Here is a 132,193-nt window from a genome sequence, read left to right on the forward strand (position 1 = left end):
TACTTGGGTTACATTAAATTGGTCTGATGAAGCTGGAGGATTAAGAATGTGTGAGTCTGTTTCCTCGTCTCCTTTTTCGTTGCCTTGGCCATAACCATAGGTCTTTCCTGTCTATATTCTCTGTCTCCCCTGTCCCCCTACTTTCTGGGTTGAAAGTCACAGTTGCTGCTGATGTCCAGCTTGCTTCTGCTTTTTATTGACCCAGTTTAGTGTGTGGGGTTTATATGTTCTGTCTGTGAACTGGAGGTTCTTTTCCTTGACTAGGCGTACATCTTCACTGGTTGTTGTGGCTCCTGTTGAACCTACCTTAAAGGCACAACAGCAAAAGGACACCCTTGGAATATTTGTCTTTTCTGGCTTTCCCTTCTCTTTAGAGGGGTTAAGTTTAGGCAAGGCCAGGTATGAGAGGAAAGATACCCAAAGGAACACGACATCAATGATGACAACTTACATTTTCATCATTTATGGCTCAAGTAACTTTTGTCATGCACGGATGTCCATTAAAGGAGGGTAGCCATCTCTGTAGGCATGTTGTGGGTTTGATGTTTTTTTCTTATTAAGCCAATAATAAACTATAACTGTAGGTGGAGGGTGCGGTAATAGAAGAGTCACTTTCTATTGAGTGTCCAGGATTATGCATTTTGAGTAGTGAATATAAACTTGGAAAGCTCTCTCTACCCTGTGCATTAGGAAACTGTGAGAAGTAGTATAGGTAATTCACTTACTCATTTGCTCAAAAAATACTTATTTTGCACTATTGTGTGCTGACCATTTTTCTAGAGATTGGGAATAAAGCATTAAATCTGAAACTAAGTCTCTGCCTTCATGAAGTTTACAGTCTAGTCTTGGACACAAGATAGTGAGCAGACATCTATGAAACCGTGGAGATCTAAAGAATAACTGGTGACGAGGTAGAGAGCTGTTTTACGCATGCTGGTCATGGAAGCCTCAGAGAAGTGATGAAGCAAGCCAGGCAAAGATCTGAGAGAAGAGTGTCTTAGGTAGAAGGAACAGCAAGTGCAGAGGCCTGGAGGCAGAGGTTAATGTGAAGGGTGTGAGGAAAAGCAAGAAGACCAGTGTGACTAGAGCAGAGAGGAGAGGTAGAACCATAACCAGAGATCATATCACACAGTGCTTTCTTTATAAGCCATAATAAAAAGTTTAAATTGGATATTAGCAGCAGTAAAACTCTTGAGAAGCCATTGGAAAGTTTTAAGCTAGGGAGTTACATGGTTCCATTTGTTCATTCATTCTTTCATTTAATTGATTGATCAGTCTTTTCAATGTAATATAAAACACATACCAAAAAAACAAATGTTGATGTCAGGTGCTGTTGAGTTAGTTCTGACTCATAGCGACCCTATGCACAACAAAGCGAAACACTGCCTGGTCCTGTGCCATCCTCATGGGCTTCAGCCCATGGCTTAGTAAATTATAAAGTGAACTCCCTTTAACTACAACCTAGTCAAGAGTTAGAAAAAAGAAACTAGAACTAACACGTTCCCCTGTCATCTGTATTTTCTACAAACTGGCAACTGGATACAGAGAATGAATCAGACTTAGGTTCAATTTCTTTACAAGATTATGGATAGTGTGAGCCAAAACAGTAAGAGGCTCATAAATAACTTTATTGTCTGTGATATTAGCAATCAATGCTTTAATGACCACATAGGAGAGCTTACAAAGTGATTGTACTCTTAATTCTTTTGTGTCTTTTTCTTTAATTAGTTTGAATACCTTTGTAACAAAACAGGAGACAGTTTTCCTGTGTACCATTCAGATAGGAGATGTGGGGTAAATGCTTGATTCTTTACCAGTTTTTAAGGGAGTGCATTGGTCCTTTGTCACCTTCAGGTGACCAAGTCTTCTTTTCAATACTATGAATGTTTGGATTTAAATATTTGATGGGTTTCAATCCAGATTTCTAAGTGTCTTGTCTTTGACCAGTGGGAGCCTCTTCACATTGAGCCCTGATTCCTTTTGACATGAAGTAGTCTTTATGCATGATCATTTAAATTTGTACTTTCTGATTAGTTATGAGGTTGTGCAGCTTTGTAATATGATCCCTCACTATCTGTATCTCTACTTTTATTAATTGTGTATTCTAGTTTTTTGTTCACTATTTTTTCAACTGGCTTATCTTTTCTTATTAATCAGTAGGAGCTCTTCATATATTCTGGGTACTGCTTTATATGTTGTTGTTGTTGTTGTTATGTGCCATCGAGTCGGTTCCGACCCATAGCGACCCTGTATAGGGTTTCCGAGGGTGTAAATCTTTATATATTCATAACTATTTTATGTGTAAATTCCTTTTCCAGACTCATGCATTTTTTGCCATAGGCCTAAATAAAATTAGCCATTTCTCCAAGAAATCCGTAAATTTTTTAGTTTTTTATTTCAAGACTATAATTTGGGTGCTAGATATGCTCATTGCTACTATATGAGGGAGCTTCAAAAAGTTCCTGGAAAAATTCCTTTCTCATTTCATTCCTTTTTTCCATAAAGCCCCATAAATGTTAGTCTTGTTTTTTGTTTTTTTAATTGTGATTTTGATGAAAGTTTACAGAGCAAATCATTTTCCATTCAACAATTCCTATGCATATAGTTTTGTGATGTTGATTGCAATCTCACAGTGTTAACAGCACTCTTCCCACTTCCACCCTGTGTTTACCATTTCCCTTCCTCCTCCTTGCCCATCCCTTTCTACCTTCTGAGCTTGATCCCTGGGCAAATGCTGCCTTTTTGATCTCATATGGTGGATGATTCTGATGAGTACATGCCAGCCTGTTGTTGCTGCCCGTTTGGCCTGTCTGTCATTTGGTTGAAAGTTGAGTCATGGGGGTTAGTTCCTGGCTTGAACGGTGTCGAAGGGTCATAGTCTTGAGAGTTTTACTAGTGTCTGGCAGATCAATAAGCCTGACCTGTTGTATGATTATGAGTTTTGTTTAATGTTTTTCTCCCACTATGTCCAGGTCCTCCTCTTGTGATCTCTTTCAGAGTGGTAAGCATTGGCAGCTGGGCACCATCTAGTTCTTCTGGTCTCAGGATCATGGATGCTGGGATTCACATGGTCCCTTAGTCCATAGGACTGAGTGTTTCCTTGCTTTTTTTTTTTTTTTAATGTTTTATTGTGAATTGTATGATAGTTTACATGAGAGAACCTCAGTTCCATATTCATTCCATCGTATATCATTACATTGCCATGGTTCCAATCCCCTCCATGCATCCTCTTCCAACCAAAGGGCATATCCTAGAAGCCCGTGTTCTACCCTCCCCCTCCCCCCTCTTTCATCTGTATCTCTGCTTCCACACTGAGAACCATGGTTTTCTAGAATGATGAGTGGATAGGCCTCTAAAGTGAACACTAACACTAACACTAATAAAGAACATGCTCCTCAGAACAATCAACAGTATGAGACCCAAAATACATTTCAGAAAGCAGGAAAGATGAATGAACAGAAACAGGGACTCAAGGGAGGACGTGGGAAGAGTGCTGTTACATTGGAGGAATTGAACTGTTGAATGGGAAACAAATTTGCTCTTTAAACTTTTACCCAAGGACCCCCAATAAAATGTTCAAAGAGAGATAAAGAGGTTGATGAAATTAGAATATTGGAATACACCACAACATCCATTTTATTCCTTATATACGTATAGCAGTCTCAGTACAGTACTACCACTTTCCCAGTGTGATAACTGAAAACATTTAAAAAAGTTATTTGCATGTGTTTTCCTCATTCTCTCATAATTAAAGATACATATTTAATAAGAGAGATCACTTGGTTGATTGACGAGTAGAAGTAGGGAATCCTGTTAGGAGGCTGCTGAAGTAGTTCAGGTCAGAGATGATCTTGATTTGGTTTAGGATGGTAGTAGTAGAGATGAGAAGTAGTCCGATTCGGGATATATTTTTGAGCGTAGTGTTAATAGAATTAGGTGTGAGTGAAGAGAAAAAGTGGAATTAAGTATCTCTTGACACTGTAGGATAAGCAATAGACTGCTAACCACAGTGTTGGCAGTTGAAAACCACCAACTGCTTTTGGAATCCCTGTACAGAGTTGCTATGAGTCAGAGCTAACCTGACAGCATTAACAACAACAACTTTACCTCTTGGCTTAAGCAACTGGGTAAATGGTGGTGCTGTTTACTGAGTATGGAATACTTAAGATGGAGATTTTGGAGGTGAAATGAAGAGTTTGATTATAGGTATAAGAGCTCTAGTAGCTATCCAAGATGCTTAGTTGTTGTTGTTGTTGTTGTTAAGTGCCATGGAGTTGTTTTCGGCTCTTAGAGACCCTTTGTAGAATTAACGAGCAGCTGGTGGGTTTGAACTGTTGGTCTTGTGGTTTAAAGCGACTTCGCAGTCCAGTGCCAAACCAGGACTCCTTGAGATGTTGAGTAGGTAGTTGGATATACAGATTTGTAGCTCAGAGATGATTCTTTCAGAACTGGAGATGTACATTTAGGAGCATAGAGATCTTTACTGAAAGCCATGAGCTGGATGAAATCACCAGAAGAGTGAACGTTGATGGTAAAGAAGAGTTTGGTGCTCCGAAAGCAGAGTTGGCCATTGGATTTGGCAAGGTCGACATCACTAACAAATCCATAGTTTCAGTGTTTGGATGCTGTGGATGACAAAAAATGCAAAGCCCATCCAAGAGCTTGGAGAGATAAAGCTCATGATCTAATAGAGAATAATGCTAAGAGTGTCATGCCAAAAAAATACCAGTTGAAAGAAGGAATGAAAAATATTACAGTGTGTGGTTATTAGAGCTGAGACAAATGCAGTAAAGTACCATATATTTTGTTAAAGACAAAACCCAGCAGGAAGGACAAATCAGAAGTTTCAGCTTAATATCAACAACTGTTGTGAACAATTTGATTCACTTCTGAAATCCATCCCAGGAGCTTGTCATGTCCTAAGTTGTAGGTTGTTCAACAAGTTGTAGTAATACCACCATGGGACACCAATGTTGTTGTTGTTAAGTACAGTGGAGTCAGTTCTGACTCATAGTGAACCTGCACAGGATTTCCAAGGCTGTAAATCTTTACGAGAGCAGAAAGCCTTATCTTTCTCCCGCGAATGACTGGTAGTTTCAAACTGCCGACCTTGAGGTTCGCAGCCCGAGTCGTAACTACTATGCTACCAGAGATCCTTAGGACACCATTGTTGTTGTATGTAAATAGTATGCAATGATTTTGCATCATATTTGAGTGTATTTCTCATACTATAGACGGTCCACTGTAGCAATCCAGGAACAAAGCTTTGGTAGATAGCCCCAGCAGGAAGGTTACCAGGTTTGTCCTTATCTGGTAGAGTTAGATGGAATCCTGGTGTAGCACTGTGGGACAAAGATCAGGACTGCAAAGTTGGTTTGAATCACAAGGTCAGCTGTTCAAATTGACAGCTGTTCTTTGGAAACCCTATACTGGGTTGCTAAGGAGCTCTAGTAGCGTAGTGGTTACAAATTGGGTTGCAAACCTTAAGGTCAGCAGTTCAAAACTACCAGCCACTCCGCAGGAGAAAGATGAGGCTTTCTGCTCCAATAAAGATTTATAGCCTCGTAAACCCTATGCAGGGTCATTGTGGGTCGGAATCGACTCCACGGTACTTAACAACAACAACATAACGGGTTGCTGTGAGTTGGAACTGACTTGATGGCATTTAACAACACCAGTAGCGTTAGATACAGTAATTTCTCACATTGGTACAGAATACCACACTTAGCCGACCTGCTCCTCTGAGCTTGTAGATTTTTTCTGACACTTTTCCTAGGACAAATACTTTGGTTTAAAAGTGAAACAGTCAAACTGCATATGATTGCTTCACTTCTATTAAGTGCCTGTTCCATGTATGCTGTGTGCATTTTCCCTTCAACTCCTCTAGGATTTCAGCTTAAAAACTGAAGTAGTTTGTCAACAAACTACTTGAGGATCGAGGCCAAAAAAATCCCCACTGTTGCCATCAGGTGATTCTGGGTTATCGTGAACCTTGTAAGACAGAGTAGTACTGCTTCCTAGGGTTTCCAAGGCTGTAATCTTCATGGAAGGAGCTCCGGCAGCATAGTGGCTATACAAGTTGGGCTGCTAACCTCAAGGTCAGCAGTCCGAAATACCAGCTGGTCCATGGGAGAAAGATGAGCCTTTCTGCTCCCGTAAAGATTTGCAGCCTTGGAAACCCTGTGCAGGGTCGCTGAGTCAGAATCGACTCCCAAGGCACATAACCAACCAAGCTTTTTAGAAGCAGACCGTCACATCTCTTTCCCAGGAAGTGGCTGCTGGGTTCAGTCTGCCAACTTCTTGATTAGCAACTGAGCACCTAACCACTGCACCACCAAAATTGATCATTTATCTAGTAGAGTAAATACTGTTTGATTCAAGGGTGCTTGGCATGTTTTTAGAGTAAAAATAATATTTGCCTTGAATAATCAAAGTGTAGATAATCAAGAATTTTATTTACCCACAAATATACAAATGTATGAAGCCATAACAGAGTCTAGAATGGGAATTCAAGATAAAACATTAAGGCATCTTGAAGATATAGCACTCCTGCCAACTTTTCAGGTGCCCTGGCCCAGTAGTCACCTTTGCTTTCCTTCTCTTCACAGGCACCCTGGTCCTCAGCCATTTGGGCCAGCCCCGTTGGCCCCTGTGGTCAGCCAGCCAACTGTGCTTCAACCCTATGGTCCTCCCCCGACGAGTACACAGGTGACCACTCAGCTGGCAGGAATGCAGATCAGTGGTGCTGCGGCCCCAGCTCCTCCCCAGACAGGACTGGACTATGGTGAGTACTGACCACGGGAATGTTATGGTCCCCTTTTTTTTCAGAGGCATTAGGGTCTGGGGGATACACCTGAATCCCTTTTATTTCCTGTGCCTCAGAGCTCCGGAGAATGGGATAGTCAAGTGCCCCTCTGTATGGAAGGGGAAGTGATTTACAGAACCAAGAGGCAGAGTGACTGGGATTCTGTCTCTGTCTCTTCTACTTCTCAGGCCCACCAACATCAGGAAGTTTCCCTAACTCTGGTCTGTACGGCTCCTATCCTCAGGGCCAGGCTCCTCCCCTTAACCTGGCCCAGGGTCATCCTGGGACTCAGCCTTCCCAGCGGTCTGCCCCACCTCAGGCTTCCAGCTTCACATCTCCAGCTTCAGGAGGTCCTCGGATGCCTTCAATGACTGGTCCCCTCCTGCCTGGTCAAGGTTTTGGGGGGCCCCCTGTGAGCCAGCCCAACCATGTGTCTTCAACTCCTCCTCAAGCTCTGCCTCCTGGCACCCAGATGACTGGGCCCCCAGGACCACCACCATCAGTGCACCCCTCCCAGGCAGGCTATCAGCTGCAACAAAATGGTGAGTCTTTCCCAGGGTTTGTTCAGCTAGGAGCCAGAGGGTACAGTTACTCCTATGTTGTTTGTTTTTTAGAATTACTTGCTAAGTGGTAAACGAGACTGATAGCTTCAGGGTATTGTTACTCTTGGGATATGGATTTAATAAAGCTTCAGAGATTGTGGCCTTTCTCTGAACTGGCTTCACTGAGGTACAGGAGTTGAGTCATTTCCCTGAGGCCTTAAGAGGGGACAGGGAAAGGATTTTGAATTCATCAACCTGTGCCCTTGTCACTCAGGTTCCTTTGGACCAGTTCGAGGCCCTCAGCCCAACTATGGAAGTCCCTACCCTGGAGCACCCACCTTTGGCAGTCAGCCCGGGCCTCCCCAGTCCTTGCCTCCTAAGCGTCTGGATCCTGATGCCATCCCAAGCCCTGTAAGTAGATACTTCAGTGGTTCTGGGGAAGGGGTTTGTGTCTGTCAGATGAACAGTCCACCCACATGAGACGTTTGCTTAGCACTTGCTGATTATTTTCTCTTTTCATTCATCTTCTTATAGGCATAGAACCTAAATGTAATTGTTGACTCTTTGAACTGAAGTCTTTTGGAAACTGCTTTACTCCATAGCTGGGCAGGGAAGGAAGGGAAGCCAAGAGCGATCACCATTGTCAGGGCTCGGGGTTAAATGCTGTATTCTGTCACTATTGGACACATCATGGTAACCTCTGCCCTCCTAGGTAGTGGTGGATCCAGGTCTTGTCCCTCCTGGACCTAATAGGATAGCATTCTTCCTAATGAAGAAAGCAGGCAGAAATTCTCTTCTATAAGGAGTTAAGAAAAGGAACCTCACTAGTTTATCTCTGCCCCTCCTTGAGCTGTATTTCAGGAGGTAGTCCCCATAACTTTTGGTTGCTACCCTCCTGCTGTGTGGATGAGGAAGTGATTTACAGTTTGCGGGCAGTGTGTGTGTAAAAGCCCTGTGGGGAAGCTCCTTCTCCCAGAAAGAAGGTGAAGCTCACTCTTAAAACCATCAGAGTCCTTAGATACTCCTTATCCTACTCAGAGTAGAGGTGGGGCTATACTCCTAAGTGGTGGTGGTGGTGGTGGTAAGTGCCCTTGAGTCAGGTTCTGACTCATAGTGATCCTGTATAGGGTTTCCGAGGAGTGGCTGGTGGGTTTAAACCACCAGCCTTGCGGTTAGCTTATGGTTAGCAGTCCAGTGTTTATCCTGTAGCACTATACCAGGTACTCCTAAGTGGGGATTACTGTGTAGTTTTGTCTGCAACATTTGTTATGTCAGTTGCTTCACCATGCTTAGCCATTGTCATATTCCATTCTGTTCTCTTCCCTCTTCCTATGGGGATCTACCATGGGAAGGCAGCCTGCCTTCCTTTCCTTTTCCTTCAGTGAGGAGAATCTGGTTAGAAGTGAGAGGAGGCCTCTTTCAGCAGAGGGTGGGAAATTGGACCTTTTAAAGGGAACATCCTTTACTGTCTCTATAAGACTTTTCCATTTCAGCCACTTTCTATATAATCCCTGCTTGTTTCCTGTTTGCTCTCTTTCCTTATCTTTCTACATCCTCGTCTGAGCCATCAAAGCCTCTGTGCTGGGCCATAAAAACTTGGAGTTTCAGATGTAGAGGGGCCTGTCAGCAGTTTGAGCTGGGCTCTAGCTGTTCTTGTCTAATCCATCAGGGCCGAGAGAAGTAACATCTGCTTCTTGTTCTTTTGTCTCCCTCCCTGTATTCCCTGCTGCCTTTATATTAAAACACTAAAAGCAACTCAATGAGCTGCCTCCTCAGCAGAAAACCAGGCACAGAATAGATCCTGATGCCATTCCTAGTCCCGTAAGTGCAGGGGGTGGGTGTGTGTGTGTGCGTGCGTGCGTGCGTTGTGTCATCCCTGTGGTAGTGGTCATCCATGCATGCCTGTAACCTCATCTCTACCTCATCTGCCATGTCCATCCTTCTCCATCCTCTTTCCTTTGCCCTTCTGGACACATGCTTTTACAAGCTAGGAGGATGCGCATGTCTCAAGCCACCGTGTAATGAAGAGGTAGCATGCTGTCGGCAGTGGTTGAAGTATGGGGTGGTAGAACACCAAGTTCTAAAGGCAGGGGCAGCATGTCAAACTTTGGTTTTGGTGACTCTGGCTCTTCCAGAAGCCTGCAAGTGACTTGTGATGGAATAGGACAAAGTTGAACAATTATAGCCTTCCACTTTGGGTTTGATTTGCCCAGTTTGTTGTAAAAACATTTGGGTAAACAGCTACTAATGAACATGTTTCATGGTACCCCAGATGGGCATTTCCTACAGGAGAAGGGACGGCTAGTTTGGGAAAATGTGCGCCACTTTTTTGACTCTGTATTTCTAAGTTTCAACCCTTTCTGCTATGAGATATGGAGTATTCTCCCTTTACTTTCTCTGGTTTGACTAAACCCATCTAGAAGTAAGTAACTGACCCAAAGTCACCAGCCTGTACAAGGGTTTGCATACCATCTTTACAAATACTTTTTTCTTTCCTTCACTGGGTATGTCAAGATTTATCTTCACTGAGGATTTGAGCTATAAGGATTGGGTACTTACCCTTTCCTTACATGCACACACACAGATGCTTACCTGAAAGTAAGGCAGCATCTTCTTCACCTGATTTGTTCATTTCTGGCTTTTTTTAATCCTCTCCTCACCTTTTCTCCCTTATACTTCCATTGAGTGTAGAGTTGTTCCTGGTGAATTCATTTTTACATGGTTACTGTTGTCTGTTTTCTTGCACTGGCTCAGAATGTGTCTTTGGAAGAAGAGGGGGAGGAGAATGGAACATGCTCAGGTTTGAAAGTTTGTGATTAGAGCTGGAGCTGTCCTGGAGTGGGGGGCAATGAGAAGGTGATCCCACTGATGGGGAGGCTGTGGGGCAGTTCATAAAGCCGTCCATCCTGCCCAGCATTTGACCATTGGTTCTCAAGTGGAAGATTAGCCTGGTAGCATTTGATATGGTCTCCGAGAGGAAAATGGGCCTGGTGCATGAGGTGTCCCTTGGCAAATTATTAGTCTCTGTGCTGCAGCTCCAGTCTGTCTTTCTTCTGGGACCATGCACTTCCTTTTCTTCTGTCACCTCACTTACTTCACTTTTTTCCCTACAGATTCAGGTCATTGAGGATGACCGAAACAATCGGGGTTCAGAGCCATTTGTTACTGACGTACGGGGTCAGGTGCCACCTTTAGTCACCACCAACTTTCTGGTGAAAGACCAAGGTAAGAAGGGCACCTGCTTCTACTATGGAGACTTTTACAACAAGATTATCAGCTTGTCAATGATTTTAGTCAGTCTTCAACCAGAGACTAGTTCTCCATAGGTCTCCAGCATTTGTGCGAGTGATAGAGTGGGTCAGCAGTGGAGGGCTAGTGTCTATAGAGGATTCTGTCATCTGACTCAGGTCTTCTACCTTCTCCTTCAGGGAATGCAAGTCCCCGATATATCCGATGCACATCCTATAATATCCCTTGCACATCTGATGTAGCTAAGCAGGCTCAGGTGCCCCTGGCAGCTGTCATCAAGCCTCTGGCAAGGCTGCCCCCAGAAGAGGTAAGTCTGGGAAGGGCTAGAATATGCTAGAAGGGAAGGAAGGAGAGGGAATAAAGTAAGACTTCTTTCAGGATGTGATTCTGGCTGTCACAGTGGAAGACATCTTAGGTAGGCAGGAAGGGAGAGTATCTTCAGTAGTTTTATGTCCCAGGGCATTTCATCTCTAGAGGAAATAATCAAACGATATAAAACAGAGATGAACGCAAAAGCCAGAGGAATTGCTGGGTGGAAGGAAGCAGGGGCCAAACTAGGGGAGGAGGCAGTTAGTGTGTAGGAGCTTCTCATAGCATGATCATCAATCTCTGGATGATTAGAAATAAACTCTCTTTTTTTCTTATATGGTACCCCAGGCGGGTTATGGAGGTTAGAATACCATATAAGAAAAAAACAAAAACCCAAAGATGAGAATCTAGTAGTCCCCTTTTCATCTCACCCCAGTACCTAAAATCGGCATGAAAAGAGAACTAGGCTATAGGTCCTGTTCATACCTAGCTTGTCCAACTTCACATGGGCCTCTTTGTAATAGAAAGTTCAAGGTTCACATTGCATCCTGCTTTGTTCTCTTTCGCTTTGTATTTTCTCTCACTGGATCTCAGTGGGGACGGTTGGACACTTGGCTACTTATCTACCTGGGGCATCAGTAGGTACCACAGAAACCCATGGATGAGGGAAGACAATTGGTTAGCATAGGAAGCAGGAGGTCAAATCCCTAGGGCAAGAGTGCAGGGAAGGGAAAAACAGCAATGAAGCTGCAAGCTAAACCCTACAGCGTTCAATAGACTCCTGTGAACCTGGGTGGAGACCTGGTCGGCCAGCAGTGTGGCAAGACCTGGGGACTCCTGGGCCCAGAGTCATTGACATAGCCACAGAGGACTAGAGTGGAGAGTGAAGTATCCAGCTGAAAAGGAGAGAGGGCACATGCGTATGTACACCCACAGTTGCAGATAATACCCACTTGACCTGGCTTCAATGGTTGGATGAACAGAGCTCAACTAGAAGAAGAAAGAAGAGGAAAAAAATTGTAATCTGATACAATTTGATGAATTTGACCTACACCTGTGGATGCAGTAGCTCAAAGAGGGAACAAATTTTTACAGCAAGGATCATTCCCACCCCGTCCCTACACAGAGTAGACAGGGATGGGCAACTTGGACATTGGCTACCCAAAATGGGGGAGAGGGGCTACAAAGGCAAGAAGTGACTGGCTTACAAGCTTTCAAGAGGGAGCCTAGATCCAGAGGGCGCAGAGGAAGGTAGACTCTCCACTGAGTAGTATCCAATCTGAGCGAGCCTGATGACAGCAGATGAGGATAGGTCTCTTGTGACACAATAGTGAATAATTGTTAGCAGGACTGACTGTGAGGGTTGGAAATTAAAAAGGTAGACGCTTTGTAGCAAAATGAGAGGAATGATTGACTTTGCAGTCTAGTAGCGGAGGTCCCTGGGACCATCAAGGGAAAAGAGCAGAGTGCAGAACCCTACCTAGAGAAGCAGTGATGCCAGAATTGGAGGCAGAGAAGATGACGTGGAGAGATGGAGCGGCCGGGGACTCTAGACCCAGAGAGGGAGAGGGGCTGTGTGTGGACGACTAGGGGGCAGGCTTGCAGGGTTAGTTGGTTGATGATGCATGGAGGGAATTGTAACCATGGCAGTAAAACGATGTAAGATAGGATGAATGTAAAGCTAATGTTCTCCCTTGTAAACTAACACATAATTCACAATAAAACAACAACAACAACAAAAAGAGTACAGGGAATCAGAGATAGGGCCTGAAATAAGAATCTTAGTCATCTTTGGCTTTTACATCATATGTCCATGGCAGCCCCTGCAGTGGTATGGTCAGTTTCATAGTTCCTCCTTTAAGTAGAATTGCAGTTTGTGTAGGGGTTAGGAAGAGGGAGTTACAGAATTTGGACTCTTAGGGACATTTTCCTGGGACCAGTGCCCTCCTGTCCCCTCTGCCATGGCACTCTCTAAGGCAAAATATCTGAGCCCCTTTCTCTGCAGGCTGTTTGTCCTTATCTTTTGCCATGTGTTTGAGTCCACCATAGCTTTCTCTTCATGTTTGAGCCCCTCTCTTTGCTTCGTAGGCTTCACCATATGTTGTGGACCATGGCGAGTCAGGCCCTTTGCGCTGCAACCGCTGCAAAGCGTACATGTGCCCCTTTATGCAGTTCATCGAGGGAGGGAGACGTTTCCAGTGCTGCTTCTGCAGCTGTATCAATGATGGTATGTTCAAGGAGGCTGGGGTTCAATAGGTGAGGGGAGGCCTTTAATATAGCTGCACTGTTCTCTTTTGAGTTAGATAGGTAAGGGTCCATTTTTCAGGAGTTGGGGAAGTAGGACACATGTGGGAAGTGGAGGCAATAGAGTGAGCTCAGCCAGGGTCAGACTTAACTGAGATTGAGAGTGGACCTTTGAGTAACACACTGCTATACTCCCCACAGTACCCCCCCAGTATTTCCAACACCTGGATCATACCGGCAGACGTGTGGATGCTTATGACCGTCCCGAGCTGTCTCTGGGCTCTTATGAATTCCTGGCCACTGTAGATTACTGCAAGGTGAGGGAAGGCAGAGTGGGGAGGAGGAGTGGATGGAGGTGAATGAGACAGCTAAAAATTGCTGTTATCATTTCCCTCCCTTCACCCCTTTGGTGCTGATTTCTTTCCTGTCAGCTGATATCCTTGCCAATACCCCTCTCCCACCCAACATTTTTTTCTTGTGCAGAATAACAAGTTCCCCAGCCCACCCGCCTTCATTTTCATGATTGACGTCTCCTATAATGCCATCAGGAGCGGTCTTGTTAGGCTCCTCTGTGAGGAGCTCAAGTCACTGTTAGACTTTCTACCTAGGTGAGAATCCTGGAGCCTGAGATACTGCCTCGGAATCACGATGGGGTGTTTGGCTTTACTAAGAAGTTGGAACCTGACGTTATAACATTGGTTGGTTGGTTGGTTGGTTATGTATGTGCCATGGAGTCAGTTCCAACTCATAGCAACCTTGTATAGGGTTTCTGAGGTTGTAAATCTTTACGGGAACAGAAAATCTCATCTTTCTCCACCAGAACAGTTGGTAGTTATGAACTGCCGACCTTGAGGTTAGCAACCTGATTCATAACCAGTACGCTACCAGAGCTCTTTTATAACACTGGGGGTACTGGAAAAAGTGGCAAGACTGGGTAACTCTGTCACCTTTACAGGGAGGGCGGAGCAGAAGAATCTGCAATCCGTGTTGGGTTTGTCACCTATAATAAGGTGCTCCACTTCTACAATGTGAAGAGCTCACTGGCCCAGCCACAGATGATGGTTGTATCTGATGTGGCTGACATGTTTGTGCCACTGCTAGATGGCTTTCTGGTCAATGTCAGTGAGTCCCGGACAGTCATTACCAGGTAAGAGCTGGGGTAAAGAGGAGGTGGTGTGGGTACAACCATAGGAGGCTAAGGAGGTGAAGACAGGGTCGACAGGAGCTGAGGTGTGGGAGTTTTCAGTTAGGGTCAAGCAACTAACTCTTCAGGGAATTGAAAAGTGAGGGATCTGGACAGGAATTCTGATTGCCTCCCAATACGTATCTCTTCAGTTTATTGGATCAGATTCCAGAAATGTTTGCAGACACAAGGGAGACTGAGACAGTATTTGCTCCAGTTATCCAGGCTGGAATGGAGGCTCTGAAGGTAAGGCTGGAGTCGCCTGTGGTCTCGCTTCCCTCAGACCACCTTTCACACTGGGATACAGGCCCCATTTCTCCAGTGAGTCAGTCTTGTGACATAGTTGGCTCTGGATAAATTAAGAGGGAAAAGATGGATGAATAAGGGAATCAAGGAAAGCACAGGCTCCCTGCTGGCCTAGTCCTTGACTGTTAACTGAAAGGTTGGTGGTTTGAACCCACCCAGCACCTCCTCAAGAGAAAGATGTGGCAGTCTGCTTCCATAAAGATTACATTACATCCTTGGAAATTCTGTGGGGCAATGTGACTCTGTCTTGTAGGAATCAGTTCAACAGTAATGGGTTGGGTCAAAGGAAAGAATGACCAAGTAGTTGCCTATCATTTCTAGGCCGCAGAATGTGCAGGGAAGCTGTTTCTGTTCCACACGTCCCTGCCCATTGCAGAGGCACCAGGAAAACTGAAGAACAGGGACGACAGGAAGTTGATCAACACAGACAAAGAGAAGGTATGAGATTGGAAAAGGAGGACAGAGCCATTGGAGGAAGGTGATAGTTCTTCATAGACACCTTGTCATTTCACATGTCACATCTGTGACTCCCAACCTTCTTCACTGCTCCCACACCTCTCTAGCCTATCTTCTCCCCAAAGCCCTTGGTAAACCATTTGATCTTCAGGGCTGAATTCTTATAAGTGTTTGAATGTTCTGTATTATATTCTGTTGACCCTCCTCATGTCTGCTGGTTTCATATCCACAGATTTTGGGAAAAAGCACTTAAGTGTGTAAAGCAATCCCTCAAAGGTTTGGAGGGAACTTAAAATGCTGTTTACATAGCATTTGTATTAGGTATTATTAAAGTATGTTGTTAAGTACCGTGGAGTCAGTTCCGACTCATAATGACTCTGCACAGTGTTTCCGAGGCTGCAAATCTTTACAGGAGCAGAAAGCCTCATCTTTATCTCGCGGAACAACTGGTAGTTTTGAACTGCTGACCTTGAGGTTCACAGCCCGATTTGTAACTACTACGCTACCAGAGCTCCTTATTAAAGTATAGACGTCATTTAAAGTATATGGAAGGATATGCATAGGTTACATGCAAATACTATGTCATTTTATATAAGGGATTTGAACATCTGTGGATGTTGGTATGGGGGGGAGGGGGGGTGTCAGTAACCAGTACCCCTCAGGTCCTGAGGGACAATGGTATTTTCAGATAGAGTGAAGCTAAGATTTTTGAACATTTTCTCCTGTTTCTCTAAGACCCTGTTCCAGGCTCAGACTGGTGCCTATCAGACCTTAGCCAAAGAGTGTGTGGCCCAAGGCTGCTGTGTGGCCCTTTTCCTCTTCCCTAATCAGTATGTGGATGTGGCCACGCTCTCTGTGGTGCCCCAGCTCACTGGTGGTTCTGTCTACAAGTATGCTTGCTTTCAGGTATGGCATGGGACTCTGGGTGGCAGGTGGCAACAGAGCTGGCAATGCCTACATATGTGGAGTGGCCCCGAGGAATAGTCTCTGAGGAGAAGACTACATCATATGAATCAGAGAACCTTGAGAGTGTAGTGGTTAAGAGCATAGGACTTGGAATCCCTCCTGGTTGATATTCTAGCAGTATGGTGTTGTTTCTAATTTTCTAGTGATAAGACCTAGAAAAATTACTGCATTCTCTCTTTGATTTCTGTATCTGTAAAGTGAAGTGTGAATACCATTTAATAGGAGTAGCCATCAGAATTCAGTAAGATACTGTAAAGCACTCAGTGTGATACCTGCTCCTACTCAGAACGTGGAAGCTGTCGTCAACATTATCACCTTCAGTGTTTCTGTCATTACCACCGAGCAAGCTTGTAGAGGTGGTGGGGGTGCAGAGACACTGCGTCGTGATGTGACGTGACTTGACTTTGGGCCTGGGGGCCTGCAGGTGGAGAATGACCAGGAACGGTTCCTAAGTGATCTGTGTCGGGATGTGCAGAAGGTTGTTGGCTTTGATGCTGTGATGCGGGTCCGGACAAGCACTGGTCAGTCCTGCTTGGAGATGAGTAGTTGGGGGCTAAATCTGGGAGGGAGGCACAAGGTGCCTGTCATACCTTTAGCCTTGACCCTGTCTGTGTGGCCTCAGGTATCCGTGCTGTAGATTTCTTTGGGGCTTTCTACATGAGCAACACCACAGATGTGGAGCTGGCTGGGCTGGATGTGGACAAGACGGTGACTGTGGAGTTCAAGCATGATGACCGGCTTAATGAGGAGAGCGGAGCCCTCCTACAGGTGGCAGGCGTGCTGCAGGGCCAGGGCCAAAGTGCTGAGTGTCATTGCTGATTATAACTAGCTTCAGAGGGTGAGGGGTGGCTAGAGAGATCTGGAAGAAGAGGCTGGGGAAGGGTGGGCTCATGTGTAGATTACTCTGACAGTATAGTCGTTCAACAAAGAAGCAGTTTTTCGGAGTCTCCCCTATCTCCCTTCCCCTAGTGTGCCCTGCTCTACACCAGCTGTGCAGGGCAGCGTCGGCTCCGCATCCACAATCTGGCCCTGAACTGCTGCACCCAGCTGGCTGACCTGTATAGAAACTGTGAGACTGACACACTCATCAACTACATGGCCAAGTTTGGTGAGGGAGAGACAGACTGGGATTGGGTTGAGTCAACAATTCAGCATTCCTGAGTAGGTGTGGGAAGCTTACCAGTGCCATCTCCCCTTTCCATGCAGCATACCGGGGAGTGCTGAACAGCCCTGTGAAAACTGTTCGGGACACACTCATCACCCAGTGTGCCCAGATTCTGGCCTGTTACCGAAAGAACTGTGCCAGCCCATCCTCTGCAGGACAGGTGGGGCGAGCTTGCTGGAGGAAGGGCTGTTGGGGCAATTTTGCATATGGGAAGGATTTCTCATAGTCGACTGTTTTTATCCATTTCTCAGTTGATCCTTCCTGAGTGCATGAAGCTCTTGCCAGTTTACCTGAACTGTGTGTTGAAGAGCGATGTCCTGCAGCCTGGAGCCGAGGTCACCACTGATGACCGTGCCTATGTCCGACAGCTGGTTACCTCCATGGATGTGGCTGAGACCAATGTCTTCTTCTACCCTCGGCTTCTCCCGTTGGTGCGATTGACAGTTGTAGTGTGAGACACTGCATGAGAAAGGGGCACCGTAGGAGGAGGAAGAGGGGATGGACATACATTCTCATACCGAGACCCCAGAAGGAGGGGTCTCTAGGAACTTTTGTTCTCTGGAGAAACATTTTTTTTTTGCTCTGGGTGGACTTGTTTTATGGTCCTTAGTAACTCTTTGCCCCATTTCTTTTGTCTAGACAAAGTCTCCCATTGAGAATACCACTGAACCGCCAGCAGTTCGAGCGTCTGAAGAGCGTCTGAGCAATGGGGATATTTATTTGCTGGAGAATGGGCTCAACCTTTTCCTCTGGGTGGGAGCAAGTGTCCAGCAGGGTGTTGTCCAGAGCCTCTTCAATGTCTCCTCCTTCAGTCATATCACAAGTGGCTTGGTAAGTGCAAGGAGTCAAAAGAGAGTATGGGTCTGGAAGGGCATGTTTTGATGTGAATGGGAGCCACTAAAACCAGCCTGTTAGTCCATGTACATATCAGTGAATTAACCTAGAGAACACTTAGAGGCAAGGAGGGTGCTAAATTCCCATAGGTGACATAAATATCTGCTGCTTAAAATATCTGCTGCCTCATCTTAACCAGACTCTAGAGTACCTTACTCAAGGGTAAGTGACTTTTATATTCCAGAGTGTTCTGCCAGTTCTGGATAATCCACTGTCCAAGAAGGTGCGAGGCCTCATTGATAGCTTGCGGGCGCAGAGATCACGATACATGAAGGTAACACTGGTCCTCAACCCTGGCTTTCTTGTCAGATCCTCAGCTGGAAGGGGTTGGAGGAGTGAGTGACTGGGTAATGAATGGCCCTGCCTCTGACCCCACATTCTGGCCGTAGCTGATCGTGGTGAAACAGGAAGACAAGCTGGAGATGCTGTTCAAGCACTTCCTGGTGGAAGACAAGAGCCTGAGTGGGGGAGCATCCTATGTGGACTTTCTCTGTCACATGCACAAGGAGATTCGGCAGCTGCTGAGCTAGATCAAGTGGGTAAATGGCATAGAGTCCCAGGCCAGCTTCCAGAAAGTACTCCAGACGACAGTTCCATATCTTAAAAGTCATGTAAGCTGAAGCCACTTCAGTGGGGGAAGGGGGAGGTATAAGGAGACACCTTCTTTTTGGGCTCAAGTATCCTACCACTCTGTCATGTCCTGCTGCTAGGAGGTGCCTACACCCCCTCCCTCCACTCTCCTTTTCCTGCTAATCCTGTCGTAATGAATGTAGTTTCTCAGTTAACTATATGATTCGGTGTTGGGGGTTTGGAGGTTCCCAGACCTTGGCAATGTATATGTCCCTTTGGACCAGCCTACAAGAGGAAAGGGGCAGGTAGGAAATAGGGATCCCAGGGTTACTACAGGTGAAGCAAATTCAGCTCTGTGTCATCAGCATCTTCCTATATTAGGGATTAAAATATACAGGTGCACAAGAGCTAGGGTACAGACCATAGGTGGAGAGAGAAAAGTGACCATTTGTACTGGTCCTGGAGGTCAGCAGCCCAGTCAGAGGAACTGAGGGTTGATTAGCTTTCTCTCTGTGCTTCCACTGCGCTTTCTCTCTTCTGCAATGACTGGTGATCACTCCGTGGTACTGGCAGAGGTGAATGAGCCTGGGAACTCATCAGGAAAGTATGTAAGACCTTGGAGAGGTCCCAACACTGGATGGTTCTGTAAGGAGCCTGGTCATCAATTTGCAATACCTCACAGAGCCAGCCCACATTCCTCTGAGCACCCACTGGAAACATTCACTGCCTCTCCAAGCTGGGGGCTGCTGGGGAGAGAGGCAGAGGCTTCTGGAGCTCTGTTCTGTCCTGCTTGGACACCACCCGGATATGGTTTTGACAGAGTGGCTGACAGTTATCTTCCAATCCCAACTGGCTGGAGCAAGACAAAGGCTAGGCTGGAGGTGGCTGGACTTGTCTCCTCCCAGCCTGGGATGTCCCTGCTCTGGACCTCTCATTTCTCTTCATTGGTTTATTTTTCAATGCATCTTTAATTTGTAAAGAAATAAAATAAATTAAGATGTAACCAGTAGCTTTGTCTTTACTTCGGCGCGGGCTCGATTTCCCTCCAGTCCCTCTTGTCAGGCCTTGCTGCTCCTGGGAAGTGACCTGCTGAACAGAGTTGCGCATGCGTCATGGGCCTTGTGGCATAGGATCTCCTCCAGCAGTGGCTCTGGCGGGGCGGGGACTTATGCTAAGGTTCGCTGGCTACCGGAGTGGACATGGCTGCCGGCCACACGGGGGCTATGCTTGCCACCATCGGGGTGCTTAGTGTCCTTTCGGCTAGCGGCTCTGGACCCATGGCGGATGTGGAGGCTGGCGGGGAAGCGGAGTGGGTGGAGCCGTGGGACGAGCCATGGGACGGGGCTGTTTTCCGGTCACCCTCGGCCCTGGGCACGGTGGGGGTGGCGCAGAGTCGGGGGAGCCAGCGGCCAGGGAAGGACTTACCTGTGCTGCTGTGGTGGAGCCCCGGGCTGTTTCCCCACTTCCCGGGAGACTCGGAGCGCATCGAGTGTGCGCGCGGCGCGTGCGTAGCCTCCCGGGACCGACGGCTCCGAGGGGATCCTCGGACGCGCGCACTGCTCTTCTATGGTACCGACTTCCGCGCGTCTGATGCCCCGCTGCCACGCTTGGTGCACCAAAGCTGGGCGCTCCTGCACGAGGAATCGCCACTCAACAACTTCTTGCTGAGCCACACGCCTGGCATCCGCCTCTTCAATCTTACCGCTACCTTCAGCCGCCACTCGGACTACCCATTGCCGCTGCAGTGGCTGCCCGGTACCGCCTATCTGCGCCGCGCTGCCACCCCGCTCCAGGAGCGCGCTGAGTGGCGCCGCCGCGGTTACGCGCCGCTGCTCTACCTGCAGTCCCACTGCGACGTGCCCGCCGACCGGGACCGCTACGTGCGCGAGCTCATGCGCTACATCCCGGTGGGTGAGGGCCGAGGGGCTGAGAGGGATAGGGGCGCGGGGCTGACTTCTGGAGTGTGGTGTCCACTCTGACAGGCCGTACGTACCCTCTACCCCACCCAGGTGGACTCCTATGGGAAATGCCTGCAAAACCGGGAGCTGCCCACCCCAAGGCTACAAGACACAACCACAGCTACCACGGAGGATCCAGAGCTCTTGGCCTTCTTGTCCCGTTATAAGTTCCACTTGGCTCTCGAAAATGCCATATGTGACGACTACATGACAGAAAAGCTCTGGCGCCCCATGCATCTGGGGGCTGTGCCTGTGTACCGCGGTTCTCCCTCTGTGAGGGACTGGATGCCCAACAATCACTCCATCATCCTTATTGATGACTTTGAGTCACCTCACAAACTGGCAGAGTTTATTGACTTTCTGGACAAGAATGATGAAGAGTATATGAAATATCTGGCATACAAGCAGCCTGGGGGCATCACCAACCAATTCCTTCTGGAGAGTCTGAGGCGACGAGAGTGGGGAGTGAACGACCCTTTACTGCCCAACTACCTCAACGGCTTCGAGTGCTTCGTCTGTGACCATGAGCTGGCTCGGCTGGATGCTGAGAAAGCCCACGCAGCCTCGCCTGGGGACAGCCCTGCGCCGGAGCCTCACATTGCCCAGCCCTCACACATGGACTGTCCGGTGCCCACACCTGGTTTTGGCAACGTGGAAGACATTCCCGAGAATGACAGGTAAGGGCTGTCCGCGGCCCCTGCAGTCGTTAGCTCAGATTACCTAGGGGAGCTCTTACTGTGGGCATTGAGCTAGCTAGCATAGGCACCAAAGGGATAATGTGTAAGGAACTGATGACATGGCGTCACTGTCCCTAAGGGGTCAAGAGCCTAGCTAGGGAGAAAGGACCAACTGAAAAAGCTCAGCAAAGTATTAAAGTAGTACTAATTCAGAGCAACAACATATGAAAATCAGCTTATGCCAAGGTGGTGGTGATACTGTGCTGTTGAGTCAGTTCCAACTCATAGGGACCCTGTCTAGGGTTTCTGAGGCTATAAATCTTTATGGGAGCAGAAAGCCTCATCTTTCTCCTGTAAAGCGGCTGATAAAATCAAACTGCTGACCTTGTTTGTAACCCACTACACCCTACCAGGGTTCCTTAGCTTTTGCCATAGTAGTTCAAAAAAGGCTTATTTGTAGATCAGAGCAGAGGGTCTCCACATGGAAGTAATGTGAGAGGGACAAAGTTGGGCAGAAAAACTAGGCCCAAGCTAGTCCTGAAAGTCGGTGCATAGTGGGGTTGAGTGTGGGGACAAGGTAAAAAAACCAGTATTTCGAGGGATATTTATTTACCTGAGTTTACACATGTTCATCTGGCATTATTATTGATAGCATTTTCTTTCACTCTTAAAAGTGCCTGGTCTGTATCATAAAGTATATGTTCACTTTAGACAGAATCAAAGGAGGTTTTTTCAAAAGATTTATTCCACTATGGTGGGCAGTAAAGATTGGAAGAGAAGTGAGGAGGTGGTGACCTTAGAAAACAAAGCCAGCCTTGGAAGTGGGTTAGGGACTCGTTGAAGCACTTGCAGCAGACCATGCCTGTTGGAGGAGAGATTATACGTTTGAGAAAAAGAGACGCTAGAATAGCCTCGGCACTGTGGGTTAATGCGCTAGACTGCAAAGTTGGTTTGAACTGCAAGGTTGGTGGTTCAAGCTCACCAGGCGCTCTTGGAAACCCTCTATAGGGTCATTATGGATCAGAACCGACCAAATGGCACTTAACAACAACAGCAATAGCCCTTGAGAGTGAATTGGGCAGTCAGTGGCAGCAGAGGGTTGCTTATACGAGGGTAAGTCATAAAGTATAGCTACTTGGGTTCCAGTTCATACATGTGCAAATTTAATTTATTCTAAACAAAACTTGTTTAAACAGGTCTTTAGTGGATAGCTGCAAACAAGTTCTCATTAGGTGCCTTTAAAAAAAAAAAAAGGATTTTTTGTGCCATGGAAAAAACTCATTTTGAGGTCAGGGCTAATTTTAAATTTTTTACAAAGTTCCAGTGGACAGCTTCCTGGATCACTGAAATTTTGTAATAAATTTATAAGCAACCACCCCACTTTAAACAATTTTTAGATGGATCAAGCATTTTAAGAAAGGTTGGGAGAACCTCAAAGATAAGCCAAGACCATCAATCCTTGAAACAGGCTGGAGTCCAGAATCTAGTGAAGACTGTAGAATTGCCATTTGTGTCAGGATCTCATAGTTGAGCATTTTCAATTTTAAGTGAACATCTTGGCCTTAGCAAGCTTTCAGCTTGAAAGCTTGATGAGTGCCAAAGAAATGATCTTTCCATCAGTTTTAAAAGCTAGATTGAAGCAAATGAAGATGATTTTATAGAACGAATCATAAAGGGGAACATGTCTTGGATTTACCAATATGATTCAGAGAGCAAGATCTAATCAAAACAGTGACTTCCGAGGGGATCTGCTGGGCCAGTTAAATTCACCACACAAAGATCAGCTCCAGTTATTGTGACTGGTTTAGAGCATCCCAAAGGTGATCTTGGTAGATTTTCTCAAAAGCCACAGGATGACTCACAGGGGCTTTTATTAGGAAGAAGTTTTAAGAAAACGGATAACTACTTTGGTGAGAAAATGGCAAGAAAGTTGGCACCAAAGAGTTTGTTCCATCAGAATGCACTTGCTTATTCTTTGAGGGTAACAAGGGCTGCTGTCCTATGAGAATTTTGTTGGGAAACTACCTCGTTCACCCTACAGCCCTTTTCTTGCCTTTTAGACTTGTGTTCCAAAATTTAAACAACATTTCAAAGGAACATGATTTGAGTTCCTTGAGAATGTCCAAAATGCAGTTTTGGCATGGTATTAATTTAAAGTAGAATTCTTTGAGGAATGATTAGATTGCCTTCAGAAGTGTATAGACCTAGATGGAGACTATGTCAGCTTGCATTTTGGTGATTTTGTCGAATGGTTTCTGTGATTTTGTACCAATACTATTTGACTGATCCTCATATAAATGCTGTTGGCAGCATAGTTTGGTGCTGGTGGCAGAATGTTCCATCAAGTTTTTTCTGTCTAATTTATGCTGAGTATGTTATTATGATTTACTAGGAGAAAAGTGTGAAACAAGGGCCTTTAAAAAGTATTCAGGTATAGTCTTTTCAAGACACGTAAGTACCACTGCACCCTCATATTAATTATTGGAATAAAGGTGCAACTTAAAAGATACCATCTATCAAAAGCCCTGTTCCACGGCTCTCACAGGGCCACTACTGCTTTGATGATTTGGCCTCTGCCCCCACTACCTCAGAAGTCTCTCCACCACAGTTGAAAACTAGAAGGCAAGTCAGGAATATCGGGTCACTGGGTGGGCTGTATGATGTGTTTGTGTTGTGCCTACTTCCTGTCTTTCTGTGCTAGTACTAGATTTACTTCACAAACTTCCTTTCGCAGCCGAATCCAATTCTAGCCAGAGACCACTGTATCTGCATAAGATTGTTTGGCCAACTCAGAAAGGTAGGATTTATAAGCTGTGCTAAGGTTCTCTCATGTAACATAAGTTTGGTGTTTCAGCTGGAAGGAGATGTGGCTGCAGGATTATTGGCAAGGTCTGGACCAGGGAGAAGCCCTCACTGCTATGATCCACAACAATGAAACACAGCAGAAGAAATTTTGGGATTACCTACATGAGACCTTCATGAAAAGGAATCAGAACCTCTAATTCACCTTTAACGTCGTAAAGTTGAGGAGAGGAGACGTCCTTATTCTACCATGGGACATGAGACAGTCACTGCTCAAACCCTTAATGAACACTCTGTTATCATGGGTTCAAGAAATTCCATTCTATTCCCTGATATTTTATCCTAATGATGTGCGGCCAAAGCTTTAGCCTGTGGTAATGTGGCCTCTTCAAGGACAGGTAAAATTCTTGGTTCAATGGGAAACAGAAGTCTGAAGTACCTACTGACTCAAGGTGCTGCAGAATTCTCAGAGTACTCACTTCTGTAGCCATTTCACCTCTCAATTGTGACTGAAACATACCTTAGTACTTAACTACCAGTGAGGTCAAATGAGTCAAATGTAAGGTCTTAGAACTTTTCCTGTTCTATTACCCAGACAGTACTCCTTATGTTAGTGTCCTGCTATGTTAGTGGGGAAGCCAAAATTTCTGCTGGTTATATTCTGGTCCTCTAGGGTTCTATTTTTATGTAATTTACTTTGCCTTTCACTTCAAATTTTTATTTTAGGTGACTTTTTCCTTCCTGGTTTTAGGTCCTTTCCTACAATTTCTGATTTTCTGTAATCCTTCCGCATTCATTCTTCCCTTCATTAAATTGCCTACGGATTTGGCAGCTTTTCTTACTTCTACTTTCTCATCTGGGAATATCTGGAATTCCTTTCCATCTCCTGAAACAAAGATTCAGTGGCTAATTCTGTGCCCTGTTAATTTAATGACTAGCCCTGCTCTATTTTAGAATTTCAGGTAGTTGATGTTTGTTGTTATGTATGCTGTCGAGCAAGTTTAAATTCACCAGTGACCCTGATTAGTGTTTCCAAGAATGGGTGGTGGGTTTGAACTGCAAACCTTGCAGTTACCAGTCTGGTGCTTAACCTAGTTTCACATGAGAGTTCTTTGATATGTATCAGCCTATTTCAACACTTTTGTAAGATTTTTCCACTATAATTTCTAGCCTTCAGGCTTGTGAAAAAAGTCTTATGTATATGTTTTTAAAGTCTTATGTATAAAAAGTATTAAAACAGGCTGATAAGAGTCAAAGTACACATTTTTATAGGTCTTTGACCTTTTCTGTCTGCTGAATTAACTCTGTCTTCTATTTTACTATTTTTATTTGCTACAAAGACCTATTCCCTCCTTTGCACAATGAGAATCAAGGAAACTATAGTGGAAAAAAACTGGTCAGGCTTGCTGCATCAGAATTAGCAGCAGTGGGTTTTTTGTTTTGGGTTTAATCGTCTCGTAAGAGTTCTCGAGGTACACGGGTTAACTGCTTGGCTGCTAACTGGAAGGTTGGTGGGTCCACTGGAGAAACATGTGGCAGTTGGCTTACACCCTTGGAAACCCTGTGGGGCAGTTCTGAGTGCAATCAATTCATCGGCAATGGGTTTGGATTTTAGTTGCTTAATCATCTCATATTCTTTTCACTTTCAATGACTATTCCAGCTCCAATCATTGTATTACTGATACTCTCCTATATAACTTTATGGAAGCCACTGAGACTGATGTAGCCCACCCATGGCCCTAAGCTCAAGAGGTGAGGAGGCAAGGTAAGAGATTTAAGGCACAAGTGGCTGGTAACTTTTAGAGATGGTGGCCAATTCTACTCAACTGCTGTGGTTTGAACATATAGCCTAACTTCTGAGTAGAGAAACCATTGTTTTTTTCCTTGGAGGCAGTGGCACAAAAAGGAATACATTGGGCCTTGGAGCTACTCTGGTCTTAATGCTTTATTATTACTATAGAAGTTCCATAATGAAGCAATACATTTGGTTGTAAAATTACTCGTTGTGTATATGTGAATTAGAGGCCTCAACAGTTAGGGGCCACACTCAATGTTGTCTAAGGATTTGAGCACCAAGGAAAGCTGTAATTTGGGCTAGATTTCACTATCAAGGTTATTTTTTTCTCATTTTTCTTTCATAGTAAATGTCCATAACACCATGGAAAGCAGGACTCTGATTTCTAAGCTTACAGTATTATTTAAAAGCAGACTCTGATTTACAGTATAAAAAAATCGATTACACAAGTGCAAACCTAAGATAGGACTCAGATTTCCTTATATGCAATTAAAAGCACAGTGAGAGTTCTGCAAGGTAAAGAGTCTTCCTTATGTCTTAATGACACTAACTCACATCGGCATTTGTTTAGCACTTTAAATGTACCCAGAGAGTTGGCAGTTTATGAATGATGTGGGTATAGACTCAGGCCTGCTTTATGGCCAGTATTTCCCAGACTTTCTCTTTTATACAGAACACCAAATGAGTGTTCACAAAAGAACAGGGTAAACCAGGTGCTTCCCTTCCCCCAATGAAAAGTAGAACCAAGAATAGTCACATGGTATTTATTAACTAAAGGTTTCACTTTCCCTATGGAGAAGGTTGGTTGGTTATATGCTGTGAAGTCGGTTTCGACTCATAGTGACCCTGTATAGGATTTCCTAGGTTAGAGATCTTTACGGGAGCAGAAAGCCTCATCTTTCTCTTGTGGAACTGCTGATGGTTTTGAATTGTGTCCTTGAGGTTAGCAGCCCGACTCATAACCATTATGTTATCAGAAAAAGTAGGCATTGTGAATTTTCTATGGGCCCTAGCCTATAGTTACACAGTAGCAGCGTATTGTAAGATTGGGGTTATTGGTATTAGAAATGATCTGATCGGAGTTTTATTTACCCTGCTAGAGGCAGGACTGATGCCTTTAATACAATAAATGTTGCTCTTTTCTATTATATTATCTCAGGTTTCATCTTGCATAATAAATTACTTCTTTTTCAACAGTGTCCTGTTTTGTGATTTTTCTGAGGTAGCATGATAAAGAACTGAGTACTTGTTGGGAGTATTTCAAACACTTGTTCATTCAACAAGTTGATTCTCACTTCACCAAAGACTTTCAGACGGTCAACAAACATGAAGAAATGCTCACAATCATTAGCTATTGCTGTTGTGTGCTGTAAAGTTGCTTCCAACTCATCGCAACCCTGTACAGGGTCTCCAAGAGCAGCTAGTGTGTTTGAACTGTCGACCTTATGGTTACTAGTCCAGTGCTTAACCTACAGAGCCACACCAGGGCCCATTAGAGACATGCAGATGAAAACAACAATGAGATAGCATCTTACCCCAGCACTAATCGCAAAGTTCAGAAAACAATAAATGCTGTCAAGAATATGGAGAGTCTGGGATCCTTCCTTCTACACTGCTGGTGGGACTGTATCAAGAATAAGAGCACTGACACCAATAGACACTTGCACACCTATGTTCATTGAAGCACTATTCACAATAGCAAAAAATGGAGAAAGCCTAAATGCCCGTCAACAGAAGAATGGTTACACAAACTTGCTACATACATACAATGGAATACTAGGCAATGCTGAAGGATAATGATGAGCCTGTGAAACACTTCCTAACATGGATGAACCTAGAAGACATTATACTGAGTGTTGTTACGTGCTGTCGAGTCGGTTCCAACACAGCGACCCTGTATAGGGTTTCTGAGGAGCAGCTAATGGGTTTGAACTGCCAACCTTGTGGTTCAAGGACCTACGATGATCCTACACGACAGTTTCTGAGTGAAGTTAAGTCAATCACAAAAGCACAACTATTGGTATGAGACCACTTTTGTAAAAAGTCAAGAGGTTTTCATACTAAAAATAACATTCTATGATAGTGACCAGGAATGGGAGGGAAGGGAGAATTATTCAGTGGCTATAGGATAGAAACACGTTAACTTAGGTGATGGGGAAGACAGTTAAAAACCAAACAAACTAGAAAAGATCTACAATAGGCAAATGTATGGAGACTGAAGTCTATTAATGGTTACCAAGAGTCATGTTTGGTTGTGCAACTAAGCTTATGTTAAGAATGGTGGGGGAAAAACGTGGGGGAAAAATGTATAGTTGATTCTCATTACTCATGGTAGTTATGTAAAGTTGCCATGAACAGTGAATTAGCAAGTGCTAAACCATTGCTCCAAGGAGCTCTGGTTACGAATCGGGCTGCTAATCTCATGGTCAGCAGTTTGAAACTACCAGCTGTTCTGCGGGAGAAAGATGAGGCTTTCTGCTCCTATAAAGATTTACAGCCTCGGAAACCCTGTACAGGGTCGCTATGAGTTGGAGCCTACTCCACAGCACATAACAACAACAAAACCATTGCTTCAGCAGAAATACAGGATTAGGTTCCCGCAAGCCAGTGGTCACATTTTTTTCAACTGATCAATACATGTGTAACCTTATTTTGTGTGTTTCTGTTTAAAGACATTTTGTTTAAGACATATGTCTTCTAATAATTATATATAGCATTGATTTATGATAAAACAGTATTGAATTATAGAATTATGTGTAGTACTCTATTGTGATTGTGTTTTACATCTTCCACGCAGTCATATACATAATACACATAATGCAGTACTCACAGTAAACAGTACTGTGAACATACATATACTGTACAGTTGTTAGGTGCTGTCGAGTCAGTTCCGACTCAGCGACCCTGTAAAGGGTTTCAGAGGAGCAGTTGGTGAGTGCAAATAAAATCCTGTTTTTTTAAAAAAAACAAACTGTTAAAGAGTAAGCATTTAAAGTTTTATAAAGCATTAACTAAAATCTTACAGGATTGTTGTTAAACCTCTGACCTTGGCTTGTCCCCACAAAAACCAAGAAAGCAGGTTGGTGGAACTTATTCTGCAGAAGATAAAGACATCAACAAGGAAGGCTACCAGTTATTTAGAAAGAGTGTGGCTCTTGCGACTTGTTGATGGTACTGGCAATGTTCCCTGCTCAGCTGGCTTGAAAAACTGCATTAGCCGTGTCTTCTTGGCTTTTTTCCTTTCAAATCTTTAGGCAACTCAGTACAAGGTGCGAATGCAGTGGAGGTTAGGTGCTTAAATTTGAGGCTGTGTGAAATTGTTTTTAAAGCCAGAATTCTAGTCTATTTTAGCAGCTGTGAGAAGGACAATTCTTGGAGTCAGATTGATTTTCATTGCTATCATAAGTATTGTTGACTCTGATGCCTTGTTTTGCCACCTCGGCAAGGCCTTCATTTGTAGGTTCTACTGCTTTCTCAGTCAAAATGTCCTTCATGCTGTTGAAGGCTTTTACCTTAAATTCTGTAACCTCCTGATGTGCAAAACCTATCTTGCTTGCATGTTTAACATTTTTCATGCTGTACTGCATATTGAAACATGTGAGCCAGCGTGTGCTAGCCAAGAAAGGTTTAACATGTTCCTGATCATGGGTCATGTGACAAAACTTTTTTGGCATTCAGCCTCACAATGCTGGCCACTATGCCTTTTTTGTTGTTTTTAAACTGGCTGCCATCTCCCAAATCCACAACTTAACCACTCACTACAGATGTTACTTTAGTACTTTCTGGAGCCATCTCACGTACAGATGGGTAAATTTCCTCTTGCTTTTTGATACCCAATATTGCTAATTCAAGGAGCTCTGGTAGTGCTGTGGTTACGAATCAGGCTGCTAATCTCAAGGTCAGCAGTCCAAAAATATCAGTGGTTCCCTGGAAGAAAGATGAGGCTTTCAGCTCCAATAAAGATTTACAGCCCCAAAAACCTTATGCAGGGTCGCTGAGTCGGAACCAACTCCACGGCACATCATCACCACCACATTGCTGATTCATGAACACAGAACTCATGACCAGCATCATTTAACTGAATACAATACATCTAACACATGTATTCCTACCCTAGCAGCCAATCACAGCTTCAATGTGCTTATGAACACTAGACAGCACTTCAGTACTACTACTGGGGGCCATTTTAAACAGCGAAATCACCAACAAAAATGCAAAAACAACTGCTGCTAAATAGACCATGAAAAGGACATTTGTTTATAGCATGAGTGCTTAAGTAAGAAGGCAAAGAGGTGGCCAACTCCAATTTTTCTACAATGTGCCTGAGAATGACCATTAGAGTGCCATTTGATTTTAGAGTTATGCAAAAACCATTAGGAAAGGTTTGTGACAGGGTTGTATTCTTTCACCATACTTATTCAACCTATATGCTGAGTAAATAATCCGAGAAGCTGGGTTCTATAAAGAAAAACGTGGCATCAGGATTGGAGGAAGACTCATTAACTATCCTGCGATATGCAGATGATACAACTTTGCTTGCTGAAAGTGAAGTGGACTTAAAATACTTATTGATGAAGATCAAAGACTATAGCCTCAGTATGGCTTGCATCTCAATGTAAAGAAAAATTCCCACCATTGGACTTGTCAAAAACGTCATTTTTCTTGGATCAACCATCAACACTCATGGAAGCAGCAGTCAAGAAATGACACACTAGGCAAGTCTGCTACAGAAGACCTTTTTAAAGTGTTGAAGAGCAAAGATGTCAGCTTGAGGACTAAGGTACGCCTGACCCAAGCCATTATTTTCAATAACCTCATGTGCATGTGAAAGTTGGACAGTGAATAAGGAAGATCGTAGAAGAACTGATGCTTTGGAGTTATGGTGTTGGAGGAGAATATTGAAAGTGCTATGGGCTGCCAAAAGAACAAACCGATCTGTGTTGGAAGAAGTGCAGCCAGAGTGCTCCTTGGAGACCAGAATGGCCAGACTTCGTCTCTCATATTTCACACATATTGTCAGGAGGGACCAGTCACTGGAGAGGGATATCATGTTTGGTAAGGTGGAGGGTCAGAGAAAAAGGGGAAGATCCCCAGCAAGATGGATTGACAAAGTGGCAGCATCAATGAGCTCAAGTGTATCAACAATTGTGAAGTTAGCCTAGGACCTGGCAGTATTTCATTCTGTTGTGCATAAGGTCACTATGGGTCGGTACCGCTCGATGGCACCTAACAACAACAAAAACCATGTGGAAACCATGTCTGACTTTCCTTGACTTCACAAGGAGGAAAGAGAATCAAACTCAAAATCAGCCCAAGGCCAATTCCTATGAAGTGGAGGTCAGACGTGCTTCCAGTCTACAACCTTCTTTACCCTATTCTGACACCAACCACCCCACCCACAGCACTCTCTGCTCCACATCTGGGTATGACAATCCATTGTAATGGCCACACAGAACGAATAACAATACTCACAATTACGGGGTTTATTAGCGAAGTGAACAGGGTATATGATCCAGGATTAAAACCAACTCAGATGAAGCAGTTTTCCAGTCAGGAACGCTTCTTGTCTGCCATACTGCAGACACACACCTCAGTCTTGTCTTTGGTTTCTCAGTGAGGTGGCTCTTTGGCCTCTGCCTCAGTACAAGGGCCTAGATACTGCAGCTGCTTTGCTCTCCATGCCGTCGCCTAGCTCCACTCAGGCTCTTCTTTCTTAGTAGTCCTGTGATCTTCTGTTCCTGCTTAAGATGGCTCCTAGCAAGATGGAAAAGCCAACCAATGCCAGTCTTAAGAGTCCTGTATGCCTTATTTGCATGAACTCCTAAGATAGAACTGGCAGCTATTAACTGTGCCTTCCTTGTTGATTTCTTTTTCTGCCTTTTGTGATTTCTTTTGTGGGAATTAAGACATTGGGTAGAAAAGCCGTATCAAGTAAACCGCAGGTTACTAATACATCTTAGAGAGCAGATTCGCAAATACAGAATCTGCAAACAATGAGGAATGCTGTATTTATTGCCATTATTCTAGGCACTGAGGATTCATTAATGAACAAGACAGACAAGGTCCCGTCTCTCATGGGGCTTACATTTTAAATGGATGTTTGGGTTGGTAAGGTCATAACCAAACAATAAAAAAGATACGTCAGACTGTGATAGGTGCTGTGAAGAATAAAAAGGGTTGATGGTATAACTGATGATGATGCGGTGTACCAACTCAGGGAAGGCCTCTCTGACGTGAATGGAGTCTTAAAGGAAGAAAAAGAGCCATGGAAATATGAAACATGTAGATTTTAACACACAAAACTTACACATTCACATAACACTCGGAAGCAGTTATCTTTTGAGCTACAAGCTTATTCAAGTTACAGACTGAGTCTTGTAAATAATCAAAATCACTGAGTCAAGTTTGATGTGAAGACACGCATCACAACAGAAGGTCTAAGTCTAACCAATGGAATAATACCACCAAGTATCTCATCCATTGGTGAGAGGATTAGATAATGAATGCTTAAGTACGTTAACCTCACTCTACCCAATGAGACCATTACAAATGGACATTGCCAAGAAAGATACAGGGAAGTCCCATGTGCTCTTCATCCAGCCTCCCCTAATATTACCATCTTGCACTAAAGGCACTTAACAATAACATAATATATATCTGTGCTATGCAACCATGTTGTTGTTAAGTGCTATCGTGTTAATTCCCACTCATAGTGACCCTGTATAGATAGGGTTTTAGAGGAGCGACTGGTGAGCTTGAAGTGCTGACCTTGCAGTTCAAAGTGACTTTGCAGCCCAGCACAGTAACCCACAGCACCACACCAGGACTCTAGCAGAACCTAAACCTACTGTGATTTCAACTCACAGTGACCCTGTGAGGACAGAGAATTGCTCCATAGGGTTTCCAATCTTTACAAAAATGGAGTGCCCCATCTTTCTTCCATGGAGTAGATGGTGAGTTGGAATCACCAACCTTGGGGTTAGCAGCCGAGTATGAACCATGGCATTACCAGGGGTCTTTAGTAGTAGTTGTTGTTATGAAATCAATAAACCTGGTGTTTCTTTGAAAGTTGGGTGATCAATGAGGGAGAATGGGGAAGAACTGATGTATTAGAATCAAGGTGTTGGTAAAGAATATTGCATATAGCATGGACAGCCAGAAGAAAAAAAACATTATCTTGGAAGAGAAACAGGCAGAATGCTCCTTAGAAAAGAGTATGGCGAGACTTCATCTCACATACTTTTGGCCAAGTGGTCAGGAGGGTACATCATCATCATACCTGGTAAAGTGGAGGTCAGGGGAAAAAAGGAAGACCCTCAAGGGGATGGACTGATACAGTAGCTGTAACAATGCACTCAAACACAACAATTGTGAGGATGACACAGGCCTGAGCTGTGTACAGGGTTAGCTATGAGTTAGAACTGACTCCACAGCATCTAACAACACTGTTTCTTTTGTGGCTGTGGTTCTAAGGGTAGTCAAAGGTAGGTTTATTAAACAAAACAAAAAGCTTCCTCCAACCTAATATCTTAAAGTCTCATATTTTGATTCTCTCCATCTTCCTTCCCCTACGTCAAGGAAGCCAGTTACCACCAACTCATACTGAGGGGACTTCAAAAGTTCATGAGAAAATGGAATTAAAAGATCATGAAAATTTTCCATGAACTTTTTGAAGCCCCCTTCGAAGTGATCCGATAGGATGGAGTAGAACTGTCCCATAGGGTTGTAAATCTTTACGGAAGCACACTGTTACGTTTCTCTCCCCCCAGGAAGCCGCCAACCTTTACCTTAGAGACCTAGCGCTTTGACCACTGCGCTACCAAGACTCCCGTCACCCAAACCCTGAGTTCTTGAACCAATACCGCTCCCAGGCTTCACGTCCCGAGCGCACAATGGAGTGGCCTCGGCTGGCGTAGGAGCCTCAAGGAATCTCAACCTAACCTGGTGACCGATCTGGACCAGCCCGAGTTCCGACCCATCTTTGCTGACACCGCGGCCTAGAGATGCAAAAGATGCTGCAGCCTACAACCGAGCTACCAGAGCTCCGCGCGGGGTCTTCCTAAAGCCGTAGGGGTCACGCGGGGTCACGCACGGAGCCGCAGAGGCTGCCGGGAGCTCGGTGTGCAATGGCGGCGCCCAGCCTCCGGGGTCGCCTGGCGAGGCTTGGAAACCCACGGAAACCTGTACTGAAGCCTAACAAGCCCCTCGTCCTCGCTAACCGCCTCGGGGATGGGCGCCGGGAGAAAGGCGGTGAGCTTTCGGAGTTGTGGAGGCCCCGGAGCGGACGCCGATGGGGGAAAGGGTGCCGTAGCGTGGGAGGGCGAGAATGTAAGGGCATCCTTGGGGCTGAGGGTCCGCCTTTCTGCCCCTCCAGAGGCGACCTGTATCACGGAGATGTCGGTGATGATGGCTTGCTGGAAGCAGAATGAATTCCGCGACGAAGCGTGCGGAAAAGAAATCAAGGACTTTTTCGACTGTGCTTCGAGGGCTGAGGTGACACAAGCTTTTGGGGGTTGTCCTCGCGGGAGAAGAATGGGGAGATACAAGTAATGGTTTTCCATGCCCCTTGCTAGGTGATTGGAAAGGCCCTCTCATCCTCATTCTTCACCCACGGTTTTGAAGGCTGTGTGATCTAGAGCAATTTATTTCACTGGTGTGAGCTTTAATTTGACCACATGTAAAATGAGGTTAATAATACTCACCTTACAGAGTTTTGTGAGTTTCAGGTAAGATAATGAATGGGAAAACATCGTGTAAAATTTAAATTAATGCTCAAATAAAATATTGTCTGAAATAGAACTAAAGGGTAGTGAACCTATCTGATTGTTCGGTTTCCAGCGTAAACTTAATTGCTGCCTGGCACAGTACCTTCAGAACGTAAGAGTATTTAATTGTTCCAAAGTACCTTGTTTTGAAAGGGTACTGGGGAGACGATACAGATCTCTTCAGGTTGGTTAATAACTTTGTGTGCTTTGGGGCATTGTGAGAACCAGGGCTAACTTGCATTTGTTCTGTGTTTTCAGGCAGCCCGCAAGATGAGATCTATCCAGGATTCTCTGGGAGAGTCTGGGAGATTACCAACCAAGAAACTGAACAAACTGTTACAGAGGTTTCCTAACAAACCTTATGTCAGCTGAAAGTGGAGTCATTTTCAGTGACTGGACAATAGTTTCCGAGAACTATGTGCCGGGTATTAATAGGCAAAACACTTTTTCACTCTTTGGAATCATGGTCTGGTGGTAGTTATGATTTAACTTGAAATAAAATCCACTGAAGAGGACTTGGTCTTTAGTTGTAGTTTGGATACCCTCTCCAAACTCGAACCCAGCATCTTCCCCTAGACACTGCAAGCCCTTCACTCCTTTTTATTCTGCTCCTTCATTTGGCGCAGGAGCAGAATAAAAACTTTTGCCTTTTCCTGTATTTGAAGTTCCTTTAAACCTATTAGTGCCCTTGTCTTTGGATACACTAGGGATGTTGAAGTTCGCCTGTTTCAGTGCTTTTTACCATCACATCTTAAGTATTTAGTGACTGCATATTTTTTGTAAAACCCATGCACCATTCTCCCTGAATCATCAGAAGTTCACACTGGTGACCTGAAGTTTCTACAAATGTGTTTCATTTTGCCACCACTGTGTAAAAATTACATTTTAAAATGTTACACATTCATAAATGTGAAAATTGTATTAAAAAATAATCTTTTAACTTTTCTTAAAAAAATCAAAACATCTGAAAATACTGACTGGTCCCTTATTCCTGTCTGACATCAATCAGGTAGAGTCTGTTATGTTTTGTCCCCACTCTCCAGTCACCTTGTCATTCCCTGTACTCTTCCAAATGATGAAATGAGAATTAGTTGGTGGTTTTCTTCTGCATCATTTAGTCCACTTCTCACTGACGTTATCCTTCTGGTCACTGACCACTGACGGCATTTACTTTTGTGAGCACCCTCATTCCTCTACCAAGTCATTCCTTTCTCCCTCCCACAGGGTCACTATGAGCCCAAACAAAAGCTACAGTGATGCATTTTTTGGTTTTCATACTCTAAATCCTCTGTCATCAAGTTGGTTCCAACTCACAGCAAACCTATAGGACAGGGTAGAACTGTCTCATAGGGTTTCCAACTGCCTCAGAGTTCCATAAATTCTTTATTGAAGCAGATTGCGACAGCTTTCAATCGTCAAGTTCGAACTGCCAACCTTTGGATAGCAGCTGAGTGCTTTAGCCTGTGTACCACCAGGACTCATCTTTCACAGTAGGAACTATTCTGTAGCATTTTAGGTATACTCTGCGCTTTCAGGCATATTTGAGTTAACTTTACAGCATAAAACACAGGACAAAGGGACAGACGTTAACACTCCAGCAAGATAGATTAAGATAAAGGAGGCTCCTTGCCTTGCCTCCCTGGCTCCCCTCTATGCTCCTCATATCCCATGAGTAGAGAGCACTGGGTGGTACCTAGTTCTGTAAGCAGAACCTTTTAGTTACCAGAAGAGCACAGTGCTCAAGTAGTTTATACTAGGAGTGGTTTTTTTTAATCTTTAAAAACTTTTTCTTTCTTTCTTTTTTTTTTTGTTGAGCATATATACAGCAAAACACCAACTCAACAATATCTACATATACAATTCAGTGATAATGATTACATTCTTGGGCAACCAACCATTTTTGCCCTCCTTTTCTGAGTTCCACCTCCATAACTATTGACCTCTTAAGCAGAGGTCAATAGACTCACCATAAGAGGTCTTTCAACTTGCATACAACTCAATCATTAGCAATGTTGTTAAGTGCCTTCCAGTTGGTTCCAACTCAGGGACACAATAGGGTTTCTGAGGCTTTTAAAATCTTTTGGGGAGTGAAAGCTTCATCTTTCTCCGGTGGAGCGACTGGTGGGCTTGAACCACAGACCTTGTGGTTTTCAGTCCAGTGCTTATCGTATGGAGCCATCACACTCTATATTAGCAATGTTGTTGTTGTTGTTAAGTGCCGTCGAGTCGGTTCCGACCCATAGCGACCCTGTACAGGGTTTCCAAGGGTGTAAATCCTTACGGGAGTAGAAAGCCTCATCTTTCTCCCGCGGAGCAGCTGGTAGTTTCGAACCACTGACCTTAAGATTCGCAGCCCGATTCGTAACCACTACGCTACCAGAGCTCCTTATCTATCTGATAAAGTGGTTGCGAGTTGGGCTAACCTTAAGGTCAGCAATTCAAAACTACCAGCTGTTCCATGGGAGAAAGATGAGGCTTTCTGCTCCCGTAAAGATTTACAGCCTTGGAAATCTTATGCAGGATCGCTATGAGTCAGAACCAACTCCATGGCACATCATCTGAAATCACAGTATTTTCATATATTACAGTTGGTTTCAAATAAAATGTATTTTTATCACTAGCTTCAAAATTATTATTATAATTTCACTTGCTAGTTACTGTTGTTTTTGGATGCCATAAAGTCAGTTCCGATTTATAGTGCCCCTATGTACAACAGAATGAAACTGCCCAATTCTGCGCCATCTTCATAGTTGGCCATTATTGCAGCCACTATGTCCACCTATGTTATATCCTTGAGGGTCTTCCTCTTTTTCATTTACACTCTACAAGTATGCTGTCTACCTCCAAGAACTTCCTAGTAACATGTTCAAAGATGATAAGACTGTCTCACCATCCTTGTTTCTAAAGAACACTCTGGTTGTACTCCTCCCAACTTTTTGCTAACTTTCAACATAATTATTTCCTTTGTAAGTCTTTTATTTTGTGTACTTACAATATTACAAGCGTGGGGGATCTGTAAGATAAGCAATGGACTACAAACTACAAGGTCAGTAATTTGAGTTCATCAGCTGCTCCACTGGAGAAAGATGAGACTTTCTGCTTTGCAAAAATGCAGCCTCAGAACCGATTTTGTTGTTAAGTGTCCACTCGATGACATCGAACTACAACATTTATAATATTAATCTTAGAAAGGGAGTCTATGGGCTTCATCAGACTGCCAGAAGACAAAAGGCCTCGCTGACAACCATCTTCAGAAACCAAAAGCTGCCTTTTCCTATTGCTTCGCCAATTATTTGGTGCTTTCGAGTTGATTCACAGTGACCTTATACACAACAAATCAAAACACTACCTGGTCTTGTGCCATCCTCACAATTGTTACACTTGAGTCTACTGCTGATGCCACCTGTGGCAATTCAGCTCGTTGGGGGTTGTCCTCTTTTTCTCTTTTGTTGTTGTAGCGACCCCTGTATATATAAGATTTCCGACCCTGTATATATAAAATTTCCGAGGAATGGCTGGTGGATTTGAATTGCTGATCTTGTGGTTAATTGTCATCCTACTTAACCTACAATGCCACACCAGGACTTTGCCAATTGTTATTAAGTGCCAAGGAGTTGGTTCTGACTCAGTGACACAGGATTTCTGAGACTTTAAAACTTTGCTGGAGCAGAAAGCCTCATCTATTTCCAGTGGAGCGACTGGTGAATTTGAACTTCTGACCTTGTGGTTCTCAGTGCAGTGTGTAGCGTAGTGGTTACGACTTGGGCTGCTAACCTCAAGTAACAGTTCGAAACTACCGGCCTTTTCGCTGGAGAAAGAAGGCTTTCTGCTCCCGTAAAGATTTACAGCCTCGGAAACGTTGTGCCGGTCTCTATGAGTCGGATCAACTCCACAGCACCCTACCAAAGGTCTTCTGGAATGTAGGCTTTCTGGACTACAACGCCCAGAAGGTGATGCGGCACAGGGCCTATCGGGAGTTAGGACAATAACAGCATCCAATGGTTCCGGTGCTGTCTCTTGACAGCCTACCATTCCCGGCATGCATGGCGGCTGTTTATCTCTTGAGGCTATTTTGGACGCCGAGTTACTGCTGGGATCTGTAGTAGTTTCGTATACCTTTGGGAGGGTGGCTTCCTCTCATGGAGTCCCAGGGTGGATTCGAAGAAGAAAAAAAACCCAGGAAATGCTACAACTAAACAAACATGTCCACTACATCCGCCCGTACCGAGTCTGAATCCCAAGCGCGCGAGGGCGGAAGTGGTAGCGGCTGGCGCGGCCGGAAGTTCAGATCAGCTGATGGGGGAGGCGGTGCCGCTGCGGCTGAGAGGCCCCGGCCGCTGAGCGCCTCGTCCGGGCCCAGAGTCTCGGAGACTGGCCACAATCTCTGTTCGTACCTCACTGTTGGGCGAGGCCCAGTCTCGTGTATTTCCTCGGCCTGATCTCCTTGCCCGGGACGGCCGCCCTGAGTGCCCCGGCCACCCCCAGCCCCGGCTCGCCCCTCAGGCTCCGGGCCTCCCCTCAGTCCCCGGCCGGCGGCCCAGGCCCCGGCTCCGTGGGGGGGGACCCGGCTCCGGGGGGTGCGGGCCCCATGGAGCTGATGTTTGCGGAATGGGAAGACGGAGAGCGCTTCTCATTCGAGGATTCGGACCGCTTTGAGGAGGATTCTCTCTGTTCTTTCATCTCGGAGGCCGAGAGCCTCTGCCAGAACTGGCGGGGATGGCGCAAACAGTCCGCGGGGCCGAATTCTCCCACTGGCGGCGGTGCTGGAGGTGGCAGTGGCGGTACCAGAATGCGAGGTGAGGGTGGTGGTTGGAGGGGCTGTCTCAGACCAGGAGCTGTCCCAGGCATAGAACGCACTTCTGGCCTCGCGTTTCCGGCCTTCCTGGGTGGGCTGGCGTCAGACCAGGCATTCTGGGGGCCTGGGCCGACTCGTTCGCTTGTCTTCTCCACTGCAGCGCGCGCGGCGCGTGTCTGTGTGTCTGTGTGTGCGCTAGGAGGAGGGCAGGGAAAGGCTGTGGTGGACAGGATTAGCGATGGAAAGTCGATCTTTTGTTGTGCCTTTGCATAAGAACTGGGCTAAGAGCGAAAACGCCTGTCTCGTAGTTTGGCATGCATAACGGAGTTCAGCCCCGAGACAAGCCAGAAAGTAGAACAGAGAATGTGGGGAAGGGGCCAGATTGTCGCCGGAAGTGCTGAAGAAGTGACCATATTTAGGTGTCACCCATTGCAAAGTGCAATGGGAGGTTCTTGCTTCGGAGCTCTAGTCTGATCCCAGCTGCACCCAGGATGGCTCTCTCCCGGCGCCAGGTGGTGGGGACTGGCCCGGGAGAGGACGCGCTGTGCTGGAGTTTCGACCCGAGCCTTGTCTCCTGGTCAGTTGAGCATTTGTCCGAAGCCACGACTCGGGGAACTGGAGGGAGCCTTAGACTGCGCTCCTGTGGGACCTGGGGACGAGTGGAGGTAATCGATTCAGGAATTTGCGTCTGAAGAACTTTCCCTGATTTTCTCTGGGAGTTTCTGTCCTCCTTGGGCCAGTCAGCGAAGAAACTGCCTAGTGCTGTGAGGAAGTTGGCTCTTTAGTAACTAGAGAGGATGAAGGGGGGGAGAGTGTTGAGGAGGAGAAGCTTCCCAAGCTCAGGGCTCGCCCCCCTTGGCCTGCCTTCCTCCTGGCTTGGGCCCCAGTGCAGGTTGGGCTTCTTCAGCTTCCTGCGTTCAGCACTTGCGGAGTGGGATTTGTGCGATTTTACTTGGTCCATTTCCAGACTGCCCAGTTGAGGTTTCTGGAGCCCCTTTAGGACAGAGAGAAACTTCCACGTGTCACTCTAGGAATGATGGGATTCAGCTTTATGGGAACTATAGCACATGCCCTGTGTGCGCACACACACACACACTCAGATTGTGACCCACTTCACTATGGCTCATCCTGTGGCCTCCCTGCATTTTTTATATTTGCGTGTGTGGGTTGCCTTGATAAGATTCTCAATGAATTGGTATCTGCCTGAACAAATGAAAATCTGAAAAAGCATGTCATGTTTTCTTTCCCCTGGACCCCCCTCAGTTCCTTATTAAGGTCTATTTGCTTGTTTGAAGGTTCCTTTCATTTCCATGATTTTCTAATCTGCCCGGGAATTGGGTGAGATGTGCAGTCTGTATTCTGTCATTATTGTTTTTCTATTAAAACAGCGTGGAGAATTTTCTTGAGTGGTAACGCCATCGTACTCAGGGGATTCCCCAGCAGCAGCTAGGTTCCCTTGGGATAAGAAGTCAGCTCCCCACTAGGGCTTCCACTGTGGGAAGTCTGGGTTCAGGTGTGCCAAACGCAGGGCAAATTTCTTGCTTTCTTTTGGAGATCCTTAACTCCTCTGGACCCTGTCCATCTCCCCTTCTTGGGGACTTGGAGTTAGTTAGAGAAAAAGGGTAGTAAAAAAGGCAATCAGAGAACAGCATGCTAGAAGGGACATTGACAGTGTAATAATAATCTAAAATGTTTAAACATGTGAGCAATTAGAGGCAAAGCTTTGTGGGAGTGGTCACTTGTTCTGGTCCTGGAACACATCTGTCTGGCTAGGAATTTCCTGGGATATGCCTGGTGTCTTCTTTTCTAGCCTTTAGGCAGAAGGTCCAGATCCCCTGCTTTCCCCAGAAGGAGTCTTTAGGGTTAACATATACTTGCAGGAGGTTCCTTGGATTTTCATCAAGTTTTATGCTTTTTTTTTTTTCCACAGTGAAGGTAAGGCTCAGGATGTGGTACTGGCATTGGTGCCAAGTAATCATGCCCCCTGTTCATTTTCTCTCCTCCCCTCACTACCCCAACTTTTGTTTCTCAAGATGGACTGGTGATCCCACTGGTGGAGTTATCAGCAAAACAGGTGGCATTTCATATCCCGTTTGAAGTGGTAGAGAAAGTTTACCCTCCTGTGCCCGAGCAGCTACAACTCCGAATTGCGTTTTGGAGCTTCCCTGAGAATGAAGAGGACATTCGGTGAGATGGATAGGGTGGGGAATGGGGTCTTGATATGTCACACTGCTGGGGTACCCCCCAGAACAAAGCAGATGTTGTATTTGGGACTGTGGTGAGAGGAAGACAGGGAGAGGAGGAGGAAGTACTTGGGATTTTCCCAAAGTGGGAGTTCCCTTGAGGAGACTGCTCAGGACCTTGTGGTCTCTGACAGGATCTGTGCAATCTGTGTATCCTCTTCTTTACTCCCAGGCTGTATTCCTGCTTGGCCAACGGCAGTGCAGATGAGTTCCAGAGAGGGGATCAGCTCTTCCGCATGAGGGCTGTAAAGGACCCCCTGCAGATAGGTGAGGGTTTCATCATGCTCTGACGCATACTGTGCGCCTCTCACTCCCTGTGTTATGAGTTCAGGACCTCCTGCAGAAGCTGGAGCAGGTTGTTTGTGTCTCTTTCCAGCCATGTGTTAAACCTGCAGGGCCAGGGTCAAGGGCAAAGTCTTCTCCCTGACCAAGCCCATGTCTCCCCAGGCTTCCACCTGAGTGCTACAGTGGTCCCTCCTCAGATGGTCCCCCCCAAGGGGGCCTACAACGTGGCTGTGATGTTCGACCGCTGCCGGGTCACTTCCTGCAGCTGCACCTGTGGCGCTGGGGCCAAATGGTGTACCCATGTCGTGGCACTCTGTCTCTTCCGCATTCACAATGTGAGCATCTCCCAAATTTTCCTCAGCCCTCTCCCATACTCATCCTTCCTTTCTGTGTGGCCTGCCTGGTTAACAGTGTAAGCCCTGTCGCCTCTCCTACACTGCCTCTTTGTTTCCAGCTCTCAGTCACCTTTATTCAGACTGCTTCCTTTCTCTCCATGTCCCCCTTCAGGCATCTGCAGTCTGTCTGCGTGCCCCTGTCTCAGAGTCCTTGTCTCGACTACAGAGGGACCAGTTGCAGAAGTTTGCTCAGTACCTCATTAGTGAGCTCCCTCAGCAGGTGAGTGAAGTTGGCAAACCCTTTCACCCAAAAGCTCCAGCAGGTCTTCGGATAAGCCTTCCTGTTAGGCTCAGGTCCCTTGGGTTCACCTATGTTTTGTTCTCTTGGCCATTGTTCCTTTCTTCTTTCAGATCCTTCCCACAGCCCAGCGTCTCCTGGATGAACTCCTTTCCTCCCAGTCAACAGCCATCAATACAGTGTGTGGAGCCCCAGGTGAGCATGGTGGGGAAGAAAGAAAGCCAGTAGTACAGAGCTTTCTAAAGGCTTGCTGTTGTCAGGCAAATCTGGGTCTCTATCTCTCAAGTGACTGACTGTCTGCCTGTCACCCCCAGACCCTACAGCTGGACCCTCGGCTTCAGACCAGAGTACTTGGTACTTAGATGAGTCGACACTCACTGACAACATCAAGAAGACCCTGCACAAGTTCTGTGGCCCCTCCCCTGTGGTCTTCAGGTAACTGGGACCTCTTCATCCCTGTCTGTGGTGGAAGGGAGCATCCCTCGGGTTGTAGAACCTTGTTAAGTTCATGTCTGTTTCTTTGATTTTTTATTCCCTGCACTGGCACAGTGCATGCCACACAGAAGATATTTGATAGTCAGTGGATGAAGATAATCTTATATAGTCACCGACCCTTTGAGAGGTGCAGAGAGAGAGTCATAGTTTTTGTCATGGTCATCCTTTTTTCCCATACTGTGATGAAAGCCCTGTTGCACTTTCATCAGCTTTATCAAGGCATCTTGTTGTTAAGTACTGTTGAGTTGATTCCAGTTCTTAGTGATGGGTTTGAACAGCTGACTTTGTGGTTCTCAGTCCAGTGTTGATCCTACAGTGCCACACCAGGAGTCCAAAGGGCATCTTAGGGACATCCTTCTATACTCTGCTCTTTTTGCAGTGATGTGAACTCCATGTATCTGTCTTCCACGGAACCTCCAGCTGCTGCTGAATGGGCATGTCTGCTACGCCCTCTGAGGGGCCGGGAGCCAGAGGGCGTCTGGAACCTGCTTAGCATCGTGCGGGAGATGTTCAAGCGGAGGGACAGCAATGCTGCTCCTTTGTTAGAAATCCTTACTGACCAATGCCTCACTTATGAACAGGTAGATTTAATCTCCCCAGAGTCAGGGGGCCCTGTGGTGGCTCATTGCCTTCCTCTCTTCACCTGCCTCCCCTCTTTCTGGTGAGGGCTGCTTCTGTTTTCCCAGGGCTACTTGGTACATCTCATAGCCTTTTCTGTTTCTAGATAACAGGTTGGTGGTACAGTGTGCGCACCTCAGCCTCACACAGCAGCGCCAGTGGGCACACAGGCCGTAGCAATGGGCAGTCAGAGGTGGCAGCCCATGCATGTGCCAGCATGTGTGATGAGATGGTCACACTGTGGAGGCTGGCTGTGTTGGATCCTGCACTCAGCCCTCAGCGGTGAGTCTCCTCACTTACCACAGCACTGAGACTAGGACAGACCAGGACTTCATTTCTTGGTGCATGTCCAAGGGGGGAATGGGAGGTGCTGAGCACTAGGGTAGTCAGTGGTTTGTGAGGCCTTTTCCTGAGAGACATTCTTCCTTTCCTTCCTAAAACAGCACCCACTTTCCAAAAACCATGAGCTTTGGAGGGATGTCTAAGGGGATGGCCCAATAAGTGCTTTCCTGCATTCTTTCCCTGCATCCTTCTCCTGGGCATATACCTACTCCATTCCCGGCTTTCCCTTCTCCGTACAGAATCTTGCCCCCAGCAGCTTCCTGCCCCTTGTTCCCACAGCCGCCGGGAATTGTGTGCGCAGCTGCGCCAGTGGCAATTCAAGGTGATTGAGAACGTGAAGCGGGGGCAGCACAAGAAGACACTGGAGCGGCTCTTCCCTGGCTTCCGGCCAGCAGTGGAGGCCTGCTACTTTAACTGGGAAGAGGCCTACCCACTTCCTGGTGTCACCTACAGTGGTACTGACCGGAAGCTTGCACTGTGCTGGGCCAGGGCCCTCCCCCCACGTCCAGGTGTCTCTCGATCTGGGGGCCTGGAGGAAGCCCGGGACCGGTCTCGACCTCTTCCTGCTGAGGCAACTGTGCGGCCCAAAGATCCTGGGGCCAAGCGGAAGGGATTGGGTGAGGGGGTCGCCTCAGCACAGCGGGGTCCTCGCCGCCTCTCAACTGAGGGGGGAGACAAGGCCCTCCATAAGATGGGTACTGGTGGGGGCAAAGCCAAGTCGTTGGGTGGGGCTGGCAGTGGGGGCAAGGGCTCAGCAGGCGGCAGTGGGAGCAAGCAACGGCTGAGCAGTGAAGACAGCTCCCTGGAACCTGACCTGGCGGAGATGAACCTGGACGACAGCAGCCTGGCTCTGGGTGCCGAGGCTAGCACTTTTGGAGGATTCCCAGAGAGCCCTCCACCTTGCCCTCCTCCTGCTGGCACCCGAGGCCCTTCCACCTTCCTTCCTGATCCTCCAGATACGTATGAAGAAGATGGTGGCGTATACTTCTCAGAAGGGCCTGAGCCTCCCATAGCCTCTGCCGGCCCCCCAAGCCTACTGCCTGGGAAAGTCTGTACACAGGACGACCTCCCTTCCACAGATGAGAGTGGCAACGGTCTCCCAAAAACCAAAGAGGCAGTCCCTGCAGTTGGAGAGGAGGATGATGACTACCAAGCTTATTATCTGAATGCCCAGGATGGGGCTGGGGGCGAGGAAGAGAAGACAGAGGGTGGGGCTGGGGAGGAACATGACCTGTTTGCTGGGCTGAAGCCGCTGGAACAGGAGAGCCGTATGGAGGTGAGGAAACTGAGGAAGCTGAGAAAGAAAGGGCTGGTGCTTCTTAGCCACAGCTGGGAGGGTCTATCTGGCTCTAGCTGGAAGTGCCAGAATTCACCTGAGAACCCTGTAGTAGGCTAACTGGCCTCTACTTGCAGGCCATTCTCATTCCTGCTGCTTCCATATTGATTGTTCTCAAATTACTGATTGTATCACTCTCCTGCTTAAAACTCTTCAGTGGTTTCCCATTGCTCCCCTAGAATCAAAGTGAAGGTCCTTGGCATGACCTGCAAGGCTCTGCTTGATGTGGACTTTGCTAGCTTCTCCAGTCTCATGTAGCTACTCGATCCCATATACTCCATTCAGCTGAACCACTCCTAAAGCTTGCCATGGTGTCTCTGGATCCATACTTTTGCAAAGATTGGCATTTCTGCCTTGTATAGCCCTCTCCACCCCTTGCCTGGTTAGCTCTTTAACTCCTTTTTTAGGTCTAGAAACCCTAGCAGTTTCTTCTCTAGGAAGCCTTAACCTGATACGGCTCCTCTGTACCAAGTCCCAGTGAGTAGTCTACCTACCTGCTCTGCTGAATTTCCCCAGCAGTAATTGGCATCACACTGTCTCTGTCTCTCTAACCAAACCCATTCTGTGGTACACTCAGGATCAGGTATAATAGGGCCCAGCATATACAAGTCATAAACAAGGGATATTTGTGAGTGAGCCTGTTGTCCTGCCCCTGGCAGTAGGCCTTCAATTTTTTGTCTGGTGCCTGTGCCCTCTCCAGGTATTATTTGCCTGTGCTGAGGCCCTGCATGCGCATGGCTACAGCAATGAGGCCTCCCGCCTCACTGTGGAGCTTGCCCAGGACCTGCTAGCCAACCCACCCGACCTCAAGGTAGAGCCGCCCCCTGCTAAGGTAAGAGAGAAGCTATCCCCTTCCCTCTCCATTCCCACTTAACCCTGACCGTCTCCTATGCCCCACCCCATGAGAGAACCTCCTCCTTCCTGTCTCATGGTGAGTCTAGCTCATCTGCCTGCCTTCCTGTGCTTCCCTTTCTAGGGCAAGAAGAACAAGGTATCAACGAGCCGTCAGACCTGGGTGGCCACCAACACCCTAACTAAGGCAGCCTTCCTGTTGACAGTGCTGAGTGAGCGCCCAGAGCATCACAACCTGGCCTTCCGAGTTGGCATGTTTGCCTTGGAGCTACAGCGGCCGCCAGCTTCTACCAAGGCCTTGGAGGTCAGAAGTTTTCTCTGAGCCCTGTACCTCATTTCCCTCTGAGTTTTGTACTTCGATCTTCACTGAGGTACTGAAGGTCTGAGCACCTTCCTGTGCCCTAGGTGAAACTGGCATACCAAGAGTCTGAGGTGGCTGCCCTGCTCAAGAAGATCCCTCTGGGGCCGGGGGAGATGAGTACCATGAGAGGCCGGGCAGAAGAGCTCCGGGAGGGGACACTTTGTGACTATCGGCCTGTGTTGCCTCTTATGTTGGCCAGTTTCATTTTTGATGTCCTCTGTGCTCCAGGTATGGTGCTGGGCTCTTCAGCAAGTGGGGAACTGGGTAAGGGTAGCTTTCATTAAAAACCAAGAGCCCCAAGGCTGTGAATCACTTTTAAGACCCATTAGGTAGCTTCCTGGGCATGTCAGTGATGATACAGATCTTGGTTTCCTTTTCATTCTTTTCCATGACACTTCTCATTCCATCTTTCATTCAGTGGTTTCTCCCACGGGTTCCCGACCCCCAAGTCGCAACTGGAATAATGAGATGCCTGGTGATGAGGAGCTGGGATTTGAAGCAGCAGTTGCTGCCTTGGGTGAGTGTGTTAGTATCTTGAAAACACCCAGAGCCTTGAAGAGATGAGACCTGGGCTCTGGTTCTGAAGGGCTCATGTGGTAATGAAGAGCCAGGATAATGTGTCTGAGCCAACTAGTGCCTATGAGAGAGTCAAGGATTCAGGGCAAACTTGTATGTTGTGGTTCGTGGGTATTCTAAAGGCAGCAGAACACAAATCTAGAGAAAGTCCTCAGGGAGGTGATAAAATCTGGAACGTGAGTTAAATGGCCAGTAAGTTCTAGATAGAGGGAACACAGCAGCAATCAAGTCTTCGTGACAGTGAGGCACCCAACCTTCCTAAAACTGATGGGTGCATGTTGGCGAGGTAGCATGAGCCATAGCAGGCTTTTAAAAGCACAGTAGGATGTAATAGGTAACGGGACCTTCCATAAGTGATGTGGACTGCACCAAGATGAACCTTTACTGTCCTGGCCATTACGGTGATTGTCAATCCCCAGGAGGCTCCCTTCTTCTCACAGGCATGAAAACAACAGTGAGTGAGGCAGAGCATCCCCTCCTCTGTGAGGGGACACGCCGTGAGAAGGGTGACCTGGCGTTGGTACTCATGATCACCTATAAGGATGACCAGGCCAAGCTCAAGAAGGTAAGGGACTAAGGGACTGGGCTTTTGACAGGCAGAGAGACAGGTTTGCCATCTCTGCTCAGGGAGCTCTCAGTACAATGAGAAAAGCACTAGTCTACCTGTAGGAGTAAGTGGGGAATCTAGGGAGACCTCATGAAGAACAAGGGAAACCAGTGATTGCTAGAGGAGTGCTTGGGCATGCGGTGAAGAGAAGAAACAGGACAGCAAGTCCCTCATTTCAGTATTGGATACCCACATATTCAGCCCTGTGTTAACTGTTAGGGAAGATATACCAAGTTACATAAACCAGCACCTGTCTTCTACCAGGTTAGCCTACACCAGCCTACCAGTTGCCATCAAGCTAACTCCAATTTATACAGATCCCATGTGTGTCAGAGTAGATCTGTGTTCCGTAGGGTTTCCAGTAGCTGATTTTTAAAAAGCAGACCATCAAGCCTTTCTTCCAAAGCACCTCTACTCAGAGGTACATGAACCTCCAATCTTTCGGTTAATAGCCAAGCACATTAACTGCTTGCACTAGCCAGGTTATCTCTTGAGGATGCTACAATGAGAAGGGAAATCATGAAGTCAGAAGATAAAGGTGCTTCCTGTCTTTGCTTCTCTGTCCTCCAGATCTTAGACAAACTCTTGGACCGAGAGAGCCAGACCCACAAGCCACAAACACTGAGTTCGTTCTACTCATCAAGCCGTCCAGCCACAGCCAGCCAGAGGTCTCCTTCAAAACATGGAGGCCCATCTGCTCCTGGGACTCTACAGCCATTGACCTCAGGCTCTGCAGGGCCTGCTCAGCCAGGGGGTGTGACAGGGGCCGGGCCAGCCCCCACTGAGGGCTTCACAGAGAAAAACATACCTGGTGAGGTGGGGGCACTGGCTAGGGGGATGGTGGAGCGCCGTGTTGGGATTCCCTTTCCTGGGTTTATCCCAATCCCGTTTCCTTTACCTAGAGAGTTCCCCACATTCCCCCTGTGAGGGTCTCCCATCTGAGGCAGCTCTGACCCCAAGGCCAGAGGGGAAGGTTCCAAGCCGCCTGGCACTTGGCAGTCGCGGAGGCTACAATGGACGAGGCTGGGGCTCCCCAGGGCGGCCTAAGAAGAAGCACACAGGTATGTCAACTGCTGCGATGGCTTGGAGGGAAGGTACTCCTGAATGCTAGAGTCTGCTAATCTGACTTCTGGGATGGACTTGTCTTGGGGGTTTAGGCATGGCCAGCATTGACAGCAGTGCCCCTGAAACAACATCGGATAGCTCTCCTACTCTAAGCCGGAGACCACTTCGAGGGGGCTGGGCCCCCACTTCCTGGGGTCGAGGGCAGGACAGTGACAGCATTAGCAGCTCTTCCTCGGACTCTCTGGGCTCTTCGTCCTCCAGTGGAAGTCGCCGGGCCAGTGCCAGTGGAGGGGCCCGGGCCAAGACGGTTGAAGTTGGCAGGTCAGTGGGAAGAAGTACCCATCTCCTTGATCTGGCTGGTCCTCAGCCATATCCCTAAGTATAACTAACCTTTGTCCCCCAGTGTCCCCACCTACCCTGGTCCTTCGTCATCTACCCACACAACATCTATTTCAGAAAAATCCCAATTCCCATCCCTACCACCTTGCCCCTTCAGGTACAAGGGCCGACGCCCCGAGAGTCATGCCCCTCATGTACCCAATCAGCCATCAGAGGCGGCTGCACACTTCTACTTTGAACTGGCCAAGACAGTGCTGATCAAGGCAGGGGGCAACAGCAGCACCTCCATCTTCACACATCCCTCCTCCTCAGGGGGCCACCAGGGTCCTCACCGCAATCTGCACCTTTGCGCCTTCGAGATTGGGCTTTATGCCCTTGGCCTGCACAACTTTGTTTCTCCCAACTGGCTCTCCCGTACCTATTCTTCCCACGTTTCCTGGATTACAGGTAAATCTACTGTCCTGGTTTGGGCATAAAAGGGGGATTAGTTGATGAAATTGGAGCCTTACTGATCTGATAGAAAAGATCATTCTCACTCTCCAGTGGTGCCCATTCTAAAATCCACTCTGGTTTTCTCTCCTCTCCCCGAAGGCCAGGCTATGGAGATTGGCAGCGCAGCCCTGACCATCCTGGTAGAATGCTGGGATGGGCACCTGACGCCCCCTGAAGTTGCATCCCTGGCTGACAGGGCATCACGGGCAAGAGACTCCAATATGGTGAGGGCAGCAGCGGAACTAGCCCTCAGCTGCCTGCCTCATGCTCATGCGTTGAACCCCAACGAGATCCAGCGGGCCCTGGTACAGTGCAAGGAGCAGGTATTTCTACAGGCAATCTGGGAACCTGCTGTGGGACATCTGGAGATGGGGTGGTTGGACATGGGAAAAGATGAGGACCCAGCTCTTGATTCCCATGTCCTGGAATTTACAAACTATGCAGGCTTGTTAATGTGCTTTCACTTCCATAATTACCTTTTTCTTTACAACTCTGAGGTTAGGATTATTCCAGTTTGACAGGTAAGAAAATGGAGGCCCATAGATTAGGGATGTAATACTTAGGGAAGGCCTCAGGGAAATGATGGGACTTGGATAGGAAGGGTGGTTCAATTCATCTGGAACTAGGACTATGACCTGGACCTTGATTTCCAGTTGGTCAGCAAGTCCCTATGTAGCACCTGTGTAGCACTAGCACTGGCCCTGTCTGCTGATGCCTCCCAGGGAATCAGCCACCTCTGATGGAGATGTTAGCATGTCTTCTATAAGTGTATTGGAATGTGGGGTGAAGTCTTTCCCCCTAACTCTCTGCACCTTCCCTTCCAGGATAACCTGATGTTGGAGAAGGCCTGTATGGCAGTGGAAGAGGCGGCTAAGGGTGGAGGCGTGTACCCCGAAGTGTTGTTTGAGGTTGCTCACCAGTGGTTCTGGCTGTATGAGCAAACAGCAGGTGGCTCATCCACAGCTCGGGAAGGGGCTACAAGTTGCAGTGCCAGTGGGATCAGGGCAGCTGGGGAGGCTGGGCGGGGGCTGCCTGAGGGCAGGGGGGGCCCAGGGACTGAGTCAGCTACAGTGGCGGCGGCAGCAGTGACAGCAGCAGCCACAGTGGTGCCAGTCATCTCAGTGGGGTCCAGTTTATATCCAGGTCCAGGACTGGGGCACGGTCACTCCCCTGGCCTGCACCCCTACACTGCTCTACAGCCCCACCTGCCCTGCAGCCCTCAATACCTCACCCACCCAGCTCACCCGGCCCACCCCATGCCTCACATGCCCCGGCCTGCCGTCTTCCCTGTGCCCAGCTCTGCGTACCCACAGGTGAGGCGAGTGTTTGATTGGGGGTGGGAGTTTACGGGGAGCTGAGGAGTGGATCCTCTGGGTGAAGGGGTCCGAGAGTCCAGGGGATCCCACCCTACTAAGACATGCAGTGACACTCAGTTGTGGGATGAAGGGAGTCACAGTATATAGAAGCTGTTTTCCTTTCTTCCTCCTCTGTCCTCTAGGGTGTGCATCCTGCATTCCTGGGGGCTCAGTACCCCTACTCAGTGACTGCCCCCTCACTTGCTGCCACTGCTGTGTCTTTCCCCGTCCCCTCCATGGCACCCATCACAGTACATCCCTACCACACAGAGCCAGGGCTTCCACTGCCCACCAGTGTGGCCTGTGAGTTGTGGGGACAGGGAGCAGGTGAATGGAGGGGAGGCACATTGGACAGGGAGGCGGGAGGGAAGCTTCTCTGTCCTTCGGGCTCTGGAGTTTCTCACGTGGCTTTCATTCCACCCTCAGTGAGCAGTGTCCATCCAGCTTCTACGTTTCCAGCCATCCAGGGTGCCTCGCTGCCTGCCCTGACCACACAGCCCAGCCCTCTGGTGAGCGGGGGCTTCCCACCCCCTGAGGAGGAGACGCACAGCCAACCTGTCAACCCACACAGCTTACATCACCTGCACGCTGCCTACCGTGTTGGTGAGAGAGGGGCCCTTTCTGTGCCTCTGCCGTTTATTTACTGTGCGGTCACATACCCACGTGTCTGGGTAGAGGACAAAGAGAAGGTATCTGCCCTTCTCTTCCAGGAATGCTGGCACTGGAGATGCTGGGTCGCCGGGCACACAACGATCACCCCAACAACTTCTCCCGCTCCCCCCCCTACACTGATGATGTCAAATGGTTGCTGGGGCTGGCAGCAAAGCTGGGTAACACCTCCCCTCCCCAGGACCATTGTTCCCCCCTCACCTGCTCCCCCCAACTTCCTATCCCAGACCTCCTTCCTAGCTCTTGCTGAGTTGAGGCCTTGGTCGGGTATGTGTGCGTGCGCGGGGGGTGGGGGCACCTCAGCTCCTGGGGTGGAGGGAGGCTCTCTGCCAGGCCAGAGCTGAGAGAGAAAAGTTGGGTCCCTAGGGCAGAGGTGGCCACCCCCGTCTCATGCCCCTCCCCCTGCCCCCCAGGAGTGAACTACGTGCACCAGTTCTGTGTGGGGGCAGCCAAGGGGGTGCTGAGCCCGTTTGTGCTGCAGGAGATCGTCATGGAGACGCTGCAGCGACTGAGCCCCGCTCATGCCCACAACCACCTGCGTGCCCCGGCCTTCCACCAACTGGTGCAGCGTTGCCAGCAGGCATACATGCAGGTGACTATCCAGAAAGGATGGAGTAGGGTGGAGCATCTTTAGGGCCAGCAGGGAACAAACAGATCACCCAGTAGGCAAGGGTGGAGGGGCCCAGCCCTGAGCTTGGTGGTTCATCCTCCACACACCCTCCTCCAGTACATCCACCACCGCTTGATTCACCTGACCCCTGCCGACTACGACGACTTTGTGAATGCGATCCGCAGTGCCCGCAGCGCCTTCTGCCTGACACCCATGGGCATGATGCAGTTCAACGACATCCTGCAGAACCTCAAGCGCAGCAAACAGACCAAGGAGCTGTGGCAGCGGGTCTCACTGGAGATGACCACCTTCTCCCCCTGAGTCTGGCCCCTATAGGGCCCTATACTGGGACACAGGCCTGTGGCTATGGGGGGAGTGAATCTTGGCTGGACAGATCATCCCCACTCAATTCCCTGGTAACCCAGACTGGCAGCTGCTCTTGGGCTGTAGCTTGGGGCCAAGATGTCTCAGACCCTAGAAGCCTAGCGTTGGGTGAGACAGCCCTGTCTGGGAGGGGGCATTGGGTGGCCTCTGGTATTTATTTGGCATTTATAAATATATAAACTCCTTTTTTACTCTAGTCATCCTGGGCCTCTCCCTTATTTCCTTCCATTGCAGGGGAACCTTCAACCAAGGGTACAGAGTCTGCCACTTGCTTGTTTAAGTTTTTCCCACCAAGTGAGGCAGACAAAACAGAAAAATAAGGATGCTTTATTAAGGACATTTCTAGCCCACAGCTAGGGCTATACTCAGCTCTCTGAGCCACTGCCCGACCTCACCCCCATTCAATGTGAATGACATTAGGGAGGCCGGGCCACAGCAAGGGGTCCCTCCCATAGATGACAGAGAAATACTGCTGGGATGGATGAAGAGGGAAATCATTAATTAGACTAACGAATTCCCCTATATTCTGCCTGGACCAGCTCACTTCTCCCCAGACCATGGGTCAGAGGCACCTAGTACCATGATGGGGGTACTAAGGGAAGTCCACGTATTAGACCCCAGAGCTATGGGAAAAGGGATACCTTCTCACTCATCCCGGGTCTGTAGGCCACTGAGGTAGAAGGGGGAGGGGCCAGGCCACTCTAATCCCCCTTGTGGGTTCTGCTCTGGGCTTGTGCCTTAAGGAACAGGGGGCTTTTGCTGGTACAAGACACTAGGGTATTAACCCAGACTGGAATGTTGCAGTTCTTCCCGAAGCCACAAGGGCACTGGCTGTCCAAGCCGGCTCAGCAGCTTCGACAGCTCCAAATTTGGGTTCCGGAAAAAGTCCGTAAGGAAAAGGCGGGACTGATAGGAGAAAAATGAGGGCACATGTGGTAAGGAGTGGGACACAGAAGCAAATCTAATCTAGAGGCTGAGAGGCATTCACTTACCTCAGTGTCCATATCTGGGTACCTCCGGCCTTTGCTTTTCCCTAGACAGCGAGTCTTGCCACCTTCAAGCCTCTGGCACCAAAATCCCTTATCCTCATCAAACCTGCTCAACAGAAGATTTTGCTTCTGTCAAGAAAAGAAATCCCAGCCCCATAAATGCAAACCCCCCATCCAGCCCACAAGACACACACGTCTCTCCTGTAAGACAAAGGTAAACCCAGATCCCTTCCAAAGACAGACTCAATCAACTTCCCCACTTCCCCTAGAGTACTCCTGCTCTGGGTCATGCTCTCCCACCTGAGGGTCCGTGTGTAGTTCAAAAAGGGTGTGATACCCAGGAACTTCTGGATGCTCTCCATTGAGGCTGCTGGGTTGGTACGCAGCTCTTGCCCATCCATGATCAGCAACTAGGCAGACACAGGAATTCAGTTCTCTCTCTATTCCTTAGAAACCTCTCTCTGGGTTTCTGATGGGAAGAAGATGGGAATGGGAGCCCCAATGAAGGTTATACTGGTGAACTGTACCTGTCCAGAGGGGTAGTAAGCCAACCAGCGCTGTAGATGGGTAGAATAGTAGCCAGGGATAAGACAGCGGTTCTGCAGGGAGCGAAGTGCCAGGGGGGCCTGGGAGGAAGCTGAAATCACCTGGTAGAAGGTATAGTTCAGAGCAACTGGGTCTCCGTGTGCTCGCTGGTGCTGAAGGACAGGAGTAGGAAGAAGAGGATTGGGTACCCTTCAAGGCCCTAGGCTCCCTACTCTCACTGCTGTCTTCTTAAGCAGTCCCCACCTCCCTGCACCAAGCCCCAGTGTATCCCCAGCTTCAGGCACACCTGGTACCAGGAGTAGGCCCTGTCAGCAGGGTTGGTGAGCACAGTGATGATCTTGGCTCGTGGTAGAAGGGCAGCTCCCCGCCTTGGAACAACCTCTGAGTCAAAGTAGGTGGCACTTTTTTCAAATAGGAAGTCAGTGCTGGCATTGGAAGGGACAGGGAAGAAGTCCATGTACCTAGAAGTATCACAGAGGAGAGGCAGAGAAATAGAGAAGCAGGAATGGGGTAATCTGGGGAAGGGAGTGTTCTTCTGAGAAACCTTCCCAAGGGGTCTGTCTCACCAGTCAATGCCCTTGTGGTAATTAGGGCCATTGAAGAACTGAATCTCCTCAAAGGTGCTGGGGCTAGGGAAGCTACTAGTCACTGCTGGATGCAGGCTCAGGAAAAAGTGTACAGCTGTGGTCCCTAAGTGGGAGAGAAAGACCAGGCCATTGGAGAGAAACCAGCTCAGTATCATGAACCTGAAGGAGGCAAGGAAGTAACAATTCTGGATAGTGGTGGTGGTGGTTATGTGCTGTGGAGTCGGTTCTGACCCATAGTGACCCCGTACAGGGTTCTGAGGCTGTAAATCTTTACAAAAGCAGAAAGCCTCATCTTTCTCCCGCGGAGCAGCTGGTAGTTTCGAACTGCTGACCTTACGGTTCGCAACCCCATTCGTAACCACTAGGCCACCAGAGCTCCTTCTTCTGGATAGTAGAAAGTGCCAAATTAGAAGGAAAGTCTGAGACAGGCCTAGGGAAGGATTAAAACAGTTGCTGCTCTCAACTATGACTGTGCCTCAAAATCACTTGTAGATCTTTCAAACCAAACTCCACAGATGATTCTCATTGTGCAACCAAGGTTAAGAATCAAGGTGTCAGGAGACTAGATTAGTGAGTGGGTGGGATAAGAAGGGAGTTCCTTTGGAAAAAATCCTTTGGGTTTAAAGCAGGGCAAGAGAAACTGGCTAAGGATTATTTACCTGTCTTCTGGGGTCCCACAATGAGGAACTTGGGGAGTCGATCACAGGTTTTTTCCTTGGACCAAATATCTTTGTGCCGCTTGTCATCACAGGGATTCTGAAGAGAAGGCCAAGTATGAGATTAGGCCTAATCTCCTCTCTAAAACCAGCCCATCCTGTCCCTGGTCTGGCCCGAGGGGGCTTACCTGCCAAAGGGGGCTCCGCTCGTGAGGGAAGAGTTCAAAGTACTTTCGTGCGAGAGGGACTGGAGGAAGAGTTTGCAAGCGCAGCCGTGTCCAGCACTGGAGGAAGCGCACTAGGCTCTCAAAGGTGTATAGGCCCAGTCGGTCATTTCCATAATTTGACAGATGGGTCATAAAGATGCTGATCTGTAAACGAGTACTTGCATGTCAGATTTAGAGAGCCTTAGTGAGCAAAGTTCCTAGCCTGCAAACATCTTAGCTTTTGAATCCTCTGGCCCTTCCTCCCTTACCGGGTTAAGCAGCACAGTCAGAAACAGCTCTCCACCTCGGATGCTCCGGTCTAGCTCACGAGAGCCTCCGGGATACTCATTATAGAAGATTGTGTGAGTGAAGAGGCCACATGTCTGCCGAGGCAGTACCTGGAAGGGAAGAAAACCAGAGACTGATCAGAAGGAAAATGGTCCTGAGGCAATGGGATTCCCTGTAGAGAGGATTCAGTCTGAAGTTAGAGGGCCAAAAAGTCAAGTTTGAATCACAAGGTCGGCAATTCAAATTCACCGGCCACTCCTTGGAAAGTCTATACAGGGTTGCTATGAGTCAGAACCAACTCAACTCAAAGTCACTAAACAATACGCATTATGACTCTTCACTTCTCTACCCCTTATTATGTGGATGACCTTGGACTGGGAGTTGACACAGGTCATTGCAGGTTGGAGGCTATCTAAAGGTTGAGTTTGTTTGGGGAGTTCCTCACCATGATGTCATTGTGGATGAAGCCACGGCGGTAGCGCGCAGGGCGGAGATGGGGATACTCCTCAGTGCTGGTCACCTGGATGTCCCACACAGATTTCCAAGCCTCATAGAGTTGCGTGTGGATGGGGTACACACCCGAGTGGTGGGGGGCCACAGCATACCCCATATCCGTGGGAATCCCATGTTCCTGGGAATGGCATAGACTCTCACCAGGACCTGGTGAGGTTTAGGGAGTAGAGGGTAAAGAGGGTGGGGATGCCTCCACAGAAAGAAAAATATAGGGAAGATTAAAAGGAAGCACTGTCTTTGGAAGAAAGTATGAGGAAAGGATCCAAGGGTCTCACCAGAGCAAACTGTTTGTTGAGCCTCATCTGGTCAGCCAGCACGGAGCGATTGTGGAACAGGTGGGGCTGCATGTGGCTCCACATGTGGGGGAACCACCAGAACTCCTGGCGGTGCTTCAGCAGCATATCGTCCCCGGCATCCTCCTCCTCTGTCCCTGTAACCACACACTGACCACTGACCACCCACACGCTGATCATAGCCAGTCAGCCCCTGGGCCCTTCTTGGTTCTGTAACAGCGACCATCTTCCATCCCTGGGATATCACTGACACCCTACCCACCGAGGACTTTCTTAGCTTGCCCTCCATCACCCGTGATGACCTAAGTTCATACCCACCACTAGCTCCTCACACCAGTCTGACCCCAAACCGTACCCCTTCCTCCAACTTGTCAGTCGACAGCGATGGACAGTGATGGGACAGACCAAAGCATGACTGAATGCTGAAAGAGCAGGGGAATAGGCTCACCAGTATGATAGAACTTGCCCGAGAAGCCCAAGTTGAAGGTGAAGTTGGGGACTAGGGTCCTGAGTTTGTTCTGAGTGTTCAACAGGGCCTGGGAATGGTAGCATCAACATGAGAAAGCAGGAGAAAAATGAGAAGTAGCTCTTCCTGCCTGGCAAGCTCACAATCAAGGGCGTCTAACAGGACAGAACTTGAAATAGCTTCTAAGGGAAGAAAGGTGCATCAGGAACAAACAATACTGACCTCAACATCAGCCACTTTCATGCGGGTACCTTCCTTGCCCACAAAGATGTCATCGATGTCTACCAAGATGTAGCGATCAAGGTCCAAGCAGAGACGCTTGCCAGTGAGATAAGCAACAGCATCGACAAAGACAAGTTTGTGGAGCCAAAAGGAGAGGCCGTGGCCAAAAAGCACCCGCTGGATGCCATCATGCAGTCCTAGGTCCTGCACCACAGTGGGAAGCCGGGCCCGGCGAGGCACCAGTCCTGGCACAGGGAGCTCAGGTGGCCGGAGGCTGGCAAGAAGTACTGGTTCATATGTACTATGATTGAATTGGAAGATGGTCCAATCATCACCAGGCAGTGGCCCAGGTTCCAGGCGGCTGGGGCGTGTGAGATGCAGTAGCGGGGCAGAAGGATTAACTTGGTAGTCTCGGAGTCCCAAGTTTGAGTGTAGAAAAAGCGGAAAGCCCTTGAGCTGGGCACTCAGTAGGCTGTGCTCATGGGCTCGGAAAAAGCCAATGATGCCCACACCATACTCCACGCAGTACCGATCTAGCAGTTCCCGACTCAAGGCATCCAGGTTAACATACTTGAGCAAGTTCTCGTAAATGACCAAGACATAGCGGCCACGGGTATGATCAGTCAGTGTAGGCATGTCCCCTCTGCCAGGTGCCAGCTCAGTGCTGTATCGAAAACGACTAGATTCCAAGATAGCCACAATCTCCTGCCCTAACTGTGAGTACGCACTCTCCACAAACACAAGGACCACGGGCTCAGTTCGAGCTGTCTCTGGAGGCCTGGGAGGCCGGGGTGGGACTGGAGGTCGTGCAGGGCTAGAGGCCCCACCATTACTGCAGTCTCCCAAGGGCAAGGGCAAGGGTTCCTTAGCTTTAGGGCTGGTAGACACATAGTAAGCCAGGAAGCCCATGGAGCCCAGACTGAAAGCGATCAGCAGCAGTATGAGGCGGTGCAGTTCCAGCTGCCGAGCTGGGCGTACCACCTTCCACAGTGGGAACATGGCGGGCTAGGGACAGCAGGGAATGGGACCACCTCAGGAGATGGGAGGTAGGAGTTCTATACGCTGGGGCTCTCTTGAGAAGGTGGAAAGATGGAAAAAAATACAGGAAAGGGTGGACACAAGTCACCTTAATAAAAGACAGGGGAGGCAGAAGGGGCAGCACAGGGCAACTGGACAGAGTCCATTGGTCTCAGGTCACCATGGCCCCCTGGCCCATGGCTTCAGGCTGCAAATCTGGCTAAGCTCCACCTGAGGGCTTGGCTGAGCTCACATCAGAAGTCAGCAAAGTCCACGATCTTGGCTTCCACTATCTGAAAAACAAAGAACTTGATGGATTACTTCTCCCCTTGAAAATCTGTCATTAACCCATTTTCCTCCTCGCTCCATCTCTTACCTCCTGCTCACTGGATGATTTGTTGTCCAAAAACAAGCTCCTGTAGAAGAACACAAGGTAAGTCTTGTACTTTCATTTCACAGACCATTGTCTTTCTCAGAATACCGTCCAAATTCTCCTTCCGGAGCTAAGCTCAGAGCTGAAGCACGTATACTTAAGGGCTAGAAAAAGACAAATCTCCCATCAACAAGTGGCCAAACAGCTCAAAATGAACTGCCCTGAAAGAAGTTCCCAGCCCCTAGCAGTTACTCAGCTAGAAGGGCTCTGGTCTTTCTGTGATGTAAAGTCCTAAAAGTCTTGTGCTCCAACGAAATATCAGATTAAGAGGAAACCCATGAGCATGCTAATCTTTCTTATCGATCAATCTTAGCATCACAGCCTGACAGCACTAACGAATTCACAGTCAGGTGGACTCCACAGTAAGGGGGACGTTTACAGGAAAAAGATTCATTCTATTAGCGTCAAGAACTTAAGGACGGTTTTCGATTGCTTGTTAAAAATTACCCATCCCCTTCCCTTCACTGGGAGCCTTGGTGGTGCGGTGGTTAACTGTTCAGATGTTAAGTAAAAGATTGGCAGTTTGAACGCACCAACGGCTGGCTCCTCAGAAGAAAAGTGTGGCCATTTGCTTCTGTAACTAATGATAACAGTTGTTGTGAAGTGCCATCAAGTCAGTTCTGACCCACAGCGACCCAGTATAGGGTTCCCAAGGAGTAGCTGATGAGCTTGAACTGCCGACCCTGTGGTTTATACTGACCTTGTAGTCTAGCGCATTAACCCACAGTGCCACACCAGGGCTCTGTTGTACATGAGAGGGCTTCAAAAAAGTTCAGGGAAAATGGAATTTAAAGATAATGGAATTTTTTTCACCAACTTTTTGAATCTTTCTTGTATGGTTCCTATGACTGGAATCAACTGGGTGTCAATGTGCTTGGGTTTTTTTCCCCCTTCACCTCACCTGTGAGGAGACAACATTGTAACCCCAAAGCAGGTGATATCACTGGAATGTACGAGAAGCCAGAGCACTGACTCCAGAGTCTCTCAGCCTGTTCATTCCTGTTCTCCTTCCCAACCTGGCCCAGGGGTAGGTACAGTGAAAACTACAGCTGAGAGCAGGGACTCAGCAGTTCTACCACACAGGGTCCTTCAGAATCAAATGCTTTAGGGCGAGCTCAGCTGTGGCCTCGGTATGACTCACTGACATGAGAAGAGAACTAGGAGAAAATACACTTGGACTTGTTTTTCCAGGCCTCCGTAAGCGTTCCACCTTTGACAGGGTACAGTCTTACACCATTTCTATCACTCCTCTTAGTGGAAAAGATCTCCGCTATCTTTCTCTGACAGGTTTCCACCTTACACAGTTTCGGATGTTTGCGGGTTTTCCTGTATTACTCTGTCATTCCTGAACAACTCAGAGGGGTCCCTGGGGTCTCTTAGAGAGTTATGAGGGATTCCGAGTAAAGTGTGTGGGAATAGATGAGATAGAGCAACAGGAACTGAAGTCATAGCCAACCAACTGGAGGACTGAGGATAATGTAGCTAAAAAGCACAGAATTTGAAGGAGACCTAATGGGGGGAACTTCTTTCTTAGCTAGACCATTGTGGGAGCTTTGCTGCCACTCTTGTCCCCTCTGCTACTCCTCGTGGGGTCAGTTGTGGGCAATCCCACGCTACTCACTCAGGGTCCTTCAGAATCAAATGATTTAGGACAAGCTCAGTGTTGGCCTGAGTATGACTCACTGACATGAGACAAGAAGTAGGAGAGAATACACTTGGCGATGGAACCCGGAATTAAAGAAGGACTTCAGGGAAGACATAGTTGTGAGAAGTTGATACTCAGGTGAATTACTCATAATGGCAACTGTTCTTTGAAAGTTTATTACTTGCCAGACACTCTTCTAAGAGCTCTACACAAACTTAAAGGAATATACCGGCTCTATGGGATAGGCAGTCCTGGTGTAGCATAAGAACTGGTCTACTAATAACCACAAGGTCAGTGGTTCAAACCCACCAGCTACTCCTCAGAAACTCTATACAGGTTGCTTGAGTGAGAACTGACTCAATTGCACCCAGCAGCAACATGGGATAGGTACTACCATTAATAGCTCCATTTTACAAGTCAGTAATCTGGGGCCCAGAGAAGCCTAGTAACTTGTCCAGGATCACACGGTCAGTCAAACTGGAGAACCTGGGGGATCCAAAGGTGTGCCTGTCAGACGCCAAAGCCCGAGCTCGCAACCACCGCAGTCCAGCTTCAGACCCAGAAGCGGCAGCAATATTTAGGGGAGGGATGCTGAGAGCTATTGGGGGAGCTCGTGGGGGTCGGGGGCACTGCAGAGGAAGAAACCGAAGGGGTCCCTGGGCCTGGGCTGAGAGCGCGCAACACTAACAGGGACTGGGTGGGGATTCCGAGGGGAAACACGGCATGGGGGGCTGGCACAGCAGGAATCAAGGATGGAGGGGCTCTGCGGTCACAGATGGATCTGAAGAACGCACCGGATGTGGGGCATTAAAGGGGAGTGCTGAGCGGAGTCTGGGGTGACATCCAGGCAGCAACTGGGTGGGGAGAACCCCGAGGGTTGGAGGGCGCCCCGTACTAGTGGGGCGAGATGAGGGGATTGAGATAGCTAGAAGCGAGGACACGGGGCGAGGGGCCACCCGGGCAACCCTACGGGTGGTTAGGGTGGCAAGGCTGAGAGGGAAGTCTGTGAAGGAAAGAACTGAGGGCGACCGTGGGTAAGGACCACACTCTGAGAGTGGCAATCTTCTCAAGGGCGGCTCACCCGGCGGACTGGGCGGCGTCCCCGCTGTCCCCGGGCTCCGCCGTGTCCCGGGGCTGCCCGGCTTCCCGGCTCTCGGAGCCTCGGGCCGCGTCGCGGCGGCTCCGCCATCTCCGATCGAACGTTCTGCCGCAGACGAGCCCAACCGCCGCTCCTACCGGGGGGAGGCGGCGCGCTGTCGATCGCGGTGCCCACTCGGTTCTTTGCTGGCTTTGGATCCAGCTTCCACGCGGTCGAGGTACTGGGTAGTCGAACGGTCCTCAGCCACGCTTAGCTGAGGCGCGGTCTCCCCGACGGCGGGCTCCGCGCCCTGCCCTCAGAGGGGCTCCCCCCCGTCCCAGCTCGGTGGCACAGTCCGGCGAGCGTCAGCACCGCGGACGCAGGAGCAGGGGCGTGCCCAGGGCGCGGGCTCGTCCACTCAGCCCTGCGGGAAGGGGGTGGTGGTGGTGCGGATCGGCCCACTGAGGAGTGAGGGACGAGGGCGGGCCTTGACAGCGGGCGGAGTTCTGGGGTGGGGCGAGACCCCTAGCCCACCTCTTCCTCGTCCCAAACTTGCCTCAGTAGCAAGAAAGAGGGGTCAGAGTATAAGGCGACGTTTTATTTTAGAAAGGGCACAAAGGGAGTGGGAGAGGCACTTGGAACCCAGGCTGTTAAAATCTAAGCCCCTGGCCATAAACCTCCAACAGTAGTAACACAACGGACTGTTTAAAGGTTATTTTATTAAATATCTTCAGTTCAAGGTTTCATTGTAACAAAGCTATGGTCTACCGACATTCAGAACAAACACTATTTTAAATTATTTCTAAGTCATCATGCAAAAATTCTGCATCAAATGCCTTCCATTTCCTGTTTAAAAGGTGATTTTTATTATTTTTTTAATAGTCTATTGTCTATAGATGCTGACATTAGCCCCAGAAAGGAATAAGAATGCTAAGAAGTGGGGCTGGAGCAGCCAGATGAAGCTATGGGTCTCAATGAACTCTAAGACCATTTGTCTTCAAGCCAGCAACCCCATGGTGAAGGTGACTGTCGGTGCTGCAGGCGGCTGGGCAGGAGAGGGGCAGGGCCCAGCGGCTGAGGCTGGGGCATGCATGAGGTGCTCAGAGGAGCCTGGCCAAACCCAAGCACCAGCACCTGTCAGTGTGCTGCTCTCCCCAGCCTCCTGGAGAGAGTCCAGGGAACTGGGACCTACCTACCCTTCCCTGCAAAGTGCCAGTATCTCTGGACCACTCTGAACAGCTTACTCCTCCATTCTCTTCTCTGCTATCTGCTTAAAGCATGGATCATTCCCTCCTGGAATGGAACTCTTGGAGCACAGAGAGGGACAATGAATGTAAGAGCCATGGCTCCTGGACACCTCTTTTAGGGGCATGCAAATGGGAGTGGGGTGATGCCCATGCAGATTGTCCAGCAGTAAGTCTATACTTCGTTGGTCAGTGAAGAGGCCTCTTTAAGGAGGACACCTGTTCTTCTTGTCCGAGTAGTTAGGTGAATCTCAGACAGGAACAGAGATGGCCGTGCAGCAAGGGAGGAGGACAAGGGAGGCAGTCCGAAGGGCAGCCTGAATATGCATAGAAACCACCACCAGCAGTACCACCACTGCCTCACTCCTCCCATCTCCCAGGGGCACTTGGCAGAGGGCCCAGGTCCAAATGAGGGTCAGCACGGGGACCACCACCATGAAAAGGCAAGACAAAGATGGTCCAAGTGAGCACAGAAACAGAACTGCTGTTTAGCGGCATGGAGAGGCTTGACCACGGCCTGGCTCTCTCCTTGCTAAGTTATAAGAAAACAAACATGAAGCAAAGTGGCAACCCCTCTCCCTTCCCTGCAAGGGTTCAGGCCTCAATATCAGGGCCCACGTGCATTGTGCATCCTATAGAAATGGATGAATAAGTGAGTGCTTGTCAGACTTAACTCGAGGCTTCTCATTGGCTTCCTCACGAACACACTTGTGCAGCACCAATTCTCTTCCCTTCAACATTACATGGAACAGAGTACAGTACGTCCGGGCCCTCAGTCCTGAGGCCACTGCATCTCCTCTGCCTCCATAGCACACTGGGAGCTCTGCGTTCTCTCCCCAGCAGGTCTGATGGCCACAATGTTCTCATCAGCCTCATTCGAGGCACCCATGCAAGTTCTGAAGAAGTCCATTCCTATACCTGGAGCAGGCAGGCTACTTTGGGGGCTGCAATCACATCATGACCTCGAAGCTCTGTCAGAGTTCTTGTCTGGTCCCCCTGAGTCTGTGGGGGGCCAGAGGCCAAGCTCGCCTCTTCTGGGCTGGTAGCTCCGCCCGCTGCTCATGCCAGGGTGGGCGTCACACAAACTCCTGCCTTCATGCCAGCCCAAGGGCTATCGGTGGTTTTAAAACGCATCATGGTACGGATTCCTTTTTTTTTTTTTTAAAACAATCTTTTTTTTTTCTTTTTTCTTAAATGTAAAAAACACCTCGGTACAGCAGAGACAGACACGAAGGGCGGGCGGGAGGGCTGCATGCAGGGGCGTGCATTGGCTGCTGCCGCTTTGTAATTTAATTGTTTTAAACCTCAAACGAACAGGACCGCCGCTGTCACTCAGGCCCTCCAGAGCCACTGGCTGCGAAGGTTCGACCTCCAGCTGGGATCTCCTAATGCTCCTGTCAAACAGGACAGAATGTGGTAACAGAACAGAGGATGCTGAGTACACACCGGAGTCCCAGGAACTGAAGCACACTGTGCACGTGGTCAAATCTGCCTGAGAAGGTGGGAGATGGGGGGAAAAGCTAATGTTTAAATACAACATTGCCTTACATTTGCTGAGCAGTTACTAGGTGCTTAACAGTATCCTCACAACCACTCAGCCAACTAGGTACCACTCTTTCTTTTCCCTCTTTATAAGCTAAGGAAACTGAGGCTTCAGGAGGGGAAATAACCTGTCCCAGGTCACTCAATTTGGAGTCACGGAAGGGGACCCTAGTTTGACCGCACTGCCCAGACCCCATGGGATGGTCCACACCTCCTCCCCTCCATACCACCTCCCACCGGCCTTTTCCTCCTCTGATCCCACCTGTCCCAGCCCTGCCCCCAGGTGCACCTGTGGCTGAGTTCACTGCAGCGGTGCGGCAGGGGCCCCTGAGCAGTGGTAGTGGACATTGAGCCACTTGCCATCCCGGCGGTGCCAGACCCGAGTCTCCTCCGACTGGCTGGTTCGAGGCCGGCCCTGCCCGTCGATGTACTGGGTGAGGCGGATGTAGGCGATGCAAGCAGCATCCTCCCCGATTACATGAACGTGCGGGTTCAGGATGGTGGTGTGGATGGGCTTGTTGTTCTTGGAGAGGACTGCAGGGGGCAGGGCAGGGTGGAGTAGGTAGGAGGGGCATCAGGCCTGGGGACCTGCATCTTCCTCCCAAACCCTACTTCCAGAAGTCTCACCCTCTCGTCCCAGTCATTCCTAGAATGATTAAGTCCCCCCAAACACCCTTTAGAGGCAGGATACCCAATCACACTGGTCTCCAACTTTATCAACAAAGAGAAAGGTGGTGATCATGATGGCAGCAGCTATTGTTTTAATTAGGCACTGTGTAAGGCTTTCACACGCATGAGCGGTAGCTCTTGATCCATACTTTTCTTCATTGCAAGATAAGGAAACAGCCTCAAAGATTAGCCCACCCAAATCATATACTTGAACCCAGGATTATGTGACCCTAACTAAAATCTATAGTCTGTCTAGATTTTGTAATTGTTGGTTTGTCCCTCATTAGGACTGCACAGTAAACCCACAAAACTCATTCAAAACTGACTTGTGATTACAAAAAAGAAAAAAAAGAAAAAAAAGGGCACCAAAGTTGTCACCAAAACACCAAACTCAGGATATTCCCAGGGTTCCCAGAATCCTCTGGGAGAAAGGCAAAAAAAAGTAGGATTGCTGTTATGAGAATACACTGTACAAATGCTGTTGCTTTTATTGAAATTCACATTTAAGTTCAATTCAAGCGTTAAAGACAGAGGCTACAAGAAACTTTCCCTTGAGCTTCTAGAAGCCCGGGAATTGCCTCTTGTTACTAGAATTCCTGAGGGCGCCTAAGGTTTCCATTTGCAGCTGAGAGGTAGAGTGGGTGATATCAGTGGAGAAAACAGTAGAAAATGAAACTCGGGGTAGGACACGGGGAGGTCCCAGAAAAAGTGAGAAAGTTGTAAAAACGAATGAACCAAGGAATGAATCAAGTAAGGAAGGAGAGGGTCTTGGAGAAAGAGAGAAGGTTGAAGGATGGTGGCAGGGATGGGGCGTCTAAGAACTGTCGAGAGTATCCCCCACCCATTCCAAGACTCCTGCCTACATGGACAGTCAGAAGGATCTTAGCCACAATCTCCAAGCTCAGAAATCACCACCACTGCCCTATTACTTGCTTACACATTCTTATCCTGGTTTTAATTTCCTCTACTGTGAAACCTGCAGACACAGAGCTTCGTTAATTATTTGCTGAGATCATCTAATCTCAAATGGTTTTTCCAATCCTTCTTGGGAAGAGGTGAAGCTTTAAAAGATATCCGGTGAACCTTTTGTGGCGGTTGCCCTGCAAACTCTGCCAGCTTCAAGTACACGGGGCTTGGGAGCTGTCCCTCCGAAAGAGCTAGTTATAGACTGTCAGAGCACAGGAATTAAGTGCACAGACCAGGGGAGCAACAGGCAGGTAAAATAAGTGGAATACAGGTAACTGGGAGTGCTGAAAGTGTTTGGGGACAAAAGCAAAGGGGGGAGAAGGGGCAGGCAGGAGTATTTCAGCAGCACGAACCCACTCACGATTCTCAAAGTAAAACTTATGGAAATCCATTCCTTCCACCAGGTTACCAAGAGCTTCAGGCTCAAAGGAAGTGAGGCCAGGATCACAAATCTTCCTGCAGGGGGAAAAAAAAAGCAGCTGGTCAGTCTCTTATGGGTTTTACTTGTCTCCCTTGTCAGTGGTATTTGTCCTGAAGCTACAAGTTAGTTGTTGCCGGGCTGGACAAAGCCCTTAGGGGTTTGCCTGACCAGGGCTTTTTGCCCGCAGCCAGGACACTGGGGCGAGCTAGATTACAGAGCATCTACCTGATAGGGCTCCCAGCCTAGAGGCCTGGTGTTTAACTCAGACACCTAGTTCCCAAATCCAGCTTTCTCTTCTCCCAGGGTCCCAGCTACTTTCTGAGAGCAAGGAAGGCCTTGAGAGACAATTTGGATCTCAAGGAAATGGGTCTCTCTACTCACGTGTAGGCCTCAAAGTCCCCATTGTTGATGGCCTCAATCAGCTGTTCTGTGATCTTAATGATCTCCTGTTTTCGCACTGTGGGGAACAAAAACCCAGCAATTTACCTGTGTGGGACTGGGGAAGCTCCCAAGGGTCAGAAAGCCTGCCCCCAGTCCTTCAGAGAGTTCCCTAACATCCCTCTGATAAAAACATCCCTCTTCTCTGCCTTTAAGGCTCTTGGCAGAAGAGAGAGGCCACCTTTGTCTCCATCCCCCTCTTGTGGGTGTCAGTAGAGCCAACGGCCCCGTCCTCCTGAAGAAAACACTTCTGTCCTTTGCCTCCTGCTCCATCAACAACCAGGTCTCAGCACACCCTTATCACTAACAGCTGAGGAGGCTGGTATGTCATGCGCACTATACCCAGAGCCAGAGCCTACGTATTGTGTTCCTAGCAGGCTCAGCCTAAGCAGCGGTTGCCACTACCCATTCACTTCTCTCATCCCAAGGGGCTCAGTCAGGTCTCAGTCACAGCCCTGGGCCCAGAACCCAGCCAGGGATGAGAACTCCAAGATGAGGCACAGAGTCCTAGGATGAATACCACAGCCTCTTCACGCTGCACATCGCCTCCGCAGGTTTATAGGGCTTTTCTGGGATAAGGGACCTTGGAACTATCCAAACTCTTCTCTTGACAGCCTCTCCCCAGAGAGACAGTTCCTGTTGCCCTGGACAAGCTTTGGCAAAGCTCTCAATTGCATACCAGCTGTCATAGCAAGGTGTGTTCCTCTGTAAAACCAAGGCAAGGCTCAGGCTGATGGGCAGAGTTGGGGTGCCCTAAGAGCACTCCACCCGTTCCTCAAGACATCCTGCCCCGCGCACTTCCTGGAAGCACCACTATTAGCAGAGGGCTCTGCCAGCGGAGGGGAGGGCTTGGACTGAGCTCATGATAACCCTGACTGCAGCCACACGCTGGTCAGGACCCAAGCCTTTCATGGGAGCCAGAGGCTGCAAGACAAATGCAAGCATTAGAACAGCATCACCGCAGCGTGGCCAGACCTGCCCAGGTAAGGAGCACAGCTGGGTGGGGGTGGTACAGACAAAGGTGCAGCCAGGAAGGGGCCTCATAGCCATCAGCCCCATCAGGCACTATCTTCAGGTAAGTAAACCACAGGTTAGGGAAATCGATGAGCTCTGTCATTCACATTCTAACAGCAAAAGCAGGTGCGTACTCACACATGTGCACGTGTACATCCGCTCCAACCCCACCAAACCCATCTGGAGGACCTGACTGGGGCCCTACGGGTGAAGAGGACTGTACTCAATAAAAACTCTCTCCCACAATCCATGTTTGCGAGGAACAGCAGCAGACAAAGGCATCCTTTCTACAGACAACTGAAAACACCCTTTATTTGTGTATCACAACACTAGGAGGTAGCTACAGTATATTCCCACTTTCCAGATAAGGAAACTGCAGCTCTACGAAGTCAGCTAGGCCACCCATTTTTCCAGGTAGTGTGGCTTGGATTTGAACTCAGGTCTCTCTCACGCCAAATCCCATGCTCTTAATCATGTTAATATGCTGAGCCTCAGGAAAACACCACACCCCCGTTTCTCTCTTTTCGCATTCTCTCTCACCTTGGCCCTCCCTTTAGCCCCCCACCCAGGACCTGATTTCTCACTCCACCCTTCCTCCTGGCTCACTGCTGGGGCAAGGCCCATGGCAGTCCCCAGTGGCTTTCCACTTTCCTCCGTATCACGTTCTTCCACCCACTCTGCAGCTGGTTTTTGGGCCCCAGTCTAAGGGGCCACAGGCCAATGTGCACCCCCCCACCCCCTCTAGGATTAACAGTGCCTCCAAACAGCTCCCCCACCCCTAGCAGAGCCATGCTCCCAAAGCTTACTAAGACGGGCAGCTGGGCTGGGCTGACAGCTCTGGTGGGGGTCCCTGAGGGGCTTCAGGACGAGCCAGGGAGACGGAAGCCAGAATGTGCCTCCCTCACACTTACTGGCTGAGGAGCAGAGAGAAGGCTGGGGCTGCATGCCTGTAGAGGGGGCTGTTCTGTCCCGGGAGCTCCGTCCTTCAGGCACCGAGCTGCCATCCCCAGTGCGGAGCGGGGCAGCTAGCCAGCCAGGGCAGGGCAGGGCAAGGCAGAGCAGCCAAAACAAACAGAACAAGGCAGGTGAGCGAGCAAGCCGGACAGGCCCTGAGCCCGTGGCGCTGCGGAGGGACGCTTTGGGCTGCCGTGGACACTGGCCCACATCCCACGCCGCCACCTTTGCCAGAGAGGCCTCCCAGCTGAGAGCCCCAGGAAGGTGCAAGGACCTGGGTTTGTGGCTTACAAAGGAGCCTTAAAACCGCTTGTACCAGGCCTTGTGCTCATGGGAAGATGTTCTAGGGGACAAGGACACAGGCAAGAGCCAACAGTGAAGGACCCTCCTCCTCTGCCGGCATCCCCAGACCCACATTTCTCTGACCTGAATCCCAGCAGCCCTGGAGGCACTGCTCTAAAATACCAGGAAGTATCCCAGGGCTGTAGAGGCCATTCCAACTCAATTCAACCCTGCCGGAAACAGCAGAGATGCCTCCTAGGGTTTCCAAGGCTGCCAATCTTTACAGAAGCAGACTGCCACGTCTTCCTCCCATGGAACGGGTGGTGGGCTTGAACCACCAACCTTTTAGTTAGCAGGTGAGTGCTGTAGTCACTGCGCTGCCAGGACTCCCTTTTAGGCATGCTTTCTTTTTTTTTTTTTGAGGGAGGGGGATGGGTTTTTCCAAGATTTGGTGTCTCCTTACTGCTCCTATGTCTGCTTTCTCAGTTCTGTCCTACAAAGCTCTCCTCTGGTGTTAAGTGTCGCTGAGTCCGTTCCGACTCAGAGTGAACCTGTATAGGGTTTCCAAGGAGCTGCTGGTGAGCTTGAACCCGCCGACCTTGTGGTTTAAGCTGACATTGCAGTCCAGCGCATTTACTCACAGCGCCACATCAGGACTCCTCTTTTCTGATAGCCTTGTCTACATGTCTAAGGTCACTTGCTGGAGCAAAGGGAGCAATTCCAGGAGGCCAGAGCCAAGTGTCAGGAAAGATTCCCAGGGGCCTAGACACCTTTCCTTGCCACACTCCCTGGCACGCCCGTCAGCTTCAAGCTTTGGCTGGTACTCTGAACCAAATGTGATCAGATAAATATCAGAGTCCCCACTCCACCATTCATGCCAAGGCCTCACGACTTGGGTGACAGTTGCCTGGAACTGTCCTGGTTTTAAAATGGAAGGTTTTGCATCAGTTTCTAAAATTTAAATTTGATGATACTTAGCCTAGGAAATGATGTCTGGAGAGACAAGGGATGGGTTTCACATCCCAGGAATTCCTTCAGCCTCCAGAAAACTGAGACACTACCTGTGACTCAGAACCCTTGTGGTCTATCTACTTCTTCCTGTAGGGACTAGAGATGTCCCTGGTATGGGAATGTCAAATCATTATTAGCAACACAAAGTTATCTGAGCCCTAAATAGGTGCCTTAATAGGTCCAGGAAAATCTCTAGTTTGGCTTTTCTAGACTTGGGGTCAAAGAAGAGAAGCTTCTTCTCAAGTCAGCAGCCCCAGACAGGAGCCTCATATTTTGGTCTACAGAAAGTACCTTTCATGCCAAACTCACTGCTGGGGTACTGGGAGCCACCATTCCCAGTTCTTGGGACTGACAAGACAGGAACCCCATTGGAGTCAAGATACTTGGGTCCCTGTGGGGGGTCCTTTCTTCCTGAAGGGCCCAGCACCTACCTTTAAGGTCCTCATCTTCTGTGGTGGTATTGCAGCTCTCTGTGGAGCCCTGTAGGCCAAAAAGAACACATTCCTGGGTCCTCCTATTTGCCTGGGTCCTTGTAAACTGAGGAAGCCAGGCACAATAAAAGTAGGGTATGTGCTCCTGCATGGGGTGCTATGAGGAATCACGGAAATTCTCCTTTTAGCCTTGCCACCTGACTCTTAACCAAACTCTGGATTTTCAAGTTCCCGCCCAGGATTGTTGCATCTACTCAGTTCTTTGGGCCAAAATCTAGTTATCTTGGTTCTTTCTTTTTCCCTTATACCCATCCCAATGATGTAATCTGAAATGAAAGCTGTCCATTCTGCCTCCAAAATAAAACCCTGGTCTTACCGCTTCTCTTCAACGGCACACTATGACTGAGCCCAAGGAACCATCATTTTGTACCTTAATAACCTAACCGCTTCCTGGTTTCCGTGTTTCCTCCCTCAATCCTGCCCCACAACATGGATCTTTTGAAGCATAAATCGGATTATATTACTCCTTTACTTAGACGTGCTGATGGCTTCTCATGGCTGCGAGAATAAAATGCAAACTCTTTCCAGGCCCTACAGAGCACCGTGCTCCTTCCACCATAGCACCCTCCTACCACGCTGTCCTTGCTCACCAAGCTGAGAGCTCTGCCTGCCATCCTGTCTTCCTCTTACCCGCCAAGCCTCTACACCTGCAGTTCCTTCTGCCAGGGCACTCAGCCCCCAAGCTTGTTGGCCTGCCTTGTTCTTGTCGTTCAGTTTTTAGCTTGAATTGCACCTCCTGAGTCCCTTCCTGGACTGCTTGATTAAAGGCTGTGAACACTAGCTCTTGACTTGGTACCATATAGCACTTATTTTTATTGGATTATATCTTATTTGATTATTGTTTTAGGCTCCCCCCCCCCCCACATCCACACACACCTCCCACCTCTTCACTAAACTGTCCCTGGGGACAAGGATTTTGTCTTGTTATCTTGTCACCTCTGTAAACCACAGCCATGGATATTGTTTGGACTCAATAAATACTTACTAAGTGTTAGTAAAAACAGAGACCAGACTGTTGGGATCATAAGCGAGTGAAACTGCAGGGAATGCTTGAGAGTCTGATTAGATGCTTGCTGGTTTCTTTAGTTAGCCTTTGCTCTCATGTCAATGACACATGTAATGGAGGGAGGTTCTACTGTTATCCCCAACTGACGGTATCCCCAACTGACGGTATCCCCAACTGACGGATATAGACTCTGAGGGTAGAATGGTTAAGTGACCTCGCAGTACCACAGAGACAGGATTCAAACCCAGGACTGTCTGACCACAGTGCCTGAGCTGGGCACCACTATGTATAATGCCATTTCTAGTAGGGTAGCCACAAACAGGCACACACTAGCCAGCCTAGACTCTGCAAACACCTCAACCTCAGGGTGCAGCCTGTACGCTGCCAAACCACAGAGCTCTTTGCCCCCATGACCCAGCCCACCTGTTTCCTGCTGACCTGGAAAGCAGATGGCTTGGGGGGCCACTCACCTTGATCCCATCTGTAGCGTTGTGTACCACAGTAGTTTGTGGTTCCTGTAAGAGAAGATGAGAATTACTTTCTGAACTTGGGGACAGACCTACATACAGCTTGACCCCGAGAAATCATGCCCTCTACCCGGTACTCTGGTGACACTATGATGACCACTGAGGCCAGGCCATCAGCCATTCCCACAAGACAAAATATTCTGTCTCAATAAGGATTCCAAAGAGCTGGAAAGCCTCAGATTTAAGGAAAGGACCTCGCGGGTCGAATCAGACGCCAGGGAAGCCCTGAGGACAAGGCCTTCAGTCCCTGATTCATGCTGGTGTTGACACTTTTCCCAGAGTGCAGTCATGGGCAAGTCTACTGGAGGAGCGCTGGGATTTCGGACACAGGCCAGGCCCTGCTAACAGTGCTCATCAAGGGTGTGCGGGAGGCAGGGTCCTAGGGAGAGCAGATGAGAAGGTCTTCCAGAAAGACCCCATATACTCCCTCGGCAAGCTGAGCCCGGGAACAGCCGGCTTCACTCACCTTTCCCTTACAACACCGTCAGGCAGCAGGAGACCCCACAGGAAGTAAAGGAATAGCCGGCACAGTGGCCCCTCCCTCTCACTATCCCCTAGCTCAGTCTCCAGCAACATAGCAGAGGGAGCTCTGAGAGCCCCCCCGAACCCCCTCAAAGCCCAGAAAGAACTCAGACAGCACAGGGCTCACTATGAACCCAAAGACCTCAGCACCTTCCAGACGTGGGGGTCACAGCCCTCCTACTTGCTCCTGCCTTTGCAAAGAAGAGGCTGAGGCGAGTTTTATGAGGAGGCCTCTGAGAACTGATGGTACCAAGAAAGCTCCTTCCAGCCCACACAGCAGAGCCATCAGGGGTCCCTGCCTGGGGCTGGGAGATTTAGCTGAGAGCCCTAACTACTACTTCCCCCCACCAGCGAAAGGAGCAGGAGCAGCAATTCTGTCGTGCAGGAAGGGGCATGGCCAAGTGGGACAATGAAGGGGACTGGCCCTCAAGTATACAAAGCAGCCTACTCTACAGGGGCCGAGAAAGGAAAAAGGCTAGGAAGTCTGGGAAGTGGGGACAAGAGGAGGAAGAGGGGAGAAGCAGGAGGCAGCCAGTGGCAGAGGCAGAGAAGCTGTAATCAGGAGGTACCATGGCCGTCTGCAAGGGCGCGGGCTCTTGGGCTGGGTTTACGAGACTGTTTTTGTTGTTGCTCTGTGGCTGAGACAAGAAAACAGATGGTTTAGTTCCTCCAGAGTCACCCAGGCAGCTCAGAATCGACACCCAGACCTCCCTTGTCCCCTGGCCCGGCCTGGCGGAGCTGGCCTGAGACGGTCTCCATAACATTCTATGAGTGGATAATGGCTGGAGAGATGAACAGAGGGGCTCTGGAGGCATCCTCACAGTGAGACACCACCCCAAGAGGCTTGTTTTCAAGCAACTCTCCAGGTGCCATCTCCTTACGCAATCAAACTTGACCCGAAGAAATGCAGAATCTTCTCCCCACTTTACAGGGAGGGAGAGAGAAGGTGTAGTTTATAAGGAAGCAGAACACAACTGGGAGACTCTGAGTCCCACATTTGTGGGCTGTCTCCTGCTGCTCTTTTCTACACCTGGATTTCCTTCCCCTTAAAAAACCAGTTTGAAGCCTGAACTGCAAAGGAGAAGAAGAAGAAAAGACAGATACTTGGCCTAGGAGATAGTGTCCAGAGAAGCAAGGAATGGAATTCAATGTTGAATACAAACTGCATCCCCTGGCCCTGAGGGACAGAGAGGACTGTGTTGGCCACTTTTCTGCCTGGCAGAGCACCAAAGGAGGAGCAGGGGAGTTCAGGTGGGGGCTGTGGCTACAGTCCCAGAACCCAGCCCCCAAGAACAGGTCACCATTCCTACCAGCAGCACCATCAAGGATATATCCTTGTCTTTCAAACCATGACCTGGCGTGGCAAAGTCCCCAGGTGGGGAGTCAACTGAAGCTCTCTGCCTTATGATCCCTTAACCAGCATACTCAGACTCACCGCGGTCCCTGCAGGGTCAGGGGCCACAGGGGAGCAGCCTGACACCTGTAAGGTCCACAGGTAGAGAAACAAACAGGTGGCCCCTGTCTCTGGACAGGGCACAGAGAGAACACGGCGACAGAAAGGACATGCCTCTTCTCTCCCAGCTGTCCAGCCTGTCCTACTTCTTGCCCAGAAGTCTCTTTCATGGCCCCTTGGACCAGACTACCCCAAGCTTCTGTCTAGTGCTGAGAGACTCCTAAGCGCAGGGCTGAGCATGGAATCACTAGTCAGACACTAAAAATGCTAAGTCGGTTTCACTGAACTCTGCAGCATAGAAAAGAGGAGGTCCCAGGAAGAGTCTAGATGTGGTTCTAAACTCCTGCAAACTTCAGCTTGCTTCTACCGAAACTGAAATTAGGAAGGAGCAAGACCCCTCCTGGCTGCAAGTGCTGAAGAGGTCCTGCTTGCAAAGCCCCACTGAGAGAAAAAGCGCACAGGTGGGGGTGAGGACTCCAGGGTGCCCACCTGGAGTCCTCGTGTCTGCAGAGGGTGGAGCTGTCACCCCAGAGGGCGGAGCTGTGGGATTAATGGATGGTTTCATAATGACTCAAGCGGCTGTGTCTCATGAGAAAGAAGATGCATTCACTGGAGTCTCCACAGGTCCCCTGAGGGCTGGGTGGGAAGGATGAACCCGAGCACAGCCTGGTAATGGGCACTTACACAAGGGAAAAGGCCAGGAGAGCGGGGCTTGGAGCCATGAGCCTACAACCAGCTCATCTGCCAACACACATTTGCTCACTGGCCGCAGGTCTTCAGGAAGAGGCTGCTTGTGCCAGTGGGCAGGGCCTCTCCTCCTGAGAGACAGTGAATTGGGGAGACCTCCCCGAGCTTGCTGCCTGGCCTCATTCCGTGCCAGCTTCACTTCCTGTCCTGGACTACAGGGGGCCGTTAACCTCCACAGCAGGGTGTGCTGTACCACATGTTTCAATGCCCACTGTAGGCCACTCGGTGACCTCAGGCAATGGCCCCTGCCTGGCAGGACAGGCCACAGCTGCCCACACAGCACAGACATGCAGTGAGGATGAGTGGAGCACACGCACATGGCAGAATGGGCTTGCGTGGCTGGCAGGCAGGGGCAGGCAGCATGGAGTGGGCGGATGGGTGGGCAGGCAAGGCTCACCATTAGGTGCACGCTGGAACTCGACTTCCTTTTCTGGACACATCACAGCGAAAGGGAAAGAGAAGGGGAAAGAGGAGGTAAGAAGAGAAGCACAGAGACGCTGCAGATTAGTGCACCCGTGTGGGCTCTGCATCGGGGAGAGAAGAGCAGAAGTAGGAGCCTTGGAGTCGAGCACCAGAGAGGTTAACACAGCACCTAGGCACACACAGCCCTCCAGACCCAGGAGAGGAAGAACTCCTTTGCCGTCAGGGTCACAAACACAAATTTAGTATACTCTGAGATGGCCTAGCTTTGCTCAGAAAAAGCTTCTGCAGATTATGTCACAAGTAGGTCATGTTTTGCTGCAAGTTTTCAGATTTGGGCTATCAGGTTCACGTGAGTAAAGCTGTTCATTTTCTCTCCTGAGGAGGTCTGTTTGACATTTGAGTAAGTAGCTACCAGGTAAACAGCAAAAGCTTCTACAGGCTACACAGTTGTTTTTTTAAAATGCATGTACCGAAAAGCAAAGCAACATTTATTTTAAAACATCAAATTTAGAAAGGTGACTATAGATTGTCCTGCTTTAATACATCTGACTAAACGTGCTTTTTAGATGATGACGTCGAGCTTTTAGAAATCATCTGATTTTGGCATATATTTGTTGTCAGTATAGCTGCACTTGTTTATTACACTCGGATGCTTTATTGCATTTGGTGATTAGCGGGAAGTGTTAGTGAGTGCAGGTCTCCTAAAGAGACAGATGTCAATCACGAGGAATGCTGAGAGCAGTGAAATTCTCAGCTTCCGTTAGATGCTCAGTGGACTTTATGTTCAGATGTGAAAGAAGAGTATAGAATTAAAGCCAGATGACACGTTGAAAATCTCTCAGAAAGCTAACAGGTGGAAGGAAGGTGGTGGCGGCTGGACGCTAGGGAGCCAGTTCGGACTCATAGCATGGTAGCTCCACAGGATAAGCACTGGACTATGAAGCACACGCCCACCAGCTGCTCTGAGGGAGAAAGATGAGGCTTTCTGCTCCAGCAAAAGATTCAGAGCCTAGAAAACCCGACACAGGGTCACTAGGAGTCAAAACTGACTCCAAGGCACTTAACAACAAAATCTTTAGAGGAGGAGAAAGGCTCAGAACTTTATGATCAGCTCTCAGAGACAAAAACTCCCTGTGGAACATTCCATTTATGGTTTGACTTATGTATATGCATTTCATAACATCCATAACATCCATAACATACTGAGGGCTGCTGCAGCCACTGGGAATATAGCAACGAACACATCAGATACATGTTACTGTCTTCAGAAAGCTGACATTCTACTTTAGAAGACAGTTTTTGGAGCTATGTTTAAGAGAACAACAAATATAAGAATGGCACAGATTTAAAGAAACACCTAAATATAATTAGGTACTGTTTGTATTACCTTTTCATATATGCCCATGTACGAGATTTTATCTCTGAAGTATCCGTCAGAAAAGAGCAAGTTGCCTTACATTCATGTACGTACCATCTAAGCAGATGGTTAAGTAACAATGTGTGCTGAGCTTAAATGGTTAGCAGGCTCTGGTGTTTTCCCCAGGCTAAAGCACAGTACAAGCTTCTAACCTGCCCTCAGTCTTAGTCTTCTGGGGCACTGGCCAGGCTCAATATTGGCTTTGGTGGCTTTTCAGGGTTTGCTTCAAAGGTCAATGCAGATGGCCTTCCCCTGGACCTTGCATTAGACTTTTCAGCTATCTGCTTGTCAACTTAATAGAGAATGTGTTCCCAATTTTCTCATTGTTGGTTTGCTTTTTACTAAACTGTCCTGCAAGAAAACCATCTATAATCACCAATCAAACGTTGTGGATGGCTTTCAACTCTTCTTCTTTCAGGTTTCTGCCCTCAACCATACACAGCTGGGCTCCTAATCAGGTAGCACTGCTGGAATATGAAATCAGTTTTAAAGACTTGTATCTCGCTTTTATTTAAAAATGAATTGAAAACTTAAACTTTATTTATAAAGTAAATGAGACATATTAGGAAGGGTTCAAGCCTCCATTGAGTTATAAATTTAAACAATACTTAAGAGGATAACTATATCCTTTCTTCTCTGTTGCTTTCCTTCCTTATTAATTTTATTAAAAAGATCAGCAGAAGGCACAAGTTGTTCTAGACTATGGGTCTCCCTCTGGAGACTTGAGATTCTGTAGCACCTTAAGTCTTGACCTCACAAGTAGCTCTCTCAGATCCTGGGTCCCTGGTATCCAAAGAAAACGAAACAGAACCCCAAGTTTCCAAACTAAAAAAAGGTGCAAGGTAAACGAGGTGTTCAAACCAATGCTAATATACCTAGCATCTTGCAGGAAGAATCTGTTGAACAGTGAGAAAGAAGCCTCCCAAAGAACACTTAAAACAACAACAACAAAACCCCATTATCACTGAGCTGATTCCAACTCATAGTGGGCAGAGGAGAACTGCCCCCTGGGTCTCTAGAGCTGTAATCTATACTGAAAACAGATGTCTACATAGTTCTTCCTCTGAGGGGCTGCTGAGTTCCATTTGTAGCGAAGTGCTTAATAACTGTACCACCTGGGCTCCTTCAAACATTCAGGCAGAAAGAAATGTGTTTGTGTGGAGGGGGAGATTCAGGAAGGGAAGGTGATCTACAAAGAAGGACTGAGGATGCCTACACAGGTCAGTATCCTCTGAGCAATGCCACAGGTCAGAACAGAGACCATCACCTGAGCTTTCAAGAGAACACATCTTACTTTATCCTTCCTGTTTTTTCTTTGACACCTTCAACCAACCATGCCTATGTTATATAAATGTTCCCGATTCTATAAAGAAAGCAACCACATTACAAGTCATTTGGAAAGTGGGGGCACTCACAATTCTATCACTTTCATCAATTTTTTCTACTTATGCAATTAAAAATTAGTTTTATAAGTTATAAATCCTGGTGTGGCACTATAGGATAAGCACTGGACTGCTAACCACAAGGCCGGAGGTTCAAACCCGCCAGCGCTCTTTAGAAACCCTATGCAGGGGTGCTGAGTTGGAACTGACCTTACGACACACAACATTATGACGATGTACAAGTTCATACTTTGCTTTTTGGAAAAAAACCAAAAAAACAGTAATTTGAGATTCAGTCTGATTATACAATACATGCTCTAGGTGAAAAATGTAGAAAACGCAGAAAAATGTTTAAAAGAAAACATCCCAAATTCCTGTTGCCAGTGAAATTATTATTAATATTTCAGCAAATTTTCTTTCAATTCTTTTTTAACTGAGTATGGGTATACTAATACATCGTTTTAAAAACAAAGTTTAGACTAGATTGTATATACTGCTTTGTATCTCACATTTTCACTTAATATAAAACTTCTCACATCACTATGATATAGCAATGAATATTCTTGGTAAATGGACATTGGCTCTTTAGATTGTCTTTAGGCTTGTCTGTTAGAATTGTTAGGCTCAACATCTTTAGCTTTCAGTGGTCTCATATTTTGAATGATTTCTTTAGGAGAAATTCCCAGAGGTAGAATTACAGGGTAAAAAAGGCAGAACATTTTTTTATGGCTTTTTGATACACAAGCTGTTTTAGAGAGGCCCATTCCACGTCATAGGATCATCAGTGAAGGAAGAGTCAAAAAGATGCACCTTGTTTCATCTTGTATTTCCAAGCTCCCCCACCTCCTCTGACTTGCAGTTCTTTGCAAACATTTTTCCATATTTGTTAACCAGTTCGACTTCCTCTCTCTCAGATTGTAGTTAATCTTTTTTGTTCATTTATGTGCTGGGTTTTGGAGAGATTCTTATTAGAAAGAGCTCTTTGTATAAAATTAACTTTAACCTCACCTCCCCCCCTCCCCCTCCTAACTTCTGTGAATATTTCCCTCAGCCTGTCTGCTTTTGGTCTTTAAATTTTAGCTAGCCATTCCCTTCTTAAATACTTACTCTTTGGCTCCTGGTCCCACCATTATATTAAAACTCTTCTCAAAAGTACACAACAGGAAACTCCCATTTACTGAGTACATACAAGGGTCAAACCCAGGCGGCTGTGTTCCCCTTGGTGCCCTGTGTCCCATGAAAAAGAAGATGCATTCACTTGAGTCTTTCAACTGCTTCCTATAAGGACTGGATGGGGGAAAGAGGAAGTGGGCTGGGTCCCCCACATATTTTCTCATCTGAAACATTTTATCTATGATGGACAAATCAGGGAATGAATAAGGATAATGACTGAACAACCTGATAAACACGATGTATGTCACTAAACTGTACATGTGAATATTGTTGAAATGACAAATATTTTATCACCTATTTATTCATCCTGGTGTGGAGCCCTGCTGTGGCACTGTGGGTTAATGCGCTGGACTGCAAAGTTGGTTTGAACTGTAAGGTTGGCGGTTTAAACTCAACAGCCACTCCTTAGAAACTCTCTACAGGGTCATTATGGGTCGGAACCGACTCAATTGTATTTAACAACAACATTTACCAGAATTAAGAAAAAACTGTCTAGTAATTGTTTTTCCAGCTCTCATCCTTCTCAGCTACCATTAAGATCTGATAATGTTTATACATGTTGACTCTTATCTTACTTCTCAGTTCTTTCTCCATTTCCTTTGCTGATTCCTCTTCTTGCAATCCATTAATCGATAATCACCAAATTCTGCCTTTGTCAGCCTCTTCTCCCACAGAGCGGCTGGTAGTTTCGAACTGCTGACCTTAAAGTTCACAGCCCTATTTGTAGCCACTATGCTACCAGAGCTCCTAATAGTTATGTATGAAAACCTATATGTCTGGGCCTTATGTTAATTTTTGGGACTAGCATCTAGAAAGTTCTGCTAAAGAAGACTATGCCTTAATGACTTCTTTATCCATCCTCTCCCCTCCAGCTCAACTGTCATTAGCTTAGTTTGGGGCCTACCTTATGAACTCACTTTTCCTGTCAGTCATATAACCAGTTACAATGCAGCTGATTCCAACCCCTGGCGACCCTACGTGTGTTAGAGTAGAACAATGCTCCACAGGGTTTTCAATGGCTGACAGGAAGTCACCAGGCTTTTCTTGTGAAGTGCCTCTCTAGGTAGACGCGAACCTCCAAACTTTCAGTTAGCAGCCAAGCACACAAATTATTTATTTGCACCACCCTGGGATTCCTTCGTTGTTGTTGTTGTTGTGAAGCGCCGTCGAGTAGGTTCTGACCCATAGGGACCCTGTATAGGGTTTCTGGTGAGCTTGAACTGCCGACCTTGCAGTTCAAACGGCTTTGCAGTCTGGCACATTAACCCACAGCACCACACCAGGACTCCCAAGAAGTAGATCTTCACAAGTGGATGGGGTTCCTTTAGCCGTATAGAAATGGATGAAGTTCCCAGAATCACCTCACTGTTGCATACTTGTGTATCTACACATGCTCTGTCCCTTCTCCCTAACACAGCCTTCCCTCTTCCCTCTCCCACTTATCTAGGCAAAATCCAACTAGCCCATCAAACTCATGGGCCACCACCTTCACTTCAATTTCTTGTTCTGGTTCACAGGCTCCTCTATTCTCCCCTAGGACCTTCCCAGTACACACCTCTCTCAGAGACCTTATTAGGACACTCTGAACCTGTTGATTTCCTTGTCTTTCTTCCACTGTGAACACCTCAAAGACATGGATTATGTTTTCCTCGCTCCTGGAGCACCACAGGCATCTAATAAATGTTGACTGAGTGAATTAACTCATAAGATTCATTCATGTGATTCCCAAACCTACATCTCTAGTGTTGACCTCAGGAATCTCCCAGGGCCTCAAAGACACCTCCATTTAGATAGTCCATCTTTTTCTCAATCACAACTTTTCCCACTTAATGGGCATTCCTTCACAAACTGCTCCCATTTCTAGCCAAAACACCACCATTCTGCAAACATTCTAGACAAAAACATTGCCATGATCACGGATGGCTCCTTTTTATAATTCCCCATACGCAATGTAAACTTCCTTTGCTCCATCTCTTATAGGGATGATAGTCCCAGCATTCCTGGGTAGAGCTGGATTGGTTGCTTACTGGTAGCACCTGCTCTGAGGAACCATGTGCTTTCTTGGGGGTTAAGTATTTTGAATATGATCCCTTTCTATCTCTAATCACCTTTTCTGTCCACCCTACACCCAGATTACATCAACTCCTAACTGATATCTTCTCATCTAGTTTGTTCCTTTTATATTTGCCCTTGTACCCTCAGCCAAATCTTTCTAAAAATATTACTCTTATGTGTGGTCTCTGCATATAAAACTCTGTCTCCTCTGCTCGACAGACCTGTGTAGTCACACATTTCAAACCATGTCCCCGTTAAGCAGAGAACATCAATACATACCAGAGAGTCCTTAAGAATATTTTCACTGATTTTGAATTTTAATCTAACTAAAAAAAAATAACTTTAAACTTAAATGATAGATGTACTTCCCCATACTGCTCTGCCCTCATCTCCAAACCCATTCCCTAGAAGTAATCACTGTTTTGGTTCAAATTTTCCTACTTCGCTTAAGCTTGCCCCAATAAATGTATCCCAAAAGCTTCTTGGACTGAACCATTACACTCAGGGTGCAGAATGATATGCCATTTAGGGCTAGGCCTATACCAAGTATGTCCATTTATCTTGTAACCTCCTTAGGCCAGATGGGACATGTACTCTTAACCTCCTATTGGAGGCTCTTCACTACTGAGCTCAGCACCGGGCCTCTGAAAAGCACTCATTCAATACTTTGTAATGATTGATTCTGGCTTCTTTTCCCTAATAGAAATACCCAAACTCTCTCTGCAACTAAACCTGCTCCTTTTACCTAATGTGGTTTTTACCTGAAGAACTCACTCACACCCATCAGCCCCAAGTCCATGTCAGGAGGGTATGTGCAGAGCCCTTAGGGCAGAGGTACACAGAAACAGGCAAGGAGAGAGAATGTGGGTGAGAGGATGGGGTGAAGGAAGGAAAAGGGGTACACAGTGCATCTCAGCTGTGGACACAAGATCCTAGGGAAAAGTCCAGTTCGCTAACTTTTGTTGAAGTTTTAAAGGTTCAAGATTCTCTACAGTGTAAAAATTGGTAGGCTTTAAGATGTTACCCTGCTACCCAATGTCCCGGCTCTAGGAACTGTTCCCTTTCTGCCCCAAAGCAGCCACAGAACACCTGTGTGTCACTCCATGCAGCCCCTTCTCCCCCGCTAGATGACCAGCCGCTCTTTCTGGAGCGTTCTATTGGTCCTTGCAGGCTCCTGGTACCTCCTCTTGTTCTGATCCCACAGGAAAAGTTCCTTCACCCAGTGAGGACATGCCATGATGTACCATGTCTCTCAGGAGCCTATGTCTTCAGAAAGCATATAAAACTTTTGCTCCAGGGTGTTTGAACTGGGTCTGGAGGCGCTCTGGGGACAAGGAAAAGGCCAACAGGGTAGTGGCTTGAGGTTCCAAGCCATGGTCAACCAGGGAAACTGCCTTTTTTTTTTTAGAAAATGAATTTGATGCTGTAAAAAAGTGGGGAAGGGGGCAACCAAATAACTTAAAATACAGAGCATTGGAACCCTGGAGACAAGCATGGGTCTGGAAGTCAAGCTCAGGATTCAGCTCTGTAACTTGGGTCACTTCCCCTGAGTCCTCTGATCCAACTAGGGTGGGGAGAAACACCTTGCCCTTCTTCCCTTGCAGGCCAGTGGAACCTGCTGTTCTGAAGCACAAAGACTCTGGTTTAAAGCAGAACAGCTAGGATAGGAAGGTTCCCAGGGAAACAGCAAAGGTAGGGCCAAGAATTTCCCCTGGTGCCTGTTGTGAGACAGAGAGAGGGAGAGAGGCCAGGCTCTGGCAGGAGGGGGACTGACTCCTACCTTGACACCGCCATCTGACTTCTTGTTCAATAGGCTTTTGGCAGCTGTGAAAACAAAGAGGAAAATCAAGTCTCCCACATTGTACCCTCTCCCCAACCTGAAGTCCAGTAGCCAGGTCCTCAAGAGACGGGGTGTCTGACAAGGGGGCCAGACTGCGGTGTCTGGACCCACTGGGTGAACTCGAGAAGGCATAGCATCTGTTCTGCCTCTGGAAGAGGCCCCACTGCAAGAAGGGTGTCTCAAGTGACATCAGCGCCTTCAAGGCAATGCCCAGGATTTCCTGGGTGCCAATGCTCCTCTGCCACAGAAGAGGGCTAGGCTGAAACAGGGACACACTTAGGGGAAGAAACCCGTGCTCATTACTGGAGCTGCCTGGGACACTGGGGACTCTGCCTTCAACAGCTTCCAACCCAGGCCGAAGCAGAGTGTTGGATGAAAGAGTGAAGGCTCAGTCCCTAACGCCATGGAGATCTTCAGGATGGTCAAGCTGGAAGGATGCAAGACATCTCCTGAGTGTTCTCAAGAAACAGTGTCACAGTTCACGAGGGGACCAGACGTGAGGACACACAGACACAGACACAGAGACCAGGACCACCTACAGGAGGGTTTCGCCAGGGGGTTGAAGCCTTGACGGGGCAGGTCCTCACTAGGTTTACTGGGTCCTAACTCACTGCCCTTTTCTGAGCCCGTTCTCTGGACCCATGAGCAGGCAGGAGTGGGCAGAATAACAAGATGTCCAACAGATGCCCGCGGGCACAAGGTGTGAGGCTCATGGTTGATGAGCTCTGTTCTTGAGACTGTGGTACCAGCTGGCCACAGAGACCACAGGAGGGCAGCAGATAGTGGGTGGGAGAATATGGGGGGCATGTTGCTGTTAAGTGTTGTCAAGTCAGTTTCGAGTCACAGAGATCCTGTATAGAGCTTCCGAGGCACGACAGGTGGGTTTGAACTGCCAACCTTGTTAGCAGTTCAGTACTTATCCTATAGTGCCACCCCAGGAATCCCTGGGACACACAGGGAAATGAAAACTATCTGATTCATTTGGACTTCTCTGGGTTTGTCTCAACTTGGTTCTACCACTTGCCAACTGTATGACCTTGGGTTAAGTTAGTTAATCTCTCTGAACCTTAATTTCCTTACCTATAAAATGGGGGCTAAACAGGGCCTAGGTCACAGGGTAGTGGCGGGAATCCAATGCTTAGCATGTAGCAAGTGCTCAAAAACCGTAAACTGTTGTCGTCTCTATTGGTACCATCATTCTTCTCTTTATGTGGCCAGTCCTACCCCAAGCTGTGCCCCATCTCTCTCTCCAGTGAGAACGGAGTCCTTTATCACAAGAATCCTGACTCCAAAAATGTCCTTAGGCATCTATCTCCAGGAACAGGCCTCTATCACACTGGGTGATTGGGAACATTTTCTTTTAAGGGTGCTGACCACTTACTATACTAAGTAAGTGCTTTTCACGCATTTGCCAAATCACCTGGGGAGATGGAAAACAAAATGCTTCTGCCTATTCCACCTCCAAGGTTCCTGGTTTATTTGTCTGCGATGGGGTCTGGGCATCAGGATTATTTTACAAGCTCCCAGATCACTAATTCTTCAGCATAGTCAAGGCTGAAAGCCTTCGGCACATGAGCTCTTAAGCATCACCACTGTGATTCATTAATCCCATTGGATAGGTGAGGAAACTAAGGCTGGGAGAGCACAGTGAGGTGCTCAGGGGTGGCAAGGCTGAGACCCAAACCCAGGAGGGCTGACTCCAAAGCTACCACACTCTAGGATCTCCCAATCCTGCAAACACAAGTGGTCACAATTTTGAGGGGCTCGACTTCCTCTATGGAGTCTGATGAGGCCTGTTCCTAGCAATGGGCAGCTCCAGGCTATGCCCAGGGCTGTCTCTGGGAGGCTGCAGTCTACTGCGGCCCTCTGTAGGCAAGTCGGGCTCTCAGCTAGAGGAAAGCTCTCCTGTCGTCCAGCTCCACGTCCCCCAGGCCATTGCCTCCTGAGAGTTGGCAAGCGCCCAGCATGCATGGCTGGTTAGGGGCTTCGTAACATCAATGCGCTTGCAGATGCCAAGTTAGGTCATCCGTCGGGCATGCCCATCTCAGCTCGCAAGCAGGGGACTGGCCTCCCTGGTGAGTGGGCCTGGCATGCTGGCCCTCCTGGTGGGGTGGCAGGGAGCCGAGACAGGCGGTCGGGGAGGACTCATGCCACGTACCTTGCCCGGCCAGGCCGGCGGCGCTCGCGGCAGGCGAGGCGGGGGCGGAGCTCTGCCTGCCAACTGAGGGGATACAATCTCTCAGTGCACAGAGCTGCCGCAAAGCCACAGGGGCCAGTCAGCAGCGAGCATGCCCCAGCATGAGGCTCAGGGACCCGCTGGCCGCCCACGCACAGCAGGGCCCAGGTGGCGTGGCCAAGCCAGCCAAGCTGGGGGAGCGGAGGCGCCAGAGGGGGCAGGCTGGTGAGGCAGGTGCAGCCAGCCCTGCAGCAGTCTGGGGGCCTGAGAGAATTGGGCTCTGACGGGGCACAGGAAACACCACCACTCCACTTGGTGGACGTGGCCGCAGCTCCCGTTCCACAACCACTTCAGCTAAGTCAACAGGTTAAGAGCCCAGCGCCCTTTCTGAGGTGGCCCATCTCTAGCTTAGGGTTGTGAGAAAGGTGAGCCTCACCTACAGCCCTTCCCTGTTAAGGATCTGAATGAGAGAGCAGACAGCAGAGAGGAGTCCTTCCCCTGCCACATTCAGCAGAAAGACCCGTACTCGTGGTCCAGGGAGGGTCCGTGACCCCAGCTCCACAGAGACACAGGCCTCTTTCCCTTCTCACGGGAGGTGGGGGAGAAGCAGTTTTTCATAGCCCATATTTCAGTGTTCTGATAGCACAGAAGCCGGAAATGAGCCCTCAGAAAGAAAACGAAGGCTGCTGAAGCAAACAGTTCTAGAAGCCCTGATTTCACCATAAGCCAAGCTGCTAAAGTCCAGGGCTAAGCTGCACTCCCTAACCAAAACAAAAACAAACAAAACCCAAAACTAAACCTAAACCAGTTACCATCAAGCACTCCGAATCAAGGGGACCCATTTGCGCAGACTAGAACTGTGCCCATAGGGTTTCATGGCTGTGATGTTTCGGAAGCAGAGCTCCAGTATTTCCTTCTGAGGTTCCTCTTGGTGGGTTCATTTGAGTACTTGGTTAGCATTTGAGTACTTAACCATTTATGTCACCCAGGAACTCCCAAGCTGTATGACTAATTGGGGCCAACTCAAGAAACAAGCCTAGCTTATCCCAAAAGAGAACACACTGCACCTCTGCACCTCTTTCCGTAGACACCCGCTTCTCAAGGCAGGCTCTATCTTCACTGTCCCCGAGTCAGAGCACAAGAAGGACCACAACAGAGTCCTCTGACCCAGGACAAAGTGAGTTCAAACCAGGATTCAGGTTTCCTGAAAATGGGGGTGAGGAATAATGTGGTGGGCACCAGAAAAGCCCTACATCACGGGTTCCCAGGCTGAAAAGGCAGCAGTAGTCAGTCTTCATGTTTCTTCTACTCAGAGATGATAGACCACTGGTCAAGGGTCAGCACAGAAATGCCCCTGAGTGTCCTCTAGACAGGCTCTTAGACCAAGAAAGTAAAAGCTGCACGTAGTTAGGGGACAAGTAGCAAGAAGTGGCACTACAGTTCTAATGGAGGTGGTGGTCAGGACTCCTGATCTGTGAGAAGTGAATCGAGAATCACAACTGCATCGTCCAAGGCTCCCACAACAAAAGACACTCCCAAGGCCGGGTCACAGGGCCTCACTATCCAGTCCTGATGTCTCCAGAGCCCTGGACTCCTCAGTTAGAGCTCATGAAGCTCAGGGTCTTCTTGCCTGCAGCATCCTAAAAGCCAGAGGCTCTTGGGTTACTCAGAACTAGCAAAGACCATCCCCCACTGGGACTCAGATTTAAGGGGCAATCTCTGCCCAGAGGTAGTTAGCACTCCCAAACAATTCCCACTCCATGACAGTACAGAGGAAACGTCTCATTATGAGAATCAGAGAAGGGGATCCTGGATCCAAAACAGCAAGGTAGGGGGGTAAGGGTAGGTGGTGAAACAGCTAGTCAGAAAGGACCTCTCTGTTCTCAGTCCTGACATTAATCGTTTCCTCAAAGGAAACCCACTGAGCTTCCCAAGTGAGAGCAAACACGATTGGAGGGGTGGGGGTGGGGTGAGGAGGAGGGGGAGTTGGAGTGTCTTGCATCTTGAAAAGAAATGTCAAGTGTGATTTCCGAATCAGTGGTTCCCAACTCCCCAATACTTCATGCAAACTGAAGCAAGTTCCTTTCCCTCCTGTTGGTCTCTGTCTTCAAACTCATGGCTAGTTATTACAGTAAGTATTTAAGCAAAATCTGTGTAAAAGGCTTAAACTGCTGGAATAATTTCTATTTGTCATCTCTGCTTGGATACAGTGAAGTCTGAGTTGTCCCAATCAGCAAATGAATGGTGGAGACAAGAAAACCCACAACACCTTCGCTTTTACCCCAGCACATCCTCTGATACCCTGAACGCACTAAAAATCTCAAAATGCGATGAGTCTTCATAGAATTAAATTAGAAATCGCAGAGACATATTGAAGGTGAGCAGGCTACTCCTTGGGAGGGTGTAGGGAACAGTATTTCTAAATCTGAACCCAAGCAAAGGCCCCACAGACTCTCAGGTTACAGGACTCAGCAGCAGTAGGAGTAGCCCCGTAACTCAGAAGCCTCAGTTATCCTGGCCAAGGTGCTGCCCAGGACACCCCGTGTTGCCTGAGACGACAACACTTCCCTCCTGACCCACTCACCTCAGTAGGACTGAAAATGCATTGCTGGGGAAACATACCTGAGAAATTCCTGGACACAAGCATGGTCGTCAGGATAGCACCCTGAGGAAAGAGGAGGGTCCTGTGAATTCCACTGTGTTCCATCAGTGGGGCCGAAGCAGCTCCCGGCTAGTGCCAGAAGACATGAGGGCTTTGGGGCAGGGGATGCACGGCTGAAGGCATGATTTCAGGAGACTGAGGGGCAGAAGGCAAGACTCACCTTCAATTTCCTTCGGGCATTGAACTTGCGCAAGCATTCCACAGTCTCCTGGCGATGCATCATGGACGCCACCGTGGATCGTTGCTGGAAACCAAACAGGCCTGTGAGCCCCCAGCCCAGACCCTCTCCCCTCCCTATGTCCCCAGCACTGATGGGTGTGCCTAAGATGGGGCCATACACTCAGCTAGCACCCGCCACCTCAGAGTTGCTCTAGAAAGAAAATGAGCTCATACAAGTGAAAATGCTTTTACGATAAAAGCACCAACCAAAACTCGGGGTGATGTAAGGACAGTGATGTGAATACTAAACCACCACTGATAACTGATGCCAGAGGCTGGTGCCTGAGAGAGCATTTGATTTCCTGGGGAATCAGAGCGAGTATCCTGTGCGCTGTGCTGCTTATTCAGTGGCTCCTGTTTACTGAGCACCTATTGTGTTCCAGATTTTGAGCTATGAGAAGATGGGCAGGATTCCTGCTTTCTACAGAGAACCATCTGTCCCTTCCAAGAGCCCCTCGCAATGCACACGTACGAGGTCTGGAATGAAGCTGTGATCTGAGAAGCTAAGGAGGATCATTTGAGAAGAAATGGAGTCCTGGTGTGGTGCTGTGGGATAAAGCACTAGACCGCAAAGCCAGTTTGAACCACAAGGTTGCTGGTTCAGACTCACCAGTCACTCCTTGGAAACCCTATACAGAGTTCGCTATGAGTCGGAACTGACTCAATGGCGCATAACAACATTTCTTCAACGTATCTATCTAGGGTTAACTTCCTTGTCTCCTTAAACAGAGTCCACTGGACATAGGTCACATTTCCTTGATGACTTCAGGGTCATCAACACAAGCATCAATGATTATGTCATAATACAGTGAGGTCCTCAGGGGCTACTGAGATTTTGGAAGGTGCAAGCCACAAAAATGACCCCCAAATACTCAATTCTCCATTTTCAGTTGCTCACCCCTCCCTTTGCAGTGAGTTGTCTTGGCCAGCCTGCTAGAAAAATCAGCTCCAATTCTGGTGCCTCCAACCCTACTTAATGATCTTACCTGAATCCCTGGTCCACTCCCCTTCGTGGTTCCCAAAGTAACTGCCCCAGTCTTCTCTAGCTTCCCTAAGTCCACTTCACTCTTCTCCTCAATGTAAACTTTTCCAACAAGAAGCCACTAAAATAAGCACAGACTGGACCAAAAACTGACTGCCCTCTGCATTTAAACCCATCACTCCTGAGCAAGTATGAGCCTCTACCTGTACACAGAAGTCCCTGCTTTTCTCAACAGTCAAACTCTCACTTCCTCAAGGAGCCAGTATGTTCAGCTTTTTCTCCCATACTAGATTCTCCTCTATGGTTTACACAGTATAGTCAGGACTTTCTTTATCAAAACAAAAACAAAACCAATCAACAATCCACCAAAAAAACCCTCCTTTGATCCATCCTCTTCCAACTAATACCATCCCTTCCGCCCATCACCTTCTAGCTTTCTGAAAGTGCAATCTACATGCTCCTCTCCTCATCCCTCTATGAAAACAGGAATGTCATGGAAAATGTTTCTACCACTGAGCAATTGAAACACTGTCCTCCAATGAACTCAGTCAATGGATTCTTTCCCATATTTGTTGTAGACTCTGTAGCACCTGGCTGACCCCTTACTAAAATCTCCAGTTTTCCAGGGTCTGGAAGCTCCTAATCCCAAGTCTCCTCTTACCATGGATCTTTTCATCTTTAGTCCCCGTTTCGGGTGCCTATACCTCTCCCTGTCACTGTTGTTGTTAAGTGCCGTTGAGTCAGCCATGACTCATAGTGATCCTGTACTGGGTTTCTGAGGAGTGGCTGGTGAACTTGAAATGTCGACCATGTAGTTCAAACTGACCTTGTAGTCCAGCACTTTAACCTGCAGTGCCATACCAAAACCCCTCCCTGTCATTAAATGGTATTTATTAACCAGTTCTTCTCTGACTGAAGCATTCAAAATGAGCTTGTAAGAATTCCATCAGCACAGAACCCATTCTGTTTCTATAGGATCACCACCATCTGTATAGGAACGAATGACCATAATCTGTATGAAGGGGCTTCAAAAGTTTATGGAAGTAGTATACAATCTGTCTAGGCAGGGCTGATAAAATGAAATGCAGATGGGTCTCTTGTGATACAACAGTGATTAATTGTTATCAGGACTGCTTGTAAGGGTTGGAAAGGTAAAGGAAGACGTTTTGTAGCAAGGAGGGGAGTGATTAACTTTTCAGCCTAGGAGCGGAGATCCCTAGGACCATCAAGGGAAAACAGCAGAGAGCGGGACCCTACCCAGAGAAGCAGTGATGCCTGAGATGGAGGCAGAGACGAGGACGTGGAGAGACGGAGCTGTTGGGGACTTTAGATACAGAAAGGGAGAGGGGCTGTGTGCTGATGACCGGGGGGCAGGCTTGTAGTATATACCCTTTGGTTGGTTGATGATGCATGGAGGGGACTGTAACCATAGCAATGAAACAATATACGATAGGATAAATGTAAAACTAATGTTCTCCCACGTAAACTATCACATAATTCACAATAAAACATTAAGAAAAGTTTATGGGAAAATTTCACTATCTTTTCATCCAATTTTTCCATAACCTTCTGAAGCCCCTTTGTACTTCCAATTTCTAACTTCTAATCTCTAGGACAAGGAACTCTGGTTGCTGACCTCACGGTCTGCAGTTTGAAACTACCAGCAGTTCTGCAGGAGAAAGATGAGGCGTTCTGCTTCCGTAAAGATTTACAGCCTTGGAAACCCTGTACAGGGTCGCTATGAGTTGGAAGTGACTTCATGTCACACAATCACCAACCACTACCAATCTCCTGGTGTGGCATTGTCGGATAAGCACTGGACTGTTAACCACATGATCGGCAGTTCAAATCTACCAGCCCTTCCTCAGAAACCCCATACTAGGCTATGACGAGTCAGAACTGACTTGACACCAATAAACAACAATAATTTGTAGGGTCAGGTTTCTAGCTGTCCATTGATTTCGCCATCTCATGCAGCAGGTACAAAATTTCCTCACAAATCAGCTATTCCTCCTGGATTTCTTCTACCAGCGAGAAGAATAACCCTCCACTCTGACAGCCTAGTTAAAAAGTCTCTCTCCTTCACTTCACTCCCCAAATCAAACTGGTCACTAAATCCTTTCAGTTCTACCTCCCAAATCTCTCTTGGATTTGTCCACCCCTCACCACAACACCTCATCATTATCCTTGGCTACAGACCTCATGTGCTCTTACTTTGATAATTACAACAGCTTTCTGAGTTTCCTACTGCTAGCCTCTGTATTCTTCTATTTCATTTTCCTAGTCCAAAAAGCAATCTTTCCTAAACGCAAATTCCATTTCCTCTTTACAGCTCTTCATCGATTCCCTAGCCTTTCAGAAGAAAAGCCAAACTCCTTAGGCAGAAGCCTGCATGTAACAGAATTTTTTGGCCTCATGATCTTTACAATCCTATAGTCACATACTAATCTACAACCAACTGAACTTTCCTTAAACATGCCACAGTTTGCTATGGCCACTCACAGTGGCACGTGCTAACCTCTGTCAATGACTACCATTCAAGGGGACTCGAATTCATCTGCAAGACCCATGCCAGGTCAGCTCCTCCACACAGCCTTCAGTAAGCTCATTGTCCACCAGAAACAGGGGGTGCTGCTACGTTCTTATTAGAATCCTGTCACATTGTAGAGTCGTTATCTGTTTCCTCTGGTGATCTCTGAGGTCTTTAGGGGCAGGGCCCATGCCTCATTCATTTTCGTATCTCCATTACCCAGTGTGATGCGCAGCACCAAGGAGGAATTCAATACACACGGAGAAGGACAAACAAGTAAATGCATTCAGGTTGTCAGCAGGTCTATCTGCAGCAGACCCTCTTGTTTGAAAGCACGTATGTGCACGGAAACAGAGTTTATCAACCTACATTGATAACCTAGGGGGTCTCCTAGGGATTCAGCACCTGAGCTTTAAGGCCAAGCTTCGAGATGCTCAGAGGACTCTTTTGCTGATTTGCTGGGTCTTCGCCACAGTCACATTAAGGCTGTGAGAGGGGAGAGCTGGGTGTTCTCCCTGCACTTGGGAATGCACTTTGGTTCTGCCACCTTCTTTCTGTCAACTATGTACAGAGTCCGTGAGCGTCAACCTAAGTCATCATTCAGCATAAAATGAAATCACAACAGTGAGTAGGAAAGGGATGGGTCGAGGCCTGTGAGCCCCACTGCCCTTCCTGAGTCCCTTCTGGTGACACCTAGTGACCCTGGGCCTCACTCAATTCTCCTCCCTCTCTGTTGGGTCCTCCCTCAAAACCTAGAAGGATTCTGTGCTTGTAAAAAGGAGGGTACGGATGGTGTAGTGAGGGCTAGCATTCCAAATTCCTTCTACCCCAGACAAAGATACTTACGCAGACCCATGGGTGCTTGAGAGCCTGGTCAGCCGTGATACGCTTTGCTGGGTTGATGGTCAGCATCTGGTTGATTAAGTTCTTGGCTTCAGGAGTCACTGTGTCCCATTCGGGTGATGGAAACTAAGGAACAGGAACAGGAACAGGGGGAGGAGGGACACAAAGTGTGTGAGCCTCCTCATGTCCTGAAAGGCAGGCTCTGTCTTTACCCCAACTCTTTCTTCTAACTAGGACTCAACCCTGTGGCATTGAAAGCGGCCCTGCAGATAGCTGGAGAAGCCCTGAGAATTCCACAGAACTTATACCAACCTAAAGACTGAAAGGAAGATAGAATAATCAGGGTTTGTAAGACAGAATGTTAGAGCAGAGCTGGAAGGGGCCTCTGTCATCTTCTGGCTCAATCCCATCGCTCCATTCAGGAGGAAAGGGTGATGTGATACCGCAGTGGCCTGGCCTCCAGACTGCTCTTCCTACATCCTGCGTGGCTTTCGCTGTCAGTGCACAACATGCTGCCCTCTAGTCTTTGCAGACAGCAGATGAATGGGCTCCAGCAGGCTCTTTATTTTTACAGCTACCAAGAAAAGGCCGTGTAAAAACCTGTGCTCTTTGGTACAGGGGGTGGCAAGAACTGAGCCCTGCATGTCCCTCCTTGGATCCTCAAAACCCCCCAAACACTCTCTGTATCACATCACACACTAAACACACTGTCCCTTTCTCTGATAGGGCCCAAGGTGCAGAAGTTCTGTCCTCTCTGCATTGGTGGTTCAGCTCTCCAGTGAACTCATCCTTACATCATAGGCTCCAGCCTTGATCTGCTGATACAGCTTGTGCTGATCCTCGTCCCAGAAGGGCGGGTATCCCACGAGGAGGATATATAGGATGACCCCTATGAGACAGAACACACAGATCACTAGGCTCAGTCACCTACTTCCCTGAGGAACCAAGAAGAGCCACACAGGGCTCAGAGCCACCACCCCCCCCCCCCCAAAATGAAGGGCCAAACCAGAGTTAGAAACAGGGCCTGGCTGACAATGCTGTGTCCCGGACCTCTTGCTGTGCTGCACACCCCATGAGCCTCGGTCACTTCAGGGAGTTATTCCAAGCACAAGCCATTCATGAGGGCATGGATAAACCCTTCTCCAAAGAGGATTCAGCATAATTTAGGAAGCTTTTTGGGTGATGGGTGTGACAGACCAGCCATCCAAGGCACTGGAGCAAACACCATGATTTCGAAGTACCAGACACTCATGGGCCCCTCAAAGAATAGTAATGCCTCTTGCTAATCATTACCTATGTCTAGAGCACTTAACACTGAAAAGCTGAGCGTGTGGAATGAGCTTACCGCAGGCCCAGATATCCACCGGTTTTCCATACGGATCTTTCCTCAAGACCTCAGGGGATAAGTAACCTGGGGTGCCAGCAAAACCTGTAGCAGAAGAGAGGGCAGAGGTACACTGAACTCATGTTCCCTCTCATTAAATCCCCATCAGTAAATTCCCCTGAGTCCTTTTTCCCTCCTGCTGCTTTTGCTTATAAGCTCTCAGCACACGAGCAGCACCAGATGACAGGCTGGGCCTCTTGTCTTGCCTGGAATCCAAATCAGAGGGCAAGTCCACGCGCCTTCCAAGAACTCCCAATGCCTCCCCAGAGGTACCCAGAATGCAGAGCCACAGTGTTGATGAGAGCTAGACTCATTGTACTGAGTCACATCAGGTCAGGAGGGATCTCTGCACCCTCCCCACCCCCTTCCAGGCTCTGAGGAGGCCAGGACCATCAAGGGTCTGGCTTCTAGTTCTGTAAAAGGAAGGCTGATCAGGAAGAGGCGGAAGGGCGGGGGCTGCATTCCAGGAAGACAGGGTCACCCTTACCAAACCAAGCCTGTTGCTCTCCCTGAACTTCAATGGCTAGGCCAAAATCAGCCAACTTGACAGCAGCACCCTTGCATTTACTTGCCAGCAACAGGTTCTCCGGCTGCAGAAGAACAGTGAGAATCTTATGAGGAAGCCACCCTGGGGCCCAGGCCCAGAGGGAGCCTAGTCTGGGTCCACGTAATACCACTGTCTGGCACCAGGTGGTGCCAATGCTCCACAAGCGGAGGCCAGGGTGGGGGTGTCTGGGTCCATAAATACCTTCAGGTCGCGGTGGACAATGTCATGCTGGTGGATATGGTTGACGCTCTCCAGAATCTGATGGATACAGTGGCTGAAAAAGGACAAGGAAACGCAATCTATCCAGGACCACGTGCAACAGACTAGAGCACGTAACCTCGGGTCACAGGTTCACAGGGAATCACTGAATGATGTGCTACAAGGGACCCTGGACACTGCAGAGGTCACCTTCTAGATAATGGCAGCTAGACTAGAACAAGGGTTGAACCGTGTCTCCTGCCGACTGTAGAAACCACATAACCACTTAGTTTCCAAGGCCTCTGGAAACACACGAGAGAAAGAACAGCCAGACCCTTCCTCGGTTCTCTTTCCCCAACAACTGTGTTCTTGGAGAAGATGCTTGTGGTTGCCTGGCAACTTAGGAAGTAGAGGCCAACTTAGGCACCAGTGCTGTTGTAGGGGTTGGTATGCTCACATGTTCACTTAAACATTTACTGAGGGCCCATAAGGCACTGCATTTGGAGCTCCAGATAGAAACATCAACATTAAGACAAGCAAGACCCAGTGCCTGCCCTGAAAATGATCATCGAGCAGTGGGTTAAGACAAATATACATTCACAGATTCAAGAAAGAGCAGTGGGTTAAGACAAATATACAGTACATTCACAGATTCAAGAAAGAGCAGTGGGTTAAGACAAATATACAGTACATTCACAGATTCAAGAAAGAATGCACTAAGAAGATCCAGACAGGGTACTTGAGTATTTCTGATGATATTTCTGCATAGAAAAAAGACAAATGAACCCAGAGTCACATTGAGGGGCAGATTCTTGATTCAAGTGGCCCACTTTCTAAACCACTGTGCTACACATGAAGCACAAATGTTCAGCAGTGAGTGCTGAAGTTTCTAGAACACTCCTTTTTAAGTGGGGTCAGTATGGGGAGGGGGACAAGGATTTTGTTTCCTGCTACCTTGCCTAGGGAGTCCTGGTGTGCACTGTGGGTTAATGTGCTGGATTACAAAGTCAGTTTGAACCGCCAAACAACAACCTTGCCTGTGGACAGTTGGCTATGTCTGCAGATATCTCTGGTTGTCATATCTAGCGGTGGCACCAAGTGGGTAGACCAGGGATGGTGCTTCGTGTTGCTGTTAAGTGCCGCTGAGTTGGTTCCAACTCATAGTGACCCTGTATAGGGTTTCCAAGGAGCAACTGGTGAGCTTGAACCTCTGACCTTACAGTCCAACTCATTAACCCAGAGCAAAACACCCTGAAATGCCTAGAGAATGGGCCCAAGCCCATCAGGAGTTACTGGGTACATGTAGCAGATAGGTAGGGTATCTAGTTATGCTGGATCAGATGGTCTAGATTTACTATTCCTTTCTCTCAAATCTGATGCTGGGCTCCCACAAGCCCCTGGGAGCTAAGGCGCAGATCTCTTCATAGGACACAACTGAAGAGTGGGCCACAGAGACTTTCAGACTGAGCCGGAGAGGCGAGTCTCCACAGAAATGTATAATTAGAACAGAGCCGGGCAAGCAGGGAGAGCTTTCTGGCCAAAAATGGCAAAAATGTGAAGTGTCCCAGCAGAGTCAGGCCAAGCCCACTGGTACAGTCACCTCCCCCAGGGGCCTAGAGCTATTAACGCCTCCTTTAGGCTCCTTCTGCCCCGGTCCTCCCCATGGCTCCTCCCGCCCTGGGTTAGTCCTCCCCTGCTGGTACTGGAATTCATCTCCCCACTTGAGAATTTTTCCTGAGGCTGAATGAAACATCTGAAGTTGATCAGCAAACACTGGTCTCTCAGGGCTGAGAAATTCGTGAGGAAGCTGCACTCCCCCACTCTCCAGAGACAGCCAGAGCTGCCACATACGCCAGATAAGCTGCAGGCAGGATGATCCAAACCAGGTTGTAAGGACATCACCCTCAGAGAAAACCTGGGGACGGGGGAGGAGCGGAGATGGGAAAGGCAGGCCAAGCTAGCACCCGAGAGCTGTGGGTGGAGGAATTCTGCTGTGTCACGTGGGGGAGCTGGGGCGGATGGGTGTAGTCAAGAGACAAGGTGATGGAGGCTGCAAAAATCTGAGAAGATTCCAGATGGACCACTAGGCCCAAAGATTTACACTCCTCAGGGCAGACACCATGTTTTCTCCATCTCTAAGTCACCCCCAGCACCTCAGCTCGGTGCCTGGTACCGTTACTGTTGCTAACTGCCACTTTGTTGTTGTTGCTAACTGCCATTGAGTTGGTTCCGAACCAGAGCGACCCTGTATAGGGTTTCCGAGTAGCAGCTGGTGAGCGTGAACCGCTGACCCTGCAGTACAAACCAACTTTGCAGTCCAGCACATTAAACCACAGTGCCACACCAGGATTCCGACTTGCCATTAGAACTCCTCAAAGAAAAGCATAGGGGGGGCAGGGAGGGGCTTCAGACATTCTCAGGAATATAAAGGAATAGAAAGAAAAGGCATTTCTAGGGGTGACTGGGTAAAGCAGCTTTTTAAGAATTGTCAAAATTAATCTGGAGTGCTGAATTTTAACTTCCAATATGGCCCTGGTAAGGCGCTGTAGGATCAGCACTGGACTGCTTACCACAAGGTTGGCAGTTCAAACCCACCAGCCACTGCTCGGAAACTCTTTATAAGGTCACGGTGGGTTGAAACTGACTCAACGGCACTTAACAACCACAACATGGCCCACAGACGACAGTCCTGGTCCATCCAACTCTACAGAGTATTTCTCGAGACAAGAACTCTCCTAATCTTCTCCACAGATGATTTAAATTGGTGCCTAGTCCGCTACAGAGATACAGGTTTATTTCAATCCCAAACCCCAGGTCTACACTTGACCCAGAGGCCTTATGGAATCCGGGCTGGCCCCTTGCCTTACCTAGCATCAGCTTCACTATAGTACTCTCTGGCCACGATGTCTTCAAACAGCTCTCCACCGGTAACACTGCAACCAACATAGGAAGATGGTCAGAGGAGGCCAGTGTCAGGCGGCTACACCCCAGTACCCAACCAAGTAACGGAGTCACACTGTACAATACCTAATAGAGGAACCCCAACTCTACACACATTTCATCTGAGAGCCCAGAACACACTCGATCCTTCAATTACATGGGGCCTCCCTTCCTTCTGAGCGGTATTCTCTAACCTGCAGATTATCTACGACTCAGGCACACACAAAGATATGGAGATCGCAGAGAAAATAACCAACTATGCAGAAAGTAGTAACTGTTCTTTGAGGCTGCCCATGGAGGACACCTCAAGTTGAAGAACAATGAGACCGAGGACACAGAGACTTAGCTCTGGGAATACTGCAAAGGAGATTCCAGGAGGTGAAGAGCCACTTGTCATATATTAAGCCACAACCAAAGTGGAGGAAAGACCAACTGAAACTCCGTTTACAACTAATAGAAGCTACCTTCAATATCCTAGCATTTTTAAGGTCAGACAAAGAGCTACGTTCTCTGATCTCACCAGGTTAATATACCAAGAAACAAGTAAAAAGCGTCTGTACAAGGCACACTGTGAGCTCCAAGGACATACTGAGGGAGCAAGGAGACCCCCTTAGGGGCATAGCCCCCATTACCAGGAAATTCAAAATCAAATCCTTCTCTCAGGCAAAGGAGAGAGCACCTCAGCCCAGACTGCAGGCCTGGCTCAGGCCGCTTTCCAAGGCTTCATCTTGAGCCAACTGGAGGGAAAGGCTCCCACACCCTCAGAAAGTGGCACTTACAGGTCAAACACGAGGTAGTGAAACCCTTCTTCAGAAATACTGTCATGGAGGCGCACTGCAAGAGAGGAGATGGGGACAGAGATTAACAGAGAGAAAATGTAGAAATCCTATTCCTCTCCTCCTCAGCAGTCCACCCCCTCCGGCCTGCCTGCCTGAGCCTGACAGAAGGAATAAAGTGTGCCAATGCGCCGCCACCCCCCCCCCCCCCCCAGTCCAAGGTTACACGGCCAGGGAGGGAGAGACGCACCCAGACCCCAGTCTCCTGCCACCACCTCGACTGCCTCAGACACAGGCGAGAGACAGGCTTCATGGATAAGAAATGAGATCAGATGAAGAAAAGCTGAAACCCATCCGGAGGGGCTAGTCCTCGGGAAGGGGTGCTGGGTAATGATGCAGGATAGTAAAGCTTTACCCAGCGCCTCAGCGAGGGCTGCAGAACGACAAGATGGAAAGCCGCCTCCCTCAGAAGAGTCACCGTGAGCAGGGGAGCAAGGCCACGCCTAGGAATAAACTCCAAAGACAAAAAGCAAGCACTCAGACAGAAAAGGAGTACACCAAAGCTCACTGCAGCGGCTAGTCACAATAGCCAAGAGGTGGAAACCACCGAAATGCCCACCAACACATGAATGGATAAACACAATGTAGTTCAAACACACAATGGAGTATTTCAGTCGTAAAGCGAAAACGAAGTCACACGCTACAACATGGATGACCCTTGAAAACATCGTGCTGATACAATAAGCCATACACAAAAGGATACACACTCTATGATCTCACTTAAAACACCTAGAATAGGCAAACACAGAGACCAACATTTAGCAGCAATGACCAAGGTTGCAGGAAGAAGGGGATGGGGAGGTGTTGGTTAAGGGACATGGAATTTTTGTTTAGAATGCTGAAAAACTTTTGGAAACGGACAGCGCTGAGTGGACGCACACAATCTACCCACTGCTGTCGAGGTGATACCAAGTCCCAGTGACCCTGTAAGACAGACGAAAACTGTTTCTTAAGGTTCCCCAGACAGTAAATCTTTACAGGAGTGGACAGCATCTTCTTTCTCCTGGGAAGCAGCTGGTGGGTTTGAACTGCTGATGTGTGGTTAGCAGCCTGATGTTTACCCTACTGGGCCACCAGGTTAAAATGACTGTAATTAATGCCACTGAATTGGACCCATAAACATAGTTCCAGTTGGTGGTTGTTGTTATGTGCCATCATGGAGTCGCTTCCGACTCATAGCGATTCTGTACAGGGTTTCCGAGGCTATAAATCTTTATGGGAGCAGAAAGCCACATCTTTCTCCTTCGGAACAGCTGGTAGTTTAAAGCTGCTGACCTTGTGGTTTGCAGCCCAATTTGCAACCACTATGCTACCAGAGCTCCTTATAATTCCAGTAGGGAAATTAAAAACAATGCACAGGAGAATTCGCGGGAAGGGAAGAAGGCAGAAAGGCAGGGCCTGCCATGGGAAGTGAGGATGACGGGGCAGGATGGAGAAACAAAGACACAATAAAGGGAAAGGGAAGCTATGTTTATTACGTTTCAGGCCCTGTGTTAGGCTCTTTTCATACATTACAAATCCCACAAGTGTGTATTGAGAGCTCCCGTGTGCTCTCTGCTAGGTGGGGAGGGCATGGGGGAGCAGACACAGCCCCTGCCCCAAGGAGGTTATTTTTCTGACGCTGAGATGAGAGCTAGTCCCATTATACAGATAGAGAAACTGGAGGCTCAGAGACACAAAGTATATTGCCAAAGGTCAAAGGGCTTCCAAATGGTGGAACATGGTACGAACCCAGATCTCTCTGAAAACGACAGTCTATCTACATCAGTATTACCTATAAGAAAGCCAGGTAGCCCATATACCCAGGCAACAAATCAACACGGCCAGCAGAGCCCGTTCATGAATGTGCCCACAACAGTATCACCAGGCTGCCCAGGAGGAGACCAGGCCATTCACCAACTATAAGAAAAAGCTGGCGAGCCAGAGCCCTTCTGGCTCCCTGTCTCCAGAACTCCTGGGCAAAACACCAACCGAATGTCTACTGAGGTCTCCTCTTCAAGCTCTTACCCACAAAGCCACCTCTGGCTCAAATGCCAACCCCTGAGCATCATTTAATGCAAACACAACCGGATGCTTGGATGTCTTGATCAGGTGTCCCTACTGTGCTATCACTCCCTCACCTGAACTCTCCTGATGGGGGAGTTCTGTTCCAAAGGGCTCCCTCTGCTTGACCTTTGTTCCAAATCCCAAGAGGTTCAGGAGCACCTCCTGGAACACTTAAGGAATGGCTCGACACCAAACCGATTAGTGTCTCTCCCCAGTGGCAGCAATAGGACTGCTGAGGGTGTGAACCGCACTGGGTGACTCCAAAATTACTGTCTATAAGATAATTTGGGGACAGTGTTTCAGCAGAAATTTATTATGATTTTTATAAAAAAAAAATCCCTGAAGTTAAGTATAACAACATAACATTTTTCATAAGCCCAGCTTACAAGTATCAATATACCCATAAGGCTAAAACCCTATGAACCTTCTAACATGCTCTGACCAGAGCTGCCCTTGTTACTCAATTACAATATGCTTCAAATCACATAGTTTCTGCTGCTGGTGGTGTTTTTATGGTCACTGAGTCCGTCAAATTTTCTGGTGCTTTAGTTATAATTGTTTGTTGTTAAAAGTGTCATACATTAGGTTCCCACTCATGGTGACCCAGTATAAGGTTTCAGCTACAATGATGAGGAGTGAACAGTATTTGTAAAACTGTATCAATAACTGTTTTGAGAATGAAGTAGTAAATACAGGAACAGTACAAGAAAAAAAAAATTTTTTTAAAGGCTACCAACTCAAGCTACTAGTAACGTTGTGGCTAATAATGCAATTCAATGTAGAAAGGTTTTACAAAGCAATTATGTTGTTAGTATTCATATAATCTAAGAAAGATTACATTTATGCAATTCACAACTATATTTATCACATATTATTCTATGATTAAAATAGATAACAAACATTACCAAGGATACTGTGTGGTCTGATATAGCAGGAGATCCATATTAGGGGCGGGGTGGGGGGTGGATACACTAACCCCACCAGGAGCTGTGTTCTCACTGCTAGATGCACCACCTCCCACCAATGCAAAATCAGTACAAGTTGGACTTCAGGGCCATGCTGCAGGCGGAACTTCCCATCTCTATAAGCCTGTGTTGTTCCTCGCCTACCAAATGAGGAATCGGAGGCCTGCCAAGGCTGGAACCAGATCCTAACAACTGTTTATACTTCATGTTGCCTACCTTATTTGAGCCGATCTAGTTACTCAATCCCACATTCCACCCCAAACTCAGTATTTCTATAATTTACCAACAGGGCCAAAGAGAAGCAACTCCTTTCCTAATACCCCTACCTCCTCAAATCATTCTCTCGTACACTTGGGCAAGCAAGCTCATGCTTTCCTAGACCTGCTGATGATAGAGGAGGGCTTTTAGGGTAGATGGAGCGACAGCCAGACTCCTGTCTCTCCTATTCAAACCAGCCTGGCATGCATGCGCAGCCCTGCCACCCTCCCTTCTTCCCTCCGCGTCGCGCTGCGCTTCTCTGGTCTCACTCGGGGCCTTGTGCCGAGACCTGCTGCAGCTGCCGCTCGTTGCTTCCAAAAGGACTTTCCATTTAATTAAAAATTTGCTATTAAAAAGCATTAAAGTGTGTAAAACAAATAATCCCCTGGAAATCAGCTGTCCCAGAAGCTAAAGACCAGCTTCATTAGTGAGGTGACTAATAACCACAGGATGAAGAGCTAACAGGAGAGCAGGTAGGATGCTAACAACCGGGCTTGGGAAAGTCCCACCGCCCAGCCCTGCCCCGGCCTGGCCCTGAGCCCTGCCTCACCCAGACCCCCCAGGCCCAAAACTCACCCCCCCACCCCCAGCAAAGCAGGGCAGACAACAGGGCAAAAAGTGCAGGCACCCCGGCCAATGCCTAGACATGGAGACATCCGCCCTTCTCCAGATAGACCACACACAGAGCTCAGGTGGGAGGAGGCCTGGGAGCTTGGACTTGGAAGAGAAGGTACATCAAAGGAAGTCTTCCAGGTCACCAGCCCAGAGCTCTGCTTTGACTACACCTCAAGGATGGCACCCACCGAGACATGGAGGAGTGCAGGGGTGGGCCCATCTGTGAATAAGACTGCAGCTTTATTTTCATTTGAATTTGTCAAGAAAATTAAGAGGGAACTGGGGACAAGAGAAGAAACGTGACTGCACCATTCTAAGTCTCCACCTAGCAGATTCTTGATCATCATGATAAAAATTTAATAACCACTTCTTATTCATGCAGCTTCTGTTTGCCCGGCCTTGCATCGAGTGCTTTACTGGGGGGAATGCTGTTCCATTTAACCCTTGCATTAATTCCATGGGGCGGGTAGTACTATTACTTGCATCTGACAGCAGAGGAAGCTGAAGCTTAAAGAGAACACCTGGACAAGGTCACACCAAGTGGCAAAAGTGACACCTGAAGCCAAGCCAAGCCATCACCAAAATCCTCGACATTAAAGAATCACCAGGCAGTCACTTCCTCCAAAATTTCCCCAGTAGTCCTGGTCATTCTCATTGCTAAAAATGCATTCCTTCCACATTGCACCATGTATATATGCTATGAAACCGATTAAGGCTACAGGCATGAAGCATGAGATAGACAGGCATGTCCCTGCCATCATGGAGTTTCCAGGTGAATGGAGAAGACGGGCTCTAAACCAGCAATTACACAACAGTGACTGTTAGCTGCTGCCGATCTGGTACTCTGACTCATGTTGACCCCATGCACAATGGAATGAAACGTTGCCAATCTGCACTAGTACCGTGATTGGCTGCATACTAGACCAATTGGCTGATTTTCCATTGGCTGATTTTCAGAAGTGGATCGCCAAGTCTTTCTTCTTAGTCTGTCTTTGTCTGGAAGCTTCACTAAAACCATTTCAGCATCATAGTAGGCCGCAAGTCTCCATGGCCAGATGGCTGGTGTCTGTGCATGAGGACCATGGGAGGCGAGAATTCCACCAGCACTGCCTTCATACAAATACGTAACTAACCACAAGTGTGAATCAGGCTAGGAAGTAAAGGGTGCTATGAATGTATGGAATCTGGCAGTCTGACGTTCAGCCCATTTCACATTAAAAGGAGAGGCCATCAAGGTCCAGGAACTCCAAAGGACAGAAAGATCAGGAATAAAGAAGTATATTTCACATTTCTGCAAGAAATGTAATTGGTGTGTTTTAAAAGCTGGGGAAAGAAGGAAGGAAGGAGAGGCTACAACATTGAAAAACCTTTTCTTGAAGTTTTATATCCTCAGGAACTGACTAAGACACCACCCAAGCACTATATCCAATTCTTTAAAAACTAACCATATTCAACATTCTAACAAACAAATCTTTGAGATAAAATATCACTGTTAAAAATGTCTACAGCTTACCGAATGGTGGACCTGAGAACTGTATGGCAGAGAACTTTACGACACAAAGGGGGAACCCTTATTTAGTTCAATTGCAACGAATGTTGATGGGAAAACAATGTGAAGGGGAGAGGAAGTACACAGGGATTCTCTATAGTTGCTGCACAATGTTTTTGTAAACCTAAAACTAGTCTAAAAAAAATAGTCTACCGAAGAAATAAAACTCTGCAGTAAAAATACAGGGGCAAGGACGGTCCCATCACCAAGGCGGAGATGGAGGACAAGAATTTAGGAGCTGCAGTTATGATTCAATGTTTCCTTCTTTTTCTTTGCAACAAGAGTTGCCACTGAGTAGACTCTGATTCACAGCAACCCACGTGTGCGACCCCATCTGTGTCAGAGTAGAATGGTCCTCACAGAGTTTCCACTGGCTGATTTTTTGGAAGTAGATTGCCAGACCTTTCTTCCAAGGCACCTCTGGGTGGATCTGAATCTCCAACCTTTCGGTAAGATGTTAACTGAATGGGCACTAGGCCCAAGGCTAATGGTAGCCTGGGCTGAGTAACTTGTATACTGAGTTGGGAAAGGAGATCTAGGAGAGATCACTTCTAGGAGATGAATCTCCATTTTCATCACCTCCATTTCCTAGACCTTTGTTAATGAAATCTTCCCACAACAATTCCAGGAAGGAGGCGCAGAGGCAGGCAAAGTAAATGGCCAGAGGTCACAGTAACTAACTAGCAAAACAGACTCCAGCAAAAGAGATTTAACACCAAAGTCCCTATACCACTGACCTTTGCCCCTACAAGTTTGGTTCATGAACCACCAGCAGTGTCACCTGGAGACTGCTGGACACGCAGAATCCAGGGTCCCAGGAATTGGATTTTTAACATGACCCCTTGGTGATTCATATGCACATTCAAGTATGAGAAGCGCTGCTTTAAACCACAATGTTGGACTGTGATGCAAACTGCTGGGGCACTCAGCACGAAGGAAGACAGAGTCTATTCATTAGAGGAATTTAGACCAGGGAGCACGCAGATCACAGGGAGAACACACTCCACTCAGACTTCAGACTAGCAGCACCACTCTTCTCAACTCCCCACCTCCGGAGACACTCTCTCAGGGATGGTTTGAGGTCAGCAGCCTGGGAACCATCAGGCTTTTAACTCTTGGTATAGCACCTCTCTTAGGGAGGAAACTGGGGATGCTTATTCCTTGCACCAAATAACCAGTTGCCCTCAAGGCAATCCCAATCCACAATGACTCCGGATGTGTCAGAATGGAACCGTGCCCCACAAGGTTTTCAATGGCTGATTTTTTTTTTCTTTCAGAAGCAGATTGCCAGACCTTTTGCCTTATATACTTTTCTTTGTGGACTCAAACTTCCAACCTTTTGGTTAGCAGTTAAGCATGTTAACTGTATCAGCCAGGGACTCTGTGCAACAATTACCCCCTCTAAATTCTGCCTGAGTCTGAGAGCAGCCAGAGGCCAATGGTGTAACCGCTGATCTCAGCTTCCCAACTCTGCACCAGTCTGGGGCTGGTTCACTTGTACCCAGAGAGAACGGAGCTAAAGAGGCTGGGGTCAAAAGGGCCACTGCTTGGAAGGATGGAGCAGCAGGAGAGGGGAGGGGAACAGCGAATGAAGGGCACAAATGGTCTCTTCTACCAACACAAGCCAGGGAGTCCTGGTGTGGTGCATGGGCTAATGCGCTGAACTGCAAAGTTGTTTTGAAACTCTAGTTCAAGCTCAGAAACCCTATACAGGGTTGCTATGGGTTGAAACCGACTCAACGGCACTTTCACACCACCACCACCACCACAAGCCAGGCCGGGCCCAATTCCTTGAGCTCTCATTCCTACCAGAAGCCAGAGAACCGAACCGGCATCTCTCTTAGGACACAGTCCTGACTCACCCTGCCTTCTCCCTGCACTTGATCCTGGGACAGGCCTGCAGACCAGCATTCTTCTGGATGTGGGTGCAATGCTGAAAGGTGGCAGAGTTCTACACAAAGTATTCGTCCCTTGTGTGGCCATTCCTGTGTCTTGGAGCCTTCTTATTAGAGCAAGACGTGGGACAAACTAATCCTCTGTATGTCTTTTTTTCCAGACTGAGAACAGGTGGTGAAAGAAAAGGGCTATCAAGCCAAAGGGGGTCCCTGGGTGGTAAAAATGGTTAACAGCTTGGCTGTTAACTGAAAACTGGAGCTTCAAGTCCACCCAGAGGCACTTGGAAGAAAGGTCTGACAATCTCCTTCTGGGATAACAGTATCAGCCACTGAAAACCGTACGGAGCACAGTTCTACTCTGACACACATGGGGTGGTCATGAGTCAGAATTACTCAACTTGGTGGCAGATGATTTTACTGGACCAAATCAAATATAGTATAAGAGGTCCAAAAGTATATATTTATTATTGTTGTTGTTTTTACGTGCCATTGAGTTGGTTCTGACCCACAACAACCCTATATAGGGTTTCCAAGGAGTCGCCGGTGAGCTTCAACCACGGACACTGCGGTTCAAACCACTTTGCAGTCCAGTGCATTCACCCAAAATGCCACACCAGGACTCCATTTAATTTATAAAAATACTTAAAAACAAGGCTAGGCTTTTTTTCAGCTAGACTCCCATTTTTCTCCTTCCTGTTTGCTTCTCAAATGTCTTCATCACACCTTGGTCCTTCCACGGTCAAGCACATTTCAGATGGTGTTCTTGTTTCTGTTCCTAGAAGGTCATCCTTGCTGGGGAAGTTGATCAAAAGGAATAAAAAGGAAAAGTCACTGTCTTCAGACCCTGGGACACTAAAGTGGGCTTGCCTATGTGTTCAAGGATGACTTTAGTCCTTCACATGCTTTTTCTTTCCATTCTGGAACTCCTAGGTCAGAGACCACAAACGCACAAAGCCTCCAGGGTCAGGCCAGTAATGCCATCTGCAATAACAGGGAGTGGCAAGGACAGCAGCCCACGGGCAAAGGGTGCAACCACGGCTCACCTCCAGCTGACTCTTGCCACACACTGGTGGCAAGCTCCTCAGAGCCAACCCATCTGATTTGAAAGGCCAGGAAATATCTTTTTTTTTTATAATAAGAAATCCCTTTGTTTTTAAATATTGGCAAGTAATAAAAATATTTCGAGACCACAGAGTCAGTCAAATAAAACATGCCTGGATTTGCGACTGCTGCCTAGGTGGTGCAGAGAGTTTGCATCCGCGTCTAACCTAAAGGCTGCTGGTTCCACCCCTCACAGTACTATGAAAAGGGCTGAGTGATGTGGGACCATAAAGAACCCAGCCAAGAATGCGCTATGGAGCACTTCTACCCTGTTCCCTACGGGCTTCTTGGGAACCAGAATCAACTCAGTGGCAACGGGTTTGGGTTTGTTTGGTTGATGTTCTATGGGTGTTCTTGGCTGAGCCACACCAACCAACAGGCAACGTGTTGGTTCCCACTGTGCTGTATCTGGAGCTCAGACATCACCCAGGAGTTCTCGTCAGGCCCCAAGGGTGAAAGATGCTGGCTCCAGAGGACACTGCATGAGGCAGGGCCCAGCTCTGGCTTACCCATCTGCTTCAGGTGAAATCCAAGCTACTGATTTTCACCTATAAAACCCTGCATGGTTTGAGTTCTGGTTACCTCAAGCTGTTCCTTGGGCTAGAGTATGACCTTGGCTCTTCCACACAAGACCTCAGGTTGGGTGGTCCAGTCTGAGATCTGGGAAACCAGAGACTGGGTGATTTTGGAGGAAGCATCAAGCCTCAGCAAGTCACCTCTCAGTCTTTGCCACTAAGCAGGCAGCGTGACCAGCCTCTGGGCCACCGTGTGAGATCCTGGATATTTAGGTTATGCCTAAGGAACACAGACTACGTGTTGCCTTTTGTGATGACTCGAAGCTTTGAGAAAACCTAGGCGATGCAGTCTGCTCTGGCTCAAGTCAACACCGGGGATTCTGCTCAGACCCTGCAGCCAGCCCCTTTTCTATGCTTCTTCTGCAGTGAGTACTCAATTGGGGCCAACTATTTTGCCAAAGCCCATTTCAGCGGAACAATGTAGAACTGAGCGGGAGTGGGCTGTGGCAGGCAAACCTCCTCAGGCTTTAGAACAACGAACAATGTGCTCTTGTCCCCAAGTCAGGGTGGGAGCAGGGAGAAATCCTCTTCGTTTTTCTCCATCCCCATCTGAGTGGTTCTGCCACCCCTCTGCAGAGAAGCCAGGCAGGCGGGCAGCTGGCTTTCCTGGCGCTGGGGAGGACAAATGGAAGTGCCATGGAAACCTCAGAGTGTGCGAGACACTGCAGTAGGAACAAAACTCTTTCAAGTCCAGAAACAAAGTCCTGAGCCTTTTGTGATGACCACAGACAGCCCCTGGTGAGGGATGCTGGCAGTCTCCTAGCTCAGCACCTCACACATTGTGAACTCTGGAACTCAGCCCAAAAAAGGGAAAGAGAAGAGGAATAAAAAAGCCTACTATGATCCCTCGTCCCACAACTCTGAGACGGCACCACAGGGATGGAGAGCCTTAGGTTTCTGTACTAGAAAGCCCTGAAGTTCTGAGCAAGACACAGCTACTACCATTCGGGGCCAAAAAAAAAAAAAAAAAGACAACACAGAAGAAAACCCAGCAAAAGCAGCAGATCTCTGCCTTCCCGCCTCCTCCGAAATATTCCAGAAGCATCTGTGCAGGAATACTTACCAATGTTGGGATGTTTCAAAAGTCGGCATATTCGAGCTTCACGTTCTAGTTTCTGGTGATCTAAAAGCAGAAGAGAAAAAACAAAAGCCATCAACATTGCATTCTATTTGTGGTCACTGGCCAATCATGCCTTCATTCTGCAACGTGTTCCAGTACCCCTACAAGACAGGTAGTATGGTCACCTCTTCCAGGTGAGGAAGTGACTCAGAAGGCAAGCACCTGAGCCAGTGAGTGGCAGACTGCTCTCTAAATCCAAAACTGGTGTCCTTTCCACTACAACACGGATTTCATTGGGGCAAGGTTTCCAGTATCTCTCTCGTTAGAAACACTAACAACAGCTAACTTATTTTTTTTTAACTGAGCACTTATTATTTGACTAGACAATGTGCTAAGAATTTTGCATATTCATATTTGTTTCTATTTAATTCTCATTGTTGTTGTTAAGTGCCACCGAGTCGATTCCAACTCATAGTGACCCTGTGCAGAGTTTCCGAGGAGCTGATAGTGGGTTTGAACTGCCAACCTTGTGGTCTGCAGTCCAGTGCTGATCCTACAACACCACCTCAAAATATACTGCTGATGATCATGACGAAAAGATGGAAAAACCAAAACCATTTGGTTTTGTTACTGTCAAGTTACTGTCAAGATGATTTTTATTCATAATCACCCTATGTATGTCAGAGTAGAACTGTGCTCTGGGGGGTTTTCAATGACTACTTTTGGGGGCGGGGGGTGAGGGGGATGAGGGAAGTAGATTTCTAGGTCTTTCTTTCACCGCCATCTCGGGCCAGACCTGAAACTCAAACCTTTCAGTTAGCAGTTAAGTCCATTAACCATCTGCACTGCTCAGGGACTCCAAATAATAGTAACAAACACTTTATTGAGAGCTGACTTCAACACCAGACAGACATAAAGCTTTTAGTTTCTCATCAATCCAACCCTATGGGATAAGTCTTTTATTGTGTCCATTTTATAGAAGAAGAAACTGTGACTCAAACTGCTTCTCCCAGGTTTTTCTTGCTCATCTGTTTTTGGAAGCTGTGATCTCTAAGCACTCCGCTGGCTCTGGGGTTATTCTACATCAGTGGAATGACCAGGCCCCAGAGCCAAGGGAGCTGTTCGGCCAATTCATTCCAGAGCTCCAGGAACTAGAAAGAGAGGAGGTCTAACCAGTCCCTTACAACTCCTCATTCTCTAACTGCTAGAATCCCACCCAAAGACACTCCCTTTAGAATGTCTCCCCTGCTCTGCTCAGCAATCTCTCGCCTTTGACCGTCCCTTTCTCCCCATCTCCCACTGCCTCTAATTCTCATACTATACATTTTAGCATGGTTGTCTTTTGGTCACAAGCTCTTCAGGGGAGAAGTAACAAAAGACTTTCTGAGTAGTGCTTTGAAGAGTTCCATCTGCAAATGGGGCTTAGTCTGAGCTCATGAGGCTCAGTATTGGTAAGAGCCATCACATACTGAACATTACTGTCTGCCAAGCAACGGCATGGGTTACTTTACTTCATTCTCAAAGAAACCCTGAGAAACAGAGCTCTGATTAGCCCCCACTACACTACAAATGAGGAAATTGAGGTTTGAAAAGACAAAGTCACCCACCCAAGGACAAACTGTGAGGTGACATATACAGCTGGTCTGAGCTATGAAATGCTAATGGAGGCCTGGTATGGCACGTGAGAAAAGCACTGAACCACAAGGTCGGTCTGAACTACAAGGTCGGCAGTTCAAACTCACCAGCTACTCCTTGAAAACCCTATACAGGGTCACTATGAGTCAGAACTGGCTCCACAGCACTTGACAACAACACCATGCAATGATGGCTGAACGGATGGGAAAAGAAAAGTAGAATGGCTCTCGGCTTTGGGGGCACAGTTCAGTTTACCCCCAAATTCTTACAGGCCCAGGCAGATATCTTCATGTCCACACCTGCCAAGTGATTCCTACGATCCCACCCCGCCTCTACCCTACGTGGTAGAGAGCCTCTGTAAACCCTCCCAGGCCTCACAACAATCCTCCCAAGCAGGTATCTGTCCCATCCTACAGATAATGCAACTGAAGTCTAGAGAAGTTAAATCACTGACCCAAAGTCCCACAGCAGGACAGACAGAGGACAGTCAGTCTGCTGTAATGTTAAGGACCACAGACTGGAAAGAATCCCAATTTATTGTTTCACCAACCACCCCGCCGTGCCATGTCCCAGTCTTTCTTGCAATGACAGTGCTGCTTTGCAGAGGAAGGAGGTGGAAACAGGCAGAGATTAATTCCTGCTGCCCAGCTAATCCACCCCAGCTGCCCCAATATCTGGGTCAGGCCTTCCTTCCCACCCTTGGGTTCACTATGGCCACTGAGCAGCCCTGATACTCCTAGGATGCAGCCACATCTCCTTGGGCCCTCAGCGCTGGGGACCTTCGGAAGCTGAGCAGTGGAGGAGGCAGTGCTAACACTATCCGAGAGGATGCTAGGCCACCCCACCTGCCCTCATCCTCAGTCCCTGAAGTCAGCCCCGAAGCTACACACCCATCTGCCCTCTCCCTCACCTCACCACCCTCCACCCCAGAGCTCTCAGGCCTGGTTGCTGGGCAGGTGCAGGGAGAACAGCATCTTGCAATGCGGAGGTGGCAGCAGAGGGGAAGGCCCAGAAGATTAATGTTTATCTCCTCCCTTAAGACTCTTACTGGCTAATGGTTCCAGCCCCTAAACAGCAACAGCACTAAAAATAAGGGCACTCTCAGAGTGGGGAGGGGGGCCCACACTCACGCCCAGCTCTTCGAACAAGCTGCCCAGGGTCCAAAGGGTCTCTTCACTGGCCATTGAATTTCACCTTAGCCCTGAGAAGCTGCGCCCCGGCTGCACCTCAGCCCTCACTCATGTGACTCTAAGCCGTGGAGTAGCCCAGCAGTGACCACATCGGTTTCGGAGTCAGATGGCCCTGGAGTGAGTCCCAGCATTGTCCCATGAAGCACATTATTAAACCCACCTGAGTCTCATTCAGTCATTTCCCCCAGTCCCAAAACACTGATTGACGCCTACGTGACAGGCACAGTTCTAGGTGCTGGGGGCAAAGCAGTGAATAAAACAGATACAGACCCCCTGCCTCCAGAGAGGTGACATTCTAATGGGGAAAGGCTAAGAGAGATGAGAAACAGCCGCTAAGAGGCTACGTTGATGCTGTATCTATCTGTAGAATAAGAACAGCAGGAAGGTAGGAGAGTGCCCATCTAAACAGAGAGGTCAGACTCGAGCCAGGCACATCCTGGGGAAGGGTATCCTCACTTCTAAAACGGAGCTAGCTCTATCGATGGATTCAAGTAATAAGGTAACAAGGAACCATGGTGGTGCAGTGGTTAAGCACTTGGCTGACAATCGAAAGGTCAGTGGTTTGACCCACTCAGGGACTCCGTGGGAGAAAAGACCAGGCTTCTGGAAACTTTACAGCCCACAAAACCCTCTGGGGTCACTAAGAGAACTGTCTCAACGGCACGCAACAACAGGGGGAAGTACATAGCACAGTAGGAGTCCCCGGGTTGTGTACATGGTCACCGCGCTTGGCTGCTAGCTGAAAGGTTGCATGTTTAAGTTCACCCAGAGGTGCGGCTGAAGAAAGGCCTGGTGATCTGCTTTAAAAAAAACAAAACAATCAGCCACTGAAATCCTATGAAGTACAGTACTACTCTATACACATAGGGTCAACCTGAGTGGGAACTGATTCAACTGCTTTCAATTAAAAAAAACAACCACTGAATACAGTGCCTGGCACAGAGTAAGAGCCTCCTTCCCAAGGGCCCAGTGATGAGGTGGAGAAGGTCACTCAAGCCGGGCTTGTGGACTCATGGTTATCACCAGAGACTATGAGAATAGGACCCACGCTCCTCTCAGCTTGGCTGGATGTTTCATGAGACCACCAACTGGACCTTCCCCAATGCTGGGCTTTCTAAGAGATTCTCTACCACAGCCTTCCTTTGGGGGCAGGTGTCTCTCCATGTTTGATGGATCCCTGTGTCTACAGTCTACAGGCAAAGGTTAGCAACTGGGGAAGAGCCGCTGCCACCCTTCCTCTTCCTCAGGCCTCGCTGGTGAGGCACCGTGCCACCCAAACGCTCTCTGTTCAACGAGCCATGTGGTTTCTGCTGCCACATCTTCCTGCTGCCTTCTACCGCACACAGCTTGGCCATCACCCCAGCCATTCCAGCTACGGTCTCCTGTCTTTCTCTGGTTGTCACCTCTAGGGCGGCACCAGGCTGGGAAGCTGCTAGTTCCTCCACAGTAAGCAACCTTTCAAAAACCAGTAACTGTCTCTAGTGTCTTTTCCCACAGCAAGGGCCTGTCCTAGCTGAACACAGCCTCCTATTCTCAAGAAGGATGAGCCCACTGAACTAGGCCCGGGGCCACAGGTAGAGACAGCTACCTCCTCAGAGATGCCACCCCTCCCTTCCAGTAGCCAGTGAGCTCGCTCTTCCTAGCGACAGCTCAGACTGAACTCTTCCCATCCATCTTTCTACTGGGCTCATCCCCGCCCCCCACTTCCTGTCTAACAACCAGCCACTTCCCGCTTTTGCACAGGGCCACTTCCTGTCTGCCTGTGTGCTACTGCCATGGAGAGACCCACCCCTGCTGGCCTTCAGCTCGGCTCCAACCACAGGCCTCGGTGAGGTTTTCCCCCTCACGAGCAGCTGTGGCAACAGGAGCAGAAAACACACACTACCATTATCAGGGACCTGCTCCAAGTCTTCCCAACAGCCTGCCCAGGACAGAGCAAGGCCCTGGGAAACGAGGGTCCTTGGAAGCCTTGCCCCTTCCACCTTCTCCCAAGTGCTTCAAGACCTGGTCCAGGGTGCTGTCTCACAGGACGGGCAGCAAACAGTGACCACATGAGTCAAGGGACGGAGAGAAGGGGAAGTAGCTTGTGAGAGAGGTAAGAGAGCAGCAAGGGGTCTTGTGTCACTCTAGAACTTCTCACCAGGAGCCCCACAAACAGAAGCTGCTCCGAATGCACTCTTTTCCCCACAGGACTGGGTGGTCAGGCCATGTCTGGCCACTGAGTTCATGCCCCTCCTGGGGACATGTTCATTATTTTAGTGACAATTCCAGAGAACCAAATGATAGCATTAGCCTCAAATAAGATTCTTGCTTCCACCTAAACATACAACACACTGGAAGTGGCAAAGGACATGTAATCCCACCCAGGCTATGAGGAACCCCTTCCCACTGGGACCCCTTCCCCATGAGTCTAATAGCCATGATGTCCTTGACTTCTTAAAGGCTATTTTACACATCTGTGCCTGTGACCCCAACATGGGTCGTGAGACGCCTCCTCCAGTCACATCCACTCAGACACTTGATGTGTGTGGCCCCCAAACTCTCCTTCTCAAGCAGCAAAGGGCCTTGTCTGGCCCCTTCAGACATCACTTCAGCACTGGAAACATGGGTGTCATAATCCACATTGCACAGCTGCTTCTCAACAGCCCCTGGCCTTGTGAACAGACTGGTGGGAATCTCAAGCTACCATCCCAGAGACCTCACCCACCTCTCTTCCTCTCCGAATTTCACTCTAAAGGTACAAAAGGTCTCCAAATGAAATGAAAGGTTGTACACCATATAATAGCAGAGACCATGGCTTCTAATCCTTTCATATCCCTCCACCCTGGTGGCTTATAGAAGGCTGTGAAGACAGTGGGAAGACCCCAAGGGTCTGTCCCTCAGCCCAGCATCATCCCCTTCCCTCCGGCTCCAACTTGAGCAGTTCTAAGTGGGTAGATCTCAAAACAAGGGAAATCTTAACTCAGGAGGGAAAGGAGACAGGTGCCAAGAGGTGCCCTATTGCTAAAGTCGCCTGAACCAGCTTTGCGGGAGGAAATCGCATGGGGTCTTTATCAGGTCCCAGAAAGCTAAGGCTCTGCCTTAGCACATCGTGGCCACTCTCAGGGCCAGACTGGGTCAGACACTTGGGCTCTCCATGCCCCCAGCAGGGCTCCTGGTGTCTGCAGCCTTTGCCCACTATTTTGGTGACATTTCTTTCATGGTAACCAGCCCCAAGTAAAACATCCCAGGAAGCAGCCCCTAAAAATAGCTCCTCCCAGGGCAGCAGCAGGGGAGGGGGGAGGAGAAATGAGGGGAGCAGATGGAGGCTGCATTGGCTGCTGAGGATAGGCCCAGGAAGTAGACAGGGTGTAGGGGGAGTGGCTGGAAATACCCCCATCATAGAGTCCAGACAGGTCTACAGACGAGAGGCCTCCCCTAGCCATCGAGATGAAGCGAGGGGTGAGGGGTGGGGTGGGGTGGGGCGGACAGCCCAGGAGCCGCTGGGTAAGAGAAGGACCATGTTGTCTGAGGGTACTAGGATCCGAACACAGCTCCACAGAAAGAAAACAACAAAAAAACGCCACACAAACTTTGTGCCTTGGTTTCCCTACTGGCGCTGAGGGCAGACAACAAAGGGCTTCTGCTGAGAAGCCCTCAAGAGGTGCAAAGTGCCAATCTCTTCCTGTCACCAGCCTTTTGGCACCCATGGAACCAGGCCCTTGTCGGGTCGCCAAGGTGGTTCAGAGCAGTAAGCACCCACTCCCCCCCTTCCCTGTCTCCAGCCTCGGCTAAGAATGGGGTCAGCCACTCACCTCTAGGATGCAGTATAGCCTCAAGACTCGGAACATGGTTTCTGACAAGGGTATTGTGACAGGGACCAGAGTAGGTAGCAGGATTTAAGCAGAGGCCTCTCCTAAGGGATGGGACCATCTTCTAAACCTCCAACCCCCAACATGATGCCAGCACCCAAAGCCAGTCTGAGACGGTGGTATTATGGGTGTGAGGTCACAGAGCGTCCATAAGAACTGTGAGAGGAAGCCAGCCCAGCCTAGGTCTAGCACAAGAAGGGACCTCTGGACTCTTCTGTTCTCCACTTAGCGAGTTCAGTCACAAATATGTAGATGCCCAGTGCTCTGTTTCCAGAAATTGGCCTTCCTGATTCTCAGGAGGAGAGCACACAGCTTTGCATTCGAGCTCCTTAAAAGCCTCCTTAGTCCCAGCATTCCAGAGCTGTACAGATATCTCTTCCTTCTCCCTTTCCTTCCCCTCATTTCACCCAGATCCTTAACAGGAAAGTCTCACTTGAAGATACCACAGGGGACACAAATGTCATGGGGGCTACTCAGGCCAACACTCAGGGGGAGGGGACTTTCAGCTGGCACCACCCAGGGGGATCCCATTTCAGTCCCTAGGGCCAGCTGGACCCAGAAAGGCACAGCCTTTACCCTTCTGGTGGCCAATGTGTCACAGTCCCAGCCACTTGGCCCGTCAGTCTGACACACCACTGTGGGGGCCTAGAAGGAGGCCCTGTCACCGAGCGGTTCAGGAGGACAGATGGCCACATATGGGCAGAGAAATCACCTGGAGCAGGCCCGACCAAGGTGCATCTAGAGTACCGCAAGGGTTAACTGTTGCCGCTGATTTTAGACAACATTTCTGAAAGCACAGTTAAGGGACCATCTGCTGAAATTCACAGAGGAACTTGGTAAAAATGCAGATTCTTGGGCCCCAACCCAGACTCCTGGAGCAAAACCTCTGGGGCAGAACCCAGGAATCTGCATTTCTAGCAATACATGAGGTGATCCTTATGCAAGTAAATTTGAAAATCACTTCTTAGAAGGATGTCCCTCTAAGACCTTCTGTCTCCATCCCACTTTCTCTCCCAAGTACAGGTCTTTAACCTCATCTGTCCTCCTCTCCAGCTTCGGTGACCCTCCAGAAGCCGTGTCAGGGCTGCAGTCTGGCTCCCTGCATCAGGAAGGAGGAACCCTGGCCAGCACCTGGTACAAGGGCTCCTGACCACTTGGCTCTGAGTTTCCTCGTAGCCAAAGCCAAAAGTCAACCATGATAGGTTACACAGTCCTCTTAATCCATTCATTTAACATGTATGCGTTCAGTATATACCAGGCACTTGCCTACATACAAATTAAGAAACAAGTAAGGTCCCTACCCGTTACCTTAAGAAGAGAAAAGCTGTGCTTACATTTAGCTTTGGTAGAAATGTCTTTATATAGGGCATAAAGAGGGGGGAAAATACACACACACATATATATATATCTTGAGCGCTGTATCAGATTTCATAAATTCTGGTTCTGGTAGCATTCCTTAGTAAGGCCAAGGGCATTATCCCAATATTCATCTTAGTGAAATCAACTGGAATCCAAATACATGGTCCAAATACAGAGGTTTCTTGTGATTCTAGTTGTTCCCAGGAGAAATCCTAAACTATGTAGAACGGTGAAAGGACCATTTGCCCTTCAACTGTAGCGATATGAGGAAAATGTTTTGAATGTGGTGAAGAAAGCAGGATATAAAATTTTATGCTGCATGAGGTGAAAATCTGTATGCATATGAATAAAGATAAGAAGGGAATATGAAGATTTAAAAATAAAAAAAAGACATAAGGGCTCAAGCTCTTTGTGGGGGGGGCTGCTCTTAAATCTTAAAATAACGACTTATCATTGCCATCACCTGGCCCACTAGCGCCTGCATCCAAGCCTAATTTTAAATGCCTCCTTCGGCCTAGTGGAGCTCAGCTTGGAACCAGAAAGTCTGTTAAGAGCCCCAGGTGCTCTGTTATGTGACTTTCAGTGACTTTGTACAGACAGGCCCACAAAGACCATGCTCAAATGGTGACTCGTGAGCTACCTGAACGCCCTACAACCCAGCTACCAGATGCGTCTCCGAGTCTACAACGACAAGAAACAACAGACCAAGAGAAGGTTTCCAGTCCAGCTCTGACCGTTCCTGCCACATGACCAGGTGCTCCCTACCCATGCCTCCAGGACCACCTCACCACTGATGCCAATTAGAAGCAGTTCTATACGCTTTCCTTCACTGGGTCTGCAGCATACAGAATCATAAACACGAAAGAAACCACGCAGGGAGAGTAAGCAAACACAGCAAGCCCCTCAGACCCTGGGCGACCCTGGTGGGCCCACTACCTTTCCAGATATAGAAATCCAACACCTGCAGAGCCCTAGACAGACAGACAGACGAGTGAAACCTAGCCTTTGCTGCTGCACCTTTATAAAATATACAACGTAAACTGAGAGGCTGTAAGGAAGCCACAGCCCGACTCCCTAACCCCAGGGGCACCAGCCGAGCGGGTACCCTGGCCCAGCCCTCTCCATGAGCTCACACCCCCACCCCGTGTCTACACCCATAGTCCAGCTCCTCCCTTGCTCTCTCCATCTCTCCATCAACACTTCCCACTCTCCCACCTCCACACAGTACCAGCACTTACACATTCTTGACCTCTCTTCTTTGCACCTGTACCTATCAGCCAGGACCAGGTCCCTGTCCCAAAGTAACCTACCACACCAGTCACACGAAAGAGCCCCAGCCTTGACACAACCATCTCAAGAGAGGGAGCCTGCCAGAAACATATGACCCTACACATGACTCTTCTTTTGGAGGAAAAAAGAGAGAAATCAAACCTAGTCCAGTTTCGGTAGGAAAGAAGATACTAGTTGGGAAAGATGAGGCAAAATAGAAAAGCAAGTGAGGAAGGGGAAGGGACCTCATCACATGGGTTAGGGACGTTCAGGTGGGTAGTGAAGGAGGTGAAAAAGGAAAATCCAGGGGAGGCAGCTCCACGAAGTCACCACCGGGCTTTCCTCATATCCCAAAATTTAGCTGCCAGCTGTCTCTCTCCCTTACCCCTGTACCAGAGGACACTGGTGAAACGAGGAAAGCAAAGCACTGCATCGTTAACTGAGACCCCAGCCCCCAGCCCCAATTCTGATGCGCAAGGGCTATACCTGAGGGCCTGGAGATACATCATTCTCAATCCATCGCCCCTGCCCAAAGGAGGTCTAAGAGTCCAGACCACATTGCCCCTGGCACATCCCAGGGGAGGAGGGCATCTTACCACCCACATATCTCTATGGCAACCACTGCCTCAGACTTGAGGTACCAAGACTGAAAGAAAATAAGTCAACTTTACAGCCATGTACCAGAAGAGCGAAAAACAGGGGCTGGGTGGGAAATGGCAAAGCAAGCCTTGCTGGTGGGGTCAAAGAGAGACCTTCCCAACCAGATAAAAGATGCAGCCCAGAACAGAAGCCTCTATGGACACCTACCCCAGAGAGCCTCACATCTTCCCCATGGCATCTATCCTGGCTCCTAATGTAGTTATAATGTACCACGGTCCAGCCCTAAATTCCTTTCTCTGAGTCACATAACCTTTGTCCCCTGAAGCCTTTGATGACCTGATCCATCCACACATCTCCTTACTCACTAGACTGGCTCCGAGAGCACTTCACACATTGCTGGGTCTATACCTATCAGATGAGGTGAGTTTGGCAAGCACCCAATATGAGGTTGAGGGAGTATACTTTCTAGGTGTGAACAACAGGACCTGACCTTTCCGGCCGCAGAAGTCAGGATCTGAGGCCTAGGCCTATTATACTCCTCATACCCAGAACCATGCTGCTCCCACCAAACCGAGAGCCATCACCCGCCACCGAGGACACACTGCATCTGCTGCCGTACCACCAACTTTGTAATTTGATCAAAAAAAGCAATCAAGTTCGTCTGGCAGGATTTGTTCCCAAGAAGCCCTCGCCAGTAGCAGCCTCCCCTGATATTTACAAATTTCCTTCCCTTGGGAGTCTGTTCCACCGCCTGGTGGGCAGGGGGAGGTTGGAGTTGTCAGGGTTGCTCATTTACTGCATTTCTATCCTAAACACAACCGAGGCCTTGGGATTAATAGAGGTCTGGAGTGGCCAACCCCACCCTACAGAGACATGCTCCAGGTGCCTCCAATCATGCCAACCATCATCCTTCAGGTCTCCCCAACTTCCCACAAAGGACCAAACTCCCTTGAGTCTTTGGGGACCATTCCTCTCTGCAGCTATCTACATATCTGTTCTCGCCTTTGGAGCACTTTCAGTTCCTAATGTCACTCCTTGTCTGGTTTCAAAGTCCACCTACCCTGAAATTCTAACTCTCCTCCAAGGGCTAAAACCCCTAACTCCTGAAGCCTCTTTAGATGAAACCAAGGCCTTGGAGTTACCCCTAGGGAGAGGCCAAGATGCAGAACACTCACCCCGAGCAGACAACTTCTTGGTATTGATGATTTTTGCTGCATACTCCTGCGTGGAGGTTTTCTTCACACACCTGCGGACCACAGAGAAAGCACCCCTGGAGGGAAAAGGGGGAAAGAACTGGGACACAGAGTAGGACAGTGTGACACAGACACAACTGTGGTCTGAGGGGAGCAGTGTTCCTGTCACCAGACCTCTAGTCAAAATCACTCTCTTCCGCCGGCTAGTGACCACCGCCCTTTGACAAGAGGCAGAAGGATGTGGTCACTGAACGATCCTGAACAGACATGGGATGGAGTGCCACCCCCTCATCTGGTTCCTGGACAAAGTCACAGCCCCCAGCATCAGGTTGCACAAACAGGACCCGGTGGGTGATGCTCTGAAGCACACACCTGCTGCATCTCACTGATAGCCCTGTGTTCTGGCCAAGAGACCAGGAGAGGGAAGGACACAGAGAGACCCTACTCCTCAGCAGGAAGAGACCTGAGAAAGACAGTATAACCCCCTGAGAGAAATCTCCCTCAACCGTGGGTAAAGGTGAAGGAAAGTGAGGCTCAAACCCCTTACAACAAGCTTCAACCAACTGCCTCCCGGCGCACTGACAGCAGGGAAAAAGGCAGGATAGAGTTGTGGGGTTCAGACATCAACGGCCCCCCTCGATTTTTTCCTCTAGGTCTCCCTCCCTCCCCATGAGAGCTCGCACTCTCCAGCTCTGGAAGCGTCTAGGGGGCGGGCAGGGCGGGGGATGCAGTGGCCGGACAGGCTGGGGCTGCTGCAGCGGCCAGCTCAGTGCGGAGGGGAGGGGGATGCTGCGGCTGCGGCGCGTGGCTCCCGGGACCACTGCAGGGATGGGGGGAGGGGACGGGGGTGCTGCAGCACTGCCCAGCAGCGGGGCTAGGATCCTGGAAGCGGTACTAGCGGGGGGCGGGGCCGGCACCAAACATCCCCCTCGCCACCACCACCACCACACACACACACACACACACACACACACACACACACACCCGGGCGCCGCAGCGGGGTTGGGGCTGCAGGGCTGGGGAGGGTCCTGAGTGTCAGGCGCGTGGGACATGGGGACAGGGTGTAGAGTGACGTCCGGAACAAGATGGGGAGGGGGTGGCAAGCAGGAGGGACCCAGAGGAGGGTAGCCTTAAAGGTGCGGGAGGGGCGGGGCTGGAGGGCGCCCATGAGCGGTCCGTGGGCTGCAGTCCCCGCGGCAGCTGCTGCAGGGCGCGGAGGGGGCTGCGGGGCAAGGAGCGGGGGACAAGGGCGCCCCAGAGGCGGCGGGCGGGAAAGGCTGGGGGTGGGGGGGGCCGAGGGGGCGCTGCAGCGGCCGGTGCAGGGCCGGGGGGCGGGGCGAGGAGCCGCATAGCGCCCGGGCGACGGGGGTAGGGCGGGGGACCGCGGCGGGCGGCGGGCGGGCCGTACTTGCCGAGCTCCTCGAAGAGCTGGTAGTCGTCGGTGAAGCGGGTGCAGGTGGCGGTGGTGGCCATGCTGGCGGGCAGGCAGACACGGCGGTGCAGCCCGCGCCGACGTCGGTGCACAGTCACCGCCGCCCGGCCGAGAGAGCAAGAGGAGGAGACGGGGCTGAGCCCGGCAGCACCGCGAGACTTTACCGGGGAGAGCGAGGAGGGAGGGACACCCCCGCGCCCGCCTGCCCGCCCCGCCCCCAGCCCCGCCGGCCCCCTCCCGCCCGGCCCTCGGCCCGCCCCTGGGGAGGGGCCTCCTGTCTCCGGCCTGGCCCCGCCCCTGGAGCCTCGCGGGCTGGGCTCACAGCGCAGGGAACAGAGAGGAGGGGAGTCTCAGCCCCTTGCTACCCGCCAGGGCAGAGGGAGCTGGAAGGTTCGCGACCTGTGGACTCGTGCTAGGCGGAACCTGCGAGGGCTTGGGACTGTGCCCGCAAGGGTGGTGTGTGATGGGGTGTATTGGGGGCTAGAGACTCAAAATTTCTTGAGTCGGACTTAAGGATGAGCTCACAGGATGAGCAGAGGGCCAAGGTCAAAGATCTGTGTCAGACTGCACGCGTAGGAGACGACCCGCAACCTGTGTAGATCCCTTCTCCCAACCGCTTTCCTATAGGGGACTGACAGTCTAGACCTATGCAAACATCAGGGCCATTGCTGAAAGAAACTAACTTGTCAGGCACGGTTTGATCAGGGAGACCAGGCCAGGAACAAGCATGCAGGAGGAACTGTGCCTCCCTGCCCTCCAGCCTTAGAGTTGAGAGAATGCTCTCTCAGGCCAGTAATAAAAGGGATGATGTGGGAAAGATTATAAAAGGTTTTGTGCTCTGGGACTAGAAGAACAAGTAGAAGGTAGGAGAAAACATTCCCATTTTCTCTGCAGAGCATTCTGCACTTTTATTTTATGTCACTTACCACATTTTATAATTACATGTTTATTAGTATGAGAGGCAGTAGAGCTGAATTTAGCTGTTGAAAGCGTAAACTTTGCAGTCAGACTGCTTGGCTTAGAATTCTGACCATCCCTGTGACCTCATTTAGGCAAGTCATGTAATCTTCTTGTGCCTCAGTTACCTTATCAGAAAACTGGGAATGTACCTCATAGGGTTTTGAGCACTGAATAGGCTAAATCATGTGACATATTTAGCATAGCAGCTGGCACCTATATGTGTTAGCTTTATCATTTGTTTAATATTTGCCTTTCCACAAAATTGTAGGCTGCAAAAGAGCAGGCCGCTACCTCCTTTGTTCACCAGCTCAGACCCTCAATAAATATTTGTGGAATGAGGGGGCTCCTCAGGGCCATGGCAGAGGGAGTTGCCACCCTTTTCCTCTTTCCTGACCATTGCAGGGTGATGGGACAGAGGCATGTTAACTATCTCCCTGGGCAGAGTCCTGACCTGCCCAGGAAGCTGTACCCTAATCAGCCCCAATTGAGCAGGGAGGAGCTGTGCCAAAGTGCTACCGCACACAGTCTTGATTACAGCAGGACACCCACTGGGAGTTGGGCCTTCGTTGTCAGCCGGCTTATTCGCCAGAGGAGGCAGCGGAGAGTAGTCAGAGAGGTGTCCCAGCCTCCTAGGCTGCCTCCCTAGGGGGTGGGTGGAGCAAAGCTCCTAAGGAGGGCGCCCCTCCTTTCCTTACTCAACAGCCTTAGGAGCTGCTCGGAGAACCAGACTGCCTAGTGGGACTGACCAGGGAATAAGGAAGGAGAGGAGCCCAAGAGGGAAAGCATGAACAGATTTCCTGGGAGGAGGGCAGGGAAAGGATGGAGGTGTCAAAGCACCATGCCTCAACCCCTCCCCAAGGCAACAGGAAGTAAAGCAGTGAAGAGTAAGGCTACTTCCTAGCTCAGTGAGCCAGGTCCCAAGTCCCACGTGGAGGCAGGACCACAAGGGTGTATATATGGAGACGACAGTAAGTCTTGAGTTTCTGTCATTCGCCTTAAAGGCTGCTCTCAAAAAATGGTGAAGGCAAAGAAAGAACTCAGAACTCAGTGTGCCTTTTCCAGAGATCTAAGGCGATTTGGTTTCTGACCTCCAGACGCGGATCCTTGAAACTTTATAGTCGTTAATGCAAGGTAGTGAGGTCAGAACAAGCACAGACTAGGGCTGCCGGGATCCTGGCAAAAAGTGAAAACAGGACAGTAACCCTGACAGTTGTCACAGACCTGCTGTAAGAGGGGATAGCATCCTGGCTGAGGGGAAGCGTTCTACACTAGGTGTTTCAGGGTAACCATATAAAGCATTTTGCCTTGACCCATGAGAAAATGTTGGGGTGAGGCCTTGTTGATGATTCACTGTGCACAGTGTAAGTGCAGCTAGCTGCCTTTCAGTAAATATTTATCAACTGCCTACTATGTGCTTTGGACTGCCTCTTGCTTGGTGAAACATTCCAAATAAGGGGGACAGTTAGAATTCACATAGAAAGAAACTCCATCCATTCTCTTCTTTTTCCTTTCTATTGCTAACTCATTTCTCCCTCACTACTGCTCTCAGCAGCTCAGACACTGACATGTCGGCAGTGGTGATGTGGAGCAGCCTCTATACACCTCTGTGTATGCACACACACACACACACACACACACACACACACCCTCCTTGATCCCGACTGCTGTAGCACCCACACAACCGCCAGCTACCCCACAGCAATTAGAAGGTAGAGACATATAAATAATGAGCTCACCAGCTCCCTTTGCATCAGTATCTATGGCAACCTCCTGGGGTCCACAGGCTGCGCTGTTCCAGTTGCAGGCGGTCCCCTGGGCAGTACCAGTGCTCAGACCATGCCCACAACAGGGGACCAGGGAATTACACAGGAAATTGATGTCCTGATAACCACCAGAGAGACTCCACTTGTCAATCTGCCAATCTTTCTCTTTGAAGACTCTAAATATTAAACTACACCCCCTGAATGAGAGAGAGAAGTTTTCTTCCTAATCTTGAAAAGCAATTTTAGGGTGTGAAGGTACTTGTTCTTCAGTCTTTAGGAAAATTGGGCAGTTGAAAGTAAGGTATTTGAATGTAAGTGGGATGAAGTCCTTAGAAACACGGAATAGGTGCCCTTTGGTTGGGGGTGTTATAAAATTAACTCTGAAAGGAATTCAGTTTGGGGTCTGTAAGAAGTTTTCAATTCATAATCCACAAAACCCCAGGGATTACATGGCTAGCTGCTGTTCAACATATATATTGGGGTTTCACTTGGGTCTTTGTTAAAGAAAAGAGCCCCGGGCTAAAAATAAGTGTGAAACCTACTGGGTCAGTGGTTTTTGAGGTTCCCTCTAACTCTAAGCTTCTATGAATAGTTTTGGAGAGTTAGGGGTGCTAAGGGACCTAGACAGTCATTAGTAGTGAGGCATTTGAAACCAGCAAGAAGAGGTGACAATGGGGATAGAAAAGAGCGAGGACAAATGAAAACATTTGACTAAGTAATCCCCAAGCCAGGAGGGAGTGAAAGATGGCTTTCTTGTGGAAGACACAATACACAACAGAATCACCCATAAGCTTTTCCAAATCACAGTTGAATGGCTCCTTCACTACTGCCAACTGTGCCACTGTAGAGAGTGGGGGTATTTTCCTAGCCCTCATATATCTATACAGGGTCGCTATGGGTCGGCACTGACTCGACGGTACTTCACAACAACAACAACGTATGTCTCAGAGCAGATTAAAAGGGTTGAGGACCATGGACTAAATGAATGGCTGAGGTAGCCATTTTTGAAGGAGGAGGTGAAGTGGCTGAGGCGAGGAGCCAAGCGACAGAAGAGTTGGGTTGTTGTTGTTGTTAAGTACCATTGAGTTGGTTTCTATTCACACTGATCCTGTACAGGGCTCCAGAGACTGTAAATCTTTGTGGGAGTTGAAAACCTCATCTTTCTCCTGCTTGGATTCGAGCTGGTGGGCTGAAACCCTTGACCTTGTGACTTGCAGTATAGTACGTATCCTATTGAGCCAAGTTTTGGAGTGAGAGGTTGAAGATATTTGCAGTAAAACTGAAGCTTGAATAATGGGTATAGGGACAGGGTCTGAAGTACTGAGGAAAAATAGCTGAGGTCAGAAATTTCAGGCCATGTGTAGATGTGTTTAATGGGAGGAGGTGGTGGTGGTTATGTGCTACGGAGTCAGTTCTGACTCATGGTAACGTTGCCTAGGGTTTGCAAGGCTCTACATCTTTACAAGAATAGAAAGCCTCATCTTTCTTCCATGGAACGACTGGTAGTTTCAAACTGCTGACCCTGAGGTTAGAAGCCCGACTTGTAACCACTATGCTACTAGAACTCCTTTAATGGGAGGAGCTGGGGCATTTGGAGTGAGGAACTGAGGGCTCCGTGCGCAGGATCTGTCCATAGGGAGGGTTCCAAAGGTCAAGGTACTTATCCACCCTCAAATCCAGGTCAGGGTCACCTCTGCTTCTCAGCCCCATCTGCCACCCCCGTCAGCACTCAATATGGCACTTCTTGAAAGCAGTTACCTGCTCTTTCTCCGTGTGTCTGCCCGGCATACCTTCGCAAGCCCTAGTGGCGTAGCAGCCAAAGTAGCTGCAGTGCCGAAGAAAGATCAATCTGTTCCTGTTAAGATTGACAGCCTCGTAAACTGTCCTACAGGGTCGAAATGAGTCGAAATCTACTAATGGTAATGGTTGGGTATACCGTAGAAACGCAGGTGGAGGGCTGACCAAGAGGTCATCTGAGCCAAAAGGAAGGTCTTGAGAGGAGACCCACTCTGCAAAAACCACTCGGTAAGGGCAGGAAGAGCGGCGTGTGGAGCCCCCTGGTGGGCGGCCATGAAGCGCGCAGGGAGCTAGGGCCCAAGGGATAGATAGTAAGGGACAGAGGAGGTGTGGCTGAAGATAATAGAAGACACAATCAACTGACATTAGTTGTTGTTAAGTGCCCTTGAGTCTATTCCAACCCACAGCGACTCTGTTTAGGGTTTCCGAGGAGCATTGGTGAGTTTGAACTGCCAAACCTGTGGTTAACAGTCCCGTTGTTATCTCCAACACTACACCAGGGAATGCTTACATGCATGTTGTTGTTGTTAAGTGCCGTCGAGTCAGGCTATCCCATTTAATCCTCATTAGGAGAAAGATGAGGCTTTCTACTCCCATAAAGATTTACACCCTTGGAAACCCTGTACAGGGTCGCTATGGGTCAGACCCGACTCGATGGCACTTAACAACAACAACAATAACAACAAGGATGAGTATTTTACCACTCGTCTGTCAGTGTGTCATACTGTGGTGGCTTGCATGTTGCTATGATGCTAAAAGCTATGCCTCCAGTATTTTAAATACTAGGAGGGTCACACCTGGTAGGCAGGTTTCAGCCGAGTTTCCAGGCTAAGACAGACTGAGAAGAAGGGGAGGCAGACTCCTTTTGAATGCTTAGTCAGTGAAAACCTTAAGATAGCAGTGGAACTTTGTCAGATAGAGTGCTGGAGGATGAAAACACGATGAATCGGAGCAGATTACTGTCCGATTTAATGCCAGAAGGCAAGCCCCTCAGGTTAAAAGGCACTCAAAAACAACTGGGGAAGAGCTGCCTCCTCAAAGGAGAGTTGACTGTGATGACGTGAATGAAGTAAAGCTTTTCGGACCCATTTGCTGATGGGGCACAATTCAAAATGAAGAGAAACAGCTGCAAACATCCATTATAATTGGAACATGGAATGTGTGAAATATGAATCTAGGAAAATTGGAAGTATCCAATTGTATTGGGAGCAGGCAATATCCCCAAGGAACCATCTCTTCAATGTATTGGCTGCTCATAGTTGCTCATCATAGAGTTAACTATGCCTGTATTAGGTAAAAATGGAAAAAACACATCCCAACGGCTAAATCTCTAGAAATCCTGGCCTAGTCATGCTGAAACAGAAACCTAACTATTACAGCGAGGAATGGCAAAGTCAAGAGGAATGGTGTGGCATTCATTGTCAAAGAAAACATTTCAAGATCTGTCTTGAAGTACAATGTTGTCTGTGAAAGAATAATATCCATCCGCCTACAAGGAAGACCAGCTAATACCATATTATTCAAATTTATGCACCAACCACTAAAGTCAGTGATTATGAAATTGAAGAATTCTACCGGCTTCTTCAGTCTGAAGTTGATCAAACATGCAATTAAGATGCATGGATAATTACTGGTGACTGGAATGTGAAGGTTGGAAACAAAGAGGAAGGATCAGTAGTTGAAAAATATAACCCTGGTGACAGAAACGATGCTGGATATCACATATTAGAATTTTTCAAGAACATATTAGAATTTTGCAAGAACTTATTCATTGCAAATACCTTTCTGAAACAACATAAAAGGAAACTGTACATATGGATAGACTCATGATATAGTGCTGTAGGATAAGCACTGGACTGCTAACTACAGGGTCAGTGGTTCAAACCCACCTCCCACTCCTTGGAAACCCTATGCAGGGTCACTGTGAGTCAGAACCGTCTGGATGGCACTTATCAACAACAACAACAACAATACATGGACCTCATCAGATGGAATATACAGGAATCAAATTAACTACGTCTGTGGGTAAAGAGGATGGAAAAGCTCAATATCATCAGCCAAAACAAGACCAGGGGCTGCGTATGGACTAGACCATCAATGCTCATATGCAAGTTCAGGCTGAAACTAAAGAGAATAAAAGCAAGTTCACAAGAGCCAAAATATGACTTTGAACATATCCCACCTAAATTTAGAGATCATCTCAAGAACAGATTTGAGGCATTAGACACTAAGGACTGAAGACTAGGAGAATTGTGGGATGACATCAAGAACATCATACAGGAAGAAAGCATAAGTTCATTAAGAAGACATAAGAGAAGGAAAAGACCAAAATGGATGTGAGAAGAAAGTCTGAAACTTGCTCTCTAGCATAGAGATGCTAAAGCAAATGGAAGAAGTGAGGAGGTAAAAAAGAGATGAACAGAAATTTTCAAAGGTCAACTAGAGAAGACAAAGTCAAATATTACAATGAAGAAAACATCAAACCTCGACTTGAAATATTGAAGGACTCCATGGGCAAAATATTGAATGATGCAAAAAGCATCAAAAGAATATGGAAGGACTACAAAGAATCACTGTACCAAAAAAAAAAAAAAAAGGTCAATGTTCAATCATTTCAGGAGGCAGCACATGATCAAGAATTGATGGTACTGAAGAAAGAAGTTCAAGCTGCATTGAAGGCATTGGCATAAACCAAGGCTCCGGGAATTGATGGAATACAAATTGACATCTTTCAACAAACATGAATCACACTTATTTTTGCCAAGAAACTTGGAGGACAGCTAGTTGGCTAACTGATTGGAAGAGATTCATATTTGTGCCCATTTTAAAGAGAGGTGACCCAATGGAATGTAAAAATCATTGACCAATATCATTACTATCACAAACAAGTAAAATTTTACTTAAGATAATTAAAAAACTATTGCAACAGGACATTGGCAGGGAACTGCCAGACATTCGAGCTGGATTCAGAAGGGAACCTCCAGGGAACTAGGGGTATTCCTGATGTCAGATGGATCTTGCTAAAAGCAGAGAATATTAGAAAGATGTTTGCTTGTGCTTTATTGACTATGTAAAGGTTTTCAATTGTGTGAACTATGACAAATTATGGATAACATTGTGAAGAATGGGCATTCTGGAACATTTAATTGTGCTCTTGAGGCACCTAAACATAGACCAAGAGACAGTTGTTAGAACAGCGCAAGAAGATACTAGATACTTTAAAATCAGTAAAGGTATGTGCCAGGGTTGTATTCTTTCACTGTATTTATTCAATCTGTCTGCTGAATAAAGACTCCAGTAAACTCAATCATATAAAAAAGAACATGGCATCAGTACTAGAGGAACATCTAAGGTGCAGCTATGGGTTTAGCCATGTGCAGAATAGAGAAAAGTGATGAGAATTGAAGATACTTGGCATTAATTAGTCCAAAGGACTAATGGAATAAGTGAACATCAGTCTCCATGACTCTGAGAACAGAAAAGCTAGATGGTGCCCAGGTACCACTACCAACTGCTTTGAAAGGGATCATGTTAGAAGATCCCAGATACAGTAGGAAAAACTCTGAAAGAAAACTCAAAATTAGTTTTTAAAAAGACTGGGCTTACTGTTTGGAAAGACACTGGGGTATCAGGTCTAGAAAGGAACTGACCTTCATGGTCCAATTTTTAGCCAAGTAGTAGATAGGTAGGTCTATAGAGGGGCAGCAACACTAGTAAGGTATGCTTACCATGGAATGGTCAATCATTCAAAATCAAAAGGGCAACATTGAAAAGGTATGAGAAGGACGGTGGAATGGCAGCAGGAACCACAGGGAGGAAGCGGGATAACTGCTGTTACATGGAGGGGACTGCAATCACTGAGATGAAACAAAGTGTATGATTTGTTGAATGTAAAACTGATGATCTTGTCTATAAACCTTCACTTAATTCACAATAATAAAAAACATGATTGGAGGAAGACTCATTAACAACCTGTGATATGCAGATGATACAACCTCACTTGCTGAAAGTGAAGAGAACTTAAAATACTGATGAAGATCAAAGACTTCAGTATGTATTGCACCTCAATGTAAAGAAAACAAAATTCCTGCACCACTAACTAACATCATGAGAAGTGGAGAAAAATATTGGAGTTCTCAAAGGCTTCATTTTGCTTGGATCCACTATCAACACTCACAAAAGCAGATATCAAACAACATATTGCATTAGGCAAATCTACTGCACAAGACCTCTTTAAAGTGAGGACTAAGGTATGTCTGACCCAACTCATGGTATTTTCAATTTCATTATATACATGTGAAAGTTGGACAATGAATAAGGAAAATCAGAGGAGAATGAGTGTATTTGAATTACGGTGTTGGAGAAGAATATTACCAGGGACTGCCAGAAGAACAAACAAATGTATGTTGGAAGAAGAACAGCTAAGATGCTCCTTAGAAGTCAGACTTGAGACTTATTTATGTCTGTCAGTCTTCGGATATATTATCAGGAAGGACCAGTCCCTAGCGAGAGACATTGGTAAAATGGAAAGTCAGTGAAAGAGAGGAAGGTCCCCAATGAAGTAAAATCGGTATAGTAGCAGCAATGACAGACTCAATCTTATGCATAGGGTTATGCATAGGGTTGCTATGAGTCAGAACTGACTCGAAGGCATCTAACAACAACAAGATTTATAACCTCCAAAATGGTACCTAGGGTTGGTATGAGTTGAACTGACTTAAAGGCACTTTATAACAACCACCACCACCCAATGAATGTGGGAACTTTCAATCTCTTTTTAACAACAGAGAAAACTGAGTGACCAGACAGAAGGCGTGGGGCTTGTGGAGCTAAGAACTAACACTTAACCCGAGAAGGCTCCAAGCAGGGCCTTATAGAAGAAAGTGAGAGGAAGCTTCCCTGAGCTGTTCTTGTTACTTCTGAGTCATGCCCGTTTCCGAGTTCTGCCCTGTTACTTCCCTAATAAACCGCTTAAATGTAGAGTTCATAGGTTCTGTTAAACTTGTAGACTCGAAGACTGTAGGGAGAATACTGTGGGGAGAGAGAGTAGTTGATGTTAGAGATGATGGAATGGTGCAAGAGTTTGGAAAAGTTGGGAGATTTTTAACCTCTGTGCTGATTTTTATAAAAGAAATAATTCATTTACTTGGCATCAGAATGGTGTGATTTGCTGCAATGTCCAGACTCATTGGAATATGTAGTTTCGGGGAAAAGGATAAACTGAAGAATGAGAAACCTTTGGTTTCTGGATGGAATAAAAATAACCCAGGGATTGAAGCAGATGCTATGTTGTAATCAATTACCCAAGGCAATAGCTATTAATGGAAAGCAGGAGCAGTGGATCTAACTTCTGAGGAATTGGCTATTGGATACATAAGGAGAAACAGAGTGATAAGGAAACTGTGGGAGTCTGGGTGTTGGCGCTGTAGGATAAGAACTGAACTGCTAACTGCAAAATCAGTAATTCAAACCCACCAGCTGGAAACCCTATACAGGGTTGCAATGAGTCGGAACTGACTCCACGGCACTAAACAACAACAAAGGAAACGGTGAGACATACAATTACTAGGTAAATCAGTAATAGCTGCAATAACAGAGAAAAAGGATGTAAGAGGTGGATTGTAGCATTGAATCAAGACCAGATCTGGACTGCCAATCTCAGAGCTGATGTGGGAGGAACAATTGTGTTGGAACAGCAAAAGTACCTGTAAGACCACGGGTCACCAAAAAGGCAGTCTAGGAGGGAGGGAGTAACACCAAGAAACTATTGAAACCAGAGGGTCATAGTGTAAAGGAGTTGCTTCAATTTGTGCATCCGTTTTGTCAGCTCCATAAGGAATTGTAACTAAAATGGATTGTAAAAGTGACTAATTTATGAGTAGTGACTTTAGTTTTGAATGTTACAAAATGGAGGTGCATGTTTGGGTTCATGCAAGACCCACAACTCAATCAGTGATATAAGACAAATTTATGATCTTATGCATAGCTAAAAATCTCTGTAAGAGACATCAGTTTATTTTAATGTAATAGTGCACAAAGTTTATTAATGTGGTTTGAGTCTTCATTTTAGCTAATCTTTAAGAGACTACCATATGTCAGGTTTTGGTGTAATATCAAAGAAGTATATTCACAGTTACCTGAAATGATATTAAAATCATCCTTTTCTCTTTAACTTCAAAATATCCCCTGAAGTCATAAAACCAAACCATTTAGCTTAACTGAGCATTTTGCTCTTTTAAGAACTGTATGGGCCACTCTAAGATGGAAACTCAAAGGGAACACATGAGCAGGAATGTAAGTTTGCTGATGATCACATTGGTCTTCTGGTGAGTGGACATGGGGGAAAGGCAGCAATGAAGAAATGGCCTGAATTCAACCACGGTCCATTGACTCCCATTGACCTGGAGATGAGAGAGAGAAGAGGAAGGGCTGGTTGGTCCAAAGTGTGGTGAGACCTGGGGACACCTGAGCCCATTGACAAGGACATAGCCACAGAGGGCTAGA

At 48.2% G+C, this 132,193-nt stretch overlaps 6 protein-coding genes across 20 annotated transcripts in view; 4 read left to right on the top strand and 2 right to left on the bottom strand.

Moving 5' to 3' along the window:
• Window positions 1-18,781, top strand: part of SEC24C (SEC24 family member C) — a 23,717-nt gene extending 4,936 nt beyond the window's left edge. The window contains exons 3-23 of one of the 2 annotated variants that reach the window (XM_006835897.1): window positions 6,609-6,784; window positions 6,994-7,347; window positions 7,622-7,758; window positions 9,100-9,168; window positions 10,461-10,572; window positions 10,776-10,903; window positions 12,994-13,132; window positions 13,351-13,466; window positions 13,633-13,757; window positions 14,105-14,296; window positions 14,485-14,578; window positions 14,960-15,076; window positions 15,830-16,000; window positions 16,485-16,581; window positions 16,683-16,828; window positions 17,030-17,168; window positions 17,267-17,385; window positions 17,477-17,656; window positions 17,865-18,056; window positions 18,304-18,393; window positions 18,509-18,781. In XM_006835897.1, coding sequence (XP_006835960.1) covers window positions 6,730-6,784; window positions 6,994-7,347; window positions 7,622-7,758; window positions 9,100-9,168; window positions 10,461-10,572; window positions 10,776-10,903; window positions 12,994-13,132; window positions 13,351-13,466; window positions 13,633-13,757; window positions 14,105-14,296; window positions 14,485-14,578; window positions 14,960-15,076; window positions 15,830-16,000; window positions 16,485-16,581; window positions 16,683-16,828; window positions 17,030-17,168; window positions 17,267-17,385; window positions 17,477-17,656; window positions 17,865-18,056; window positions 18,304-18,393; window positions 18,509-18,649 — 2,913 coding nt within the window. In that variant the 5' untranslated portion in view covers window positions 6,609-6,729 and the 3' untranslated portion in view covers window positions 18,650-18,781. The remainder of the gene's footprint in view (window positions 1-6,608; window positions 6,785-6,993; window positions 7,348-7,621; window positions 7,759-9,099; window positions 9,169-10,460; window positions 10,573-10,775; window positions 10,904-12,993; window positions 13,133-13,350; window positions 13,467-13,632; window positions 13,758-14,104; window positions 14,297-14,484; window positions 14,579-14,959; window positions 15,077-15,829; window positions 16,001-16,484; window positions 16,582-16,682; window positions 16,829-17,029; window positions 17,169-17,266; window positions 17,386-17,476; window positions 17,657-17,864; window positions 18,057-18,303; window positions 18,394-18,508) is intronic. The other variant, XM_006835896.1, reaches the window with a different exon arrangement.
• Window positions 18,782-19,874: 1,093 nt separating this feature from the next.
• FUT11 (fucosyltransferase 11 (alpha (1,3) fucosyltransferase)) lies at window positions 19,875-24,326 on the top strand. The gene is made up of 3 exons (XM_006835898.1): window positions 19,875-20,596; window positions 20,699-21,324; window positions 24,179-24,326. Exons 1-3 carry the CDS (start codon window positions 19,889-19,891, stop codon window positions 24,324-24,326), a joined length of 1,482 nt encoding a protein of 493 aa, XP_006835961.1. The 5' UTR covers window positions 19,875-19,888.
• Window positions 24,327-34,047: 9,721 nt separating this feature from the next.
• On the top strand, window positions 34,048-35,058 carry CHCHD1 (coiled-coil-helix-coiled-coil-helix domain containing 1). Its single transcript, XM_006835899.1, has 3 exons — window positions 34,048-34,171; window positions 34,296-34,414; window positions 34,945-35,058. The coding sequence occupies exons 1-3, from the start codon at window positions 34,048-34,050 to the stop codon at window positions 35,056-35,058; spliced, it is 357 nt and encodes a 118-aa protein (XP_006835962.1).
• Window positions 35,059-39,025: 3,967 nt separating this feature from the next.
• ZSWIM8 (zinc finger, SWIM-type containing 8) lies at window positions 39,026-52,942 on the top strand. 2 transcript variants are annotated; one of them, XM_006835901.1, is made up of 26 exons: window positions 39,026-39,482; window positions 41,515-41,668; window positions 41,897-41,991; window positions 42,172-42,344; window positions 42,517-42,624; window positions 42,756-42,837; window positions 42,957-43,077; window positions 43,517-43,718; window positions 43,862-44,037; window positions 44,377-45,373; window positions 46,134-46,265; window positions 46,410-46,589; window positions 46,691-46,874; window positions 47,065-47,163; window positions 47,663-47,787; window positions 48,400-48,640; window positions 48,732-48,890; window positions 48,987-49,215; window positions 49,391-49,680; window positions 49,825-50,048; window positions 50,550-51,038; window positions 51,224-51,407; window positions 51,507-51,683; window positions 51,791-51,910; window positions 52,163-52,341; window positions 52,477-52,942. In XM_006835901.1, the coding sequence occupies exons 1-26, from the start codon at window positions 39,275-39,277 to the stop codon at window positions 52,678-52,680; spliced, it is 5,532 nt and encodes a 1,843-aa protein (XP_006835964.1). In that variant the 5' UTR covers window positions 39,026-39,274; the 3' UTR covers window positions 52,681-52,942. The 2 variants fall into 2 exon arrangements, with proteins under 2 accessions (XP_006835964.1, XP_006835963.1); XM_006835900.1 differs by having other exon boundaries at window positions 39,275-39,482; window positions 51,224-51,383; window positions 52,231-52,341; window positions 52,477-52,922.
• A 347-nt stretch (window positions 52,943-53,289) lies between these two features.
• On the bottom strand, window positions 53,290-58,508 carry NDST2 (N-deacetylase/N-sulfotransferase (heparan glucosaminyl) 2). Its single transcript, XM_006835902.1, has 13 exons — window positions 57,510-58,508; window positions 57,270-57,357; window positions 56,804-56,958; window positions 56,461-56,646; window positions 55,997-56,125; window positions 55,710-55,892; window positions 55,525-55,621; window positions 54,845-54,968; window positions 54,565-54,739; window positions 54,260-54,430; window positions 54,033-54,142; window positions 53,736-53,838; window positions 53,290-53,649 (listed from the first exon to the last, which is right to left on the bottom strand). Exons 1-13 carry the CDS (start codon window positions 58,506-58,508, stop codon window positions 53,524-53,526), a joined length of 2,646 nt encoding a protein of 881 aa, XP_006835965.1. The 3' UTR covers window positions 53,290-53,523.
• Window positions 58,509-64,090: 5,582 nt separating this feature from the next.
• CAMK2G (calcium/calmodulin-dependent protein kinase II gamma) lies at window positions 64,091-121,325 on the bottom strand. 13 transcript variants are annotated; one of them, XM_006835914.1, is made up of 22 exons: window positions 121,146-121,253; window positions 119,720-119,814; window positions 108,644-108,703; window positions 98,520-98,574; window positions 97,668-97,733; window positions 94,804-94,876; window positions 94,543-94,645; window positions 94,017-94,100; window positions 93,466-93,560; window positions 92,675-92,797; window positions 88,258-88,341; window positions 88,058-88,100; window positions 83,208-83,243; window positions 80,253-80,268; window positions 79,684-79,710; window positions 79,392-79,418; window positions 76,439-76,451; window positions 75,936-75,941; window positions 70,655-70,691; window positions 66,906-66,981; window positions 66,465-66,559; window positions 64,770-65,002 (listed from the first exon to the last, which is right to left on the bottom strand). In XM_006835914.1, the coding sequence occupies exons 1-22, from the start codon at window positions 121,208-121,210 to the stop codon at window positions 64,770-64,772; spliced, it is 1,512 nt and encodes a 503-aa protein (XP_006835977.1). In that variant the 5' UTR covers window positions 121,211-121,253. The 13 variants fall into 13 exon arrangements, with proteins under 13 accessions (XP_006835968.1, XP_006835966.1, XP_006835977.1 ...); XM_006835903.1 differs by lacking the exons at window positions 75,936-75,941; window positions 76,439-76,451; window positions 79,392-79,418; window positions 79,684-79,710; window positions 80,253-80,268 and adding exons at window positions 64,116-64,320; window positions 68,888-69,001; window positions 72,191-72,235; window positions 73,339-73,407 and having other exon boundaries at window positions 64,758-65,002; window positions 70,655-70,703; window positions 83,200-83,243; XM_006835905.1 differs by lacking the exons at window positions 75,936-75,941; window positions 76,439-76,451; window positions 79,392-79,418; window positions 79,684-79,710; window positions 80,253-80,268 and adding exons at window positions 64,091-64,320; window positions 72,191-72,235; window positions 73,339-73,407 and having other exon boundaries at window positions 64,758-65,002; window positions 70,655-70,703; window positions 83,200-83,243; window positions 121,146-121,325.
• Between the last annotated feature and the right edge of the window lie 10,868 nt (window positions 121,326-132,193).

Source organism: Chrysochloris asiatica, unplaced genomic scaffold (genome assembly GCF_000296735.1).
Source record: "Chrysochloris asiatica unplaced genomic scaffold, ChrAsi1.0 scaffold00020, whole genome shotgun sequence".
Lineage (NCBI taxonomy): Eukaryota > Metazoa > Chordata > Mammalia > Afrosoricida > Chrysochloridae > Chrysochloris > Chrysochloris asiatica.

Excerpts from the sequence above, each read along its gene's own strand:
- FUT11 (XM_006835898.1), top strand. The coding sequence starts at position 19,889 with ATGGCTGCCGGCCACACGGGGGCTATGCTTGCCACCATCGGGGTGCTT. Across the intron at positions 20,597-20,698 it reads AGCTCATGCGCTACATCCCG|GTGGACTCCTATGGGAAATG; the intron begins GTGGGTGAGGGC and ends TACCCCACCCAG. Across the intron at positions 21,325-24,178 it reads GACATTCCCGAGAATGACAG|CTGGAAGGAGATGTGGCTGC; the intron begins GTAAGGGCTGTC and ends TTGGTGTTTCAG.
- CHCHD1 (XM_006835899.1), top strand. The coding sequence starts at position 34,048 with ATGGCGGCGCCCAGCCTCCGGGGTCGCCTGGCGAGGCTTGGAAACCCA. Across the intron at positions 34,172-34,295 it reads TGGGCGCCGGGAGAAAGGCG|AGGCGACCTGTATCACGGAG; the intron begins GTGAGCTTTCGG and ends CTGCCCCTCCAG. Across the intron at positions 34,415-34,944 it reads ACTGTGCTTCGAGGGCTGAG|GCAGCCCGCAAGATGAGATC; the intron begins GTGACACAAGCT and ends CTGTGTTTTCAG.
- ZSWIM8 (XM_006835900.1), top strand. The coding sequence starts at position 39,275 with ATGGAGCTGATGTTTGCGGAATGGGAAGACGGAGAGCGCTTCTCATTC. Across the intron at positions 51,384-51,506 it reads ACTGCCCACCAGTGTGGCCT|TGAGCAGTGTCCATCCAGCT; the intron begins GTGAGTTGTGGG and ends TTCCACCCTCAG. Across the intron at positions 51,911-52,230 it reads GGGGCTGGCAGCAAAGCTGG|GAGATCGTCATGGAGACGCT; the intron begins GTAACACCTCCC and ends TTTGTGCTGCAG.
- NDST2 (XM_006835902.1), bottom strand. The coding sequence starts at position 58,508 with ATGTTCCCACTGTGGAAGGTGGTACGCCCAGCTCGGCAGCTGGAACTG. Across the intron at positions 57,358-57,509 it reads TGAAAGTGGCTGATGTTGAG|GCCCTGTTGAACACTCAGAA; the intron begins GTCAGTATTGTT and ends TACCATTCCCAG. Across the intron at positions 56,126-56,460 it reads TCATCCACAATGACATCATG|GTACTGCCTCGGCAGACATG; the intron begins GTGAGGAACTCC and ends CTTCCCTTCCAG.
- CAMK2G (XM_006835903.1), bottom strand. The coding sequence starts at position 121,210 with ATGGCCACCACCGCCACCTGCACCCGCTTCACCGACGACTACCAGCTC. Across the intron at positions 88,101-88,257 it reads ATGCCCGAAGGAAATTGAAG|GGTGCTATCCTGACGACCAT; the intron begins GTGAGTCTTGCC and ends CTCTTTCCTCAG. Across the intron at positions 65,003-66,464 it reads TAAGTTTTACTTTGAGAATC|TCCTCTCCAAGAACAACAAG; the intron begins GTGAGTGGGTTC and ends TGCCCCCTGCAG.